Source organism: Tachypleus tridentatus, chromosome 10 (genome assembly GCF_004210375.1).
Source record: "Tachypleus tridentatus isolate NWPU-2018 chromosome 10, ASM421037v1, whole genome shotgun sequence".
In the NCBI taxonomy this organism is placed as follows: domain Eukaryota; kingdom Metazoa; phylum Arthropoda; class Merostomata; order Xiphosura; family Limulidae; genus Tachypleus; species Tachypleus tridentatus.
Genome location: NC_134834.1, coordinates 102,505,025 through 102,613,058, shown reverse-complemented (window position 1 = coordinate 102,613,058; position 108,034 = coordinate 102,505,025). Strand labels below are relative to the sequence as shown.

Below are 108,034 nucleotides of genomic sequence, written 5' to 3'. Positions count from 1 at the left end.
ATTTCAACAAAACGTTTCTAGCCCCAAGATATGTAGGTTTAAATGAAACAATTCCTAGAATTGTTCGTGATACTGATATTCCACGATGAATACCATATTATACAATAGTATTGACATAAACACCTATCATAACCCATATACGAGGGTAAGGCATGGTAGTTAGGGCAGTCGACCTGCAATTTGCAGATCCACGGGATCGAAACAAGTTGCATAACACGCTCGCCCTTTCAGTGGTAGGGATGTTAGAGCGTGACGGTCAAAAACCAAACTTCGATTAAACAAGAGCTGGCGTTAGTTGATATTGTCTTCTACTAGTTCAAAGTTACTACCAGATAGCCCTCGAGTAGCTGACTAGACAAACAAACGAGAGTAGGCACTTGTTTGGATAACCAAAGCGAAACAGTATTTCTTCTAAGCTCACCTTGGCAACACATTACGATATCTGCGTTTAAACTGATATTGAAGCTTATCTACATCTAAATCAACAGGAACAACTACATTTCTTGTGTTGTATCGGTAGAAATAACACGTGCATCTAGTTTCAAGGTTGTTGAGGGATTATCAGGCTACCATGTGACCAACACTTTTAGAAGTTCTAATGAAAACGAACGGAAACGAGTGTAACTTCAAACCTGTACACATATGCAATTTCTGCCTTGTATATTACGCGCTTTAAAATCACCGAACCACTATAATAACAGCAGAAGTACACAGATGCAAGAAGAAAAACTGTTTGTTTGTTTGTTTTTGAATTTCGTGCACGAGGGCCATCTGCGCAAGCCGTCCCTAATTTAGCAGTGTAAGACTAGAGAAAAGGCAGCTAGTCATCATCACCCACCGCCAATTATTGGGCTACTCTTTTACCAACTAATAGTGGGATAGACCGTCAAAGGGAGAGCATGTTTAATGTGACGGGGATTCGAACCCGCGACCTTCAGATTTCGAATCCAACGCCTTAACCCACCTGGCCATACCGCGCCAAGAAAAACTATTAACAATAAAAACGCACTCAAGGCTTAGGTATTGTTCCCTATCATTCTGGTTCATTGAGGCTACATAAAATAGTTTGTTTTGTTTGTTTTGGAATTTCGCACAAAGCTACTCGAGGGCTATCTGTGCTAGCCGTCTCTAATTTAGCAGTGTAAGAGTAGAGGGAAGGCAGCTAGTCATCACCACGCACCGCCAACTTTTAGGCTACTCCTTTACCAACGCATAATGGGATTGACCGTAACATTACAACGCCCCCACGGCTGAAAGGGCGAGCATGTTTGGCGCGACGGGGATGCGAACCCACGACCCTGAGATTACGAGTCGCACGTCTTAACACGCTTGGCCATGCCAGGCCAGGAAGGAACTAAACACGGCTGTGTTAGAGAATTTACTGAATAGATGGTTGCTGATCTGTTTTGACTCTTGTAACATTTTCTTTGCTCCATTAATTAGGCACAGGATATGATAATACACAGTAGTTAAGTTTCTGAATAATCTTTTATTTTGATGACTATCCCATTCTGAAGAGGTAAACTGAACAACCTGGACAAGTGGGAGGAGATAGTTGGGACTATAGGAACTGCCTCTCCTTACCTCTTTTAGTTGGGTTTAACAACTTGCCGGCCATGATAGAGAAAGACAAAAAATATCTAATTAGGAAGTGCTTCTCCTGATAATAATCATCTTTATAAACTGACCAGGATCAACTTACTGATTATTGCTTGTAAAGTGACCAAGGTCCACATAATGATTATTTGCTTGTGAAGTGACCTGAAATTCTATTACTTTCACAGTTACAAGAGAACAGAATTCACTTCTTCATCATGAAGCACAAAATTATACACACATGACCAGCTTTTCTTAACTTTAAGAAACGAAAGTATTAGTATATATTTTAGGTAAATGTTAAGATGGAAATGATTAAAACCTCAATCTTAAGGATACTGTCAGTTCAGTTCATGAATGAATTTCACATATACTTATATTGAATAGCTTAAAAACATTTGAGATTTAGATGGTGTGCAAGTATGATTTAATACATATTAAAATTTAGTACTATCATGGGAGAAATCAATGGCTCAGACATTAATAGGTTTAATGCGTAATCTGAGGGTTGTAAGTCCAAATACCTATCGTCCATCACGTTCAGCCTATATGGTTGCCAACTGGGCCAACAACCTTGTGTAAAAATAAATTGTTTACATAAATACTAACCAGCCCCACACTAGTTGGAATTGAGGTCATAATATGAAAAAATTAAGATAAACCAATGCTTGATGTATTGTTACAGGATAAAACAACACCCGTTTTATAATTTTAATAACTAAGATGAACAAGCCTTCATGTTTTGGAGATTTTAATAATACAGAAATTTATAATATGGTAAGAGTTTTTAATTAAATACCTTTACTAGTATATATCAGACAGCATAACTGTTCTTCAACACTGAAAATATCAAATATTACGTTATTTTTAGGTTTATACTAAAAGTAGGTTTAACATGTTACAGAATAATATCACACCTTACATTATCTTTAGGCTGAGACTAAAAATTTTATTTTGTCAAACTCATGTAGTTTTAAATTGTCATGCATAAAATATCACAATTAAATTTCATAAATTGTACGCTAATATCAAACACTTAGACTTAAAACCATAGCTTTTTGTATAATTCATTAGTAACAAATTTATCATTTAAAAAAATAGTTTGAATATTTCTAACTTCATACAAAATTTACGTCATATAATACATTTTTTATTTCTAACTTGCCACTTTACTCAGAAAGATTCTCTGTATATTGTGTTTTACCATTATTTTAGTTGTCTTTTAACATATGCAATACGTGATGTTGATTTAAAAAGTTTTACTTACAATATTTGAACAAATTGCCAAAGGATTCCCATCATATGGTTGCAAGTTGACATTCGTGCCTAAAACTTTTCCCTCGGGGTCAACAGTAATTATGTGGACATAAGATGCTAAATTCTAGGATTCAGTTCCCTGCATTAGACAAAGCGGATAGTCCAATGTGGGTTCGCTAAAAAACAGCCTCAAACAAAATTGTCGATTATTTTACAAACACTCAACGATTTTGAAAAAGACTCAAAATAAAAATGGAGTTTACCAAATATGTTGCAGTGAGGTGTACAGAAGACAAACATGAATATAATTAAAACCAACACCAGTATAACATAAACCATAACAGCATCTTCTATAGGCGAATAGTTCTGGCACCGTGTTAGAAATGAACTTAAATTGTATTTTCATAATTAAAACCAGATTTGCAAGGCCGTACTAAGAGTAAATCGAGCGGTGCGCTGCACAAAGCAGGACACGTAGGAGGCGCTAGTTTGCATCTTGAAAGGCAAGAATAAACTAGTTTTTTTTGTTTTTGTTTTTTTAGAATTGGTGGGGAATCTGTCAGTCAGTCCTGTAGATATATTTGTACAATTAGATCGACGGACTTATCAACATATCCTCTTAGAATACTCTTTTATCTCAAGTAATTCATCATTTACGATGTACATTCCTCCCCTCGTTTTAAAAAATGAACTTGCCTATTATTGGTTTTATATGAATACATGCTGAGCTAACGCTGTAAACCAAGGGTAGGCAAAATAGGACCCGTCATAAATTGCTGGCCTACCCGCCACACTAATCAAATTTTACCTTTCACTTTGGAATCCCCGTCACACCAAACATGCTCGCCCTTTCAGCCGTGGGGGCGTTATTATGTACGGTCAATTCAAAAACAAAACAAATCCTATTGATTATATTTCAAAAAGTACTTTAGTCATGTTATTGTTCTGAGGTCATAGTTTGGAACAAAATGTTTAAAAATATGTTCATAGTATATTAGTTTTTTTCATATATTTGGAGCCCGCTAAAATATCAGGCACAGCAAAACATTAATAAATCGGTTTAGAATAGGTTAGTTGTTTTTTTTTCTTCCAAGTACTCTAGTATTTCAACAAAACGTTTCTAGCCCAACATATGTAGGTTTAAATGAAACAATTCCTAGAATTGTTCGTGATACTGATATTCCACGATGAATACCATATTATACAATAGTATTGACAAAAACACCTATCATAACCCATATACGAGGGTAAGGCATGGTAGTTAGGACAGTCGACCTGCAATTTGCAGATCCACGGGATCGAAACAAGTTGCATAACACGCTCGCCCTTTCAGTGGTAGGGATGTTAGAGCGTGACGGTCAAAAACCAAACTTCGATCAAACAAGAGCTGGCGTTAGTTGATATTGTCTTCTACTAGTTCAAAGTTACTACCAGATAGCCCTCGAGTAGCTGACTAGACAAACAAACGAGAGTAGGCACTTGTTTGGATAACCAAAGCGAAACAGTATTTCTTCTAAGCTCACCTTGGCAACACATTACGATATCTGCGTTTAAACTGATATTGAAGCTTATCTTCATCTAAATCAACAGGAACAACTACATCTAAATCAACAGGAACAACTACATCTAAATCAACAGGAACAACTACATTTCTTGTGTTGTATCGGTAGAAATAACACGTGCATCGAGTTTCAAGGTTGTTGAGGGATTATCAGACTACCATGTGACCAACACTTTTAGAAGTTCTAATGAAAACGAACGGAAACGAGTGTAACTTCAAACCTGTACACATATGCAATTTCTGCCTTGTATATTACGCGCTTTAAAATCACCGAACCACTATAATAACAGCAGAAGTACACAGATGCAAGAAGAAAAACTGTTTGTTTGTTTGTTTTTGAATTTCGTGCACGAGGGCCATCTGCGCAAGCCGTCCCTAATTTAGCAGTGTAAGACTAGAGAAAAGGCAGCTAGTCATCATCACCCACCGCCAATTATTGGGCTACTCTTTTACCAACTAATAGTGGGATAGACCGTCAAAGGAAGAGCATGTTTAATGTGACGGGGATTCGAACCCGCGACCTTCAGATTTCGAATCCAACGCCTTAACCCACCTGGCCATACCGCGCCAAGAAAAACTATTAACAATAAAAACGCACTCAAGGCTTAGGTATTGTTCCCTATCATTCTGGTTCATTGAGGCTACATAAAAATAGTTTGTTTTGTTTGTTTGTTTGTTTTTGGAATTTCGCACAAAGCTACTCGAGGGCTATCTGTGCTAGCCGTCCCTAATTTAGCAGTGTAAGACTAGAGGGAAGGCAGCTAGTCATCACCACCCACCGCCAACTCTTGGGCTACTCTTTTACCAACGAATAGTGGGATTGACTGTCACATTATAACGCCCCCACGGCTGAAAGGGCGAGCATGTTTGGCGCGACGGGGATGCGAACCCGCGACCCTCAGATTACAAGTCTTACAAGCTTTAACACGCTTGGCTATGACGGGCCCATAGAAATAGTAAAATGTCCTCTGAACTATCACATTTATTTCGCTGTTATTAGTAATGGAAAAGCCCTCTTGTGGTTCAGCGATAAATCAGTGAGAAGAGCACGTATATTCAATTTTGCTGTTTGGTTGTTGGTTGTTGAACAACCAAACCAAACCATGTGAATAATGAAATGTCCGCAAAGTTGTCACATTAATTTCACGTAATATTTAAATATATATAGTTAAACGCCCCAAGCTTTTAAGGTCCTGCTTCTTATATTACGAGATGCAGCTCTGTTTCTTAAGTACTAAATTAAAGGTTCGTTGTGTTTATAAAAATATAATCTTAAAACACAGTGTCCAGAATGGCGTATCTACAATGTTCTTAGAAAGGAAAAAAAAAACACTGTTTTTTAAACATTCACTTCTTAAAACTCTTGAGATGGCCCGGCATGGCCAGGTGGGTTAAAGGGTTTGGCTCGTAATTTCACTTGATGGAAATTCCATTCGTTCCTTCATATTTGATAAATGTTCCACGTGCTCATTCACTTGATAGATATTCGACTTGCACATTCACTTGATAGATATTCGACTTGCACATTCATATTTGATGTATAATACACTTGCTCTTTCCCACTGGATAGATACACTACATGGCCAAAAGTATGTGGACACCCCTTCTAATTAGTGAGTTCAGCTATTTCAGCCGCACTCACTGCTAACAGGTGCATAAACTCTAGCATACATCCATGCAATCTTCATAGACAAACATTGACAGTAGAATGGGTCGTACTGAAGAGCTCAGTGACTTTCAACGTGCCACTGTCATAGGATGTCACCTTTCTAACAAGTCATCAAATTTCTACCCTGCTAGAGCTGCTCTAGTCAACTGTAAGTGCTGTTATTATGAAACGGAAACATCTAGGAGCAACAACAGCTCAGCCACGAAGCGGTAGACCACACAAGCTCACAGAACTGGACTGCTGAGTGCTTAAGCACGTAAAAAATCATTTATCTAAAATTGTAACACTCACTACCGAGTTCCAAACTGCCTCTGGTTCTGAGTTTGGTGGTTGCCAGGAGAATGCTACCCGCCTGAATGGATAGTGCCAACTGTAATGTTTTGTGGAGGAGAGGACTGTTTTTCATGGTTTGGGCTACGTTCTTTAGTTCCAGTGAGAAGAAATCTTAATGCTACAGCACACAATGACATTCTAGAGAATTGCGTGTTTCCAACTTTGTGGCAACAGTTTAGAGAAGGCCCATTTTGTTTCAGCATGACAATGCACTCATGCATAAAGCAAGGTCCATAAAGACATGGTTTGCCGAGATTGATGTGGAATAACTTGACTGACCTACACAGAGCCCTGACCTCAACAACATCAAACACCTTCGGAATGAATTGTAACGTCGACTGCTTGTCAGACCTTCTCGCCGACATCAGTGCCAAACCTCACTGATGCTCTTGTGGCTGAATGGAAGCGAAACCCGCAGCCATGTTCCAAAATCTAGTGAAAAGCCTTTCCAGAAGAGTGGAGGCTGTTATAGCAGCAAAGGGGGACCAACTCCATATCAATTCCCATGATTTTGGAGTGAGATGTTCAACAAGCACATATGGGTGTGATGGTCGGGTGTCTGCATACTTTTGGCCACGTAATGTATATTTCACGAAAGCATGACTGTTCATTACAAGTGAACCGGAGAAAAGTACAATATGTATATTTCACACGTCATTAGGAACTGAATTCTTAGTAAACAATTCAAATCAAGAACAACAACATTGGTATTTCTTTTCTTCATCAAAATTATTCTTCTCTTGATGACCATTATATAAAGGAATGCCTAAATTTCTACATAGTTAATGCCAATACAAATTACAAGAAACAAAACTACACAGTTCTCTAGTGGCAACTCCTTTGGCAGAGTTCAGCAACAACAAAAGGGTAATAAAAGGCCTATGAAGATTTGTGACTATGACATTAACAACTTAGCTGCATTCAAGAACTGGTCTAACCACTTTCTAAGAGTAAACGTGTGTAGAGGAAAGTGTAGGTAAACAATAAATGTTTACCTGTGTAAAATAACAAAAAGAGAAATGCTTACATGATTTGCTTCCCAGAATTCCTAGTGAAATATTTAAATATTTCATGAATTCAAAGATTCATTAAAATCGTTTAAAGGAAAAGCTTATTTCACGTTCTTGGTATTGTGACGAAGTGAGTTAAAATGAGTTGATAATCGTACGTGGTACACAAAGATGTAAACAAAAAAAATATAAACATTGTTTATTGTGTGATTGCTTCAATAAACATAAGGAACAATGTGACCTTTGTATGTGAGATTTCTAACATGATGACCCTGTGTTAAAAATGTTGAAATTTCATGGTCAAAGAGGCAGCAAGGATTACGGAGGAATTGTGCTGGAGAATCAGCAATCATACAAGCAAGGATTACAGAGGAATTGTGTTGGAGAATCAGTAATCATAAAAGCAAGGATTACAGAGGAATTGTGCTGGAGAATCGGTAATCATACAAGCAAAGATTACAGAGGAATTGTGCTGGAAAATCAGCAATCATACAAGCAAAGATTTCAGAGGAATTGTACTGGAGAATCAGTAATCATACAAGTAAGGATTACAGAGGAATTGTACTGGAGAATCAGCAATCATACAAGCAAGGATTAGAGAGGAATTGTACTGGAGAATCAGTAATTATACAAGTAAGGATTACAAAGGAATTGTACTGGAGAATCAATGATCATACAAGCAAGGATTACAGAGGAATTGTGCTGGAGAATCAGTAATCATACAAGTAAAAATTACAGAGGAATTGTGCTGGAGAATCAGCAATCATACAAGTAAGGATTACAGAGGAATTGTATTGGAGAATCAGTAATTATACAAGTAAGGATTACAAAGGAATTGTGCTGGAGAATCAGCAATCATACAAGCAAAGATTACGGAGGAATTGTGCTGGAGAATCAGTAATCATACAAGCAAGGATTACAGACGAATTGTGCTGGAGAATCAGTAATCATACAAGCAAGGATTACAGAGGAATTGTGCTGGAGAATCAGTAATCATACAAGCAAAGATTTCAGAGGAATTGTACTGAAGAATCAGTAATCGTACAAGCAATGATTACAGAGGAATTGTACTGGAGAATCAGTAATCGTACAAGTAAGGATTACAGAGGAATTGTACTGGAGAATCAGTAATCGTACAAGTAAGAATTACAGAGGAATTGTGCTGGAGAATCAGTGATCATACAAGCAAGGATTACAGAGGAATTGTGCTGGAGAATCAGTAATCATACAAGTAAGGATTACAGAGGAATTGTGCTGGAGAATCAGTAATCATACAAGTAAGGATTACAGAGGAATTGTACTGGAGAATCAGTAATCGTATAAGTAAGGATTACAGAGGAATTGTGCTGGAGAATCAGTTATCATACAAGCAAGGATTACAGAGGAATTGTACTGGAGAATCAGTAATTATACAAGCAAGGATTACAGAGGAATTGTGCTGGAGAATCAGTAATCATACAAGCAAAGATTTCAGAGGAATTGTACTGAAGAATCAGTAATCGTACAAGCAATGATTACAGAGGAATTGTACTGGAGAATCAGTAATCGTACAAGTAAGGATTACAGAGGAATTGTACTGGAGAATCAGTAATCGTACAAGTAAGAATTACAGAGGAATTGTACTGGAGAATCAGTAATCGTACAAGTAAGAATTACAGAGGAATTGTGCTGGAGAATCAGTGATCATACAAGCAAGGATTACAGAGGAATTGTGCTGGAGAATCAGTAATCATACAAGTAAGGATTACAGAGGAATTGTGCTGGAGAATCAGTAATCATACAAGCAAGGATTACAGAGGAATTGTGTTGGAGAATGAGTAATCGTACAAGCCGGTGCTGACAATGTTTGTTTTAGTGCGCGTGGCTTGCAATCGCATGATTGTGGCTGTGTTGTGGGCAGTGAAATTAGCGGAGTGTTAGTGTGATACTAGGCGCTGTAGAGTTTGGTTGCGTTGCGCGTGTTAAACCTTATTGTTTCTTTTTACTTTAATTTTTTAGAAGTGTCTGTGGAAATTTTGTAAAGGAAGATGGCATCATCAGATTGTAAGAAGCGAAAGTATGAAGATGAAAACAGAAGTTTTAAACCAGAGTGGGAGGACGATTTTGTGTTCACTGTTAAAGGAGGTAAATCTTTGTGTCTTATCTGCAATGTGTTACACAGTCATTACAAAGCTAGTAACTTGAAACGCCACTATGAAACAAATCACAAAAACTTTTGATCTCTTTATCATCTAAATCTTAATTACAGAACATCAAGTAAACTGAGTTAAAATCATTACTAAATAGCCAGCAGACACTGTTGGCAACGTTCAGTAAGGAAGTTGATATAATGACTGAAGCTAGTTTTGTTATGTCATGGAATATTGCTCGTGCTAAACGCCCATATTCTGATGGTGAATTTGTTAAAAGAATATAGCTGAAGTTCCAGTGATTGATCCAAATAACACAAAACTTCAGCGACTAATAACACAAACAGTAGCTTCACACAACACCACAAAGATACGCATCTCCCATATCAGTGCTGATGTTGCAGGCAAAATGATTTAAAGAATTCCCTTGCATTTAGCTTAGCCCTTGACGAATCTACAGACATACAAGACAGCCCACAACTGGCGGTATTTATTCGTCATGTTTCCTCTGATGTAACTGTGATAATTATGGAAATCTCTGTCCCAGCAGCCATTTAAGTTTTAAATTAATCCTATTACCAGACCACTCTGTTTGAAAATAATGCTAGTTTTATTTGTCCACTTGTGTTTCCAAAATTATCTTTGTTCTCTGGATAGCATATCTCATACGATATCAGAACATTACCACACTTTAAGAAATTTAGCCTCTACTTAGATTGATGTATTGCAATGGTCACTAAAGGCAGTATTCAGAACCTTTAATTAATATTTAGGTATTCTATGAGAGAGTTCTTTATTTGATTTTCAGCACTATGGATGGTTGATTTTAGTTATTACTTATACTTCATATTAATAAACGTTAAACATCATTCAGTACCTGATATGTAACAACCAGTGTATCTTTATTATTATTCAGTTTTATGTGACCTTATGAATACTAATGATGTTGGAATCCACCAACATCTCAAGTCCATTTTTCTAAGCTGTTTACGAGTCAAGATTCTGGTAGGCTTATTACAGGATCCACAGTAAAATCTATACAAAAATGTCACCAATATTGCAATTAATCCCACTATATACTGATGAGATCTGTTTAGTTCACTTTGAAAATGAGGAACTTTACCACACGTTGAGGTCAGTTATTTGTATTTAGTACAGTGAAACACAAAAGCATAAAATAGGTCCCCCACTGTAACAGTTGTAAATGTTCAGATTTACAATGCTAAAATCAGGGGTTTGAATTTCTTCAATGGACACTTCAGATAGTCTGATGTGGCATTGCTGTAAGAAAAAATACACAGACACTTGGTCTCCTAGTGGCACAGCAGTATGTTTCCAGACTTACACTGTTTGTAACCAAGTTTCAATACTCATGGTGGGCACAGCACACATAGCCCATTCAGTAGCTTTGTGCTTAACTCCAAAAAAACAAAGCATAAAACAGCATTATACAACACAGTGCACCTATTGAAGTGCTCAGTATGAAAACAAGACAGCAATTTAAAGGTTAATAGTTATGGTGTCATACTGTGACAAGAAAAAAAAATCTTCATTTCTCTCAAATTTAATGTAAAAGTGGCTTGTTTAAGAAAGAAAGAAGTGTTGAGCACTTTTCATATTAAAACACTTTTGGTTCAAGTTGGTTATATATAAAAGTTGATCTGTGTTATAAAAATGATAAAATATTACTTTGAAAATATAATAGCTGTATTATAGTGGCTTATGGTGAATAAATTTTGTCACTATCATAAGTACAACTGAAATCTCACAGAGTTTCTTTATTATATCACACTAATGTCTACAAATAACATGTTACTAGATATTACTGATAATAGAACATACATGCTTTTGAAACAAGTAAAGTTTATTTATCCATTAATAAAAAACAAAAAAAACAAATCCAAATGTCCTTACTCTGCTGTCAAATATTAAGAAAAGACAATGAAAAGCACTTAACATTTTAATAAAACTCTTTTGAACAAAGTTTAAAAACTTGTTGCTAAACAGTGATAATAAGGTACGTTACATTAATCAATTGTTTAAAGTTACATGTTTAAACATTATTTATGTAACAAAGTAACCACAGTTTTGGAGATTAAGAATCTACCAGCAAATGTTAAGTCAGTAGTGTTATAAGAGAAAATATACAAGTTAATAGCAGGCTACTGGTCACAGTTTTTTAAAAAGCTATATTAATACTGAACTAATCCAAAAGTTATTTTGTAGCAATACCAACAACATGAGGCCGAAAAATAAAAAGAACTTCAGAATGATAGGAAACACACTGAGATAAGTGAGAGAATCCAATCTTTTCTATATCTTGTGATAAGTTTTTGGTCAGCTGACATCCACACAAGTAAACTTCCCAAATGGGTTGAACCAACTGTTGTACTCTGAACTTCCATGAATCTAATGGATATCCAACATGCTCCAAGAAGTAGAACTTTCCTCCCTGAGTTGAATAAATAAAAGATTACATTTACTAATTTCTAGCTGTTCGGGGAATTATAATACAACTATTGCCTGATATAAATACAACTATTGCCTGATATAAATACAACTATTGCCTGATATAAATACAACTATTGTCTGATATAAATACAACTATTGCCTGATATAAATACAACTATTGCCTGATATAAATACAACTATTGCCTGATATAAATACAACTATTGCCTGATATAAATACAACTATTGCCTGATATAAATACAACTATTGCCTGATATAAATACAACTATTGCCTGATATAAATACAACTATTGCCTGATATAAATACAACTATTGTCTGATATAAATACAACTATTGCCTGATATAAATACAACTATTGCCTGATATAAATACAACTATTGCCTGATATAAATACAACTATTGCCTGATATAAATACAACTATTGCCTGATATAAATACAACTATTGCCTGATATAAATACAACTATTGCCTGATATAAATACAACTATTGCCTGATATAAATACAACTATTGCCTGATATAAATACAACTATTGTCTGATATAAATACAACTATTGCCTGATATAAATACAACTATTGCCTGATATAAATACAACTATTGCCTGATATAAATACAACTATTGCCTGATATAAATACAACTATTGCCTGATATAAATACAACTATTGTCTGATATAAATACAACTATTGCCTGATATAAATACAACTATTGCCTGATATAAATACAACTATTGCCTGATATAAATACAACTATTGCCTGATATAAATACAACTATTGTCTGATATAAATACAACTATTGCCTGATATAAATACAACTATTGCCTGATATAAATACAACTATTGCCTGATATAAATACAACTATTGCCTGATATAAATACAACTATTGCCTGATATAAATACAACTATTGCCTGATATAAATACAACTATTGCCTGATATAAATACAACTATTGCCTGATATAAATACAACTATTGCCTGATATAAATACAACTATTGTCTGATATAAATACAACTATTGCCTGATATAAATACAACTATTGCCTGATATAAATACAACTATTGCCTGATATAAATACAACTATTGCCTGATATAAATACAACTATTGTCTGATATAAATACAACTATTGCCTGATATAAATACAACTATTGCCTGATATAAATACAACTATTGCCTGATATAAATACAACTATTGTCTGATATAAATACAACTATTGTCTGATATAAATACAACTATTGCCTGATATAAATACAACTATTGTCTGATATAAATACAACTATTGCCTGATATAAATACAACTATTGTCTGATATAAATACAACTATTGTCTGATATAAATACAACTATTGTCTGATATAAATACAACTATTGCCTGATATAAATACAACTATTGCCTGATATAAATACAACTATTGTCTGATATAAATACAACTATTGTCTGATATAAATACAACTATTGTCTGATATAAATACAACTATTGCCTGATATAAATACAACTATTGCCTGATATAAATACAACTATTGTCTGATATAAATACAACTATTGTCTGATATAAATACAACTATTGCCTGATATAAATACAACTATTGTCTGATATAAATACAACTATTGCCTGATATAAATACAACTATTGCCTGATATAAATACAACTATTGTCTGATATAAATACAACTATTGTCTGATATAAATACAACTATTGTCTGATATAAATACAACTATTGTCTGATATAAATACAACTATTGCCTGATATAAATACAACTATTGTCTGATATAAATACAACTATTGTCTGATATAAATACAACTATTGTCTGATATAAATACAACTATTGTCTGATATAAATACAACTATTGCCTGATATAAATACAACTATTGCCTGATATAAATACAACTATTGTCTGATATAAATACAACTATTGCCTGATATAAATACAACTATTGTCTGATATAAATACAACTATTGCCTGATATAAATACAACTATTGCCTGATATAAATACAACTATTGTCTGATATAAATACAACTATTGTCTGATATAAATACAACTATTGTCTGATATAAATACAACTATTGCCTGATATAAATACAACTATTGTCTGATATAAATACAACTATTGTCTGATATAAATACAACTATTGTCTGATATAAATACAACTATTGTCTGATATAAATACAACTATTGCCTGATATAAATACAACTATTGCCTGATATAAATACAACTATTGTCTGATATAAATACAACTATTGCCTGATATAAATACAACTATTGCCTGATATAAATACAACTATTGCCTGATATAAATACAACTATTGCCTGATATAAATACAACTATTGTCTGATATAAATACAACTATTGTCTGATATAAATACAACTATTGTCTGATATAAATACAACTATTGTCTGATATAAATACAACTATTGCCTGATATAAATACAACTATTGCCTGATATAAATACAACTATTGCCTGATATAAATACAACTATTGCCTGATATAAATACAACTATTGCCTGATATAAATACAACTATTGCCTGATATAAATACAACTATTGTCTGATATAAATACAACTATTGCCTGATATAAATACAACTATTGCCTGATATAAATACAACTATTGTCTGATATAAATACAACTATTGCCTGATATAAATACAACTATTGCCTGATATAAATACAACTATTGCCTGATATAAATACAACTATTGCCTGATATAAATACAACTATTGCCTGATATAAATACAACTATTGCCTGATATAAATACAACTATTGCCTGATATAAATACAACTATTGCCTGATATAAATACAACTATTGTCTGATATAAATACAACTATTGCCTGATATAAATACAACTATTGCCTGATATAAATACAACTATTGTCTGATATAAATACAACTATTGCCTGATATAAATACAACTATTGCCTGATATAAATACAACTATTGCCTGATATAAATACAACTATTGTCTGATATAAATACAACTATTGCCTGATATAAATACAACTATTGCCTGATATAAATACAACTATTGTCTGATATAAATACAACTATTGCCTGATATAAATACAACTATTGCCTGATATAAATACAACTATTGCCTGATATAAATACAACTATTGCCTGATATAAATACAACTATTGCCTGATATAAATACAACTATTGCCTGATATAAATACAACTATTGCCTGATATAAATACAACTATTGTCTGATATAAATACAACTATTGCCTGATATAAATACAACTATTGCCTGATATAAATACAACTATTGTCTGATATAAATACAACTATTGCCTGATATAAATACAACTATTGCCTGATATAAATACAACTATTGCCTGATATAAATACAACTATTGCCTGATATAAATACAACTATTGTCTGATATAAATACAACTATTGCCTGATATAAATACAACTATTGCCTGATATAAATACAACTATTGCCTGATATAAATACAACTATTGTCTGATATAAATACAACTATTGCCTGATATAAATACAACTATTGCCTGATATAAATACAACTATTGTCTGATATAAATACAACTATTGCCTGATATAAATACAACTATTGCCTGATATAAATACAACTATTGCCTGATATAAATACAACTATTGCCTGATATAAATACAACTATTGCCTGATATAAATACAACTATTGCCTGATATAAATACAACTATTGCCTGATATAAATACAACTATTGTCTGATATAAATACAACTATTGCCTGATATAAATACAACTATTGCCTGATATAAAATCATCACTGCTCATTTTTCATGTAGGGCTTCATGTTTAGGAGAAAACCATTTTATTATTCTACCTTGTTTAATGATTGTTTATTTAAACACAAGACCTGCATTAAGCTCTAAAATTGAACCTTTAAGTGCAGAGCTACATACAATGGGCTAGTTGTGCTGTGCCTACAACATGTATCAAACCCCAGTTTCCAGTGTTATAAGCCCTCAAGTTTACCACAGAGGCAATATAGCATACAAGTGCTCGATAACTGAAAAACTAGAGGTTTGAGTATCTAGTGTGTGGAAGGTCAAGTGTAGTGGGGTTTGTTGTAGGTGAAATAAAAGACAAGACATGGTGATGAAGTGTGGGTAAAAAGATTATTTAATATAAGAAGAAATGGGAGAGTAACTGACTGGGATAATGGTCAATCCTGGGTCCAGCTTAGGGCATAACTCACCCTCACAAAAAATAAAGTTGTCTCTGTAGCTACTGGCATATGACAGCTATCCGTAATCTTTTTCTTAAAATGAGTCCATTATTACTCTATGGCCAAACTACATTACACCTCCCACCCACTCCTTTATGAAAACCTGTTTGTTTTTTTTTATTTTATGCAAAGCTACATAAGGATTATCTTAGCTATCCACTCTTAATTTAGCAGTAAGAAACAAGAAGAAAGGTATTTTGTCAATACCATCTACCACCATCTCTTAAGGTACTTTTTATTAACAAATAATGTGCTATCATGGTAAAGCAGAGTACAATGTAAGTATAAGAAATGAAATGTGTTCATTGGCTGGACAGTTTATAGAAAATTCAAATCAAATCTAGCATGATAAAAATGATAATTTCTTAACCCTAGAAGTACTGAAGAGATAACACCTGTCTCTTATAGACATTTTATAAATAGTTTATATAATAAAAGAAATAATGGTTTCAAGATATACCTGTTTGACTTTTGATGCCTGATGTTATACACAATTGACCCCCTTGACATCACATCTAATTGATATGGCCAAGATGTTTAATTACTAATTCCACTAGTCTAGAAGTGGTAGCCATCTTGAATGTGATCCACTGAGTCCCAGAATTTGTTAATTTAATAGCCTTGATGGATGTTTTCAACTATGAGGATTGGTAAATCAAAATTTACCAGCTCTACATAAACAGTTATTTTAACTGATCCAACTAGTTCACACTGGCTTTACCAAATCAATATTTACCTTGGGTCAAATACTTTCAATGTTTTTCTCTTGTTTGTATCCTAAGGCATATCAGGTTGTTTATGATATTTGTGGACACAGGTATGTATCTCTGACTAAGTAAAATAATCAAAAGAAGCCAGTCAATATTTATATTTTCCTGATAGTTTTGGATTCAATATCACCTTCACTAGGACACAGGTATGTATCCCTGACTAAGTAAAATAATCAAAAGAAGCCAGTCAATATTTATATTTTCCTGATAGTTTTGGATTCAATATCACCTTCACTATTTGAATCAAATACTTGCTTATGCTCACCCTCATGTATGCATTCCAACTAAAAAAAAATCCAGAAATCAAGTACAACAATTACAGAAAGCAATTACAGCAAATGTATCAATGACAGAAAACAATTACAGCAAATGTATCAATGACATTCTCGATTTTCAGATCTGTAAAACTACCCACAGCCTATTTATCAACTTTAACAGACAGCGAGGGCTTCTCTCCCACATCTCTAGGAGTTTCTTATATGTTTAGTATTTTAGGCCAATTTCACATAAAACAGTACATGCCAGTAGCTCTACAAACTGACTGCTATTGCCTTTAGAATTCCAGGAAGTGGTTTGAATCAAGTTTCTCCAATCTCAGAAAATCAGTCTCACACTTATACAAGGTTATGAACCCATACCAAATAAATCCATTGTTGGTAATGCCTGGCTCCATAAAACAGGACATCACATATTCCCCTTCTGATAAAGTGAAGATTAACCCTTGCTACAGTGATAGATTACATACATACCATAATTACATAAGAACTTAAAGGATGTTACTTCCATGGTTGCATGAAGAGTTTTAAGGGCAAACGTTTGATAAACAAGTTCAGTTATTGATTACACCATGGAATACACAGATCAAAGAAAATATTACCTGTAAGAGTGAGGTTGCAGAGTCATAAACACTTGAGTGAATGAAACTAAATAAGGATATAAAGGACGACAAAATAGTTATTCCTACTTTGTAAAAAAACAACTAATCCAACATAACTTACAAGATATTGTTGTTTGTAATTATGCACAAAACTACACCACAGGTATTGAAACCTGGTTTTCAGTGTTGTAAGTCCACAGATATACCACTGAGAGGCTGACAAGATATACTGTAAATTTATATCTCCATATTTCAACAGTAATTAACTTATTATCCTAATGTCTTTATGATACTTGATTCCAAGGCATATGTACTTATGATAATGATACACATCCAGAGATCAGTATGTGGACATCAAGACGGCTGGTATGGGTATTCAAACTTTAATTTTAAAAATGTACAGAACAACGTTTCAGCCTTATTAAGTCATCTTCAAGTTAACCTGAATGTAACTGTTCTTTATAGTCCACAGAATGTACTTCATAAGTTATTTTCACTGTGCAATATTACACAATAAGATATCTGCATTCTGTCCATTGTTGAGAATTGAACCATGGATTTGTGCACCACAAATCCATATATTTACCACTGATTCACTTAAAAAAAGACAGAAAAATTCCAAGTTATGCACTTAGCAAGGAAAATATACCACTTACCCCAGTTTCTTCAGAAGGTATATGATAATGGTACTAAGCAAGCTCATGGATATTTGTTTTTATACCCAAAATATTTAAGATTTCAAACATATTTTTTCCATTAGGACAATTTTCATAAGCGTACATGTTCCAAAACTGCAAAGAAATATAAATTTAAAAAGTATGGGTTAGTGTTATTCTTGTAGTACCTCTAGTGAAAGTCTCTTAACTTCAGTGGCACTGTTTACTAAGTTACTTTATCAAACTATCCTACAACATCTATTTGAAGAACCTTGAGGCAGTGGTTCCATTCAATTAAAAAACATGTTTAACATACAAATGAAAAGAGTTAAAGGAAACTAACTCATAAAACTATGTAAATAACATGAGACCTAAAAAGAGAGAAAAACAAAATGAAATTTTTCATCAGGATGTATGTGACCAATAGCTATACAAGGTTTTGGTTTTGTTTTTTTAACTTAGGATGACATCTTGTCTACAGCACATGGATATTAAGAGGATCTTAAATGATACAAAACTTCCTTACAATCATGTCCTTAACATATCTCAAGTGAACACATCAAGAAGTGGTTTTTGTACTAAAAAGTTTTTAATTTATCACAAGGGAATGTTCTCCTTTTGGTTAAAAACAGACAACAACTATCTTGGAATACAAGCAAGATTTGAAAATAAGCTGAGAATAAAGTGAATTTTTTCTATTTTCTCTGAAAGGAAGCCAAATGCTGCCTGGATGGATCACTGACTTTGAACACTCACATCACTATACAGTAAGGTGTTGTCTGTTAATCAGGTAGTAGTAGACACTAACATTGCAAACTGTATTGACGTGATGTTGGTAAACATGTACATACCATGAATCATGAGAAGAGTTATGCACCCTAGAGTAAACACAGAAAACACATGAAACTCAGAAACAACAAATAAAATGTTTATTACTCTTAACTTTATTTACTTTTGAAATAGAACACTTTCAGGAAGGATGCATGAGTACACCTAGTATTACTGGTCAAGTACAACCCTGCACAAGTACATCTAGTGTTACTGGTTAACACAACCCTGCACAAGTACACCTAGTGTTACTGGTTAAACACAACCCTGCACAAGTACATCTAGTGTTACTGGTTAAACACAACCCTGCACAAGTACATCTAGTGTTACTGGTTAAGCACAACCCTGCACAAGTACACCTAGTGTTACTGGTTAAGCACAACCCTGCACAAGTACACCTAGTGTTACTGGTTAAGCACAACCCTGCACAAGTACACCTAGTGTTACTGGTTAAGCACAACCCTGCACAAGTACACCTAGTGTTACTGGTTAAGCACAACCCTGCACAAGTACACCTAGTGTTACTGGTTAAGCACAACCCTGCACAAGTACACCTAGTATTACTGGTTAAGCACAACCCTGCACAAGTACATCTAGTGTTACTGGTTAAACACAACCCTGCACAAGTACATCTAGTGTTACTGGTTAAGCACAACCCTGCACAAGTACACCTAGTGTTACTGGTTAAGCACAACCCTGCACAAGTACACCTAGTGTTACTGGTTAAGCACAACCCTGCACAAGTACACCTGGTGTTACTGGTTAAGCACAACCCTGCACAAGTACACCTGGTGTTACTGGTTAAGCAACCCTGCACAAGTACACCTGGTGTTACTGGTTAAGCACAACCCTGCACAAGTACACCTGGTGTTACTGGTTAAGCACAACCCTGCACCGTACACCTGGTGTTACTGGTTAAGCAACCCTGCACAAGTACACCTAGTGTTACTGGTTAAGCACAACCCTGCACAAGTACATCTAGTGTTACTGGTTAAACACAACCCTGCACAAGTACATCTAGTGTTACTGGTTAAGCACAACCCTGCACAAGTACACCTAGTGTTACTGGTTAAGCACAACCCTGCACAAGTACACCTAGTGTTACTGGTTAAGCACAACCCTGCACAAGTACACCTAGTGTTACTGGTTAAGCACAACCCTGCACAAGTACACAGTGTTACTGGTTAAGCACAACCCTGCACAAGTACATCTAGTGTTACTGGTTAAGCACAACCCTGCACAAGTACATCTAGTGTGTTACTGGTTGTTACTGGTTAAACAACCCTGCACAAGTACATCTAGTGTTACTGGTTAAACACAACCCTGCACAAGTACATCTAGTGTTACTGGTTAAACACAACCCTGCACAAGTACATCTAGTGTTACTGGTTAAACACAACCCTGCACAAGTACATCTAGTGTTACTGGTTAAACACAACCCTGCACAAGTACATCTAGTGTTACTGGTTAAACACAACCCTGCACAAGTACATCTAGTGTTACTGGTTAAACACAACCCTGCACAAGTACATCTAGTGTTAGTTAAACACAACCCTGCACAAGTACATCTAGTGTTACTGGTTAAACATCTAGTGTTACTGGTTAAACACAACCCTGCACAAGTATACCATTTAAACAAAGTCCTACACAAGTACATGTATTATTACTGGTTAAGCACAACCAAAGTACATCTAGTGTTACTGGTTAAGCACAACCCTGCACAAGTACACCTAGGTATACCATTTAAACAAAGTCCTACACAAGTACATGTAGTATTACTGGTTAAGCACAACCCTGCACAAGTACATCTAGTGTTACTGGTTAAGCACAACCCTGCACAAATACACCTAGATATTTACCATTTACTGGTTAACACAAGTCCTACACAAGTACATGTAGTATTACTGGTTAAACACAACCCTGCACAAGTACATCTAGTGTTACTGGTTAAGCACAACCCTGCACAAGTACATCTAGTGTTACTGGTTAAGCACAACCCTGTACACCTAGACTGGTTAAGCACAACCCTGGATACCAAAACAAAGTCCTACACAAGTACATGTAGTATTACTGGTTAAGTACACCTGGTATACCATTTCTAGTGTTACTGGTTAAGCACAACCCTGCACAAGTACATCTAGTGTTACTGGTTACAACACAAATACACCTGTATTACTGGTTAAAGCAAGTACATCTAGTGTTACTGGTTAAACACAACCCTGCACAAGTACATCTAGTGGCACAACCCTGCACAAGTACATCTAGTGTTACTGGTTAAACCAACCCTGCTACATCTAGGTATTTACTGGTTAAACACAACCCTGCACAAGTACATCTAGTGTTACTGGTTAAGCACAACCCTGCACAAGTACACCTAGATATACCATTTAAACAAAGTCCTACACAAGTACATGTAGTATTACTGGTTAAACACAACCCTGCACAAGTACATCTAGTGTTACTGGTTAAACACAATCCTGCACAAGTACATCTAGTGTTACTGTTTAAACACAATCCTGCACAAGTACATCTAGTGTTACTGGTTAAACACAACCCTGCACAAATACATCTAGTGTTACTGGTTAAACACAACCCTGCACAAGTACATCTAGTGTTACTGGTTAAACACAACCCTGCACAAGTACACACAACCCTGCACAGTATATCTAGTGTTACTGGTTAAACACAACCCTGCACAAGTACATCTAGTGTTACTGGTTAAGCACAACCCTGCACAAGTACATCTAGTGTTACTGGTTAAGCACAACCCTGCACAAGTACATCTAGTGTTACTGGTTACACAACCTGCAAAGTACACCTAGGTATACCATTTAAACAAAGTCCTACACAAGTACATGTAGTATTACTGGTTAAGCACAACCCTGCACAAGTACATCTAGTGTTACTGGTTAAGCACAACCCTGCACAAATACACCTAGATATACCATTTAAACAAAGTCCTACACAGAGTACATGTAGTATTACTGGTTAAACACAACCCTGCACAAGTACATCTAGTGTTACTGGTTAAGCACAACCCTGCACAAGTACATCTAGTGTTACTGGTTAAGCACAACCCTGCACAAGTACACCTAGGTATACCATTTAAACAAAGTCCTACACAAGTACATGTAGTATTACTGGTTAAGCACAACCCTGCACAAGTACATCTAGTGTTACTGGTTAAGCACAACCCTGCACAAATACACCTAGATATACCATTTAAACAAAGTCCTACACAAGTACATGTAGTATTACTGGTTAAACACAACCCTGCACAAGTACATCTAGTGTTACTGGTTAAGCACAACCCTGCACAAGTACATCTAGTGTTACTGGTTAAGCACAACCCTGCACAAAATACACCTAGATATACCATTTAAACAAAGTCCTACACAAGTACATTACTGGTTAAACACAACCCTGCACACGCATTACACCTAGGTATACCATTTAAACAAAGTCCTACACAAGTACATGTAGTATTACTGGTTAAATGCATTCAGTTGATCGTCACTGGTTTAAAGAACAGCTCTGATTACCGATTAAAAAAACCATAGTGATGTTGGTGGTCTGCAACGCTACATGAATATACCAGATAAATATAATCAATTCTGGAGCTAAATGACTTCGATGTTTACGATAAAACAAGTCTTTATTACCAAACGACAGATATATGTCTACGTGAATAAAATCAACTCAGAAGACAAACTCCATCTTTCTCCAGCTTAACAGCTTCCAAACCTACCATTCTCTAGCCAATTAGAACCTTAGAAAAAACTTGCATAAAGTTGTATCCAAATCACCCTAGATAATATATTTAGAAATGTGAACTACTTTAACATTGTTATTGTTCTTAAAATAATTTCAACTAATTTGTTTGGCTATAGACACAAAGAAATGAGCAAAAATAATCAAATTATAGATAAAAGAAAGTTCTAATCATTAATTAGGTTCCTCTTGAAACGGACTACTTCATACCTGGACTTAAGAACGTTTTGTAAACAGACTACTTCACTTTTACTTGTAGAACTTGTGGCCATAGAAATAAAACAGTTCACTATCTATCATTCAACGGAATGAACTTTCCTTCTTTTTACTAACTAATCGAAAACACACAATATAAAATATTTGCTTTAGTATCCCATGCTTCTAAATAAGAATTACGTTTTGTTATCAAGTGTGTGCTTTATTGCACAGAAATATTTGCATTAAGACACCTGACTCATCAGTTAGCCTTAACATTCATGTCATCTAGCACGACAAAATTATCCCGGATATTTGAGCTTTATGAAATAAATGTCTGAGAATTTGGAAAGATTATAATATAAAAAAAATCTATCCTGACAGAGGTCCCCACGCACAACGTCCGAACTTCTAGCAAGAAGACCGTTCCTTGTTCGATTATTTGATGTTCCATCTTCTCCCACAGTCAGTTTTCCTGAACCTTGGTATCAAACAGATTGATAAATTCCATGCCAATTTAGGAAAAGAAATCTCTGTAAGGTTTGAAAGTTAGGTCCTTACAATTATCCCACATCTCATCATACAGAGTGATTACGAGGAGAATGTGATTATTTTAAGTTCTTGTATCCAATATTCAGGATTGTTTACTACAACTCAACAGTTCATGGCAGCTGTCATCGTATTATTTCTTTAACTTAATGTTACATTGTCGGAGTGATTGTTTAGCTTTTATTACTCTACTTCTTACAATCAGTGTCAAATAAAATAAATGAATTAACAAGAACAACAGGAAATTAATAATAATAATAAAACTTTATAAATCCTACTACAGCCAGTTGGCTTTTCCTCAGAATTTTGATAACAAAAGTATTTCAAAGTATCTTCTGATTTTGACCTGAGTAAAAAAAACTAGACAACAGTTCGGAGGCCAATGCCTTAACATGGTGATACAACTTTTAAGCTAATCTTGTCTGAATGTTCCAGTGGGGTCTTCTTATTGAACAGGCAGTTGCACCTACTGAAACACATTCAAAATGGTTATCCACCACCAGATTTATGTGTAGTTCATGTTAATAAATACATACCTAAATTGCCATAAACCAAATGTGATGTCAGGAGCTCTGCAGAATGTTATGTCATAAGGTCACACACTCTGCTGTAATTATTATCACTACTAAATTGGTTGTTGGTCTGAAATTTTAATAAAAGTTTCTTGGTTTGTTGTTCTTAAATGCAAAGTTACACAATGAGATATCTGTGCTCTGCCTACTGCGGGTATCTAAACTAGAGTTCTAGCATTATACCGTTTTTCTTGACAGTCTTATTTACCACTAAACCACTCGTGAAAACCTTAGACAATAAACAGGTGCCAATCATTCATATTCAAATATTTGTTGGTTATCTGTACTTTGTTCACCACAGGGAATCGAGCCCCAAATTTTATTTTTGTAAGTGGAACATTATTAGAAATGATAAAACAACTGAAAAAAGAATAACAAGATGGAAAATAAAAAGATGAAAGAATGAAGAGAGAGAATCAGAAGACTGGGCCAGAAAAGGTCAAGAACAAACACATTTACAGAAACTTTGTAACAACGACCATTCATTGAGCACATTCTTTTAAATTACCTGGTGTAAATGATGTCAGTCCACGTTAAAGAAAAACTAAACTAATCCTTTACTATCGTTCCATGACGTCCCGACCTTAACATAAATCGAAGACATGTTCCAGACGTTATGTATTACTGTTTCAAATAATTGGAAATCTGAATTTAGAAGTTAACTAAATGTTAATATGTATCAAATTGATTATATTTGCCAATAAGATTAATACACACAAATTTCTTTCTCAACAAAAATATATTTTAATTAGAAACAACAATACAATTTATAATAATGCTTATTACAAATAATGATTTATTTACAAACTTACAAACAATACAGAGTCCTATATCCGGTCTAGAACTGAATATTTTATCCACGATCCAGATTTACGACGAGTAAATTAATTCTGAGTTGGTATTGTCATACCTTGCATAAGCTAACGCTGTCTTTTCTTGGCCAGCCTCACAGCGGTTGCAATCTCACTTTTTACCAAGGATATTTAATGTCCTCATAGAAATAAATAATAAAGTTGAACAGTTTGTAATATTCGAAATCTATAAACATTTCTGGTCAAATTCTGTACTTTTCCGATTGATACACTCTAATCACAAGCTTCCGAGGCCTTCAGCACACTGACTGCAGTTGACTAATAATAACCGTCGTTCGGCGCATCGGATATAATTATATAGCAATCACGCGAGGTTCTCGAACTTCCAACACTGTTCTAAAACACGCTAGCGTTTTCGTAAAACATATATTGTTGATTCTCACTATCAAGAATATTCTACAAATGTTGACAACAGGCGAGACTTGCGCAATACACATCCAACAATACATGCCATACGCATCAAACCGAAACGTAGGTATCAAATGTGTAACAGTAAATCCATCACAGCTTATACATAACTGTATCTTGAAGACCAAAGTTTATACATGATGTTCAAATGCAAATACAATACTATCTTGAACTGTGATTAATACACAAGTAAGCTTCCACAGCTAATCAAATGAATAACTGAGTTTATGCGATAACTAACAACCAAAATATTTCGAAAAACTAAATATTTGAAAGACTGACTAACTACTGGGCAATTCAATTCTGAACACTTCAATGTTCATTACTATTTCACTGTATTAACTGATCATTTTCAGTGTGATGCATATACAACACGTGACAAGAGGCAAATGGACGAATAGTTCACAAAATGAATTTATTAGCATCAATACTGCATATTTTCGGGTTCTCTATATAAATGTAGGATTACTGAATACTAGATTAACGTATGGGTCGCCTAGTCATGAACCTAGTGTCCCGTCGACCACCCAAGTTAAAAAAAAAAAAAGAGTTTTATGCCTCATAAAACTAGCAGAAAATAGACAAGAAATAATCATTACTATTCCAAAATATTACCTAGGCCTAAAACTCTATTAAACATCAATCTAGTCCTGGGATTACTGTTGGAGTAAACGACATTTGAAAATGCCATATATATAACATACATTTTACCATATAAAGTCTAGACTTATTCTGTCTATGCTTACTAAGGAGGAGTGGAATTCCCTGAAACCGGTATAATTCAGCGACAACTGCTAAATCAAACAATATATAACATTTACTTTTCAGTAAAACATTTGTTGGTAAATGCGAAAATCAAACCAGCCTATCCTCGTTCTGCATTTGCGTACGATTTCCAACCAAATACACCATGCACATACTATAAAACTCGGAACTGAAGAACCTATCTGGTCCACATCTATTATAAATACTACTACGCCATTTGTCACTATCAAATCCAGGGTACGTATTTAACTGACTGATCCAAAAAAACGAATGAACTAGAACTGAATGATGCCATTAATGAAATATCAGCTCAGATCGAAACAACTTCTGAAGTGAACAGGAGTGACAGTAAAGAGGGCATTCATATCACTCCAGCTATAACATTAAATAACTTTCCAGGTGAGGCACATAACAAACATTAGTACCCGCTTAGTCTAACAGTGACATATAAGTTGTGAAAAGAACAAGTTTCAGCTGAACTTATATTACGATTTGGAAAAATTTGCCCATTTATCTCAACCAGAAGCTTCACTTGAAATGACTAATTTGGTGGCAAGTAATTAACTTATAGATGCCATAATAGACACAAATTTGAGAATATATTACGACTATTAATGGCACCCCAAAGAAGTTTCGTCTGAATTACCGAAACCTCATATTACCCTAATGTAAGTTAAAAGAACTAAAAAAATAGTTATAAAATAACACTGAACGGACAAAACGAGTATAAGAAAACCTGTGTTTCAAGTTTAACCTGAAAAGTCATACTGCGAGAAATGACAGATCAGGTTGATTCGTACTGCTTACTAACAATGTAAAAGGTCATTCATTATTCAAAACATGTACAAAGTGTCTTGTATTTTATGACACATAGACCGCAATGCCTGCAACTGCTTCCAATCGGAGCTACAGATTAGACCACGTAAAAACAAAACTAATAAAAAATACATATTTTAGCTTCCCTCCCACTATTTATTTTTTTCAAAGATCGTTTTCCGATCATATAAATAAACGAAGAAAACGTCTGAATAAACAAGAGGAAATCTCAATAGTCGCAGCACTTGAAATTATTTTATGCAGGATTATAGCAAATTAATCTATGACGACTTAGTTAAGGTCCTCGGTTTGGTTAAATACACGAATTCAAGAGTCCAAAACTGTAATTAAATCTCAAATCGACCAATAGATGACTGATCTTCGAGTTAAAGAGTTTATACTTGAAAAATCTTGGAGCCGTTTTACGAACCGTTATGCCGCAGCTAAAAATGTGAGATAGTCAAAGTTGATTCGTTTTGTTCTTGTCTTTACTTGTAATACACTGTTTCGTTTTGATGAAACACTGACAGACAGCCTATGTTTGACATTAATCTATTCAAAATTTGCAATAATCATGAAAAACGTATGCAAGCTTCCTTTAAAAGAGGTTGTTTAATAAAACCTTCCTTTTCTTTCAAAAACTCCTAATTCATTTTTTTTCACAAATAAAATAGCTGATTTGAACGCTGTCATCTCGTTTATCATAAAACGACAAATTTTTTACGTCATTCCAACAAATCATGGTGTAGGCTTTGTGACGTTTATTGTGGAAGTCCAGTCGTGTAGTACAAGTTCTCAAATGTTACATCAGGATGTCTGTTATGTGATACCTGAGTTTTACTGTTAGTTAGTGTAACATTTAACGCTGGTATTAAAGTTTCAAACCTCTTGTTTATGAGAACATGACCAATTCGAGTTCTGAAATTTATATGTTTGTATTGGAGGTGTGTTGTTAAATTACTTTTCTTGAAATACTAAAGAAAACGTCGCATAAATGTAAATTAAACATATAAATACATGTGTAGGACTATGTAACTGTAAAATAAAGTTACAAATTATTAACTTTCGTTTTGTAATATAAGTTATGTCGACTTTTTAGTTGAACTTAAAAGTTGAAGATACCACACCAATAGCCGATTTAAAACTAATCAAACTTCACTAGTAATGCGTATTTTTACATTAGATAAATTATTGCATAAACTGTAATTTATAAAGGATTCCTGATTAACGTATTATAAAAATTTAAAAAATACAACTGCCCTTAATTAAAATAGAAAAAGTTTATAAAATATAATAAAATCTGAATAATGTACACGTACAAGGGACTTAACTTTAAATATTGTGTAGGTTTTATAACGTTCATTGTATCAGTTCAGTAGTGCAGTACAGGTTGTTTTCAAATGTTATTTCAAGAAGCACGGCATTTTCATAATTTTAAGTTAAGCTACACATTTACTTACCGGTGTTAAAATTCGAAACACTTCTTGCAGAATTCTGCAAGTATTATCTACCGAACATAATACATGGGTAGAAACTACTGCATCAATGCTGTTATCTGGAATTGCAGTCATAGCTTCTGCATTACACAAAAAGAAATTCTCCAATATTATATTTGGAAAATGTTGCTTTCTCTCGTAAAAAGTTTTCTTGAAATTAGTACTTGGGTCGACTGCAATGAGACGTGTGCCATCTTGGTAAAATTCAAGGTTGGATCCACTTCCAATACCGATTTCTACGACCCTCAGTACTCCATCGCCTTTTTTCCGCAGTTCAGGATCACTGGATTTTTGTTCTCTCAATTCCCTGAATAATTCATTTTTATCTCTAGCAAACCAACGATCTAGTTTAGGCCCAATAAACTTTGAATAAAACCACAAGAACCACAACTCTTGACTTTTTTTGCTATATTTAAGAAAGAAAAAAGACAGCACTATCAAGCCTAAAATGAAAAACAACAAATATGTGAATACATATCGAAGAAATGAGCCAATAATCATGGTAGAAATATTAAAAGCAATAACATCTGATCACACCCAATCCCCAAATACTTTACCAAACTCGCTTTCCACTCACGATAGTGTCACCGAAAAACAAACAAAAAAAAAAACACTGTGGCGCTACAGTAGATAAGCGGGGCCGTTTAAGACAAAACAATTTGGAAATTTCAGTAACATTGATGTAATTAAGTATCTTTATTTGTGTAAGTGATCATTACACTTCGATAATTTAAAATATGTTTGGTTACTATGTAGCCTGATTAAAATGTATAATTTTTATATATCTATTGTACATATTTCGTTTACTAATACAATAAGATATTTTTAATTGTTTACGTTTTCAAACAAACCGAAATGTGTATTTCTAATTAACTAGAATAATTAACTATTATTCAATTACGCCAGGATACATATTTTATATTCTGTAATTTATTTTAATTTTAAATAGTAAAAATCATATCACAAAAACATTTTTGTTATGTTAAAGCCACATTATCGGTTTTCTATCTGCGATGTGCCAACAGTTGGTATTGAATTACGAATTTTAATGTTAAATGCCCTAAGCTTAGTCCCGAACTCATGCGGGACACATTCCAATGAATGTTCATAGGGACGGCTATCGCAGATAGCCCTCGAGTAGCTTTGTGCGAAATTCAAAAACAAACTGTTTGAAAACCCAAAGATTTAGGTTTCCACACAAACGTGGTTCAATAATATATCACTAGATGACAGCACGCTTTTGTGCATATTTTAACAGCTGCTAAGTTTGTCCATAAACATTTCTCCTTGATTGAAAATGTGGCTTGCTGGAGATTACCCTAGCTAAGTTTTGACAAGAAAAAACAACAACAAACAAATATATTTTAATTTATTTTCGCCGGTTAACACGCTTATCCATACATTAACTATGTATCGATTGTTTTTTTTTAAATTTAATATTATATATTCAAATTTTTTAAAGGGGTAATAATAATAATAATTTCAGAAATTGTGTCTGGTCAATATATAACCTGATTTTATTATTAATATTAGCAGTTTTATAGCTTCTCATAGTTTCTAGTAATAATTAAATTCTACATAATTGTTTTTTCTAAATTATCGACGTGCAACGTGTAACACCAGAAGGTTTGTGAGAGGTCGCTCCGAGTTTCTTAATACTTATTTGTAAGTGGTTTCAGTTTCATTATTCGTCAGGACTATAGTTAGAAAAGTGTGCTAATTTACACCGAATACACATCTTCGTTTTTCTTTTTTTTCGTCCTCGTTGGCTCAGCGGTAAGACTTTTAGTATATCAATGTAGGACCCTTGTCCGACTAGAAAATGTGGTATGCCTTCTGTGGTGACACCGTATTTTCATTAGTAACTACAAGTCTTTACTTTAGATATAATTTATTGCTGTACACAAGGTGAACAAAATCAAGAAAGAAGCCTGCAATTTGAGAAATGTAAAATCAAAATTTTGCTTGGTTCAAAGTTCACATTACATTAGTGGTCTCCACATTTTCAAGATGTTGCTCATCCACTAACTAAAGTGACTTAAACAGCGATGTGCGAGATGCACCCCCATGCATCATTTAAAGAAAAAGAATCATCTGGTGGTGGATCCTACACATTTCTCTTTGTGCAACAATCATGTGAACTGTGTAAGTAATAAAGACATCAAGTTAAAATACACCTAAATTGAACTTTTTGCCACACTATCAAAAAGCGCTATCTTTTAAAATTGAATATTGTTAGAGGGGGTTGAGTACGTTAAATTAAGCGACTTTAAAAAATCAACAAGTTGCAATAAAACGATATTTATTAAAACAGTATTTTAATAGTGTTTGGCAATCTGTGGATAGTGTAATGACACCAAAAATTGATAACTGTGGGAAGGGTTAAGAACCGCCATCTTTGGCACAAATTATCCCTACACTAAGATTATTGACGTGTTCAGATCAGGAATTTACAACTTTCAAAATGGGAATATCACTTGTATTTAATGCCATTGGAAAACAAAGGAGGAATATGAATCAATTTTGAGCACTAATTTTCCATACAAATACCTCCAACAAATCATACCTCCTGACATATTAATTAGAGTACAGAACAGGTGATAATCCATAAATATAGATTAGTGACAAAAGTTGCTCATGTGTTTAAAGCAAAGTAATCAAGAAATACCTCCATTTGTAAATGGAGTCAACCTAGATGCTAGTTCACCAACACAAGACTTTGTCATACCTTCTGTTCAACAATTACGTAACTCAAGCATGAAAAACTGAAATAAGTACTTATTACTCCACAAGAAGGCATATCCATCAAGTTACTGGATGCAGCACCCATTGACTTTTGTGTGATAAGACTATTGAAACAGAAGTTGGGAAAACATCGTAATCATACTTTAAATGGATTATGAAAAGCATTCAAGGAACAATGGTGTGATTTGGGCATGCACGTTTTACAACAGAGCGTAATGCAAGAAGATTGCTAATATAATAGGCAAGTCACTCACCTGAAAGAGCAAACAAAAAACAAACGAACATTCAGCCTGAAAATGTATTTACGTTTCTCTCTTCCATTTTAGGGTTAGTGATAAAAAATTCTACATGCGTTTGAATGAAATGCTTACTAAATTCAAAAACTTCTTAATTCAGTTTGTTTTAATTAATGTAGTACAACTACTTATAATTCAATAATGATAATTACTAAAAATACTTTAACCTTAAATGCTATAAAAAAGTCAAAATTAAACTCAAAACATACAAGTTTATGAAATCCACGTAATGCACAACTAAATAACTGTTTACACACTACATTTCCTAGAAAAAACAATATTTCAATTTAGATTTAACTGTGAACTTCATATTTAAATGTTTAAATTTCAAAAACATACGTGTTTTTTTAAATAAAAAATTGCAAATATGTCATGAACGAAGCATATCAAAAGACATTTATCAAAAACAGTTTTTTTATGATTATACAAACAGAAACTTCTGAGAAGTGTAGCGAGTTTTAAACTTATGCATTTATCACATCATATTATAAAAGACTAGTCACCATAACATTAGTGGTTTATTAATCCAATATTAAGTTCTATTATTTCCTTAATTCTGTATTATAAGAATTTCTCTGTACATAAAGATTGCGCTGTACCATGCAACACAAGTCAACCATATTCCACTTGGAAGTGTAATTAAAGTTTTTTCTGTACTATAATGAATTACACGAGAAACATGGAAACATTTTTGCCACTGATGAAAATTTTATTCTACATTTTCTTTCTCTAATGATAACGTCTATTTGCAGCATTATTATAAACAAAACATGGACGAATATTTTATGTTTTATAAGATGCTAATGGACAACACTTAAACTACTGTGATATTCATAATTCATACGCCTTTTATAAGATGCTAACAAAATGTTTAGAACCCTGTTACATGGATGAATCTGGTATGTTTCTTTTATAAGATGATATTAGAGGTCGTATTTTTATTTTACAGATGATAATGTTTTGAACACCGTCACTCAAAAAGCTAGCACAAGGTTTGTTATTTTTTGTGTGTGTTATTTAGTTAAAGGTACATTTGATATATATTACAGAACTGCAGTGCTAGTATCAATGGTTATTAAATAACTATAAGTCAGAAGATCCACTGTAGATTAAAAAAACATTATCATTAATTATTTTGCCACAGCTACAATGATTTGTTTATAAGTACAAAGCACCAATAACGTGACCATCTAATGAAACTCTTTAGAATTTTTGATATCAAAATAAATGTTTCATGATAAGAATGGATGGAAAAGATTTATCACTTAAAACCACTTGCATTCAACTTCAAAGGGACAAACCTACATCAATATGCTAATTAGATTTCCCATCCTCTACCTGGAAAACCAGCCATAACCATTTTGACACATGTGAAACAAGACTTTCTCCCTGAACTAGCAAAGTTCAAGAATAGAGAAAATAATTACAAACAAAACAAGTTACACTGACAACATTTAGGGCTAAAATGTCAAACCCCAATTATTAACTTTATGATATTAATATTTTTTATTTCCCTTTCATAAAAAAAACAAACATACTATGAAATTTCACATATCATGATGAAAAACCATCTGACATATCATAACACTAACTCTAACCTAGTACTTTCAGAGGATTTATTTAAGACAAAATTGTTACAGAATATTTTATGTTCTTTAACTACATTTGATGTCTTATTTTTGCACTGTTCTATGATCGACTATTGCCTGTCTTATAAAGGTCAGAAATATTTATACTTTGATACAATGAAAATTAACGAGCACATCCAACTGTCCACCTCTTTAAACACTTTACATGAAATAGAAACAATTACAAATTTACCCACCTTCTCTTTAGAAGGGTTTTTAAATGATAGCACAATCTTAAACAATATAGTTTTTAAACAGATAATATGTTACAATTAAACCAACAATTTTAGCCTAAAATATCATTTACAATAATAAAATATTTTTCCTGTAATTTTTTGTTTTTAGGACTAGCTTATGTGAACAAACTTTGCTTTCATTAGTAAGTAAATCAATATATTCCAATACAAATAGAATTTGATATTTCTTTCTGTTAATAAAATATTATTTTGCATCTCATAAATATAGCTTTTAGAACACCTAAACAGTTACATCACAAGCTTTCAAGCAGTTCAAATCTGGTGGGATAGTGCACCCAATGCAAAAACCCTTTCTTTAAAACAAACAACAGTAAACATGCACCAAATCATTGAATATTGAAAGTCATAAATTTCTTCTAGCTGATATTCAAGGCACTTTAATTTAGTTAAAAATTTATGTAAACTTATTTCTTCGGCTTTATTCTTCGGCTAAGTAATAAGATATTACTTTGGGGTCACCGCTCCTTACCAGGTTCAGGAGTGGACATTGTAAGAGGCTTAATAAATATCTGAAAAACAAAACCACACATAATTAAATATATCCTTTGAAAATGTACAAAATACATGAGGTTGTATTATACAATCAGTAACTTCACACTTCATATCAAACACTGATAACACTATGTTCACTAAAATCACTTCACATCAGATGTTAACCACCAATATCTGATAATACTTCACATCACATTAACCAGTAACATCAATAACACTTCACATCACATTAACCAGTAACATCAATAATACTTCACATTACATGACATTTTAAATACAAACACTTCTACCTTTTCACATTACATGTTAACCATCAATATCTGATAATACTTCACATCACATTAACCAGTAACATCAATAACACTTCACATTACATGACATTTTAAATACAAACACTTCTACCTTTTCACATTACATGTTAACCAGATCAGATGAAAAATATTTATTCTCAGTGAACAAGTTTAGTTATATATTAGTACACCGAAGGTGTTTAATTGGAACAGTTGATCAGATCAAAAACATTTCAGGTGAACAAGTTTAGTTATATACCAGTATACAAGAGGTGTTTAGTTGGGTGAGTTAATTAGATCAAAAATATTTCAGGGGATTTTGTGTTTGTTTGTTTTTGAATTTTGCACAAAGCTACTCGAGTACTATCTGTGCTAGCCGTCCCTAATTTAGCAGTGTAAGACTAGAGGGAAGGCAGCTAGTCATCACCACCCACTGCCAACTCTTGGGCTACGTTTTTTTACCAACAAATAGTGGAATTGACCATCACATTATAATGCCCCAACAGCTGAAAGGACAAGCATGTTTGGTGTGATGGGGATTCAAACCCGTGACCTTTAGAATACGAGTCGAATGCCTTATACCACCTGGCCATGCCGGGCATTTCTGGTGATGTTTAGTTATTTACTAGTACACAAGAGGTGTTTAGTTGGAGCAGTTGATCAGATAAAAACAATATTTCACGTGAACAAGTTTAGTTACTTACTAGTACACAAGAGGTGTTTAGTTGGGGCAGTTGATCAGATAAAAAAATAATTCACGTGAACAAGTTTAGTTACTTACTAGTACACAAGAGGTGTTTAGTTGGGATAGTTGATCAGATAAAAAAATATTTCATGTGAACAAGTTATACAGCAACTAAAGCCAAAATTAAACCAATATAAAGGAACACCTTTATACCTATACTAATTATTAACCTAATATCCACCTGCAACGCCCCCTACAACCCAGCACCCGTTTATACTCTTGTCCCTAAGATGTGTCCGTCAATGGTCACATTCAAACACTCTCTCTTTCTTAACCTGAAGATGACCTAGGAAGGTTGAAACGTTGTTCTCTCCTTATCAGTGAAAGTGTTAATATCCATACCAGCCATCCTGAGATACAAGTTTAGTTATATATTAGTACTCAAGAGGTGTTTAGTTAGGCCAGTTGGTCAGGTGAAATATATTTATCTCGGGTAAACAATTAATGTACAGAAAATGTCATAATGTGATGAAGCAAAGTAGAAGTCAATCTATATAATCTTTAAGAAACAATTCATCACCGTTACAATAAATTCAGACACTGCATTTGCATTTTCCCTAATGATAGTTCCAGTGGTAAACGTAAACTCACCTCGCTAAGAATGGCCCACCTTTCACTGTCCCCCCGAATAAGCAGTCTCAGAGTACTGATTGGGCCAAAGTAAAGTGGAACTACACCCTCTGAAATACCAGTAGTGTCTTTGAATAGCCCAACCACATAGTAGCCATCCCTGGTTTTAGGAAGCAACTGTTTTGGAGGATCATTCACAGGTAGAACCTCCACAGTGGTGTTAAAAAACTTGTCTTCAGGGTGTTCGGGGTTCCCACTTCTAAACAAAAACCTAAATGAAAACATTTTAAAAGATGAGGAACAGATCTAAATATCATTATTGTTAAATTCTGATCAAAGCAAACTATATATGTAGATCAAAACTAACAATTAGCTCAGTAATGAGTAAAGATTTGATAAATTTTAAAGAACTTTTAACACAAGGTCATTTTACCACCTAATGTGAGATTTATACAAATCTGATTGTAAAAGTACATTTAATAGTTTTATTATTGTAAGGAGACAGATGATTATAATACAAAAATAATTGATGTATCTAAGCTAGTTAAGGTTATTTTAAAATAATAAACATTTATGTTTTAAATTAACAGTATGGCTTTATAGTTTTGGATATTTGAAAAGTATTAATGCTAAGAAAAAGAATTAATTTTAATTAAACCATTAAAGAATAATTAACTAAAATTGTGCCTTTACTAATAGAAAACTAGAAACCAAATTAGACATCACTAGAGTTATAGTGTAATTACCACGGTAGATTGTGGTATTATTTCTTTACATTAATCATATAAAACTTGAGAGTATCTGTGAGAGTATCTGTGCATATAATAAAATGAAATAAGGAACTGTGAATAAATCAATAAGGAACAACAGACAGGGTAAAAGCCTCAAACTTACAAATTCAGTATTATATGAAGAATAACATTTTATATTAGAATGTTATTGTAAAGTACTGACTTTTATTTATAATAAATATACCAGTAATATATGACTGAATAACCTAGCTCTAAGTTCAGCCACTATCAACTTTGTCATTATCAAGCAATGACCATACTTGTTTTATATTACATGGCTTCATGTATTATTTTCTCTATTTGTTACAACAATTTTACCTTGTCATTGTTATCACTCAAGTTTCGAAGCAATTATTGTCTGCATAAGATAACACTGTTCCAGGGAATAAACAAACTTCAGCACCTATACTTCTCTCTTACATCTTTTAGTATGTTACCAGAGTAAGGTATAAACAAACATGGTCATCTTTATAAACAAAATATAACACATTACGTCTAGGCCAGTGGATTGCATCCTGGTTGGAGTTTTAATAAAGGTAAACCTATTATACTACTAAACACAATACAATAAATTATATTCAGATTGTCTATATCCTTTTCAAACAGTTTTTTGTAAAAATAAAAATAACAGAAAAAATAAGTAATTGAAATATAAATACTTTAATAATTTTCATAAGATGTTACATGAGAGATAACTACACTAGCTGTTCCAAATTTTGCAGTGAAAATATAGAGTGAAGGCAGCTAGTCAAAAACATTCAATATCAACTCTTGGGCTATTTTTTTTTTTAACCAATGAATGGTGAGATTGCTCTCTATATTATAAGGGTCTCATGGCTTAAAGGAAAATAATATTTGGTGGGGCAGGGATTCATACCTGCAAACCACAGATTGCAAAATTTAGTGTCTAGAAACTATTTCTTCCTAAAATATTAGTTTTTGTAATACACATTTAATTTATATTATTCCATGTTAAAAAACATGTTTAAAGTGTAACATACAGCAGTACAGATTTAGCATATTACTATATATGAACTTCATTAGAGATCTGAGAAGGTTGTATAAGGATATGATGGCACAGTTTTTTTCAGCTAAGTTTTCACTGGTGAGGAAGAGAACCATACTGAACCAATATATTTATCTTACATTCCTTGGTTATTTTTATTACAGTAAATAACCTTAAGATATTTCATTCTTTCTGTAAATGAGTCTCAGTTATTTAGAGTTTATTGGGTTCTTTCTATTCCCACTGTATTATCATCTTTCATAAAAGGAAAGATGTATTCTGGATACTGGGTCAATTCTATTTTCATAGTAGTTGCATCATTGTTGCTATGGAGAGTGAGATTCAGTTGAAATGCCACTCCTAATTGTCCAAGCCCACAATATCCATTGTAAACATTACAATCCTTGAAAAGCAGGACTTTTCAAGGATTGTTTTTACTATATTTTAGAGAAAATGTGCAGTAAAATGAGCACACATTGGAAACAAATGTTTACACAACAGCTCAGAGAAACAACCTCACAGCACTATTCGTTGGTAAAAGAGTAGCCCAAGAGTTGGCGGTGGGTGGTGATGACTAGCTGCCTTCCTTCTAGTTTTACACTACAAAAACAGTCTTTGACACCAAAGCCCACAAAAATATGATCTTACAGAACACAACAGTTCAGGTTTTCATCAATCATACAATTGTCCACACAAAACTTAAGAAACATGTTCTGACAGTACTTAACAGTACAAGTTAGAGTATAGTGTGTAATGTTCCACACCAACACTCAAGTGGCCTGTTCAGAAAGCCACTTAATTAACAGTTTACGTTACATATATCATGTGTCTTGTGTTTCCTGAATTTGCATGTTCAAGTGCTTGATGTGTGTTATCAACCCTAACACTGTGATAATCTAAATATACTGGCTTAATAAATCCTCAACCTAGTTATCTCTGATTGTACACTTTGGTACAAACTAACATACTTACATAACACTGAATGGAAGATATAACCACAATTCTCTTACATAATCTAGTTCACAAGTGCCTAGACCACTACTCTGTCTACTGCATTCCATCCAGTCTGATGATATTTCATATTAAGTTGTCAGCACTGGATATAACCAGTATAATGTAGTTCACATATTATAATATATTATTCTTTATTCTTACTCAAAAGTTCTTAGAATTATAAACACAACAGCAATATTTATCTACTAAATCTTAAAACATAACTATTTTTCTTACTTCTCTATCTTGATGGGAGGTACAAATTTAAAACTGATGTTGTCTCCTCGCTGTGGTAATAAGCCCCAGAAGAAAGTCTCTCCCCTGTATGCTCTAAGTAAGTTATAAGTTTTGTAAGACTTTAGTGTTGTACTCAGTTCTGCTGAAGGATTTTTGTGTGCATAGTGAAGAGCAAGTTTCCCAAACTGTTTGTCCTGAGAAATAAGAAAACAAACATTGAAATAGACACCCTCATGTAAACTTAACTATTTAAACAAAACAAACATTGAAATAGAGTTCAACATACACCCTCATGTAAACTTAACTATTTAAACAAAAACAAACATTGAAATAGAGTTCAACATACACCCTCATGTAAACTTAACTATTTAAACAAAAACAAACATTGAAATAGAGTTCAACATACACCCTCATGTAAACTTAACTAATTAAACAAAACAGTTTTATTAAACTACAAATTGCATATATTAGTAAAACATTTTCTGAAGAAAAATATATTTTGCAGATTAATGTACTTACACTATTCTGTTATTAAGTGACATAACTGACAACGTACTTACACTATTCTGTTATTAAGTGACATAACTGACAACGTACTTACACTATTCTGTTATTAAGTGACATAACTGACAACGTACTTACACTATTCTGTTATTAAGTGACATAACTGACAACGTACTTACACTATTCTGTTATTAAGTGACATAATTGACAATGTACTTAATATCTCTTGCACTTATAACTATTGTTTGACTTTCATATTTCTTCCTCTGTCCAACAAAACATTTTTTGCTTCCTCCAGTCTTTTATACTCTACTCAATTGACCTTAATAATATTTAACTCGTGATTCTCTCCACCTATGTCAATGCACCCTCCATCTTGGTACTGTATATAACACCTCATTCAGGCACTATTATAACTTTTCAAAACTGACTTAATCCCAGTCTCTAACAAGCTAAACCCACACACTAATAAGGTGGAAGGGCTAGTGAGAGCATTATCCATATAGATAGAATCTGCATAGATCATGGATGTGTCAGTAGAAGATTGGCACTCTAGTGAATGAACTGCACTATATCCAGAACAGCTATGCTCTTCACCTGGAACATAATTCCTGTATTGTGGATGGACTTTTACATTTTATCACCTCTATAGGCTGAGCCTTAATCAGATACTCAAGGTTCCAATACCATGGTCCCTATATATATTATGGTGGTGGCTTAGGCAATAGGACCACACACTATATATACACACACATATACATATTTATGAGTGGATCCAAACCTGTGTGATGTGTTTTCAGCTACCAGCAACATTAAAACGGACAACTCTCTCTTCAACCTGAAGAAGACCAAAAGGCAACAAACACTGTGAGCTTAGAATGATGGAATAGTGTGTGCCTTACTTCATCTGAGGAAACAGAGGTGATCTGGCTTGGTATTATGAACACCCATCCTTACTCTCCAACTGTATGGACAAGTAAATTCCACTTGTCTCCAGAATTATGGTGTGGCATTAAACAACTGTGCTCAACCAAGGACCCAATTCTGCATTTGGAATTACAAGGAGACAACGGGCCTTCTTCCATGAGTAATGTACTGAATCAATATTGATCAAAAAAGAACATCCATGTTCCATTCAACTAAACAGCTGAGCATCAAATCTGAATTAGTATTGTGAGTAGGCTCCCAAGGAGGCTGGTGCAACTCCTGCCAACATCTTGGGAAAAAACATTCAGGGGCCTTCTTGCTCAGGTCCCTTAAAGAGGATGAGGATTTCACTCTAATACTCTGAAGGAAAAGCTACTGTTTACCTTGTAAGTGACTGGACAATGGGTGTAGTAAGTACTCCCTAGCTCTACTAGAGTGGATCACTGTTCATAATCCATTGATCAGATAAGGATCACTAAAGGGATCTCATGTGTGCTCATCCTAAAGGAATGAAAGATTTAAAAGAAACCTACATCCTTAAGAGAAAAAGAACCCTATGTACAGTGGGAAAAAGGTGTAAGAGTCTGATAGTCTGTTCCATAGCATGGAGACAGATTGGAAGCTGGCTGAGCCCAACATAGATATGTATTGAAATAGACACATCAATGGACAATGTATTTAGTTGGCATGAGAACAGATTTTTGGGCTATGATAATAAAGCCTGCCTTGGGGAGTTCTGAGAGTGGCTGCCTCACTCCCCTGACTGTTGAGTGACACTAAATGTCAGAAGTAGGATAGGGGATGGTTGAATAGTCTTCATGCCATAATGAATTTCTTTTTATTATTATTATTATTTCTTTACTCAGTTATTTAATTCAATAAAATATTACATGGTACAAAAATCTAACAGATACAATACAGAGAAACCTGTTTCAGAACACTTTGTCAAGGAAATTGTGAATGAAGTGCTCACATACAATATCAAGATAGAAGGTGCACTGATGTCAGTGAAGACGATCATAAGCTATGTATCATAAAGGGCAGTTGAATGGGAAATAAAGGACTGGAGTAACGGAGTGAAAATCAGACCAATGATAAGATGTACAATGGAGTAGTCAAGCAACAACTGTAGTGGGAAAGGATACAAGTATTGTAATATTGTTTTTGACACTTTTCTTAGTAGAACATGTAGTAAACAACTGGTTTTTATACTTTGATCACTTTGTTACATGGTAAACTACTGGTTTTCATACTTTGATCAGTTTGTTACATGGTAAACTATTGGTTTTCATACTTTGATCAGTTTGTTACATGGTAAACTACTGGTTTTCATACTTTGATCAGTTTGTTACATGGTAAACTACTGGTTTTCATACTTTGATCAGTTTGTTATATGGTAAACTATTCATTTTAGTACTTCCTTCAGTAGGAGACATGGTAAACAACTGGTAAGTTTAGTATAATTGTACCTCTGAGCAGGAGCTGTGTTAGTTAGTAATAACAATAATATAATTATGTGTTTAATAAGTCTTGGTTAGTAATAATATTAAACTTTTATGTCTGAGTAGCAGTTATTACACAAGTCTTCCTGTAGAAGTCTCAAACTCAGAAAAGTTTTTATTTGTATATGTCTTATGATTTTTGTTTATAAAACGTTTTTATTTGTTGATTTAAAGGTTACGTCTTTACCTTTAACTTTTGTACTTTTCCTTTGAGGGACGAATGAGTTCCAACATGTTGGAACAGGGATGGCTTGTAATGTAGCCACACAGCATCTTTCTGCTTCTTGCATTCTTTCTATGGGAGAAAAAGAAAAATAAAACTTCATATTTTCTAGAAGAAAGGGAAGTTAATGTTCTTATACATACAACTTTATTTTGATGTAAAAAACTTGTGAGTTTTATAGAAATAAGCATGCTTTTAATGTAAATAGACCAGAGTAACATTACAATAAAGTTTACATTCACCAAAACTGAAACAAGAAATGTATATGAACTACACGTCTCTACAGGGTATTGTGTATTTACTTTCTATTATAATGCTACAAATAAACTATACATAATTTACTTAACTACACATTGATTACAAGCATAAATCAGCATTGCAATGAGTTTAAATAACTTTATTTTAACATGGGTTTATCAATATGTTCAATCACTTCAATGTTTACTTCAGAAACACACAAACTGTGTATACAGACATGAATGAACATTAAAAACTTCTTACTGTATTTCTAGTATAAATAATTTGCTCAATATAAAATGACAAAAATGTAAATGAATCTAGCTTTTCTATAATAATAAAAGGGTGTGTCTGTTTGCCACTGGCCAAAGAGAAAAGAATCCTGAAATTCTGCATAAATAATAAGTGTACCCTGAGGGTGTGCACTTGAGTATTATCATTTATCCATGTGTGCATGTATCTTTTTGTCAAGCAAGCTAGTGAAAGAATGTAGGAAAGAACCTAGAAACCTAAAATTTTGCATCCATACTAAGTGACCCTGAGAGTTTGCAGCTGATTATTATCACTTATGTACTTGAAATTCACTTTTTTTTATGTGGAAAACTACATAGAAGAAAAGTGTGACCACCATAGCTCCAAGAGGACCCTGATGATGTGCACCTGAGTTTTATTAACTATCTTATCCATGTGTATGTTTGCATGCATATCCTTTTAATGAGGCATAGCAAAAAAACCACACACTAAAGAAGTAGTTTCTTATATAACAACTTCTGACATATTTAAAAACCAGTGCATATTAGTAACACTGCAGTGGTTTTATATCATATTGCTTAGTAACAATAGCATATAGGTTATACTTCTTTGTTAAAATGGGTTCAAGATACACACACTGACATTATCATCCAGTATATAACAGTCATAATTAAACCAAGAAATGAAAAGTTTTTGTCAAATAAGAGGATTCTCTAACATTTGAAATATAGAAAGGAAAAGTAATTAATATTAAAAATTAATTAATATTACATCAACTTCAATCCACATGAAGACGTGATTTAAACAAACCATGATAATAATGACAAATTTTAATCTAAACTTCATTTCTACTGAGCAGGAGAGCATCTTGGTTCACAGTACACTTTCTAATTATCAACAGAAAATTTTTGGTTTACTCACATATGTCTAAACGTGTTAAATGAAGTTTGGGTGACTTGGTTTAGTCACATCTCTCTTCATGTGGAGTGAGATATTCTGACAAAAGTGACTTGATTTGTCACATCTGTCTACCCAACTAACTCTATATGAAAAACAAGTTAGCCAAGTGAGTTCAGTGACACCTATCTGCCAAACACAACACGAAAAAACAAGTTAGCCAAGTGAGTTCAGTGACACCTATCTGCCAAACGCAACACGAAAAAACAAGTTAGACGACCCACGTTTATCAATATCTGTATACCTAACTATTTCAGCATGTTAAAACAAGTTATGTAACTGTGTTAAGTTCTATCTATCTAATTAATAGAACTTATTAAAACAAATTAGGTGACTGGGTTTAATCACATTTATCTACCTAACTAATTCAGTGTGTCAAAACATATTAGGCAATTGCCTATATAACTTACTCCACTGTACAGTCATATGTAAGTTTAATGAAATGTATATATATACTCACATAAATAGGTTAATAAATGTAGCAAGTTTATGAAATCTGTTGGTTCCCAAACTCAGATAATTAAAAAAAAATATATATCATTTAGTGAGTGTGGTAAAATTTTAGTGAAAGATAAATGTCACCATTTTACAACTCTGGTAGCAACAGGTTTGGGTTGCAGACATTAGGTTGTGTAGCTACTGCTGTATGACTCTTCTATCAGCAGGTTTTGATTACAGACATGTGGCTGTGTAGCTAGCATTACAGAAGTCTACTAGCAGCAAGCTTGGGTTGTGTAGCTACTGCTGTATGACTCTTCTATCAGCAGGTTTTGATTACAGACATGTGGCTGTGTAGCTAGCATTACAGAAGTCTACTAGCAGCAAGCTTGGGTTGTGTAACCATTACTGTACAACTTTGCTAGCAGCAGGCTTTGGTTGTAGACATTAGTGAGATATGACTGATTATATTATTCAAGTTCTTATCCAGACAGTTTCATGAAATTAATATGAAAAAATAAACAATATAAAAGGTACTCACTACATCTTTATCAAATCGACACACTTTAGTTTGTACCATGTTGTCCAGAAGCCAGTCAACAGGCTTATCATTGTAGAACATAATGAAAAAGGCTACCAGTTTGGACAGATCTACACATTTAAACATTTTACCTAGGAAGAAAACATCGTAGCTAGTTTGAATTAGTATTAAAACATTTTTATAAAACTATTGAAAAATATATTCAAATTCTATTAATGAGGTAGATAAAAGAATTAACATCAACAATTCTGATAGATTGAAACAATTCAACCACAGAAATGTGTCTCCATCTAGCTATTAAAACAGAACTCTATATAATTTTAAAGCTTGTTGTCTTTAGAATAATATTAATGTCTAATCAGTGATATAGAACTACACAGTACAAATGAATGTTATGTAATTTTTAGAATTAGACCAGAGAAATCAGTAGAATTTCCTAATCGAGTACTCAATCACTCCATTAACCAATTACCTTCAACTAATTTACTAGTACATTGTTCTAAAACTCATGGTTGCTACAAGAAAAAAAAATAAAATAGTAGCAACTGATGGAACCAGTTGATTTCCCTTGCTCATCAGATTAAAATTAGTAACACAGGCTTAGCTGCTTTGCCATAACAAAGATAGGATGAGCAAGTCAGTGGCACTTGGAAGAGAATCCAAAAACCCTCAAGTATTAGTTAATGCATTTTTCTAAGTATAATAGTGTCTGGTGAATTATAACACAAAACTGTCAACTGATGTATAATATGAAAGTTTATGATAAAGGATATAAATATACAGTTAAATAAGATTATTAACGACAAACTAAGCAAGCTACATAAAATAAGGCCATTCATCAGAATAGTCAAACCATAATACGTAATTTCTATATATTCATTGTTTTTGATTACGAGCTATTCTACTAATTTCACTTTGTGTATTATATTGAAACTGAAGATCTGAGAGTGACAGATTTGGATCATTTTAAGCCGATGATAAATGAAATGTATTATAGAAAAACAAATAAATGTTTTCATATTACAATACAAACTGACACTGAATATAGCAATGAAAATTCTATTTCTTTTTTAGCCTATGTAGTTTCTCATGTAACTTCAGTATCTTGCTTAGCTTCAGAGTCATCAAAAAAATGTTTTTTTCTGGACTATTATGTTATGTCTGCAGTTATTGATTTTCTGAGTATCTCATAATAAAACAATTAATTAATAAAATGTAAATATTACATTATCTTATACAGTTTATTCTTGGTCTTTATAACAACCAATGTTAACTTGCTTAAAACCAGATTTCCAAACTAAATTTTAAAAAAATTAACACAACATGCTGAACTAAATAAAAACACTAACCTATAAATCCTAATTGGCAAAAATCCAGAATTAACCAGTCTTTCTTATTTGTTATTTGCTTATAAGCAAAATTCTTCATGGTTGTTATGTAACCTGGTTTAGTTAATATGTCATCTTCTAGCTGCACGAAACAAAAACATGATTTGTTTAGAAAAATGAGGTCTCATAATTCAGTGATAAATAAATTTTGTATTTAACAAAAAATCCTTATGGAAAGGAAATATAACTTATTACACTTTTAAGGTCAGTTTTTTTATATGGTATAATGTTACAGCTTTTTCAAAAGATGAGGACATACAAGTACCTCACTGTTACATACTAACCAATATGGTATATATTTAGTGAATTTCCCAGTAACCAAGACAAAAGAAAAGGTTAGTTGCTGTGAATGATAATGTTGTGACTATCTTTAGATTTATTATTACTAAGTAAACATAGACACATACTTATCTCAATGCCACATACTGACCACCATGGAATACATTTGTTGACTCTTCTAAGAGCTATGACAATACAAAAGGCCAGTTTCTATGTTTTACAATGTTATGACTATGTTTAGATTGGTTATTAACAGAGAAAGACACAAATACACACATATATCTCAAAGTCACATGTTAACCATCATGCAGTGCATTACTGAGAGCAGCAAATAAAAGTAGCAATCACTATTCCAGCATAGTAGTGCCACCTAATGAGTGAAAACAACACTATACAAAAATAAATGTGAAACATGAGAAATTACAGCTTAAATGTCAAAACCTGGTAATGTATTAGAAATCACTAAGTCTAAGTATGTGATAAAAATCATATAAATGTTTTTATTCAGCTACATTCTTTTTAAAGCATCTAGTGCAGAATTAAGACAATCAAATGAGTGTAAAATAGCATTTCACATAAATCACTGTCCAAGAAGCTTTTCATTCAATATCAGAACCTATCATCATTTGTTGAGCTGAATAGAAAAAATAATCTGAAAAACTACATGCAGAATAATAACTTAAAAGTAATGGTTTAAATGTTGAAACCAGGAGAAAGCACTAGAAATCATAAGCCTAAACATGTGACAAAAATTACATTAACTGCAAATGTTTTTTTCCACATTCTATTAATTTGTTCATTGTGGTTTCAAAATCAGATATCAAAAATAACATTTTAGATCGACTGGTATGGCTTTGAATTTGAAGAATCAATGGAATGGTTAAGAAGAATGGGGGAGGGAGACATCTGTAGTTAATGCAATTTTTATCACAAATTTTGACAAAAAATAATGATTGTCAACCATTCAGATCACTTTTCATGTTGTCAGCTACAAATGTATAGATAATACACAGTTCAAATTTGTTAACCAACCACTATTATACACACAGTTCAAGGTTGTTAACCAACCACTACCAAGTTATACACACAGTTCAATGTGGATAACCAAACCTCACCCACTTAACACTGTTAAACTAGACCATCACGTAGGTTGAAGTGTGTTTTCACCATACCCATTACTGCCACGGTTGTTTTACCAATTAAAGAAGGGAGAAATAACTGGATATAAACATTCTGCTATTATCTTAATCAAAGTTGTTACAATAATTTAAAAAAACAAAATTAAGTAAACTAATTGTGGTATGTCATTAGATTAGCATAAAATTCAAAGCTTATTTTAAAGTATACATGTCTATCTTTTTGGTTTGTAGTTGCATTAAAATTCACAATCAAATCATTTTAAGTAACACCTTATAATGGCACCACACCACATAACAGGAGTGATGCATCACTCCAAAGCACTGGGGAAGAGGGATCTACATCAGATGGGATGTTTTGCTTCAATAAATACTTACTAAACCTAATAATACGTAACACATTGTAAGAAAAATATTATGGTGGAATAAGCATGAAACACAAAGCATATGCATTTGTTTTTTTTTAATTTTGCAGAAAGCTACACAAGGGCTACCTATGCTAGCTATCCATAATTTAGAATTGTAAGACTAGATGGAAGGCAACCACCCACTGCCAACTCTTGGGCTACTCTTTAACCAACAAATAGTGGGATTTACCATCACATTATAACACCTCCATGGCTGAAAGAGCAAGCATGTTTTGTGTGATGTGAATTTTAACCCACAGCCCTTGGATTACGAGCCAAGTGCCTTAACCACCTGGCCATGCCAAGCCCAAGTATATGTCAATGCTAATCTTCCTATAATTGTCTTTGGTTATTCAAGATTCATACAACTAGAAATATAACTGCTGTACGTGCAACAACCACTCTTTATCACAGAACACACTTTCACATAAAAGTATGCTCCTCACAGCAAGAACACGACTTTTGCTAGGATTGCACGTGACAATTTTATTATAATCTTTATTCATATAATTTGTAAATATTGTACTGAAAATGGATTTGTTTAAAAAGTTATTTTTTTCAATAAAAAATATCACTCATAACATACAAAAACATTACTGTTTATATTAGCATAATCTGAACACTTTCCCTGGGAAAATTCATTACTAAAAAATGTTCACTTTTGTACATTTCTTGAATGATGCATGAATAATGTGATAACAACACAAGCAGCCACAGTAGTTTTGTGTAAAAATTGTTGTTTTTTAGGGTGTCTACTTGATGCTGTATAAAACATCTTAAGTTTTCATAGGGCATTAAATGCAGTACCTGCACATAAAATGTCCCTTTAGCCTGGGCATACATCATCAGAAATGCAAAATCTAGGTTTTGTTTGGTTCTCCATCTGAAATTTAAAACATAAAGTTAACATTTATTAAAATTTCAAACACTTTTATAATTCTGAAAAACCAAAACAAAAACACAGTTACATTTAACTACAATTTATTTTATAACATGGAAAACGTTTATTAGCAGATGACATTATCAATCCAAATGATAAAAAAAGTTTTTAAAAGGGTCTTTTAACACTTTGTAAGTGGAAAAGAAACCTTATTGAAAAAATTCTACAAGACAAAATACAGACTGCTTAAAGCAAAGAAATTGATATGGATACTCCAAAAGGAAGGGGGTCCTCAAGAAGCAAGAAATACAAAAATATCATCAAATATATTAACAGAAAATAGCTGTAATAATATTTTAAAAACATCAAGACCTATATTAAACAATGAAAAATATATTACAAGAAAATGACAGTAAATAACTGTAATAATATAAAAAAATGAAACCTCCATTGTGGTTAGATATAAAAATAGCAGTAATGCAACAGTAAGATATATATATGAAGTCACCAATTTATTTCATGAACATTAACTGTCCTCCATTATTATTTAATGAGCTCTAATAAAACATTATTTTTAACTCACTAGTGCTACAAGGAGAATAAATATTGTGAACTAATTAAACCATTAGAAATTCATCTGGTTATAATGACAGTATTCCTGCACCTTATTAAACCAAAGTATATTAATGATAGTTTGGAGATGGAAATACTTCCTGATTGATTAAAATTTATTACATAAAACTACAAACAAATATCAGTTTTAAGTGCTATAAACAGAGTATGTGTAAAAGTTGTATTAATGAGGTTTGTTAATTTTTGGGTAAAATATGGGTTTGACTATTTTAGCAGCAATGACAACAGGAAAAACACTTCCACAATGCTAGACAAGTGAAATGGTTGGTTGGTTGACATTTTTTGGCACTAAGCAACTAGACTATCTGCGCCAAACAACCAATAAAAAATTTAAAAGTAAAATTATTAAAATTTATAAAAAGGAATCCCATTGAAACAAAACAAAGTTTAGTTATTGAATTAAAAACTTAAATAACATTACAAAGGCCAATGGCCTTTAAAAAACCATTTGTAAGGTGGACAGTGTCACCAACATCAAATGTCAGAGGGGTAAACCTTGAGACAAAACATGTCTAAAATGGTGCTGTCATCAACAGTCATAATGACGGCATGACAGAAAATAAGGTTTACACAGACAACACATTAATGCATCAGTCACAGATAAAAGAAAACGATGAATTAAAAACTGTGACCAATGCATAGTCTAGTTAGGACAACTTCTTTCCAATTCTTACAGAAATGAGATGGCCAAAGTCAAATAACGGTTTTATCTGGAAAAGCTTGTTTTCACATTGTTCACTCCAAGTAGACTGCCAACTGGCACAGAGCCAAGCCTTGAATACAGGGCCATAGTCCATCTATGGAATAGGCACAGCAGTGACAGCACCAGAGCAGACAGACTTAGCTGCAATGTCAACAAGCTTGTTCCAGCGAATATTAACAAGGCCTGGTATCCAGAAGAACTGAATAGATGAAGTTGTTAAAGATAAATGGGCTAGTCAATTTTGAATATCAGTGAGAACAGGGTGAGAACTAATGTGAAGGGATTCCAGGGCCAGTAGAGAACTAAGCAAGTCAGTATAAATAAGTAGTACAATTCGAGTACTGCTAGCTTCTATCTGATACAGGGCAAGAAAAATGACATACAGTTCAGCAGTGAACACAGAAACTGTAGAGGAAATTCTATGTGCAACCACCAAACCACAACAAACACTGGCAGAGACCACAAAGACACCTTATTTCAAACCATCTGTATAAAACTGTGACCTTTCTTTAAGCCATTTGAGGATGGTAATAGGCCATGGTTGGATGGGCTGACCAGTGGATATAGCAATGTCATCCAAGGGCAGACCCAATTCATCCAACTGCACCTCGATACAAATGCCAAAAGGAACAATGGCAGACTGACTGTTATGAAAAAGCATGGCCCACTGAGAAAGGAAAACACAATCCCAGGTGGGATGCTGTGGTGACAATTGAAGTTTAGAAGCATACAGTAATGATAGTTACAAATGGCAAAGGTGTAGAGGAGATTCGGAAGATGATGGGTAGAAACTGGGGAAGTGCAAAAACCCTGGTGCAGAGACAAAGCTCCTGATGATGAACAGGGTCAAGCATCTTCTAGGCTGAGGGGTCTTGGGAGAGCCACAGACCAGTTCCAGATCGAATAAGAGCATGATATATCTTTAGCATAGAACCTTGATCTGCTCCCCAAGTAGTGGAAGAGGGAGCATGGAAGGATATTCTGTGCTGTCATACATTTGACTCGTAGCTGCTTGATGTGTGGTATAAAGGTCAGCTTACAGTCAAAGATAAACCCAAAGAACTTTGTCTCAGGAACCACAGGCAGCACAACAGCTTCACCAACACAAAGTTCAGGATCAGGGTGAATACCCCATTGGTGGCAAAAGTGCATGGTTTTAAAGAGAGAGAATTTAAAACCATTTACTGTGGTACACTTTAGTAAATAAATGAGAACAGTTTGCAGTTGCCACTCAATAAACCTCATGTTCGAAGACTGACATGAGATGTGGAAGACATCTACATAGAGCCCATTTTCAACAGTAAGGAGTTGTCCAGTGATAGCATTAATCTTTATACAGAAAAGTGTGATACTCAAGACACAACCCTGAGGGACTCCAAGTTCCAGTAAGAAAGAACAGAAAAGTGTCAAATAGCCATGCAACCCATGTAAGTGGAGGTCTCGTGAAATGCTATACCTCCATGTATTATCATAAGCCTTCTCAAGGTCAAATAATACTGACACAAGATGTTATTGCTTGAGAAAGGCTTCTCTGATCGAAGTTTCAAGTCAAATCAAGTGGTCCGTGGTTGGGCAAGAGGTAGTTGCTTGATTCTAGGAACCAAACAAAGTGAGCATAAACCACCTTCTCTAAGACCTTACAGAGACAGTTCATAAAAGCAATTGGATGGCAGTTTGAAAGAATCTTGAGATCCATTCCCAGGCTTAGCAAAAGGCAGGACAATAGCCTGGAACCATGCATCAGGAAAAACATTTTCCTGCCAGATGCAGTTAAAAACAACCAGAAAAATAGCAAGAAATGCAGGAGAGAGATGGCGCAGCATCTCATAGTGTATATCATGAAGAGCCAGTTTGAGTGTCATCAGTCATAGAGATGATCAGCCCAAGACGAAAGAGGCGATCACTCTGCTTGAGTCTTGATGGCTAAGAAGGTAGAGGATGAAGCAGAAGCACTAGATACCCAGCAAAAGCTTTCACCAAGAGTACAGGAAATGCTCTGGGCATAGACTACTTTCTGGCCATCAGAGAGCAAGATCAAAAGGGGGACAGAATTATACTGCTCACTGACCTTCCAAATCTTGTCCCATATGACTTTGGAACTGGTGGTAGAAGAGATGTTGGTTGTGAATTTAATCAAAGATTCCTTCTTTGATGTCTTAACTGCTGAGCATGTGCACAGGCCCCCTGAAATGTGTTGTGGTTCGAAGTATGGGATAACTACAAAAGGTATCCCAGGCCCATTTTTGAGCCTTCTGTGCCTTGTGGCAGGCAGGATTCTACCACAGACGAGGATACAATGGAAAATGATCACTGCCCCCTGGGTTACCGTCAACCCTCCATGAAGAATGGGAGAAGAGTGAAGGGGAGCAGACTGAGAGATCAATAGCATTAAAAGACTGACTATGTGAATGAAAACATAAGAACCAGTACTGAAGAGAGAAAGGTTGTGATCTGAAAGCATAAACTCTATGGAGCAACCCCTACCATCAATATCAGCAACTCACAGAAAAGATTATGTCCATTAAAGCCCTCCAGGATTAAAAAGAGAGATGGCAACTGTTCAATGAGAGCATCAAGGTCTAATTGATCATAGGTCTCTCCAGGAGACAGGTAGAGAGAACAAACAGTGATGGTACGACCTATAAGGGTGTGTTGAGTGACAAAGACAGGGTGGGCACCTACTGATCGACCAGCAGTTCCGCCCCTCCTTGCACTTGTCCATCACACAACCTGTCATTTCTGTACAAAGAAAGCTGCTGACTGTAACAGCAGGTTTCAGAAATGTTTCCTGTAAGGAAAGACATACAGAATGGTAAGAATTAGTGCTTTGATGTCATTCAGATTAGAATGTAAACCTTGACAGTTCCACTGTATCAAAATGGCAAATTGAGTGGAGAGTCCTTATGTTTTTGACCACATCTTTTTTCTTTATTCAAGGGAGGTCTATCAATCTTTAAGGATCCTGTCCTTGGTCAACTGGGCAGGTCTATGTCATTGGAAGAAGATTCCATCAACTGAGAACACGAAGAAATAATTGTTCTGCATCTCTGGGTCAGAAAATACGATGGATCTGAAGAAATGTCCGTACCTGGAACCAAAGGAAATGAATCTGGGGGTCTGCTGGAATGAATGGCAGGGACAGAGATGGGTGCTGACATTGATTCATCAATTTTCTTAACCATGGAGGTCAAAAGACTTTTCAAATGGTTTGAGAACAATTCTTTCAGAGGCACACAGAGATCCATCTGCACTCCCACTGTAGTAGTAAAATAAAGTTCAGCAGCATATATCTGAGATGGAGTGGTGGACAGTAACTTTCAAGCCTCAGGGTAAGAAACATTTTGAATCGTTTTCAAACGTTGTACCTCTTTTTCTTCCACCCACCTATAATATAAACGAAAATAGGATGGATGAGAGCCACTACAATTAATGCAATGAGGGTTTATTTCACACTCACAGGCATTGTGGTCTTTGCCACTGCAATGAACACACATCAAGGAACCACAACATGATGTCTTGATTGAAAACATCTGAGAGGGTTTAGAATGTATGGCTGCACCTTGCAATTAAGATAACCTGCCTTGATGGTATAGCACGTGGACGCGATGATGTAAACATCAAAATTAGGACACTGGCTGACACCATAATTCCATCTTTGCAAGTGGAGATATACCTCACTGCAGAAACTCCTTGAGTAGAGAAACCAAACAGGAGCTCTGACTCAAGGATGCTCTTCAAATCACTCTCAACAATAACTTTTCATGATGAATTCAGAGTAGCATATGGAGTAACCTCAATAGGTATATCCCCAATGGCCTTCAAATGCAAGAGGAATTCACTGTGTTTAGGAGTGGATGTTTCCACCAATATGACACCAGAATAAAATTTTCTGACTGACTTAGAAGAGACAGCAAGTCCCTCTAGTCTCTTTTGAGTAAAAAAGGGGGGCATTTGCCCAAAAGATTTGTCTGATAAACAGTTTAATATCAGAAAATGAGGTACAGATATAGAGTAATGATGCTCAGAAGCTTCAAGATGTGGTTGTTTACCAATGGTAAATTTGATTAGGAGGATCCATAATAAAGAAAGTTTTGGTACCCATTTACCCCACCCACCATAGAGCACTACAAGGGGATGCACTACAGTGCCAAACAAGGACACTGCAGCAATGCCAGGATTTCGTGAGCACTATACCCAAATACCAACATCAGATACAATGTCCACAACACCCGTTGAGAACATCCAACACTGGTACTTGGTTGACTCTAGCCCAAGTGGACCAGCCAATTGACCCAAGGCCACCTATCTACAGGAATTCAAGGCCAAAGTGGTGTGTTAGAGCTGGACCCATCAACCACAAGGATCTTCACCTTCCCCACAGGCCGCCACACATGGCAAACACGTGGATGTTTAGATCCCAGAAGGGGGTAAACTGAAAGAACAGAACCTTTTCTGGGAGGTTCCTTCACCACATGCAGGAATCCACACCAAGGGGCTTGACAAGAGAAAAATTGGAAAAAATCTTTTGATAAAGTAATTCAGAAAATATTACTCCAGAAATTACAGCATATCATTATAGCTTTACAGAGTTTAATAGGAAACAGGTTGTTCAAGTGTATATCTGTAATTCACTGATTTAAAACAGTTGTGGAATTCCTCAACAGTCAAAGTCAGGCCATTTAATGTTTAATGTTAAAATCAATTATATTTATTTCAACCTATCATATGAATGTTGCATAACATTATTAAAATTTCAAGTTGAAGAGAAGCTTTGTAAATAAAAGAACTAAAAAGGTTATGTATTCAATGTGCCTCCCTATAAATACTTCACAAACTGTTTGATAATCCCAAATACATATATAAAGACTTAATTAAATACATTCAAGATAAATACCTGTATAAGGAACCAATAAGTTAATCAAACTGTCCAGCTATCAGATTGTATGTAGTAGTTTGACATAAATATCTTAGTTGCCATTGTAACTGTCCAACTACAGATTGTATGTAATAACTCAGCCAAGTTATCTTAGCTAACATGAAGACTGTCCAACAACAAACTATACATAGCAGCTTGATCAAGTTAAAACATTCTGACTACAGAATGAGAAAAAAAAAAAGATTTCTCACTTGACTCTTTCTGGTGGGTCTCCAAGAGTCTGCTGCAACTTTGTCCAGTCTGGATAAAAATTTGCTGAAGGAGCAAGAATTTCTAACAATCCAGAATCTATGTGCTCTTGAAAACTGTGAACAACACAATAATTACTGCAAAATTATTACAGTACAATAATTATCACAAAACATACAGTAGTAATGTTAAAAAAACAACAAAAAACACCAGCTATAATGTTTAGAACAATTAACATGACATATATAAACCAATAAATATTTTGAACTTCATAATCATTAGATAATTTCATTCCAACAATGCCATCATGTGGTTTGTAAATAAAAACTGATAAATTGTAACAAGACAACTCTGCAATAAGTTACATTTTTAAACTTCCAAAACATTTCAATCATGAAAGTACAATTATACATACTGTGTTTCAATTTCAACAGCTTTTCTTGTTATGAAGTTTTTATCAGTCTGAAATATAAAGGCAACATGTTTTTTTAAATGTCTCTAAAAAAACAACAAATTAGAAATCATTATTCCTTAAAAAACAAAAAAATAAAAATTAATCCCTAGTAAAGGTCAGTAACTGGAAATTTCTCTGACACTTGAGAAGAACTAAATTGACAAAAACAAATTCAAGTTTAACAATCTTACAGTCAAAACTATCAGTTACAATATTTCTCAGTCATCGTGTGCTAAAACACAACATATATTACTCTCCCACAATCATTAATAAACTAAAATAAAAGAGACAACTTCTTGATACCTAATATACCAATACACAACTCAGAAATATTATGATTTTTAAAAGGAGAAATAATATCCAGTTCAAAATATCACTGGAGAAATTATAGTTTCTTAAAGTTATAAATAATTTATAAAAAAACCTAGAGAAAAGTTTATTTCTAAATGTTGAAAAAGAAATGATCTTAAAGATTAATACTTTAATAGAAGATCTTTTTAAAAACAGGAAAACACCTATAACTACATTACTAATTATAAAAGTAATATTTACTTTCTGTCATTCAAGGAATAACAGCTTCAATATGCAAACAATGTATCCATAAGGTTTGTATTACTGCAAACACAAAACTAACAATCATTAACATACAACTGGAGTCACAGCAAAGGTCAGTGAACTGCAAGCTAACGTGTTCTGTGGAATAACGCAAGGTGCCACAAAGTATATACAATTCATGCTTGATTTAAAAGAAATTATCAAAATCTTTAGTGTCCACCCAGATTTTAACCCTCAAATGTTTTTTTTAATTGGCATGAATATGTTATTTTGAAAATTAGACTCTAGCTCTCATGACACATCAAATAGCTCAGCTATTTGTATCACACCTGTTCAATCCATATTGAGAGAATACCTAAAAAACAACTGGGCAGTGCTTTTGGGAATTTGTTTAAATTAATAATCTTGTAAATGTAGAAGTGTTTCAAGATTATAGTTTAGCAAAACCTTAGCTTTTATTTTTGAACTTTAAACTTTCGTAACTCTAAAAACATGGTTAAGTTATTTGATAATCATAACTTCATAGGTTAATAAAAAGCTTACAAAATGCAAACCGATGGTAACAAAAGATAGAGGCCAAACTAAATCGATTTTCAGGTGCAATTTTACCGTTTTATTTCTCTACAAGTTTTCTATGGCTTCATTATGTGAGATGGATAAGTACAGTCTCATGAAGAGCTCTCAAGCACGATGTATCCTGTCAGCAAATACCAACATGTCAGACTGAACACGCTCCTCTAGACTACAAGGCTTCATGTATAGATGTGCATGAGTACACCATTAGGGGAAATGGAAATGTATTGATGACCAATGTCTGCTATTTCCAAGAAGAAGATTTGGGATGTTGTGTGTATTTATCATATATAAGGAAATTTTATATTTTAGAATAAAACAACAGATGGTGTTCCACACAGAAACAGTTATAATAAGCATGATTCAAATATGTAGCATATGACAACAGATGGAGTTACTATCAACAATATAGGGTAGAAATTGTTATAATGAGCATGTTTCAAATATGTAATATATGAAAATAGATGAAGCTACTGTCAACAGTATTGTACTTTAAAGAAACAGCTACACTTATGATTTCTTAGTTATCTAGATCAATTTTCATTCCTATCAAACTATTATCAGCATTTAAAGTAATGAAGCATTACTTTCAACAAATCCACAAGTACACACAAACCTCAGCAATAAAGACAATGATGATTGTATCTTTCTTTTCAGATGGCGACATATTTTCAATCAAATTCTGCAGTGTTGACATAAGATAACTCTGGACTTCACGTTTTACGGTCGGTATGCCCAACACCATTGTCACTAAATTATTCAACAAAAGATGTGATTAACATTGCATAAAATAATGCAATATTTGGAATGTATCAATAACAATTAATGACACCTATTAATTCACACGAGAATGTCTGTTTTCAAAGTTTCTTTGATAAACAAACCATCACTGCTATTCAGGAAAAAATGTTTTATATTCATCTTATTTATAATCCCAAGAAAAGAATCTATTTTAGCTGCAAAACATTTCTGTGTTCTTATGATCAGTATTAAACTGTTTAATCTTCTTCACAAGCTTCAGTGTGAGAAAGGCAGCTGATCATGGAAGAACTTATTTTGCTTTACTAAAACAGTTCAAAAGTGTAGATATAGTTTCTACAGAACACTGAAATTTAGTACCTTGCACATTATCCTAATTACAGATTAGAAAAACTCAGCATCAGAAGGTCTTGTAATGTAACCTTTAAAACAGATTAATTTTAGACAGGAGAAAATCCTCAAATCTTAATTGAAGTGTAACAAGCTGATAATGAGAAAAATTGATGAGGTATACAAAATTTACCATAAAAACTAGACAGCATTCATTACTGATCAAGTCTTTGACTGCTTGTTCCTACAGCCATGAAGAAATGTGTGACAACCATTCTTGTTCATCAATATATACAGACAATTATACCAACACCTTATATCAACTACAACTAAAATTTTCATGTATGTTTCAAATAATGTTATCATTAAATAATAATCAAAACACTTAATAAAAACAAATTCATATATTTTCAGTTTTCATTATTTAGGATGTTTTTTGTTAATAAGAATGTTGCAATGTTGTAGCACTTAGTGTCTCAGTTTGGTTGGTTTCACTACTTTTACTAATAAAGATGTTGTAGCACCCAGACCATGGCTCAATCTGGTTGATTTTACTAATTTCAGTTTTTTTTAATTATTCCTTATTAATCTTAAAATTAGTTTAGGGATTCTGCAGTAATGGAAGATAAATAATTTAACCTTAAATTTCACAAGTATTAGTACTATCATAAAACCCTGATTATCACAACTGACCTTTTTTCTACTTTGTAATCTTGAAAACAATGCAACGAACATGAATTTATCTCACAGTGTTTTACAAGCATCAACTAAAGATTACAAACATTTTCTGTAACCACTCTATTAACTACAGTGTTTTACAAGCATCAACTAAAGATTTCAAACATTTTCTGTAACCACTCTATTAACTACAGTGTTTTACAAGCATCAACTAAAGATTACAAACATTTTCTGTAACCACTCTCTTAACTTTATCTTTTTTTAAACATGTTTCTCTCTCACATACTCAAATGTTTCATTCTGTTCCTTTCCTCACCGAGATAGATAAACACAAACTTTATCCTTTTATATATTCTAAACAAACCCATTACTCAGCTACATTCAGCAACAAAGATTGATGTTAAAACATGTCAGGTTTTATGAATGGGTTGAATTCCTTTTAATAATAAACACAGTATACTCATTTTAAAAAATATATTAAAACAATACAAACATATATACAAATGTTTGTTACACTCAGCTGTACCCAGAGCTACAAATGTAATTGTCTCTGTCATGAAATTATATTCAGGTTGGTTTGATTACTTTAGAATGCAAATGACAATTGTTATTACAATACAGACTATGATCATTTTACTATAAAAATTGTCACTATACTCCTGTTTGTGGCTGGTCTCACAATTACACAGACTAGATCTATTTAACTCAGTGTTGAACTGAATATAATGCAAATTTATATCTCAAAGAAGCAAAGAATGCTTCACACACTACTAGATGCAATAATACTCATTTAAAATAATGAGAAAAATGCAAGATTATAGTAATACAATGCAACAACATAACAATCACCAATTCATAACTACTGAATTACACTATGTATGGTTCAAAATCCATTATGTAAACAATCCTGTGATAAACTATTCATTCCAAAAATAACTAAATTTAACATTCATGCTTTATAAACTATCTAAATCATAACATTGATATTAAGCTTAAATTCAAAGAGTCATATCTACTGTCATTAATAAATAACAGAATGATTTAATGGCAACAAATAATCTAATGTAGTTAATGATCAGTATACTCATTTTAAAATAATATATTAAAACAATACAAACATATATACAAATGTATTTAAATATTAACACTATCCTTTAGTGTCTGTATTTAGTGCTAATGTTAGGTAGTAAAATCTTGTGATTGTACATAGTACTGTAGGTTTGCATTACAGACAGTATAGTCTTAATTACTAAAACTGTATCAATGTCTACTACTCAAGTATTTCCTATCTTTATGTTTGCACAAACTTACAATAACTTAAACATGTATGATAATGTTTGTTTTATACTGATAAAATACAGGATGGTGAAGCTTTCATATTACAGTTAGCTTCTCACCTGCAGATCATGTACCTATCTTATTACAATGTTATCACTTTTCCTTGTCCAACTAATATCACGTGCAAGTCCTGTAGCTGCCTACTATCATTAATACTATAATTACACTTAACACACTCATCTTATTTCTCTTGCTCACAGACCTGTCTTGTTGCAGTGGGAAGCCAAACAAGACAAATGTGGGGACATCACACATATGTAACATGAAGGAAATACTTTTCTCATTATTTTGCTGCTAAAGGAACCATATTACATTGCTACAGTCTCTTTTATTAAATAAAGAACACATACAATGTGAAACCCAGGATTCACACAAATTAGTACATGTGATTACTTGTCATTGTAACAATGCTAGCAAGTTAGATTTTTTTCCAGTCTACTAAACAGTAGCTACATTATTTTTACCTTCAAATGGTCACAATATACTCTGAAAACTTGAATTATGCAGCATTATTAAACATTCTCTTAGGATATACGCTAGCAGTTTGTACATTTCTAATATTATTAACTCACACCATTCTGATCTAACTGCCACTTTACACATTTGCACCATTCTGATCGAGGATATGAACTGCTACTTTACATATTTGTACCAGTCTGATTGAGGATATGAACTGCTACTTTACACATTTGCACTAGTCTGATTGAAGATATGAACTGCTACTTTACACTTTTGCACCAGTCTCACTGAGGATACGAACTGCTACTTTACACATTTGCACTAGTCTGATTGAAGATATGAACTGCTACTTTACACTTTTGCACCAGTCTCACTGAGGATATGAACTGCTACTTTACACATTTGCACCAGTCTCACTGAGGATATGAACTGCTACTTTACACATTTGCACCAATCTGATTGAGGATATGAACTACTACTTTACACATTTGCACCAGTCTGATTGAGGATATGAACTGCTACTTTACACATTTGCACCAGTCTCACTGAAGATATGAACTGCTACTTTACACATTTGCAGCAGTCTCACTGAGGATATGAACTACTACTTTACACATTTGCAGCAGTCTCACTGAGGATATGAACTGCTACTTTACACATTTGCACCAGTCTGATTGAGGATATGAACTGCTACTTTACACATTTACACCAGTCTCACTGAGGATATGAACTGCTACTTTACACATTTGCACCAGTCTGATTGAGGATATGAACTGCTACTTTACACATTTGCACCAGTCTGATTGAGGATATGAACTGCTACTTTACACATTTACACCAGTCTGATTGAAGATATGAACTGCTACTTTACACATTTGCACCAGTCTGATTAAGGATATGAATTGCTACTTTACACATTTGCACCAGTCTCACTGAGAATATGAACTACTACTTTACACATTTGCACCAGTCTGATTGAGGATATGAACTGCTACTTTACACATTTGCAGCAGTCTCACTGAGAATATGAACTACTACTTTACACATTTGCAGCAGTATCACTGAGGATATGAACTACTACTTTACACATTTGCACCAGTCTCACTGAGGATATGAACTACTACTTTACACATTTGCAGCAGTCTCACTGAGAATATGAACTACTACTTTACACATTTGCAGCAGTCTCACTGAGGATATGAACTGCTACTTTACACATTTGCAGCAGTCTCACTGAGAATATGAACTACTACTTTACACATTTGCAGCAGTCTCACTGAGAATATGAACTACTACTTTACACATTTGCACCAGTCTCACTGAGGATATGAACTGCTACTTTACACATTTGCACCAATCTGATTGAGGATATGAACTACTACTTTACACATTTGCACCAGTCTGATTGAGGATATGAACTGCTACTTTACACATTTGCACCAGTCTCACTGAAGATATGAACTGCTACTTTACACATTTGCAGCAGTCTCACTGAAGATATGAACTGCTACTTTACACATTTGCAGCAGTCTCACTGAGGATATGAACTACTACTTTACACATTTGCAGCAGTCTCACTGAGGATATGAACTGCTACTTTACACATTTGCACCAGTCTGATTGAGGATATGAACTGCTACTTTACACATTTACACCAGTCTGATTGAAGATATGAACTGCTACTTTACACATTTACACCAGTCTGATTGAAGATATGAACTGCTACTTTACACATTTGCACCAGTCTGATTAAGGATATGAATTGCTACTTTACACATTTGCACCAGTCTCACTGAGAATATGAACTGCCACTTTACACATTTGCACCATTCTGATCGAGGATATGAACTGCTACTTTACATATTTGTACCAGTCTGATTGAGGATATGAACTGCTACTTTACACATTTGCACTAGTCTGATTGAAGATATGAACTGCTACTTTACACTTTTGCACCAGTCTCACTGAGGATACAAACTGCTACTTTACACATTTGCACCAGTCTCACTGAGGATATGAACTGCTACTTTACACATTTGCACCAATCTGATTGAGGATATGAACTACTACTTTACACATTTGCACCAGTCTGATTGAGGATATAAACTGCTACTTTACACATTTACACCAGTCTCACTGAGGATATGAACTACTACTTTACACATTTACACCAGTCTCACTGAGGATATGAACTGCTACTTTACACATTTGCACCAATCTGATTGAGGATATGAACTACTACTTTACACATTTGCACCAGTCTGATTGAGGATATAAACTGCTACTTTACACATTTGCACCAGTCTCACTGAAGATATGAACTGCTACTTTACACATTTGCAGCAGTCTCACTGAGGATATGAACTACTACTTTACACATTTGCAGCAGTCTCACTGAGGATATGAACTGCTACTTTACACATTTGCACCAGTCTGATTGAGGATATGAACTGCTACTTTACACATTTACACCAGTCTGATTGAGGATATGAATTGCTACTTTACACATTTGCACCAGTCTCACTGAGAATATGAACTACTACTTTACACATTTGCACCAGTCTGATTGAGGATATGAACTGCTACTTTACACATTTGCAGCAGTCTCACTGAGAATATGAACTACTACTTTACACATTTGCAGCAGTCTCACTAAGGATATGAACTGCTACTTTACACATTTGCAGCAGTCTCACTGAGAATATGAACTACTACTTTACACATTTGCAGCAGTCTCACTGAGGATATGAACTACTACTTTACACATTTGCAGCAGTCTCACTGAGAATATGAACTACTACTTTACACATTTGCACCAGTCTCACTGAGGATATGAACTGCTACTTTACACATTTGCACCAGTCTCACTGAGGATATGAAGTCTGATTGAGGATATGAACTACTACTTTACACATTTGCAGCAGTCTCACTGAGGATATGAACTACTACTTTACACATTTGCAGCAGTCTCACTGAGAATATGAACTACTACTTTACACATTTGCAGCAGTCTCACTGAGAATATGAACTACTACTTTACACATTTGCACCAGTATCACTGAGGATATGAACTACTACTTTACACATTTACACCAGTCTCACTGAGGATATGAACTACTACTTTACACATTTACACCAGTCTCACTGAGGATATGAACTGCTACTTTACACATTTGCACCAATCTGATTGAGGATATGAACTACTACTTTACACATTTGCACCAGTCTGATTGAGGATATGAACTGCTACTTTACACATTTGCAGCAGTCTCACTGAGGATATGAACTGCTACTTTACACATTTGCAGCAGTCTCACTGAGGATATGAACTACTACTTTACACATTTGCAGCAGTCTCACTGAGGAACTGCTACTTTACACATTTGCACCAGTCTGATTGAGGATATGAACTGCTACTTTACACATTTACACCAGTCTGATTGAAGATATGAACTGCTACTTTACACATTTGCACCAGTCTGATTAAGGATATGAATTGCTACTTTACACATTTGCACCAGTCTCACTGAGGATATGAAGTCTGATTGAGGATATGAACTACTACTTTACACATTTGCACCAGTCTCACTGAGGATATGAACTACTACTTTACACATTTTCACTGCTCTGTTTTCATTTATTCTAACTATTCAAGTATTACAAATACTGTCATGATAATTTCTCATTATTATTTTTAATTAATTCATTGTTATTTAACTCAATTACTGTCACAGCTAATGAAAGTAATCAACTACTCAGAATCTGTTTCCAGTTATTAATATTTTCAATTATTCTAACTATTCATGTCTGTTTGTGTGAATAACTACATAGTTGACAATGATCAAGTAACAGATCTGATGATTAGTTGATTACCAAGTTACACTAACTGTCCACCTTATGGGGAAGAACTATCATCATCCTATAAGTAATGTCTGAAAATTTAATACAGAGAGTGCAACATCATTTCTGTCTTTGTAGAAGGTTTTAATGACTAAAATATGTAGTAGGACATATATAAAAATGTTCAGACAAATAAAAGAAACTAACCCAACTCCACATTTTCAGATCATTAATCAAATAAACCTTTAGGCATATAATGCTTTGAGTTTGAAAAAGGCAATAGCCCAGCAGAAACTACATGAAACATTCAAGGTGTTTATGGTGCAGAGTCTCTCAATGAAAAAAAATGTTGAAGGTGGTTTAAGAAGTTCAGATCAGGTAACTACAGTTTAAGTGATGCACCACATTCAGATTGTCCTGCTGAGTTTAATGATGACTTGCTGCTGGCTGCTCTTGATGAAGATTGTGTTGTAATAGTTGAAGAACTACCACAGAAGCTTAATTCAACCCATTCAACAGTTCACCATCATCTGCAACAGCTTGGAGAGGTGTAAAAACGTGGAAAATGGGTCCCCCATGATTTGACAGAAGCCATCCTTAGAACAAAATGAACATTTGCACTTCTCTGCACTTTTGTGAATGTAACTTACCTTTTTTGGACAAGTTAGTGACCGGAGATGAAAAATGGATATTTTATAAAAATGGTAAGTGCTGCAGGCAATGCCTCTGTGCAGGTAAACTGGCTATAGCACAACCCAAAATGGACCTCCACCTTAGGAAAGTGTTGTTAAGCATTTGGTGGGATATTGTTGGTATGATCCACTTTGAGTTGCTGCCACTCAATGTAATGATTAAATCAAACTTCTGTTGTCAGCAGTTAGAGCATCCCAATGTTGCACTGAAATAAAAGAGGTCTGCTTTGATCAATTGTAAAGGTGTTAGGTTACACCAGAATAATGTAAGGCCCCATACAGCAAGGATCACATCTGCAAAGATTGAACCAGAATAATGCATGGCCCCATACAGCAAGGATCACATCTGCAAAGATTGAAAAGCTAAACTTGGAAACACTTCCACATCCTGCTTATTCTCCAGACTTTGCCCCATCTGATTATCATCTATTTCAATGTTTGCAAAACTATCTTGATGGAAAAGAGCTTGGAACACATGAAGATATCAAAACTACCATCTCTACATTCTTTTCCTCCAAACCCCATGAATTTCACAGAAGTGGCATTCAGAGACTTGTGAATCATTGGCAGGAAGTAATTCATAATAATGAAACATACATTAGTGATTAAATAATATTAAAAGCATTTGAAATCCTTTCTCCTTTTCTGAACCTGAAATTGGACATTACTTAAGGGATGTATTAACCAAATACATTTATTTTACTTGCTCTAAAAATAAGAGGTGTAATAATATACATTCATGCTCCTTCCACCACTGGCATATAAGAGGAGACTTTTTTACAGTTTGTCCAAACCTCAATTCATACACCACATCAACTTAGCTAAGGAATAACCAAAAATTCTTTAAAGGTTATGCATCTTGGTGTTTTCAATTCATGTGCACAAAAAGACTGTACATCAAACAGCACATGACAATGTCTAAAAAACTGCCTGAAGACTTCGAGTAAAAGTTTGGATACTTTCACTCATTTACGCAAAGTTTAAGGAAGATAATATTATACACGTAACATAATCAATATGGATGCAATGCTATTAACATTTCACACTGCTGACAGTGGGAAGTTACTCCCCATGGTAATATTTAAGTGCAAGATAATTCCAAAGGTCAAATTTCTGAGCAGAATTGTAAAAGAGGTGAAACAAAATGGTTGGATGAATAATAGCATAATAAGAGCTATGCATGTCACACAAGTGGATATTTTCAGATGAATAAATCCATGCTAACAATCAAGAGAACATAGCACCTGACATATCCCCTCACTTAGCAGATATCTTCCATTTAGATACATAACATTAGGAACTTAACAGTTTCCCTGATGTTAAACAACTATCTATGGTGGTCAAATGTGCACTCAGTAATTAAAATCATACTTAAATGATCTGCCTGTTACTGGTAATTAAATGCCAATATAATTCCTCAGTTGTTAGAAATTTGATTCAATGTTTCCTTTTGTTGTTTCATGTGTTATAAAAGAAATAAAATAATTTTAACTTATTTTCCATTTCACATTCTGTATAATTTGGCGAGCTTTCACTACCTTCAAACTTCTGCACAGTTTACACATTTCTTCAGTTGGCATACAGTATAGCACAATAGTACCATACTTGATCTGTTCTTGTTTTACACTTCACTTTGACTTATAGATGAATGAATTTTGAAGAAAACAATAAATTTAACACATTTTACTTGTATATAAAAATATTCAGTAGTTATAAGGTACAAACTACCTACAGCAGTGAAACTGGAGTCTATTACATCAAAATACAAGACTCTTGAAGGATTTGGAGCAGACAACACAAGGTCACAATATCCAAGTTATGCTGAAAGTTTATTTGTTCTAAAATTAGATTAATAACAAACTTATTTATAATTTATAGTGAACCACAGGAAGAGAACTGAGGCCTCCTACATTAAGGCTTCTTTCTAATTTAAGTATACACTATATTAAACTTGGAACACACGTGTTTAAGGGAAACACAGCTGTCCTACTGTAAAAGCACTTTTTTAAACTTCAAGCTACAAATTTGCAATAACAAAATCAATGCAGAACCTAACAAAAAGTTATTAGTACACAGAAGTTCTTTAGAGGAAGTAACTTATGTTTTTTTAAAACACATTTCCATAATTTTATACATTTCTAAAAGAACTATTTAACCTTAAACTAATATTTTAACTAACCTCCACTATGACCTTTAGAAACTTTAAGAGAAGGTTTCAAGCTGTCTGGAGAGTTCAAAAGGTGTGGAAGGTAATGGTGGATGGACGGTATCTGGATGTCTACCTCATCTCGTGCATGTGCTAGGAGTTGCTGAGTCTCCTGCCAGAGAGTTCCTCGGCCAAGATGAACACTCCTGTTGTCCTCCTTATTTGGAGGTCCACCAGCTTTCAACAACAAACTCAGATGGTTACGTAGAGTTAAAACGTCCCTCCTCCGTTCGTGGTTCAGCATTTCTGCATGGCGTAGACGTTCATGTAGTTCAGCAACTTTATGTTGTAAAACTTGCTCTTCTGTGAGATCTAAGTGATCACATTCAAAAACCAAAATTCCTTTCATGAAACACCCAGACATCTTATCATAGCCCATAATTAGTAATTATGCACAAGAAATATTAAACATTATTGAAATTTCAGTTATTTCACTCTGTAGTATTCAACAAACAAAAACATTTTATTTTTTATATATTAAAAGCCCTCCAAGTTAAAACAGTTACAGTTTTCAATGTTAAAAGAAACTTTATACAACATATTTAACTTAAGAATGCAAATCTGCCTCATTGCTTATTTGTTTTTCAGAGTTTCTCTGTTACAATATTCTGAATCGATTACATACGTTTCATAATAGCACTGCTTGTTGCATTAATCCCACGTTCAGAGAGCACACTATAAATAAAAAAAATAAACAGAACACTACAAGTGCTCTATTTCCATTGGTAAAACAACTCAAAAGCTTGATCAACTGAAATAAATAAAAGAAACTTCTGATCTAACACTTCTGAAACATTTTGTGGGGACATTAAATAACAAGACACATATCAACACTGGTTTTTGAAGCATATAAACTATTTAAAACAAGACTGATCTATGAGAACTCTCTACACTATTCCAACATGCCACACTTTTTACCCACCTGGAGGAACTAAAGTAATTACTATTGTGGAAAGCTTAGAGCAGGCCTTGACAAATATTTTCAGAAGTAGGAGTCAGTCCCAAAACTCAGGAACCAGCTGTGCTTAACCTAACTAAAAACTACTAGTTGTGCTGAAAAATGGGGACTACATATATTTACTTTCATAGCAAATAATGCACACTAACAATTACATGATATCAACAACCAGTTAATAGTATTGTCTGAAATTGCCTTTTGTCTCACCTGAGTCTAAGATTTGCACTAACTGGTACAACTGAAAAAGAAGAAGAAAATAACATGGTGTGAAATTAAAAACATGCTGTGAAACCACAATTTCCTTCCTCAAAAAACGTAAAGTAGTGCTGAATCCACTATTAGAATTCAAGAAACAAAGTTTGATTTGGGATTCAAAGAACCAGAAAATAATTCTGGACTTCCAAGGACCTAGAACTGTTCCAGATACAGATTGTATTTGGCAAATCTTTATACACAAATAAAATGGAAGAAAATACTAAGTGCTACAATGAAAGTTTTAATTTCCACAGTGACCTGCTTCTCAAGATTTGTTGATGCCTGGCTTACATTGTGGTCCCCTAATACTTTTAATTATTATTTTTGAAGATGCAAGATTATCCTTATACCCACTGAAAACGGTCGAGCCAATTACAGACATTCTACCGTACTCACTGAAAACGGTCAAGCCAATTACAGACATTCTACCGTACTCACTGAAAACGGTCGAGCCAATTACAGACATTCTACCGTACTCACTGAAAACGGTCGAGCTAATTACAGACATTCTACCTACTCACTGAAAAAGGTCGAGCCAATTACAGACACTCTACCGTACTCACTGAAAACGGTCGAGCCAATTACAGACATTCTACCGTACTCACTGAAAACGGTCGAGCCAATTACAGACATTCTACCATATTCACTGAAAACGGTCGAGCCAATTACAGACATTCTACCATACTCACTGAAAACGGTCGAGCCAATTACAGACATTCTACCGTACTTACTGAAAACGGTCGAGCTAATTACAGACATTCTACCGTACTCACTGAAAATGGTTGAGCCAATTACAAACATTCTACCGTACTCACTGAAAACGGTCGAGCCAATTACAGACATTCTACCGTACTCACTGAAAACGGTCGAGCCAATTACAGACATTCTACCTTACTCACTAAAAACGGTCGAACCAATTACAGATGTTCGTTCATGATGTAAATGTGTTTCAAACATAATTTCATATTAACTGTAAAGTAGTTACATGGACATATAACAAAAAATACTATTTATATGGATAAAGAAATGTATATACATTGAACAGTATGAATATGCACGTTTAGTTACTGAAAGTCAAAATTATGTTAACTAAAATGGTTTATTTACACCATACTTTCTGGAGCTACATTTCAACTGATAAAGATTACAGGCACCATCTTTTAGCAGCATATAAACACTTTCTCAGTTACACACTGATGTCACACAGGGCTACTTGATTAAGTTTATTTAGTTTATCTTTGAAGAATTTTGCATTATTTGTTCACAAAAAAGCATTAATAGTTTTGTTGCCCTTGTGAGGAAATAAACTTCTATCTTGTCGTTACTATATTTCTAATATTTTAGGCTCTATTATATGAGGCTACTATATTCTATAACATATTCAATCACATGACTGGTTGAGTGTTATTTCCTTTGCTTGGCTCTGACTCAGTTGAGTGCACAATTACACACTGCCCAACACACAGCTAAGTATGTAATCATTGTTTTGTTTACAGTCCAGAATTAACATGTGTGATAACCCTACCTCCAAAATAAAAGTAAGGATTTGTTTAATTATATTAAGAGAAAACAAAATGTTAGCAAATGGGTAGAGCTCTTGTACTTTATGAATGCGAGATGGCTAGATTATCAAATTATTCTTTTAATTAACTTTTTTTACTACTGAAGATTTAAGCAGCATTTATCATCTTGAACAGCTGGCAGATGGAAATCAGATCTTGGAAGATAACTGTATTAATTTTGAGCTTGTTGAGAAAAAAAATTGGGAGATATAAATGACAAGATTTCTGTGCCAGGTAATATTTTTCCAAGGTTTCTGAAAGAAGTTAAAGATGGATATGTGAACCACTTGCTACTACATTTTGTCAGTCCTTAAACAGTGGACAGGTACCAGAAGACTGGAAGTTAGCTAATATAACTCCTCTTTTCAAAAGAGATGATAAAAACTTTCTCACTACTTACAAATTCATTAGTGTTACATCTGCTGTGGGAAAAGTCTGTTAAAAGATGCTTTGTAATGCCATTTAACAAAGTTTATAATTTTATTTGATAATCAACATATCAAGGGAAAATCTTACCTTACAAGTCTTAAGGTCCAGACTTTCTATCTAACTGATCTATCTTAAATGTTTAAGTATACAAAAGTAAAGGTGTAGATTTGGCATACTTGGATTTTCAGAAAGCATATGACAAGATGCTACATGAAAGGCTTGTTAAAAAAATTCTCTACATGTGTGGAGGATAATTTAGTAAAATGGACAAAAGAAGGAAGAAAGAAAAGGGTTGTTATAAATTAAGTTCAGTCAAACTAGATTATTGTCACAAGTGGGTCGTCTGAGGGTTCAGTCTTAGGATCTTTGCTTTTTACGATTTGCATCAACAACACAGATGAAAGAAGAGTCAATTTATTACTTACATTTGTTGATGATATTAAAATTTTGGGTGTTGCTAGCTGTGAGTTGGGTAAATAAATTGCAAATGGACTTTAATTATAATAAATGCAAAATGATGTGTGTGGGTTACTAAATTTGAATTATAAATATAATTTGGATAGGAATAACCTTGACAGTGTTATGAAAGAAAGTGACCTTGGTGTAATAGTTGATCGGTCTGTTAAGCCATTCAATTGTCATGCAGATGCTAGTGGTAAGGCAAATGGGATTTGAGGTTCTATCTACTGAAATATTGAATACAAGTCTAAAGAGGTTATAATTTCATTGTGAAGGTCATTGGTTATGCCACATTTGGAGTATTGTTTACAGTCTTGGGATCCTTACCAAGGTAAGGATATTGAATTGTTGGAAAGAGTTCAGAGCAGGATTACAAGAATGGTGCCTGGGATGGAGAAGTTGTCATATGAGAGGTTAAGATCCTTAAAAATGTTTTCTCTTGAAAAAAGAAAAATTAGAAAGGGTCCAACTGAGGTGTTTAACACATTGGCTTCCAAGGTCATATTTGTGGAATTTCACCTTAGTCCAACTTAATGTTTTGTACTAACTAGTAATTGGTTGCCAGATTTATGGTTATTGGATATAAGTATCAGATTTTGATCATTTAAAAAAAATGTGTAACATGAACCTCTATGAAAGTCTATTTAATTCCACATCACTCTCATCTTTGTTGTTGTAACAAGAGGTATATTTTATTTCTGTAATAAGTAACCCAGTTTAGAAATAATAATAAAAAAAATTTGACAAGGATTTACAATTGGAACATTTGTTCTGTAAAACACACACACACACACCTATATATATATATATACATTGAACAACTTTTTGTATTATGATATAATACATGTGTACAAGTTTTTCTGCCTAAACATTACTTTAAAACCATAACAAAAACAAAAGAATAAGTCTAGCAAACCAGACTCCAACAGCCCCTTATAAATTTAAATTACTTTGAAGCACATTTATGTGACATGGTTTTAACAACACACTGTGTTTCACTCATATGTAAGTGATACAGCATATTACCACAAACCCTTGTCACTCGCATATAAGAGAGATGAAGAAGCAGAAGTCTTTCATGACGACGAGAAACCCGTTATGCCAACCGCCAACTTTTACCAATGAATAGTGGAACTGACCATCACCCATGGCTGAAAAGGGGAGTATATATGGGAGTGATGACCTAAGAATGTTGAAATGTTGTTCTTTAGTTTATATTAATTAATTGCTAATACACATACGAGTTGTTCTGAGAATACAGAAGTAAGTGTTAAGACCAGAAAGACTAGTGTTCACGCATTATCTTTCTTCATATCTAATGAAAAGAACAGTAAAACCAGAGGGAATAAATATAAAGTCTGGCATGCTAGGAGTCATCTTAAGTTGGACAGTTTTGTTTTTCTAACAGGGTGGTTGGACCTTTGGAATGAGTTTCCTTCTAATGTAGTGGAAGCAGTAATTGTATGCAAGTTTAAAAGAAAGCTTGATAATGATATGAATGATATATTTTTTAGCTTTATTTATTTAACAGTTTTAGTTTAATTTAGAGAATGGGACAGCTAAGATAGAGAAACAGACCTCTTTCTGTTTTTAAATATTAAGCCATGTTATATCATGACAAGGATACATTATTTCAACTTTCAATGGTATAAAACAGGTTTTGAATATATTATGTACTTTTTGATGCCCTAATTATTAAGGGATTACATTAATTCTAGCTATTTTCTAAGCACATACACTACCAATCCAACAAATTTTACAATCACCACAGATTACCTATCAGTCCTCATAAACAACATTTCATTTCATCAATCTGAAACATGGCCTACCAAAGATATAATGCCTTGATCTTAACAGCACTGCTTAGAAATTAAGATGAATGAGAGGTCAGACAATAAACTACTTCGATAAGGGGCTAAAACAGCCCACAACAACACAGAACCATAAAACTGGTGGTAAATGTAGTTTTAATGGTTATATGTGACCTCAATCTTTATATAAACAACAACAACAAGACAACACTGCACAACACAAAATATAAAACCAGATGTAAATGTGAATATAATGGTTGTATGTAATCCTGAGCTGGTTATTATCAAAAACAACAACTGTGGGTCAACACTCATGGTAATGAATCCAAATTTTAATTTTAACAGTGACATAACCTGGCTCGGACTGGAGTACAGAATTGATAGCATATTGATTTGGTAGGGTATAATGGAAGTTACTAAATCTACCTACAAGGAGAAATGCACTGCCAAAGAGTTTAGCACTGTTAGTGGCCTAAAGCCATTCTCAGTATCACGATTAAGTGTTGTGGAAAGAAAGGACAGCTAAATTACCTAGTAACTGGCTCAAATACAGCAGCCTGCTGGAGATCTTCAATCTTCATAAAACTTTTTTGACTAGTTTCTTGGCCATCACTTCCAATGAGGTGAAGGCTACCTGTTACCTTTACTGAAGAGTGAAACTAATTTTGCTTTTGTTCTTCTAGCTTCATCTTTGCTGGTCACAGAACGTTTTGTATTTATCCTGAGGTGTACATTACACCTGGAGACATAGTGTGATATCCTGGGACATTATCTTTCGAATTGGAGTTATAATTAACGTTAGTTCTTATTCAAATATGCTCTTCTCCCCTCTTAGTAAAATTAGTCTAATTATCCAGCAACTAGTGTTATGTTTTTGTTGTTTTATATATCAACCATATCTGCTGGCTTAAACCAGTTAGGTAAAGCATTTACTAAACATTTTCTTAGTTTATGGGTGGGTCATGAAGAGGGCAGACCATTGCTCTCTCGAAAAGTGGCACGTTCCATCATAAACATATCACTTTATTATGCTTATAAGTTACTGAACTAATTGATTGGAAATCGTCACAAAGCTACACAAAAGGCTATGTGCGCTCTACCCACCACGGCTATCGAAACCCGCCTTCTAGCGGCGTCAGTCCGCGTCAAGAGAGAATACAAGTTATTGTCCGTCTGCCTACTTATTATTATCCTTTTGTTAATCTGAACATAACCTATGAAGGTCGAAACGTTGCTCTCTCCTTTATTAATAAAAGTGGTAATACCTATACCAGCCGTTCTGAGATACATTACTTATTATTAACTCTTGCACGTGCTAACGAAATCACCCACTAATCAGAGCTTATCGTATTATTTTCACACGTGCCCTGAAACTGTTCGTATCAAGTTCATCCATATCATAAGTTCTGAAGACTTCTAATTAACGTGACCATACATTCATGCATAAATCACTTTCAGAAATGTTTAGGCTTACGCTAAGTTTTCCTTCACGAGATCGTCAGATTAAAGCTTTAAATAACCAAATAATCATTCAGAAAACTTCATACACGGAATCAGATCATCTGCGAAAAAAAACGTTTATAAACTATTGTTGTATTATTCATCTGTCAAAACAACGCACACTACAGTTGTATTGATTGAGATTATGGTACCTGGAACATACAAGAATGTTAGTACACAAACATATATGATCCTCACTAACCGTGGTTTTGTGTAAATACTGGCATTATTGTACGGTACACCATACAGGTGCAAAGTTTCATTTTGTTGTTACACAATGTTGCTTATAACATTAAATAACAGCCACTGTTACGTAAAGTTTTTAGTAAATTAATTATTTTTTATTATAGTATAGACAATGACAAACACGCCACCTATACATGACAACACTACCACTACATAATCCCCACAATAACTAATACCTCAGTCTCAACATCACACCGTGATCCAAAATCCCACAGTTTAAGTGTACACACTTTTACTGACTGTATACTTTTATTATGTCATTTGTTGCTTAAGAAACGTAGGCTTGATAATTTTATTAATTAATTACTAATACGTGTAAATAAATCCAGACAGTAATGTTCCCGGGCCCATTTCTGAAGTATTCATAAATTCGTGGTACATTCAGGGGCGTATTATTTTTATTTTTTTATATTTTTTGTGGGCGGAAGCCAAATGTGTTGAGAATATACATTTTTTGAGGCAAACCGATTTCCCGCAGTACTGTAATATTTCCTTGAGTATATTATGAAAATGAGAATGCATTATTCTTTATCCCATATTTCCACGGGCCCCACGACTGTAGTCCCCCGATCCCCCTCTAGTCAGGCCCGATTGTTTTAACAAAGGTTCACGAACAAATAACACCGCCGCATTTAAAAAAACAACAAACAACCTATTCTGTTTCACACTGTTAGCTGCCATCAATAAAACAGTTTATAATTCAAATTTTTTTCACTTTCAAGTTTGTTTTCAAAAGCATCCAAATTATATTATACTCGCTATCCATAAACTGCTTTACACTGTCTTTACTTAAGACTTACACTGCTGAATTAGGAACGGTTAGAGCAGATTGCCCTCGTGCAGCTTTGTTCGAAATTCAAACCAAAATCTCAACTAACACTTCTAATAAACCACCTGTTGTTTTGTTTTGAAAGGTGGGAATCGCCTGGCAACGATACAGCTCAAGTGTACTACATACAACATTGTTGCCAAATAAACCTTATTTTCACATTTTTCAAACAAATATAACAGTCAATTAATATATCAAGAGTATAACACGTGCCTGCTGAGAATAATGACTTGGGGCGGTTTTATTAATGCAATTAAGATTATAAGATTAAAAATAATGTATTTAATGAAAACATTCTATCTCTAAACAGAAATTAGTTAATGGTTTTACGCTGTAGCAAAATGGACTTTATGAACACTACACTGCGTTACATTCCAATTAGGCTGAACTTCGTTATTGTTTACATAATATATTTTCGTATCTTCATATTCCATGCGCAGTTAACGCTAAGCGAAAAAGATCGATGTTTATGCATATATTATGCATATTTAATATGCTAATATGTGCCATATTAACCTGAATGTTTGTGCTAATGGTGATTTATGCTAAAACGTCTGTGTAGTCTTTGTTCTTTAAGTATCACTGAATCACGCACTTTCCCAGAATTGTCTGTAAAATGAAATTTCCTATCGACCTAACTCCAGTCAAAGATGTTTCGACATATTTTAAACCTAAACGTAGATATCTGTTATTGTTGAAAACTTTGATTCACGTTTGTTTGTTTTTATCCATAGTTTAATAGCTAAAGGAAGTAGTGATTATTGAAAGTGTGGACAGAAGAGGTACAAATTACATATGATATTAATATTCTGAGAATGCCAAGACCACTAATTGTTTAACCCATAATAATGATGTTAACAAAAACGAACAAACAATAACTATGTTTTAAAGGGAACCAACTAGTTTTTGCGTCTTTTAAATAAGTTACATCCAACTCTTTCTTTCAGTTGCATTAACAGTATTGGTTAAATTATCTAATATAAAAATTTGTTATATCAGCTTAATACATGGATTTAGAACTAACCTAAATCTTTTTAGCTCGCTAATCAGCACAATATATAGGCTTAGAACTAATCTAAATTGGTTTAGCTGGTCAGTTAATTTAATATGTGAATTTAAGAGTAACTTAAATATCCAATGCTGATCAAAGCTCATGAGATATCACTGGGATAGTGGCTGAAAATGTTGCTAACAACAGAAGCATCCATGTGCTATTCAGTTTTACTGATACCCTTCAAATAAAACATATGTAGACACCAGAAATATACAATATTTATATTGTAGATGTTCTCTTAGCTGCTGTTTGTGAGTATACTCGTCACTACAATTTCCAAACTAACATACAACTTTAATTTTCCACGAAATTTTACCCTATGTTCTTATTGTGTACTAGTAATACAGTAGACATTGTTCTTATTGTGTACTAGTAATACAGTAGATATTGTTCTTATTGTGTACTAGTAATACAGTAGACATTGTTCTTATTGTGTACTAGTAATACAGTAGACATTGTTCTTATTGTGTACTAGTAATACAGTAGATATTGTTCTTATTGTGTACTAGTAATACAGTAGACATTGTTCTTATTGTGTACTAGTAATACAGTAGACATTGTTCTTATTGTGTACTAGTAATACAGTAGACATTGTAGTAATACAGTAGACATTGTTCTTATTGTGTACTAGTAATACAGTAGATATTGTTCTTATTGTGTACTAGTAATACAGTAGATATTGTTCATTGTTCTAGTAATACAGTAGACATTTATTGTGTACTAGTAATACAGTAGACATTGTTCTTATTGTTACTAGTAATACAGTATTGTTCTTATTGTGTACTAGTAATACAGTAGACATTGTTCTTATTGTGTACTAGTAATACAGTAGACATTGTTCTTATTGTGTACTAGTACAGTAGTAATACAGTAGACATTGTTCTTATTGTGTACTAGTAATACAGTAGACTAGTAATTGTTCTTATTGTGTATTGTTCTTATTGTGTACTAGTAATACAGTAGATATTGTTCTTAGTAATACAGTGTGTACTAGTAATACAGTAGATATATTGTACTAGTAATACAGTTATTGTGTACTAGTAATACAGTAGATATTGTTCTTATTGTGTACTAGTAATACAGTAGATATTGTTCTTATTGTGTACTAGTAATACAGTAGATATTGTTCTAATTGCGTACTAGTAATACAGTAGATATAACAAAATTTGGCTAACAGGAGTCTCTACACTTATGTCTGCACAAGATACAAGTAAAAATAACTTTGATTTATCATACTATGAAGCGGGATATGCCAGAACCCAATACTGCATATGACGCCAAAGAACAGCCACAGGAGAGAAAAAAATAACATAACTCATACTAATTTGTACAAGAATCTGCCTCACTTCTTCCCGGGTGATGCGAGGGGACAGCTGCGCCATCTAAGCAATACTCTGGTGTAAAGAACCTTTCGACTATTTTATACTACGTGCAAAGCACCTACACAAAGACTGGAAGAAATTCACCTGAATATATGCTTAAGTAAAGACATGTTCTAGTTTGGAAGGGTTAACATCAAGTGTATATGAGTCATTACACCCACGTGATCAATGCATCCTGATGCATTAATCACCGAGTTAACGTTTAGTTCTGATCAAAGTTAAGTAAAATAACATTTCGACAACGGGCACCACATTGTTTGATTCTTTTTTCACTTATTAATTCTATTACGACTAAGGTCAAATAGATTAGAGTGGAGCATTTAGCCCTCGCCTCAACCGTAAACAGCCCTCAAATTCAGGCCTTTATTTTTGCATTTGTAAGTTTGATTACTTGTTTTTATATACAGAAAAAGGTTACTAAAGCATTTATTAAATGTCAAATAATGTCAGTTACTATACGATAAACAAAATCATTCAAATTGTGTTTCACTTTTCTTGTCAGCTAATGATTGTCGTATTCATGTCTTTTTTTTAATTATAACCAGGGGCATAAAAAAATTTGTCCGGGCCTCTCTGAACCTCTGAGAGATCCTGTCAGGAATGCTACTGAAATTACAGCAAGTTGACTCCCGCTAAATGCTATATATATAAACAAAATCACTAGCACTTAACTGGAAATGGGATACACACGTGGAATATACTTGTTGTGAAACCATGTTTCCCATCGATAGTTATTTAAAGATGGCGCATATTACACGCTGAAAAAAAATTACTTATCAACTCACTTTGAGTTTTGTAATTACCACGTAAAAAGGTTTTTGTTTGGTTTTTAATTTAGTTCACTCAAACTAAACACGCGAAATATGTAGCCCATGGCGCGAGAAATAAAACCCGAAAATCTGTGCTTTCACATAAAAGAATTGGGAATAACAACTTACAGTTTGGACGTGGACTGAGTGGTCATATTAGATCCCCCGGGTCTTGTTCAGTTGTTTGAACCGAATAAGGGGATTGACTGTTACTTTTATAATGCCACTTACTACAATTCAAGATATGTTGTACTTTACAATATATTATTCCTGGTTTGAGGAATAACATACATACCACCTCTGCATGCTGTAAATATTGAAGGCGTTTTTTAAACTTTTACGGCAAAACTAGGGCAAAAGAGAGTAAGTTCGGCAAACAAACACAAATGCTATTTATTTTATGTTATACGCATATAATTATCTCACGCCTTCCAAGTTCTGAGGTTGAAAAGACTAAATTACAGTAAATTAAAACTGATAAACTTATTAGTTAGTTTGTTTGTTTGTTTTTTTAATTTCGCACAAAGCTACTCGAGGGCTATCTGTGCTAGCCGTCCCTAATTTAGCAGTGTAAGACTAGAGGGAAGGCAGCTAGTCATCACCATCCACCGCCAACTCTTGGGCTACTCTTTTACCAACGAACAGTGGGATTGACCGTAAATTATAACGCCCCACGGCTGAAAGGGCGAGCATGTTTGGCGCGACGGGGATGCGAACTCGCGACCCTCAGATTACGAGTCGTACGCCTTAAAACGCCGTAAAACGCTTGGCCTAAACTTGTTAGTAAAACTAAAATAAATATGAAAGAAAAACTAAAATCTCACAGTACACGATCTACATATATCACAAAAGATCTAGACTATTTAGGTCGACTCTTCCAAGCAATAAACTCGTCCCTAAAATCTCTCAAACTTGCCCTCACATTCACATTCTATCCGTAACTGACCAATCACGAATAGGGTCACATGGCCGGAAGCATCTCTGTTCCATACAACAGTCTTAAAGTAGTCCAACATACAAACGGTTAAGTAGAACACAAAACAATTATCTCATGAAACAGAAGAAAAGAAACATTTATATACTTCTATTTTAAGGATTTACTCAATCTGACAGTAAATGCAGGACGACCTTACTATATCGTAACCCTTTACGTATTAAAATAACACTGCAACATTTATTTAATTATTTTACACTCACTAAAAGTCGAAATGTTTTTCAACAGTTTCTCATAACCGCCAAAACTGTCAACAGTGTGTTAACATTTTTTGCATGACCAAAACAAAATCAACTGTTTTTATAGATATGGAGGGGTAGTAAAATATACAATTTTTCAATTATTTATTGATAGAATTAATTGTACTTAAAAAAAAAGTGTTAGAGGTATCAAAATGCCACATGTCAATAGCTATTTTGCCACATATGGCGAGTAGCGACCGTGGTTTTTAGGTAATTATCAAGAACCATAACTCACTGAAATCATTCCTTCGTTTTAAACCGGCTGTGCCTAATTAAGTGATTGGAATGCCGGATGTGCATCTGAAGATCCAATGTTCCAGTTTCGTTGCCTTAAAATCGCGTTCCACCCTTTGTAGTCATGGGTGCACAATAATAGTGATGGTTAAATTCCAGTACTTAATTAGAAGAAATTATTGGTGGTATAAAATGTTGACTATTGGCCTTCCCTCTCGCCTATCAGTTAAGATTAGGCATAGATAGCTTTGCGAAAGTTCGAATAAATATATGCCTTTATATATTTTTTTTTTCAAAATGATTTACGTTAATTATGGCATACCCTTTGACATGTAGACTGTTTACAGCAAAGTATAGCAATATAAAGACAGTAATTTATGACTAAAGGATTATGTTGATTCAAGCAGATATACCAAAGATCATGCGTGACAGTGTACGTTAGTGACAGAAACTATCGGACAGTTTAGGGACAACCACCCGTTACCGACTATCGTGTAGTTTATGTATGGACTGGGGCTGATATCACGTAGTATACAAATACTTAGAACCCATAAACCAAACTACGGTTGAGATATACAGTATTGACGAGTCTTTCGCAAATATCAAGGTCACCAGATCGGCTAAGATACGACAGATAATAGCCGTAGTCTCGACATTATATATCATCAACTTTCCTTAACAACTGTTATAGTGTGGACCACATTAAGCTGTAATGCTTAACAATTTTATTTAAGCCACCTACAAATGAAATTCTTACAAATATAGCCGTTGAAGGACCTTTAGAACCACGACCAAGAATATAATTAATTTTTTATTTAAATAAAAGAACAAATAGTGCTGGTCCATTTTAATTAATTGAGCCTTGTCTATCCTCGCTTGTATATACAAACTGATGAGCTGTGGCGCCGATGCATTAGATCCGCGCGTGACGTATTCATTACATTATATCTGCACTCTGAGAATGGAGGAAAAATAAAGTTCTCCGTGTCGGGAAACGGACGCGAAACCAGAAATTCGTGACCTCTATTGCAAATATACAGGCACAGAGAATAAAAATTTAGCGAAGTTGGGGATTGCACACTGCATAATAAAAAGGGGTTTTCCAGTATCATATAAGCAAAAGTTCCATTATGCTAATCTAGAAAATAAAGACTATCCTTATAATAGGACATAATGCTTGGTAATCATAACCCTTATTACCCCGACGTAACACAGTCTTCACTTTGCACACAACTTCTCTATGAAACCAATACATATGATTATAGAATTTAAACAAGCCATAGTTTAATCCTCTTTTTCACAACTAAAACTATTATCTACACGGTTTATAACATTGTGTAAACAAGCTTCAGTTTAGTCCTTCTTTCCCAACTAAAACTATTATCTACACGGTTTACAACATTGTGTAAACAAGCTTCACTTTAGTCCTCCTTTCCCAATTAAAACTATTATCTACATGGTTTATAACATTGTGTAAACAAGCTTCACTTTAGTCCTCCTTTCCCAACTAAAACTATTATCTACATGGTTTATAACATTGTGTAAACAAGGTTCAGTTTAGTCCTCCTTTCCCAAGTGAAACTATTATCTACATGGTTTATAACATTGTGTAAACAAGCTTCAGTTTAGTCCTCATTTCCCAAGTGAAACTATTATCTACACGGTTTATAACATTATGTAAACAAGCTTCAGTTTAGTCCTCCTTTCCCAAGTGAAACTATTATCTACACGGTTTATAACATTATGTAAACAAGCTTCAGTTTAGTCCTCCTTTCCCAACTAAAACTATTATCTACATGGTTTATAACATTGTGTAAACAAGCTTCAGTTTAGTCCTCATTTCCCAAGTGAAACTATTATCTACACGGTTTATAACATTATGTAAACAAGCTTCAGTTTAGTCCTCCTTTCCCAAGTGAAACTATTATCTACACGGTTTATAACATTGTGTAAATAAACTTCAGTTTAGTCCTCCTTTCCCAACTAAAACTATTATCTACATGGTTTATAACATTGTGTAAACAAGCTTCAGTTTAGTCCTCCTTTCCCAACTAAAACTATTATCTACATGGTTTATAACATTGTGTAAACAAGCTTCAGTTTAGTCCTCCTTTCCCAACTAAAACTATTATCTACACGGTTTATAACATTGTGTAAACAAGCTTCAGTTTAGTCCTCATTTCCCAAGTGAAACTATTATCTACACGGTTTATAACATTATGTAAACAAGCTTCAGTTTAGTCCTCCTTTCCCAAGTGAAACTATTATCTACATGGTTTATAGCATTGTGTAAACAAGCTTCAGTTTAATCCTCCTTTCCCAACTGAAACTATTATCTACATGGTTTATAACATTGTGTAAACAAGCTTCAGTTTAGTCCTCCTTTCCCAACTGAAACTATTATCTACACGGTTTATAACATTGTGTAAACAAGCTTCACTTTAGTCCTCCTTTCCCAACTAAAACTATTATCTACATGGTTTATAACATTGTGTAAACAAGCTTCACTTTAGTCCTCCTTTCCCAACTAAAACTATTATCTACATGGTTTATAACATTATGTAAACAAGCTTCAGTTTAGTCCTCCTTTCCCAACTAAAACTATTATCTACATTGTTTATAACATTGTGTAAACAAGCTTCAGTTTAGTCCTCCTTTCCCAACTAAAACTATTATCTACACGGTTTATAACATTGTGTAAACAAGCTTCACTTTAGTCCTCCTTTCCCAACTAAAACTATTATCTACACGGTTTATAACATTGTGTAAACAAGCTTCAGTTTAGTCCTCCTTTCCCAACTAAAACTATTATCTACATGGTTTATAACATTGTGTAAACAAGCTTCAGTTTAGTCCTCCTTTCCCAACTAAAACTATTATCTACATGGTTTATAACATTGTGTAAACAAGCTTCAGTTTAGTCCTCATTTCCCAAGTGAAACTATTATCTACACGGTTTATAACATTATGTAAACAAGCTTCAGTTTAGTCCTCCTTTCCCAACTAAAACTATTATCTACACGGTTTATAACATTGTGTAAACAAGCTTCAGTTTAGTCCTCCTTTCCCAAGTGAAACTATTATCTACACGGTTTATAACATTGTGTAAACAAGCTTCAGTTTAGTCCTCCTTTCCCAACTAAAACTATTATCTACATGGTTTATAACATTGTGTAAACAAGCTTCAGTTTAATCCTCCTTTCCCAACTGAAACTATTATCTACATGGTTTATAACATTGTGTAAACAAGCTTCAGTTTAGTCCTCCTTTCCCAACTGAAACTATTATCTACACGGTTTATAACATTGTGTAAACAAGCTTCACTTTAGTCCTCCTTTCCCAACTAAAACTATTATCTACATGGTTTATAACATTGTGTAAACAAGCTTCACTTTAGTCCTCCTTTCCCAACTAAAACTATTATCTACATGGTTTATAACATTGTGTAAACAAGCTTCAGTTTAGTCCTCCTTTCCCAAGTGAAACTATTATCTACATGGTTTATAGCATTGTGTAAACAAGCTTCAGTTTAATCCTCCTTTCCCAACTGAAACTATTATCTACATGGTTTATAACATTGTGTAAACAAGCTTCAGTTTAGTCCTCCTTTCCCAACTGAAACTATTATCTACATGGTTTATAACATTGTGTAAACAAGCTTCAGTTTAGTCCTCCTTTCCCAACTGAAACTATTATCTACATGGTTTATAACATTGTGTAAACAAGCTTCACTTTAGTCCTCCTTTCCCAACTAAAACTATTATCTACATGGTTTATAACATTGTGTAAACAAGCTTCACTTTAGTCCTCCTTTCCCAACTAAAACTATTATCTACATTGTTTATAACGTTGTGTAAACAAGCTTCAGTTTAGTCCTCCTTTCCCAACTAAAACTATTATCTACATGGTTTATAACATTGTGTAAACAAGCTTCACTTTAGTCCTCCTTTCCCAACTAAAACTATTATCTACACGGTTTATAACATTGTGTAAACAAGCTTCACTTTATTCTATCTTTCCAACTAAAAATAATACTTCCAAAGATTTGTTTTCATTTTTCCCATATCATGCTACTATCATTGTTACCTAGAATATTTCAAACAGTAAAGCAGTTAATGTGTTTCCTTCTTCTCCGTCCAAACTTCAAATATTATTCATAATCATCCACGACAGTTCTCAGATAACTTTGTAATTTCTTTCTATTTCTTTTATTTTAGTGGTAAAATCTAAATCTAACACATTAGTGTCTGTGTGTATTCTGCAAAATATTTAGCAAGATAAAATTATGTTATGTATTCACTGAAAGAAGGTAAAACACCTAAAGCAAAAAGCAAAAGAAAAATACAGAACAATCTTCAAATTTTCATTGACCTCCACAAATGTATTATTTTAAGAATTGATCTTTGGTTAATCTTATTCATTGTAAGTTTGTTATTGTATTCTTAATAATATGATGGGGGAAGTTTCCCCCTAAACTCAATATTCCCCTTTAAATTTTTGAAAAATTTGAAGGTTCTGTTTCTAGATGATAATTTCTTAGTACTGTAATATTTCAGACATATTCATAAACACATCTTGGGAAATGCAACAACTCCACATGCAAAAACAGACTGTGAATCAAGCACTTGAATGTCAAACATCACATGAGGCATCAAAAAAATCCCCCTCTGAGAAAACATTCTGAAAGAAACCTTCAACAACATATATTATTTAAAGATAAATTTTGAAACATTTACTTTGACAAACATTTTAAGGAGATGTGCTTTTACCTAACAAGCAAAGATTTATTAATATGAAGACTTCATCTACTATCCATTTTACTTCACCATATAGTAACATAAATAAAGTACATGTTCAAGTGTGTATATATGATTTTTACTTTTAACCAAACTTCTTATAAAAGTAAGTTTAAAAACATTTTTAGTTAAACACTAATTTTTTGATGAAACTGAATGTTGCTAGATAAATATTTTAGTTTACAGATGTATGAAAGTATATAATACAAAAACATGCAGAGTGACAGTGGTTGGGTGACACAGTGTACCAGTATTCTGATAATGTAAAGCCATGTCTTGAGTACATAAGAAAGATCAAATTAAGACTGTGTCGTCTTTCTACCAACAAACCAAAATAGATAACATAAAATAGTTTCACAAACAGCACATATCATGTTAGTGGACAAAATATTACCCTAACTTATAGCTCTAACAGAGAAATGATATATTATAGATTGGGCCAAAGCTTTTAAAAGCTTAAACAACTATTCCAAATATTCAAGTCTGAACTTCCAGTCTTCTCAGCCCTTATAATAATTTTAATTTTAAAAAGAAAGAAGTTGATAATTTTAAACTTCTCTTTTGAACTAAAGTTAATCCAAACAACAAATCTAAGCCATTTCATACTATTATACTTTACAGTTTAAGCTGTTTTAATTTTTATTCACAGGTGGGATATTCTGGAACTCACTGTTAGAGACATTGCTCTGTTTTGATTTACAATAATGAAGGGATGGCCAGTAAATTACTTAAGTCTCCTAACAATAAAAAAGTTTAGGGTGTTACTGACTCGGACGGTTGAAGTGTTTCTTTACAAAAGGATTCATGTTATTTAGAAAGTAGGGCAAATACACATTAGAGGGCTTTTAATAATACTAAATGGAAGATATTGCATGTGAATTATCATAAATTAAACTATAATTTAGATGGGATTAACCTTAACAGTGTAACAAAAGAAAATGTTCTTGGGGTAATGGTTGATCAGTTTCTTAAGCCATCCAAGTAGTGTAAGGATGTTAGTGGTACGACAAATAACATTTTGGATTGTATCTACAGAAATATTGAATACAAGTCAAAAGAGGCAAAAATTTAACTGAATTGTTCACTGGTAAGGGCACATTTGGAGTATTGTGTTGAATTTTGGGCTCCTTACTTTAGAAAGGACATTGAATTATTGGAAAGAGATCAGGGAAAAGCTACTACGATGATACCAGAAATTGAAAGATTGTCACAAGAGATCAGGTTAAGTTCTGTGAACTGGTTTCAACTTACAAAAGGAAAGCATGAGGGGATCAGATTGGGATGCTCGAGATGGTTAAGGTATTGATGCATCATTTTTTTTCATACTTAATGGTGAGAATGGTAGGACTAGAATACATAAATATAAATTTTGGCAGGATAATAGTCATACTCTGCTAAAAAAAATTGTATTTTTCTAACACAGAGGTTGATCTTTGGAAAGGGTTTTCTTCAGATGTGGTGGATGGGTTAAAGATAAGAGTTTAAAGAGGAAGAATGAGAAATATTTGAATGATAACAAGAGGTTTCGGAATTAAGTTTCTGAGGATGGAACAATCTAAATAGACCAACTGGTCACTTGTGTTCCTTAAGTTTTATGTAATGCTATGTTTCACCAGAGGGAGAATTTCTACTTAACATAATGAGCACATCAGTTAATAACTAAAACCTTATTGATAAATTAAGTAACAATATCACTTACACAAAATGTAAGTTAGGCTAAAGTATGATTAACTTGGGAATCTTCCACAGTAGTTGTCTAATTATTCAATTTGCCAGTTTGATACTGTTAGGTAGTTTTCCAGTTTGGTTTAATAAAACTTGAGGTTGCATTAGAATGAAGTATCAGAGACATGAGAAAGTTATGTAATGTACACAATTGTTGTCTTAGTACCTACATGAACTTAGCCAACTTGAACTAGTAATCAAAGAAATGCTTTCTTTATTATCAAATACACTAAACTTTGCATTTTTCTTTTTATTAAATAACCCAAAAAGTACATGCACAATAACAGAAATTATCAAAATTTCCCCAAATCATTGAAACAAATAAATAACAAATGTATGGGATATCTTCATTGAAAAAGACAATACTCACTAAATAAAAACAACAAAAAATATTTCATGTAAGAAAATATTTTTCTTTTAGCTGGAGTACCATGCCCTAGATGGAAGTTGTATAAATCCATAATTAATGATGAGTTATCTTAGGACATGAAAAGCTGTTTCCCTTACATATAGTTCTAAAATATGCAAAATACAAAATTTGGAACCATAGCTTTGCTAGTACCTTCACATGGACCCAACAAACATTCATGCCAAACATGAAGATCCATCAAAAGGGGTAAAGTAGGGGTAAAAAAAAAAAGCAAAAATACCCATAAAAACTAAAAATGTGTACATATCTTCCCATGGACCTAATGAGCTTGCACACCAAATTTAGTAAAGATCCATCAATAGGATGGAAGTGATGGTAAAAAAAATGCCAATAAAAGCCACAAATTGCAAATCTGATAATTCGTATTAGCTTCACGTGAACCTAATGAACTTACATACCAACTCTGATGAAGATCAATCCACACCCTGTAAAGTAGTTACATGGATATAGAGAAAACAGATAGAACTAGTATATTCATAAAGATAAATAAGTTACTTTCTTATTGAAATTTAGGATTTCTTTTTCATGACCTGTGGCAACAGGTTTAAATAAGTTACTAATGATATTAATTAAAAATTAAAAGAGCTGTTATTTACAAAGTATTATATATACATGTACAGTTCTTGTTTTAAAAACATAATTTAACAGAAACCTTCTATTAAACTAGAATTTTCTTAGTTTCAAAATTTTTGAAAATTAATCATTAAAGCCCTCATCATACAATCAGATATACCCAGTTCATTTAGCCATATCCCCGCTAACCAGGCAAACAGATCAAACCTGTTCATTTAGCCATATCCCCGCTAACCAGACAAACAGATCAAACCTGTTCATTCAGACCTATCTCCGCCAACCAGACAAACAGATCAAACCTGTTCATTCAGACCTATCTCCGCCAACCAGACAAACAGATCAAACCTGTTCATTCAGACCTATCTCCGCCAACCAGACAAACAGATCAAACCTGTTCATTCAGACCTATCTCCGCCAACCAGACAAACAGATCAAACCTGTTCATTCAGACCTATCTCCGCTAACCAGACAAACAGATCAAACCTGTTCATTCAGACTTATCTCCGCTAACCAGACAAACAGATCAAACCTGTTCATTCAGACCTATCTCCCCTAACCAGACAAACAGATCAAACCTGTTCATTCAGACCTATCTCCACTAACCAGGCAAACAGATCAAACCTGTTCATTCAGACCTATCTCCACTAACCAGGCAAACAGATCAAACCTGTTCATTCAGACCTATCTCCACTAACCAGGCAAACAGATCAAACCTGTTCATTTAGCCATATCCCCACTAACCAGACAAACAGATCAAACCTGTTCATTCAGACCTATCTCCGCTAACCAGACAAACAGATCAAACCTGTTCATTCAGACTTATCTCTGCTAACCAGACAAACAGATCAAACCTGTTCATTCAGACCTATCTCCACTAACCAGGCAAACAGATCAAACCTGTTCATTCAGACCTATCTCCACTAACCAGGCAAACAGATCAAACCTGTTCATTCAGACCTATCTCCACTAACCAGGCAAACAGATCAAACCTGTTCATTCAGACCTATCTCCACTAACCAGGCAAACAGATCAAACCTGTTCATTCAGACCTATCTCCACTAACCAGGCAAACAGATCAAACCTGTTCATTTAAGACCTATCTCCACTAACCAGGCAAACAGATCAAACCTGTTCATTCAGACCTATCTCCACTAACCAGGCAAACAGATCAAACCTGTTCATTCAGACCTATCTCCACTAACCAGGCAAACAGATCAAACCTGTTCATTCAGACCTATCTCTGCCAACCAGACAAACAGATCAAACCTGTTCATTCAGACCTATCTCCGCCAACCAGACAAACAGATCAAACCTGTTCATTCAGACCTATCTCCGCTAACCAGGCAAACAGATCAAACCTGTTCATTAAGACCTATCTCCACTAACCAGGCAAACAGATCAAACCTGTTCATTCAGACCTATCTCCACTAACCAGGCAAACAGATCAAACCTGTTCATTCAGACCTATCTCCACTAACCAGGCAAACAGATCAAACCTGTTCATTCAGACCTATCTCCACTAACCAGGCAAACAGATCAAACCTGTTCATTCAGACCTATCTCCACTAACCAGGCAAACAGATCAAACCTGTTCATTCAGACCTATCTCCGCCAACCAGACAAACAGATCAAACCTGTTCATTCAGACCTATCTCCGCTAACCAGACAAACAGATCAAACCTGTTCATTCAGACCTATCTCCGCTAACCAGACAAACAGATCAAACCTGTTCATTCAGACCTATCTCCGCTAACCAGACAAACAGATCAAACCTGTTCATTCAGACCTATCTCCGCTAACCAGACAAACAGATCAAACCTGTTCATTCAGACCTATCTCTGCTAACCAGACAAACAGATCAAACCTGTTCATTCAGACCTATCTCCGTTAACCAGACAAACAGATCAAACCTGTTCATTCAGACCTATCTCCGTTAACCAGACAAACAGATCAAACCTGTTCATTCAGACCTATCTCCGCTAACCAGACAAACAGATCAAACCTGTTCATTCAGACCTATCTCCACTAACCAGACAAACAGATCAAACCTGTTCATTCAGACCTATCTCCACTAACCAGACAAACAGATCAAACCTGTTCATTAAGACCTATCTCCACTAACCAGACAAACAGATCAAACCTGTTCATTCAGACCTATCTCCACTAACCAGACAAACAGATCAAACCTGTTCATTCAGACCTATCTCCACTAACCAGACAAACAGATCAAACCTGTTCATTCAGACATATCTCCACTAACCAGACAAACAGATCAAACCTGTTCATTCAGACCTATCTCCACTAACCAGACAAACAGATCAAACCTGTTCATTCAGACCTATCTCCACTAACCAGACAAACAGATCAAACCTGTTCATTCAGACATCACCACAAATCTGTAGCATGTTCAGCTTATAGAACAACTTAGTAAGTGGTGAATCATAAATGATTGTAAACAAAACTTGAACACATTTTGTTTTAGTAATTGGCATTATTAGGATGAAAATGGAATCATAAAGGATGCAGAAACTTAAAAATATAAAACTATAATGAAAACTGTAATGACATAGTACCTGTAACAGTGGGTCAAAATACTTGTTAATTAAATATCAAATCTACTCCTTGTATTGAGCCCTTCATTATAACATTATAAATGTAATAAAATACATACTAAACTGATGACCTACCCTATGAGTCAAAACCATTAATCAAATATTAAAACTTATTCCTAATACACATGAGTTTATTGCTTTTCATTTAACTTTTAAGAGTTAATAAATTAAGACATATTTACAGTACTTCTTGGCATAGAAAGAATTATTAATTTCATTTTTTGTAACGCAAAATAGTATTTTTATTGAACTAATGTTGGATATGATACAAAAACAAACGTTTGAATTTAAAAGTAAGATGTATAGAGTATAATTCATATCTTTTTGTAATACCAACACATTCATATATTTAAAAATGTTATAAATACAAAATCTGAGCCTTAAACTTTGAAGTAACTTCACTCACCTGGTCCACTCCAGAGAATAAACATTGTGAAAAATGGAGCTGTCACAAGCACAACCACAGTATAAAAAGCCAATGCTGGACGTCTGATGAACATTTTTTTTTGTCTTTTTTTAATTTTAGTTGTTTGTAAACTTCAGTTATCAATACCCACGATATTTAGTGCTTAGTAAATTTAACAATTTTCTTGTTTAGTTTTAATTAACTCAGGTTACATAACCTGTATTTAACACGTATAAAAATTAAATTTCAACAAGTCAACGTAGTTTAGAAACAAGATGCAACTAATTAAAACTCCTGTTTACTAAGAATCATTCAATAATTAATGTTCACATTGACTTTTATATTTACACATTGACTACTCCACAAGTCATTACCGGCAACATCTACAATCCCTTAGTTCACAAGTTAGCCGAAGACAAAAGTCCAATTATTATTTTTCACAAGTTACAAATCAGGTCTGCCTCGTCGTGACATGTTCATTGAAGTTCAAATCTCATTTTTCGAATTTAAACTGCTAAGTCACCAAATTACAAACATTCGAACTTTCGTAGAGAAGAGTAGGTTGGCTAAACATATCAAGTCTTCAACGAAAGTATGAGAATAATATAAATAAATATTTTTGTTTTTCAAATTAAGCTTACGTCAAGTTTACAAATTTTCGCTGCAACCAGTTCAGTTCCGTGAGCAATAAACAATAAAGTCGTTATGAAATCCTTATTACCATTTAACTCACAATCGGTTACTTGGACTTGTCTAAACTTCCACAATAAAATAATCGAAAGATACTACGGCACCAGTTTGTCGGATTATAACTACAGGCTGGTATTACAAATATAGTGATGGTATAAGTTAAACTTTACTATAAGAGGTCTAAGTCGATTCTACGACGACTGTAGCGAGATGTATCAAATCTTACGTAGCAAAAAACTGGATTTTATATTTCTGATAATAAATTGGCAAGAAGCTAGAAACTATCACAAAAATACAACAAACGTTTTCTTCTCAATTACAATATCGAATATTACTGTGACTATTTGTACACTGTATACACACATATCTGACCTGTATTATTAAGTCGATAGTTGTCGGTAGAGGGCAATACAAAATTATAAACCAATTAAAGCTTCCGACTAAACAAATATAATTAAAATTGTAAATTTGAATTATACAACTTGAATATATGAAAATTACCAAAAAAAGCAAGTAGGGTTATCAAAACGCTAATCAAGACAAAAGTCACTGTAAAACAAACTACCACTAATAACAAGTCGAATTTAAGCATAAAACAATTCATAGTTTTATTTTTCTTCATCGTTTAGTTCAATGGTAAATTTATGGATTTATAACGCTAAAACCAGTAGCTCAGTTCTTCACAATAGAAACAACAAATAGTCCAATGCATCTTTATTCTAAATATACAAACAAACAGCTTTTTAGTTATCGATTACACAGTGCTGAAAGTGAAAAAAGCAACCTGATAGTAATAACTACGAAATTGAAAAGAAAAAATCCTGCATTATAATCTCACTCAATATTATTTTATCATGGATTCTAAAGCTAGAAATAATAAATTCAAAACTATATTTAATAGTTTGTTTGTTTCTGAATTTTGCATAAAGCTACAGGCGGTCGATCTGCGTTAGACGTCCCTAATTTTGCAGTGTAAGACTAGAGGGAAAGCAGCCAGTCATCGCCACCTGAAGTCAACTTTTATACTACTCTTTTACCAGCAAATAGTGGAACTGATTGTCACAGTATAACGCCCCCCCACGGCTGAAAGAGCGAGCATGTTTGGTATAACAGAAATTCGAACCCGCGACCCTCTGATTACGCGTCGAGTGCCTTAACCACTTAGCCATGCCGAGCGTTCATAAACTCCCTGGTACAAGTAATCTAACAATAAACGCCCTCCCTTGCTCCCATGTGGCATAGCAGTATGTTTACGGACTCATCTAGCTAAAAACCAGGTTTCGATACCTGTGTTGAATGGAACACAGATAGCTCAGTGTGCAGCTTTGTGCTTCATTCCAATCAACAAAATAATCAAACATTAAGCACAGCTATATTTTAATCCCATAATTATATTTTACAACTAACCCTAATACCTTAGTTTTCACTTATCCAAAGCAAACATTTTCATGGTTTTGAAAATACAATTTCATGATTCGCATTCCATAAGCTAGACTTTATAATTATTTTTTTCTGGAATTTATTCAATAGACTAATAACTCAGTTATATAAAGGTAATCTTAGTTTAAGAAGATAGTTTTAAATTACCATAAACTATTTTATTTTCCGACGTCTTCAATATCCTTTCAACATAACAAATAAGTTACTGTTGTGTTCTTTTATTGTAACAGTTCCGTAGTTAGCGAATAATTTTAAATTACCTGGTGAAAATAATTTAACGTCCATTCCACCTAACAATAATAATTTACTTTATTTCCCTCTTTAACATCTCTACAAATTTAAACTTTTGTGCGTTACCACAATTTGCTGTTGGTCTATGTTAGAAACATAGATGCAAACCACTAAGGATCAGTGGTTATAAGAAATTCTCGCCATTCAAGAACTGAGGACAAAGTTTCAAATGTGTCCTGAGTTTTGATCGCATACATAAGTTGTACTAAGTCAATATTTTGTAAAATGCAAAATACAGAAACAAAACATCTTACAAATTTGCTGGTTTGATCCTTTATACTGGAAATTAAGTCACACACAAGCATGTATATATATATATATATATACACATTATTGTTTGTTAGGTATGTATCATTTAGCCTCACACATTTTATTTGGCTACAAATGACTTAATTGAAGAAAAACAAATCCACTGACTTGTACACATCAAGAAAAATAGTTAACACTCTGACTAGTTTACTTTTTACCTTGAATTCATACTTCGCATTTCATAACTATCTCACATTAATAATCTAGCTTTGAATATACTTGACGCTACATTCTAAAATTTTCTAGTCGTTTTACGACTTCTAGCTAACAAACAAATTACAACGTTAAAAATACAGTTTACAACATTATTCTTAAAATATTCAATTTTAAATAAGTTCGACATGAAGATTTCTTGGATCCGTGGAAAGATATGTACAAATTTCAGTTTCACATTTTGTGTTTTGTAGTTTTCATGGTCGTTATTGGCGTGTCTTACAGTTACTTCGCCACTTACATAAATATGGATGGATTTAACTAGATATGATGTGGAGTTTTCTAAGGTCCCAAAGAAGGTTGACGTGGTTCTTTTAATAAGGATTTGAAGTCAGTTTAGGGTGTTTATGAATTAAAAATTTTTTAAAATGAAGTTCAGTTTTTAGTCAAGAAATTCTCTTAACTTTGGTCCACGACCTCATCTTTTTCAAATCTATTTAACCTAAAATTTAGTTAAGGATACACATTAAGATTATTCAAGTCAACATATTTCCGTCTAAAAGCAGTCAAATTACTCTGTTTGTTTAAGTTTTCCAACCTAAAAGAAAGATTCCACCAATTTTTTATAGTTTTTTTTATCTAAGTTAACTACTTGTAGTTCAACAGAAAAACGATATCCCTGCACCTCCCTCCCAAAGGTATCTTTTCAGTCGAAATTTACTTCGAAACCTTACTTCCTAAAAACTGTTTTTAAAAATACTCCCAAAAAAGAAGAAAAATAACTTTTGCAACGCAAATAAGAAAATGCTAAAAGGAAAAGAGACAAAATGAAGCAGCAGAAGAAGAAGTATTTAGGTTTGGAAAGTAATAATAACTATTCAATTTTGAACTTATATCATTTCTGAATTAATCTATTTTCTGTTATATTACCAACGGTTTTAATAAAAAGCAAACCTCTTTAATAACGGATACTATAAATTAAGAAATCAACAAATGATTTTCCTGTTTTGTTGTCTATACATTTTACCTATACTTTCAGTTTATGGACTAACAGCTATACTAGATTATACTTTTGTTGCCAAACAATATGACATAATGTTGGAATGCAGTGTGATGAAAATGCACTGACTTTTCTATATATCAGGTCATCTCTTAAGTAATGTGCGATTTCAGGTTCAGAAAAAGAGAAAGAATTTCAAACGCTTTTAAATTTCTTTAATCAATAAGATATGTTCCATCATTATTAATTGCTTCCTGCCAACGATTCACAAGCTTCTGAATGTCACTTAAATAAAATTCTTGGGGTTTGGAGGAGAATAATATAGAGAAAATAGTTTTGACACCTTCATGTGTTCCCAGCTCTTTTTCATCAAGATAGTTCTGCAAACTTCGGAATAGATGATAATCAGATGGGAGAAGATCTGGAAAATAAGGAGGATGTGGAATATTTTCCCAGTCTAGCTCTTCAATCTTTACAGATGTGATCCTTGCTTTATGGGGCCTTGCATTATTCTGGTGTAACACAACACCTTTATCATTGAAAAAAGCAGGCCTCTTTTCTTTCAATGTAACATTCAAGCGGTCTAACTGTTGACAATGAAGTCTGATGTAATCGTTACATTGAGAGACAGCAACTCAAAGTGGATCACACCAACAATGTTCCACCAAACGCTTAACAAGACTTTCCTAGGGTAGAGGTCCATTTTGGATTGTGCTATAGTCAGTTTACCCGCACTGAGCTATTGTCTGCGGCACTTAACATTTTTATAATATATCCATTTTTCATCTCCAGTCACTAACCTGTCAAAAAAAAGGTGAGTTACGTTCATGAGAGTTACTCTAAGGTTGGCTTCTGTCAAATCATGGGGGACCCATTTCCCAAGTTTTGACCCCTTTCCAAGCTGTTGCAGATGACGGTGAACTGTTGAATGAGTTGAATTAAGCTTCTGTGGTAGTTCTTCAACTATTACAGCACAGTCTTCATCAAGAGCAGCCAGCAGCAAGTCATCGTTAAACTCAGAGGACAATCTGAATGTGGTGCATCACTAAAGCTGTAGTTACATTATCTGAACTTCTTAAACCACCTTCGACATTTTCTTTCACTGAGAGACTCCGCACCATAAACACCTTGAATGTTTCGTGTAGTTTCTGCTGAATTATTGGTTTTGTAAACTCGTAAAGCATTATATATCTAATGTGCTCCTCAGACACATCCATCTTCATAAAGGTTTATTTGATTAATGATCTGAAAAAGTGGAGTTGGGTTAGTTTATTGTATTTGTCTGAACAATTTTATACACGTCCTACTACATATAGCCATTAAAGCTTTCTGCAAAGACAAAAATGATGATGCACTTTCTGTATTAAATTTTTGGACATTAATTATGGGATGACCTGACATATTATAAGTCGTTAATCTAACTGTACTTTATCTATAATTATTCTAAGAATACGCCATCAATTCATTTGGGTAATTATTTTAATTTTTTTTTGGAAATCTCGTTTAGTCAGAATTGACACTCAAACCATACTTATAAATAATCGTATTTAAAAAGTTTTCAAAAGAAGAGCTCTTATGCAAAGAAAAAGAGTATTTATATTGGAAAGTAACAGAGAAAGAAATGCTCATTAAAGATCTTAAGGAAAAGAGAAGAAGGAAGAGCACCTAGACAATAAATAAATAGACAAAACTTGAACAATTTAGAACAGAAAGACAAATACAGCCAACATATTTATGCTAGCATCTTTTTCATAAAATCCAAATTATGATTATAAAAGTTACCCAGTTTTAAACAATGAAAGAATGGTTGAAGTTTGCGCTGTATGTGGGGCTAAAATGTGAAAAAAGAAACAAAATGAATGTGTTGTTCAGATGGTGAAATTAATTTTACGTTGTTAGGTGCACCAACAAGGTTTTTAAACATTTTGTAAGAAGTAAATCTAATTGGTTTAATGCAGTTCTTGAAACACATTAGAAACTTCAATAGCTACTTTGAAATGATATCATTTGGAGTACTAAGCAAATTAGAGAAGAAAGTTACGTGATGTTATCTAAAGTTTAAGGTCAGATTTACCATCAAGTTGATTCATTACGGCCACCACCGAATGAAAACCTAAAATTTTCACAAATCTTCCTGACTGGTGGTAGTGAAGAACAAGCAAGGCACAACGAAAACAACATAGATGGACTAAACCCTGAAATAATTCATAATCTTGAAGACATGCTTCATCAATACATCTCTTACATACACACGTTAAGGTAAGCATGAAAGAAGATTTTCCAAACTTATAACATCGTAACACCTACTATGACAAAGAATAATACTTTCTTTGTCAATTAAATATTTGGGAGAAACTTCATATAATGAACTTCAAGAATTTGTTGAAAAAATGAAAGAAAACTAGCAACAGATCAAAAGTCAACATATCAAAGAACCCTTGAAGGGGCTACTGATTTCACTCACGAAACTGGAAAAATATTTCTCTTTAATCTCATCTTAACAAAACACTGTTGTAGCAACGACATCTTCAGCAATTACAGCTACAATAGTATAAGGTGGCAGAAGAGCACAATCAATGTTAAGATTACCATTGAACGTATCTCATAACATCGAGTCAACGTGCAATTTGTAAAAAGAGATCTGGAATTTGTAATGTTTTAGAAAGGGACAAAATAATTATATTAATGGATTATGGCCGACAAACTTGTATTTGAAGCCTGAGATAAAACACTTAGATTTATTAATAACGATGATTCACTATTTGGTTCCTTCAGGATATTTCAGAGAAACTCTTTCAGTTGTTACGAGAAAGACAAGAGCAGGTGAATTCAATGCCATTCCGAAGGCTTCATACATTTGGAATTATGTAAAGAAAATAAATTTTACAACAAATAGTTATAACATAGATGGTGAATTTGCAACCTTCTTTTAGGTGTTGGGGATAGCAAAATCCCCCAAGATGTTACTACTGGACAAATTGTCATTCTTGAAAATTGCGAAACATTAGTTTAAACTGTTGAAGAACTTAAGGAAAAGTTCATACCTACTTCAATTTGAATTTTAACATCAAATAATAATGTAAAAGATTAATTCTAGCCCTAGAAATGATATGGGCCCCCCGCTAGTACAGCGGTATGTCTTCGGATTCACAACGCTAAAATCATGGGTTCGATTCCCCTCGGTGGGCTCAGCAGATAGCCCGATGTGGTTTTGCTATAAGAAAATACACAATACAGAAATGATATGGTATATGAATCCAATACACAATACAGAAATGATATGGAAAATGAATCCAATACACAATTGTTCAATAAATTTTTTGGATAAAAAGAAGAATCCTATTAGTTTCTTATTCTGTTCGTGATGTTAATAATGACACAACTTATCCAATAGAAGTTTTAAATTCATAACAACCTTTCATCATGCCAGTTCATGAAACACAGTTCAAGAAAGGTGTTCAGATAATGTTACCAAGAAATACCGATGCTCCAAAACATTTTAATGGTACTGGATTAGTAGTTACGCCTATCATGAAAAGTGTTATTGAGTCTACAGTCACAATTAGCAAGTATGCTGGTGACGATGTCTTTGTACCAAATATTTTTCTCATTCTTGCTGTTTTCCTACTTGGATTCAAGAGACTTGAATTCCCTATTCGTGTTTATTTTGTGATATCTATTAACAAATGCAAAGGATTTGGATTGGTTTGTTTTGAATTCGCAAAGCTAAACGAGGGACATATGCACTAGCCATCTCTAATTTATCAGTGTAAGACGAGAGGAAGGCAGCTTGTCACTACCACCCCTCGCCAGCTTTAAGGCTACTCTTTTACTGACGAATAGTGTAATTGACTGTAACATTATAGCGTCTCCGCGGCTGAAAAAGCGAGCACGTTTTGATGGGACGGGAATTCGAATCTCTTACCCTCAGACTGTGGATCGAGCGCCCTAACCACCTAGCTATGCCGGGCCAAACCACAAGGAATAGGTTTGGAAGTTGCTGGACTATATCTAAAGCAACCCTGTTTTCCACATGGGCATTGAAATATTCAAGAGATGGTTCTCCGAATAATATACTAATCTTTGCTGAGAAAGTAAACACTACAACAGCTATTCTTTTAGTAACTGAAATGCTCGAATCTTGCAATTCGTCTTCAGTTGAAGTAGTACTTTGATCATTTTGTTTTCTAATCAAAGTGAAGTTCTTGAAGTGTACTACTTGTCTTCAGTTAAACTGGTAATCGGTATTCAAACTGAAGTGTTTGAATTTTTTTATTCGTTTTAGATGAAGTGGCATTTTTATTATATTTTGTAATCAAAATGAGGCAAAATCATTTAGGTATTCAGTCTTTCTTCCTACATCACAAATGTTAACGCAGCAGAAAATTGCACACTTTCAACCGTGTTAACACTTTGGAAGAGATTAAAACACACTCTTAACCAGGCTACTTCAAAACAGTGGATTAAATCTGTACTAACTCACAGTCCTAAGCCTGCTACGGGAAGGGGAGTAGTGAGGTTGTATTAACTCACAGTCATAAGCCTGCTATTGGAAGGGGAGTAGTGAGGTTGTATTAACTCACAGCCATAAGCCTGCTGCGGGAAGGGAAGTAGTGAAGCTGTCCCTAATATCAGGCTTAGTTTGAAATGATTTCCACTGTGAACACAGGCTCAACACCTTGTTGCCCATTTAGAGCGACCAACTTTGACTTCATTAAGTAACATCCCAGCTGCGAATCAAAACAATTATGAACTACTGATAAACACTTTATCCAGTAAGTTTAGAGTGTTGTACCAGATGGAAGTATCCAGAGAAAAGTCCCAAAACAGGGTATTTGGGGAAAAAAAAAGAGGCCTTAGTCAAATTTGTAAAATATTGGGAAAAGCTTGCCCAGTTTTCTCCTTCAGATGCTCTTCGTGAACTGATAGATTTGTTAGCATGTTACTAATGTATAAAAGCTATAACAGACATAGGGTGAAGATTAGAATAAAGCAATTTAAGTGTACATTCTTAAAAAAAAGTTTTGCAGATGGTAGTAGAACTAGAATCCATTAAGGTTGTAGACAACTAAAGATCCAATCTCGAAATTATGGGATCATCAAATCAAGAAATATTGAAACGTTAACCCTAAATGACAAGAGCTTAGAAGAACCAAGAGGATTTGTTGTACAATATGTTGCACAAAATGAAAGAAAGCAACAAAAGATAATAAGAGATTTAAGTATAGAGGATAAGGACTCCTCTCAAAGGATACCAGAAAGAGGTAATTGTTATAAATGTGTGAAACCTTGCCATTACAACTGAGACTGATATAAGTAACAATTATTAAAGCACCAAGAAACGGTACCTTCGAGTCCATCCAAACCAAAGGTTAATCATATGTGAAGAAAACAGGAATTATTTGGATTTATGGTGCAAAATTCAACTGGAAATATTCTATCTATTTTAAATAAGAAAAGAAGTTCTTTCTTTGTTCGAGGAAGATCGTCCATGGACTTATTGATGGAAGACATTTCGGTATTCTGATTGACACTTATTATACAGCTACAATAGTTTACCTTGTTTGTTTATGAAAGATTGGAAAGAAGAGTGGCGCAAACAATGAGTAACCTGAAGTTCCAGCAAAAAGAAAGTTCTAAAAACTTCACGTTGTTTGGGTTATTAATAGTGAGGAAAGTGCGTATTGGAGACTAATTTCATGCGAAGGCATGGATGTGAGATTAAACTAGTTTCACAGTCTTTGAATAGGAAATTCCTATGCAGTAAAAAGCAATTACTAGACCACAGTTGAGCTTCCAGTAGAAACATATATGGTGGTCATTGCATTACAGAGGAGTGAAGTAGTCTTATCAAACGTTATTAGCAGAAATATTTCATATAATGACTGGCCTGTAGTGGAACCAAGTACTGCAGCATGTCTTGAGAACTTGGTGGTGAATGTGAATAATCCAAATGTCTTACATGACTTTACCCAGGACATGACTTTACCAAGGAAATGCTTAAATAACCTTGTGATAAACCAAAAGTTGTTGTGATGTAAATGCTGGTAAATCTGGATATCATCAAATAATATTGTATGACAGAACAATTATTATCGCAAGAAGGGACATGAGCCAAAGTTATATAGATATATAAAGGATAAGCAATCTTAACCAAAAGCCATCCACCATAATTGTCTTTCAGAGAACGTCAGTGAGAAAACAGCCAACTGCGTAACTTCAAAGAGAAATTTTCAGTGGAACGTCAACCTTAAGAATAGCCTAGAATTCCTGCTTCAACTATTCCTAAGGGATAATCATGAATGTATTACTTTGATCACCTACCTAGGAAGAACTTAACCAGAGGCCAGACAGCTAGTTACAATAAGTAGCAAGACACCACCTCATCTGTATATCATGGAAGTTGGAAGAAGAACCACCAAAAAAGACAGTTTAGTGTAGTATTTTATCTTTACGTTAGGGCAAATCAAGGGAATCTATGGTCCAAGAAGAGGACAGTATTATAAGGTATTTTGTTTGTAGCAATGTTGATGCTGGAAAAAGATTGTATGACGTAAAGATCAAATACATTCGTGGAAGTAGGTCAGGAGTATTTTAAACTGACGTAAAGATCAAATACATTCGTGGAAGTAGGTCAGGAGTATTTTAAACTGACGTAAAGAAAGAGGTTTTGTGAAATACAAATAACAAGGACTGAATTACAAATACGGATGGGCAAGTCAGTTGGCTATGTAAGCTTGAATTACAAATACGGATCAGAGTATTTTAAACTGACGTAAAGATGAATTACATTCGTACGGAGTAGGCGAGTCAATTGGCTAAAAGTAAGGAGCTTCAATTACAAATACGGATGGAAGTCAGTTGTCTAGAGTATTTTAAACTTACAAATATCGGATGGGCAGTCGTTGAAGTAGGTCAAGAGTGAATTACAAATACGGATGGATCAAATCAGTTGGAAGTAGGTCTTGAGTATTTTAAACTGACGTGAAGAAAGAGTGAAATATAAATAACAAGGAGTGAATTACAAATACGGATGGGCAAGTCAGTTGGCTAAGTAAGCTTGAATTACAAATACGGATGGGCGAGTCAGTTGGCTAAGTAAGCCTGAATTACAAATACGGATGGGCGAGTCAATTGGCTAAGTAAGCTTGAATTACAAATACGGATGGGCGAGTCAATTGGCTAAGTAAGCTTGAATTACAAATACGGATGGGCGAGTCAATTGGCTAAGTAAGCTTGAATTACAAATACGGATGGGCGAGTCAATTGGCTAAATAAGCTTGCAGTGAAACAGCGAAGCAGCAACAAGAATCAGACTTGTTTTCCAGCTGGTAGAGTGAATCATTTACTGGGTTCACATTTTTGGATTTGTATTGGAGCGCATTGGGTTACTTTGTACAAATAAGTTGATTTTTACATTACTATGGTACAGGTAACGTGATTGTAAATGTACACTTACAACAAACTATAAAGAACACAAATTCTGTAATGGTGGCTTGGAAATATATAACCTTCACAAACGTTTAAGGGGGCACTCCCCCTAAACACCCCCGGTGGAAAAATAAGCATCGTCCTCAAACAAAATATCCCTTACAATGTACTGTTCCTACTAATTCAGAAATATGATATAGTATATGTGAAGAAAGAACTAAGGAAATCGTATTCATGTGTGACACTTGGTTGGGGTGATTCTTTCAACCGTGCAACCTCCCCACACGTGACAAACTAGCTATATCCAGACAAAGGACTCACACACTGCCTATGCGAGCCTATAAAGAAACGTCAAGAATGTTTGTTCATTTGTTTGTAGTTAAGCACAAAGCTATACAAAAGGTTCTGTATAAAGAAACGTCAAGAATGTTTGTTCATTTGTTTGTAGTTAAGCACAAAGCTATACAAAAGGTTTTGTCCACCACGGTCGAAATCCAGTTTCTCTCGATGTAAGTCCGCATATATACCTTTACGCCATCTGGGGCTGGTGAGCAGAAAATAAAAATGTTTGTTATTGTAATGTAGAGTGAATGTTGAATTATTTCATCATATAACTTAAAATAACATAGGAACAAATCTACAACAATGTATATTTTATGATGTGTTTGTTTCATTTTATGTGTAGCTTGTTAACTCACATCAAATAAGTTTTTATTCTTTCAATATTTGTGTGTTTTATCTACATTAGCTTATTTTTCTTTCAGTTTCAGTTATGTGCTTCTTTACACATTGTTTGATTTCTTTCAGTTCAGTTATGTGCTTCTTTACACATTGTTTGATTTCTTTCCGTTTCAGGTATGTGCTTCTTTACACATTGTTTGATTTCTTTCAGTTCCAGGTATGTGCTTCTTTACACATTGTTTGATTTCTTTCAGTTCCAGTTATGTCCTTCTTTACACATTGTTTGATTTCTTTCCGTTTCAGTTATGTGCTTCTTTACACATTGTTTGATTTCTTTCACTTCCAGGTATGTGCTTCTTTACACATTGTTTGATTTCTTTCAGTTCCAGGTATGTGCTTCTTTACACATTGTTTGATTTCTTTCACTTCCAGGTATGTGCTTCTTTACACATTGTTTGATTTCTTTCAGTTCCAGGTATGTGCTTCTTTACACATTGTTTGATTTCTTTCAGTTCCAGGTATGTGCTTCTTTACACATTGTTTGAATTCTTTCAGTTCCAGGTATGTGCTTCTTTACACATTGTTTGATTTCTTTCAGTTCCAGTTATGTGCTTCCTTTCAGTTATGTGCTTCTTTACACATTGTTTGATTTCTTTCCGTTTCAGGTATGTGCTTCTTTACACATTGTTTGATTTCTTTCCGTTTCAGTTATGTGCTTCTTTACACATTGTTTGATTTCTTTCAGTTCCAGTTATGTGCTTCTTTACACATTGTTTGATTTCTTTCAGTTCCAGGTATGTGCTTCTTTACACATTGTTTGATTTCTTTCAGTTCCAGGTATGTGCTTCTTTACACATTGTTTGATTTCTTTCAGTTCCAGGTATGTGCTTCTTTACACATTGTTTGATTTCTTTCCGTTTCAGTTATGTGCTTCTTTACACATTGTTTGATTTCTTTCCGTTTCAGGTATGTGATTTCTTTTACACATTGTTTGATTTCTTTCAGTTCCAGGTATGTGCTTCTTTACACATTGTTTGATTTCTTTCAGTTCCAGTTATGTGCTTCTTTACATTGTTTGATTTCTTTTCAGTTTCAGGTATGTGCTTCTTTACACATTGTTTGATTTCTTTCAGTTCCAGTTATGTGCTTCTTTACATTGTTTGATTTCTTTCAGTTCCAGTTATGTGCTTCTTTACACATTGTTTGATTTCTTTCAGTTTCAGGTATGTGCTTCTTTACATTGTTTGATTTCTTTCAGTTCCAGTTATGTGCTTCTTTACACATTGTTTGATTTCTTTCCGTTTCAGTTATGTGCTTCTTTACACATTGTTTGATTTCTTTCCGTTTCAGTTATGTGCTTCTTTACACATTGTTTGATTTCTTTCAGTTCCAGTTATGTGCTTCTTTACACATTGTTTGATTTCTTTCCGTTTCAGTTATGTGCTTCTTTACACATTGTTTGATTTCTTTCCGTTTCAGTTATGTGCTTCTTTACACATTGTTTGATTTCTTTCAGTTCCAGGTATGTGCTTCTTTACACATTGTTTGATTTCTTTCAGTTCCAGTTATGTGCTTCTTTACACATTGTTTGATTTCTTTCCGTTTCAGGTATGGGCTTCTTTACACATTGTTTGATTTCTTTCCGTTTCAGGTATGGGCTTCTTTACACATTGTTTGATTTCTTTCAGTTCCAGGTATGTGCTTCTTTACACATTGTTTGATTTCTTTCAGTTCCAGGTATGTGCTTCTTTACACATTGTTTGATTTCTTTCAGTTCCAGGTATGTGCTTCTTTACACATTGTTTGATTTCTTTCAGTTCCAGTTATGTGCTTCTTTACACATTGTTTGATTTCTTTCCGTTTCAGGTATGGGCTTCTTTACACATTGTTTGATTTCTTTCAGTTCCAGTTATGTGCTTCTTTACACATTGTTTGATTTCTTTCCGTTTCAGGTATGTGCTTCTTTACACATTGTTTGATTTCTTTCAGTTCCAGTTATGTGCTTCTTTACACATTGTTTGATTTCTTTCAGTTCCAGGTATGTGCTTCTTTACATTGTTTGATTTCTTTCCGTTTCAGTTATGTGCTTCTTTACATTGTTTGATTTCTTTCCGTTTCAGGTATGGGCTTCTTTACACATTGTTTGATTTCTTTCAGTTCCAGGTATGTGCTTCTTTACACATTGTTTGATTTCTTTCAGTTCCAGTTATGTGCTTCTTTACACATTGTTTGATTTCTTTCCGTTCCAGGTATGTGCTTCTTTACACATTGTTTGATTTCTTTCGTTCCAGGTATGTGCTTCTTTACACATTGTTTGATTTCTTTCAGTTCCAGGTTATGTGCTTCTTTACACATTGTTTGATTTCTTTCAGTTCCAGGTATGTGCTTCTTTACACATTGTTTGATTTCTTTCAGTTCCAGGTATGTGCTTCTTTACACATTGTTTGATTTCTTTCAGTTCCAGTTATGTGCTTCTTTACACATTGTTTGATTTCTTTCCGTTCCATTGTTTGTTATGTGCTTCTTTACACATTGTTTGATTTCTTTCAGTTTCAGTTATGTGCTTCTTTACACATTGTTTGATTTCTTTCAGTTCCAGTTATGTGCTTCTTTACACATTGTTTGATTTCTTTCCGTTTCAGGTATGTGCTTCTTTACACATTGTTTGATTTCTTTCAGTTCCAGTTATGTGCTTCTTTACACATTGTTTGATTTCTTTCAGTTCCAGTTATGTGCTTCTTTACACATTGTTTGATTTCTTTCAGTTTCAGGTATGGGCTTCTTTACACATTGTTTGATTTCTTTCAGTTCCAGTTATGTGCTTCTTTACACATTGTTTGATTTCTTTCAGTTCCAGTTATGTGCTTCTTTACACATTGTTTGATTTCTTTCAGTTCCAGTTATGTGCTTCTTTACACATTGTTTGATTTCTTTCCGTTTCAGCTTCTTTATGTGCTTCTTTACACATTGTTTGATTTCTTTCAGTTCCAGTTATGTGCTTCTTTACACATTGTTTGATTTCTTTCAGTTCCAGTTATGTGCTTCTTTACACATTGTTTGATTTCTTTCAGTTCCAGGTATGTGCTTCTTTACACATTGTTTGATTTCTTTCAGTTCCAGTTATGTGCTTCTTTACACATTGTTTGATTTCTTTCAGTTCCAGTTATGTGCTTCTTTACACATTGTTTGATTTCTTTCAGTTCCAGTTATGTGCTTCTTTACACATTGTTTGATTTCTTTCAGTTCCAGGTATGTGCTTCTTTACACATTGTTTGATTTCTTTCAGTTCCAGTTATGTGCTTCTTTACACATTGTTTGATTTCTTTCCGTTTCAGGTATGGGCTTCTTTACACATTGTTTGATTTCTTTCAGTTCCAGTTATGTGCTTCTTTACACATTGTTTGATTTCTTTCAGTTCCAGTTATGTGCTTCTTTACACATTGTTTGATTTCTTTCCGTTTCAGGTATGGGCTTCTTTACACATTGTTTGATTTCTTTCAGTTCCAGGTATGTGCTTCTTTACACATTGTTTGATTTCTTTCAGTTCCAGGTATGTGCTTCTTTACACATTGTTTGATTTCTTTCAGTTCCAGTTATGTGCTTCTTTACACATTGTTTGATTTCTTTCAGTTCCAGGTATGTGCTTCTTTACACATTGTTTGATTTCTTTCAGTTCCAGGTATGTGCTTCTTTACACATTGTTTGATTTCTTTCAGTTCCAGGTATGTGCTTCTTTACACATTGTTTGATTTCTTTCAGTTCCAGTTATGTGCTTCTTTACACATTGTTTGATTTCTTTCAGTTCCAGTTATGTGCTTCTTTACACATTGTTTGATTTCTTTCAGTTCCAGTTATGTGCTTCTTTACACATTGTTTGATTTCTTTCAGTTCCAGTTATGTGCTTCTTTACACATTGTTTGATTTCTTTCAGTTCCAGTTATGTGCTTCTTTACACATTGTTTGATTTCTTTCAGTTCCAGGTATGTGCTTCTTTACACATTGTTTGATTTCTTTCAGTTCCAGGTATGTGCTTCTTTACACATTGTTTGATTTCTTTCAGTTTCCAGTTATGTGCTTCTTTACACATTGTTTGATTTCTTTCAGTTCCAGGTATGTGCTTCTTTACACATTGTTTGATTTCTTTCAGTTCCAGTTATGTGCTTCTTTACACATTGTTTGATTTCTTTCAGTTCCAGGTATGTGCTTCTTTACACATTGTTTGATTTCTTTCAGTTCCAGGTATGTGCTTCTTTACACATTGTTTGATTTCTTTCAGTTCCAGTTATGTGCTTCTTTACACATTGTTTGATTTCTTTCCGTTTCAGGTATGGGCTTCTTTACACATTGTTTGATTTCTTTCAGTTCCAGGTATGTGCTTCTTTACACATTGTTTGATTTCTTTCAGTTCCAGTTATGTGCTTCTTTACACATTGTTTGATTTCTTTATGTTCCAGGTATTTGCTTCTTTTTACACATTGTTTGATTTCTTTCAGTTCCAGTTATGTGCTTCTTTACACATTGTTTGATTTCTTTCAGTTCCAGTTATGTGCTTCTTTACACATTGTTTGATTTCTTTCAGTTCCAGTTATGTGCTTCTTTACACATTGTTTGATTTCTTTCAGTTCCAGGTATGTGCTTCTTTACACATTGTTTGATTTCTTTCAGTTCCAGTTATGTGCTTCTTTACACATTGTTTGATTTCTTTCAGTTCCAGGTATGTGCTTCTTTACACATTGTTTGATTTCTTTCAGTTCCAGGTATGTGCTTCTTTACACATTGTTTGATTTCTTTCAGTTCCAGGTATGTGCTTCTTTACACATTGTTTGATTTCTTTCAGTTCCAGGTATGTGCTTCTTTACACATTGTTTGATTTCTTTCAGTTCCAGTTATGTGCTTCTTTACACATTGTTTGATTTCTTTCAGTTTCCAGTTATGTGCTTCTTTACACATTGTTTGATTTCTTTCAGTTCCAGTTATGTGCTTCTTTACACATTGTTTGATTTCTTTCAGTTCCAGGTATGTGCTTCTTTACACATTGTTTGATTTCTTTCAGTTCCAGTTATGTGCTTCTTTACACATTGTTTGATTTCTTTCAGTTCCAGTTATGTGCTTCTTTACACATTGTTTGATTTCTTTCAGTTCCAGGTATGTGCTTCTTTACACATTGTTTGATTTCTTTCAGTTCCAGTTATGTGCTTCTTTACACATTGTTTGATTTCTTTCAGTTCCAGGTATGTGCTTCTTTACACATTGTTTGATTTCTTTCAGTTCCAGGTATGTGCTTCTTTACACATTGTTTGATTTCTTTCAGTTCCAGGTATGTGCTTCTTTACACATTGTTTGATTTCTTTCAGTTCCAGGTATTTCTTCTTTACACATTGTTTGATTTCTTTCAGTTATGTGCTTCTTTACACATTGTTTGATTTCTTTCAGTTCCAGGTATGTGCTTCTTTACACATTGTTTGATTTCTTTCAGTTCCAGGTATGTGCTTCTTTACACATTGTTTGATTTCTTTCCGTTTCAGGTATGTGCTTCTTTACACATTGTTTGATTTCTTTCAGTTCCAGTTATGTGCTTCTTTACACATTGTTTGATTTCTTTCAGTTCCAGGTATGTGCTTCTTTACACATTGTTTGATTTCTTTCAGTTCCAGTTATGTGCTTCTTTACACATTGTTTGATTTCTTTCAGTTCCAGTTATGTGCTTCTTTACACATTGTTTGATTTCTTTCAGTTCCAGGTATTGCTTCTTTACATTGTTTGATTTCTTTCAGTTCCAGCTTCTTTATGTGCTTCTTTACACATTGTTTGATTTCT

General features: G+C 33.8%; 2 protein-coding genes and 1 long non-coding RNA gene across 11 annotated transcripts in view; all 3 read right to left on the bottom strand.

The window, feature by feature from the left end:
• The window catches only part of LOC143229994 (uncharacterized), a 20,838-nt gene extending 18,475 nt beyond the window's left edge, over positions 1–2,363 (bottom strand). For 8 of the 9 annotated variants that reach the window (XR_013016158.1, XR_013016156.1, XR_013016162.1 and 5 more), the window contains exon 1: positions 1–2,302. This exon is cut by the window's left edge and continues 5,079 nt beyond it. This is a non-coding gene — a long non-coding RNA (uncharacterized LOC143229994). The other variant, XR_013016165.1, reaches the window with a different exon arrangement.
• An 8,955-nt stretch (positions 2,364–11,318) lies between these two features.
• Positions 11,319–29,445, bottom strand: LOC143229993 (thiol S-methyltransferase TMT1A-like). Its single transcript, XM_076462933.1, has 2 exons — positions 28,815–29,445; positions 11,319–12,007 (listed from the first exon to the last, which is right to left on the bottom strand). The coding sequence occupies exons 1-2, from the start codon at positions 29,349–29,351 to the stop codon at positions 11,771–11,773; spliced, it is 774 nt and encodes a 257-aa protein (XP_076319048.1). The 5' UTR covers positions 29,352–29,445; the 3' UTR covers positions 11,319–11,770.
• Positions 29,446–32,579: 3,134 nt separating this feature from the next.
• On the bottom strand, positions 32,580–91,322 carry Mgat4a (alpha-1,3-mannosyl-glycoprotein 4-beta-N-acetylglucosaminyltransferase a). Its single transcript, XM_076462932.1, has 12 exons — positions 90,223–91,322; positions 66,890–67,228; positions 57,231–57,364; positions 55,448–55,494; positions 55,035–55,148; positions 48,499–48,574; positions 45,831–45,951; positions 44,482–44,612; positions 42,021–42,128; positions 38,901–39,094; positions 35,895–36,144; positions 32,580–34,285 (listed from the first exon to the last, which is right to left on the bottom strand). The coding sequence occupies exons 1-12, from the start codon at positions 90,314–90,316 to the stop codon at positions 34,232–34,234; spliced, it is 1,662 nt and encodes a 553-aa protein (XP_076319047.1). The 5' UTR covers positions 90,317–91,322; the 3' UTR covers positions 32,580–34,231.
• Positions 91,323–108,034: the final 16,712 nt, after the last annotated feature.

Bases quoted from the DNA above. Each gene is read 5' to 3' on its own strand.
- Mgat4a (XM_076462932.1), bottom strand. From the start codon at position 90,316: ATGTTCATCAGACGTCCAGCATTGGCTTTTTATACTGTGGTTGTGCTT. The intron at 67,229-90,222 runs GTGAGTGAAGTT...GTGATCACTTAG, and splicing joins TATTCTCTGGAGTGGACCAG to ATCTCACAGAAGAGCAAGTT. The intron at 55,149-55,447 runs GTATGTATAATT...TGTTGTTCACAG, and splicing joins GCTGTTGAAATTGAAACACA to TTTTCAAGAGCACATAGATT.
- LOC143229993 (XM_076462933.1), bottom strand. From the start codon at position 29,351: ATGATTATTGGCTCATTTCTTCGATATGTATTCACATATTTGTTGTTT. The intron at 12,008-28,814 runs GTAAGTAAATGT...TATTCAACTCAG, and splicing joins TGTTTCGAATTTTAACACCG to GGAGGAAAGTTCTACTTCTT.